At 39.8% G+C, this 121,896-nt stretch overlaps 4 protein-coding genes across 4 annotated transcripts; 2 read left to right on the top strand and 2 right to left on the bottom strand.

Moving 5' to 3' along the window:
* Positions 1-7,479: 7,479 nt before the first annotated feature.
* LOC139736685 (protein strawberry notch homolog 1-like) lies at positions 7,480-56,544 on the bottom strand. The gene is made up of 29 exons (XM_071647433.1): positions 56,398-56,544; positions 55,032-55,124; positions 53,385-54,011; positions 52,583-52,712; positions 52,019-52,228; positions 50,995-51,079; positions 50,547-50,637; positions 49,872-50,033; positions 48,963-49,098; positions 48,297-48,402; positions 47,102-47,255; positions 46,375-46,557; positions 45,821-45,918; positions 44,994-45,151; positions 44,189-44,440; positions 42,811-43,062; positions 41,706-41,866; positions 41,074-41,202; positions 40,275-40,410; positions 39,444-39,556; positions 36,617-36,688; positions 35,773-35,866; positions 32,755-32,829; positions 30,129-30,275; positions 28,934-29,022; positions 27,644-27,736; positions 25,444-25,670; positions 16,920-17,110; positions 7,480-8,159 (listed from the first exon to the last, which is right to left on the bottom strand). Exons 1-29 carry the CDS (start codon positions 56,542-56,544, stop codon positions 8,077-8,079), a joined length of 4,494 nt encoding a protein of 1,497 aa, XP_071503534.1. The 3' UTR covers positions 7,480-8,076.
* A 5,021-nt stretch (positions 56,545-61,565) lies between these two features.
* Positions 61,566-76,733, top strand: LOC139736702 (transmembrane emp24 domain-containing protein 2-like). The gene is made up of 4 exons (XM_071647450.1): positions 61,566-61,927; positions 73,897-74,089; positions 75,079-75,186; positions 76,280-76,733. Exons 1-4 carry the CDS (start codon positions 61,742-61,744, stop codon positions 76,402-76,404), a joined length of 612 nt encoding a protein of 203 aa, XP_071503551.1. The 5' UTR covers positions 61,566-61,741; the 3' UTR covers positions 76,405-76,733.
* A 4,409-nt stretch (positions 76,734-81,142) lies between these two features.
* LOC139736684 (uncharacterized) lies at positions 81,143-88,674 on the top strand. Its single transcript, XM_071647432.1, has 2 exons — positions 81,143-81,243; positions 87,340-88,674. The coding sequence occupies exons 1-2, from the start codon at positions 81,143-81,145 to the stop codon at positions 88,166-88,168; spliced, it is 930 nt and encodes a 309-aa protein (XP_071503533.1). The 3' UTR covers positions 88,169-88,674.
* An 8,206-nt stretch (positions 88,675-96,880) lies between these two features.
* LOC139736701 (general transcription factor IIH subunit 3-like) lies at positions 96,881-106,061 on the bottom strand. The gene is made up of 11 exons (XM_071647449.1): positions 105,963-106,061; positions 104,801-104,910; positions 103,187-103,338; positions 102,268-102,327; positions 101,892-101,921; positions 100,761-100,789; positions 100,018-100,092; positions 99,338-99,460; positions 98,221-98,356; positions 97,614-97,650; positions 96,881-97,119 (listed from the first exon to the last, which is right to left on the bottom strand). The coding sequence occupies exons 1-11, from the start codon at positions 106,059-106,061 to the stop codon at positions 97,038-97,040; spliced, it is 933 nt and encodes a 310-aa protein (XP_071503550.1). The 3' UTR covers positions 96,881-97,037.
* Between the last annotated feature and the right edge of the window lie 15,835 nt (positions 106,062-121,896).

Genomic DNA, 121,896 nt, shown 5'->3' with positions numbered 1-121,896 from the left:
GCAAGGTTTGAAGGAACATTGGACAGCACCCTGTGTTATCTTTTTGTTTTGTTTTGTTTTTTTAACAACACCTGTCAAGCTCTCAACATAATGGTATTTCACTAACAAGGCTTCACCTAGGCAATTTATGACAATTTAAGTTGACAGAAAATAACACACTTATTCACACTTTGGCTAGATAGGTACTAGATTGCATAAACTCTTGCATTGTGCATTTCTCACTAAATGAAGATGTCAGACAAAGGAGGGGGAAATGGAGGAATTTTTCTCTTTCGGCAGAGCTTTGGCCAAAAGGTTGCACTCATTAACCCCTCCTAACTTGGCATTTACAGCACGTGGGGTACAGGTGCATATAAGGTATAGGTGCATTGAAAATGCATGGAACCACCTGTAGCTTGCTAAGGGTGAAGGTTATACAAGATCAGACAAAAATGGAGGGGGGGGGGAGGCTACACCAATACAACAGATGAGGAAAGTTTGCAACCTACAACCACCACCAAGGTGAGACAAAACAAAACATCAAAGATTACTTGCTCCCCAACTCCCCTTCCCCCTCCCCCAACCTTTAACTGCATTTTAATGCATTCAGTGTTCCTACTACATAAAACATATACATTGTACCTCTTGGTATCTAGGACAAACATACAAGAACACAACCACAGTGAGGGTTTGGGTGATGAATTTAAAAAAAAAAATCAAATTCAGATGTTTCATTAATATCAGCCTCATATGTTGTCTCATAAATTTGCAATTCAAACAAGTATATAAGTTCATCATGAAAGAAAAAGAAAATATTCCAATCTCAACATAAGAGCAACATTTTTCTTCTATTTTTTTTTTTTTGCATACAAATCAAATCATTTCTTCTGCAGCAGTGTGTGTTTTTCTCCATGAATACATTCAACACTACTGAATGAACTCCAAAGATTGTAAAAGTTGTCAGATATAAGATAGATCTTGAAAAGTGTCATATCCTTATTCCACAAGCCTACTATTCTCTTGGTTGGTATTCAATAATCTCATCACTGTTTATTCAGTTACAACTGTACCTGTATAAGAAAAGGGCATACCTCATAAGCAATGCAAGATGAAATCATTACTCAAAACAGGGTCATCACTTTCACTAAATATGGTGCATACACTGTATCTCATTCTTCACTTTTCAGTAAAGTTGTATAAAATGCGAAGAGTAATAATTACTATCGTTCAATATGGCAGCAAAGAGGTCCTAATGCTTGTCAAATACTGTGCTACAAAATTACAAAACTGTCTTTGTTAAGAAGTTCATGCATCACCATGGCCAGGAGGGAAGCAGTGAGCGGCGGTACGGTTGAAGGATACTCTGCCAATCTCTAAACAAACCTTGAAGCAGCACCCCCCCCCCCCCCAAAAAAAAAAAAATGATGGGAAAGAATAAATCAAGCGAGTCTTTTCAATGCCATCGCAGTGTTCATAAACATAACTATCAGATAAACTTGGTTAATAATAGCACTATTTAGATATTGGCCTCTAGCAGGGATTCACTTTTTTCTTTCTCCTCACTTGCCAATCATCTTTGATTACAACGTCCACGTGTTACGTAACTCTTTTTCCCACGGAGGCCGAGTCTTTCCACTGTGCAGCGGGACTGGGGTGCTTCAGTCAAAGGGGTGTCGGAAGTGGCCGATCAGATAAGTAGTGACCGGTCCCCGGTAAAAAAACTAACCAAAGATACACACAGGACATGGGGCAATCAATCAAAACATCCCCTAATCAATCAACGTGTCCCTTCCTCTCCAAGAAATCAAATCAAATCAAAACAAAACAGAAAAAAGACTCCCATGCCAAATATGGTATCAGCAAACAACAACAAATTGTTAACAATGGAGGCACTCATTTGTTTGTGAATTACGACACAGCTAACAGAGTCATTACTTGCAAATATTTAGAACACCAACTAAACCACATTTTGTCTATGTAATAACAGCATTCTGTGTCTGCCTTTTTCAAAAAAAAAAGAATTTTATACTTAATTTAACACTCAAGTAAATTGTACAATAAATTTCCTAGTTCGCCTTCATGGTGCATAAAACCTGCTGAGGTAAATAATCACTTAAAGTCCTGACTCTTTTTCGCAACACAGAATTTCTAACTTTATTTACATCAATTCACTTTCACTGATGTTTTCCCCCTTTTATTCAAACTGAAACATAACTACTACAAATATCAACTTGTGCGAGCCTACAAATGTAGATATTTCCTCTGGAGGAAAAAAAATTGTTGATGAGAGATATATTTTCATTTAATGTATGCATGATTTTAAAGTGAGCTGAAATTTAACATACACACTGTATTCCTGATGATATTTCCCCTCAAGAGAATGATGCAAGACTAGGCCTACCATGAATCAAGCTCAACGTCTAGTCTAAAAAAATTGCCTTTTACAGTACAGTCAAATCCTGTCCACACACAACTTTTAAAAACAAACTGTGCTGCTTGTGCTTTACAGCATGTCTTGCGAGAGAGAGCACACCTTCTAACTCAACCAAAAATAAGATTGATTTCCAATTTAGATATGGTATGATGATGTTTGATGAACAAACATTAGGTTCATAATGCAGATACCCATGACTGCGAAAGTTGACTGATACCAGAGCAAATGAGGAGGCACAGTGCAGGTAGCAATATATTAACACCAGCACTTCTGAATCACGGGACTGGAAAATAAGGTCACAAAAAAATAAAAAAATAAAAAAAAAATCTGAATAAAGATGACCGTTCCTCAATATTTCAAATATCATGAAGACTTCCATACAAATGTATTTCCATGGCAACCACAAAGTTTGTCCAAAGGTGCTCAAAGTGATCGGAACAAACTAAAATTGACTTCTTTTTTTTGAAGATTGCAGTTGGAACTACACAATTTTGAACAGATTGGCTTCTAACCATGTGAACAGGGAGAACTATTTACCAAAATCTGAATACATTCTAAAACTGGTCTGTCTACTGACTTGAAGCTTAACTTTTCTGCCTCTGAGGGAACTCCAAGACTGGCATGTGATTATCCAGCCTACTACTATAGGTCATCACAAAGGTCTGAGACATGGACACTGTCTGTCTGGTGACCGCTGAGCACTCCTGACAGACCCGATTATCTACAGGATATTGAGCTCCGTACACCGCAATCACCGCTGACAAAACGTTTGCACTCGGTCCCAAGTGAGGCTCGGCGGTTATCTCACTATTTTCTTCTTTTTACAACAGCCTGATGTTTCGCTTGATTAAGTACCCATCCGTTTGATGAATAAGAATCAGCACTAACCATAGATTACTTGTTCTCATAGTTGGAGAAGGAAATGGCGGAAAATGCCTGAAGTCATTGCTGTCTAACGAAATGACCACAATCAGACACCGTGAAATAACCTGCTCCACTTCTTTTAGTATGCACAGTAACACAGCAGTCTGATTAATAAAAGGGGTTTGGAACATATAGAGACTCCACCTCTCCCGATTTCGACGGGAGATCTCCCGCCGAAAGCCCATTTTTGCAGAATCTCCCGTTCTCCCGCTTGAAATGATTTCTTACTTAATTTCATTGTATGTTGAAAAATAAGCCTTAGATAGCGCGAGAGAGCATCTAGAACCCTAGACCGCAAGGAACTTTGGGCTCGTGTTGTGCGCAGTTGGAATCTCCTGTTTGCTAGGGGTTTCAGGCGGGAGAATCTCCAGATCAGAAGGTGCTTGGGGTTGGAGTCTCTGAACATACTCTGATGGGACATCAAAAGGACAAATGTAAGTCAGCGTCGGGCTGTGTATAGCCTGTAATCTAGGTGTAGGATGCAGCACTGCCTCTGCAATAGTGCAAAAAAAAAGTCTGATGCGGCGAGACTACAAACAGTGGATGCGCGCGAAGCATCCACCGCCTATATCCACTTATCTTGCTTTATTCGTTGCTTTCTTATTATCGACTATGAACCGTTGGCAGTTTCTAGTACGAAAAACTGCCACTGATTCAAATTCGATGATACGAAAACAACGACTAAAGCAAGACGAGTGGATATAGGCGGTGGACACCTCCACTGTTCGTAGTCTCCCTGCATCAGACGTATCGCTTAGCAAAGGCAATAGTCTCACCGCATCAGCGCGACATTTAGCATAACAGCACAGACAATACCTGCATCCTCCGCCTAGGTTATATACTAGGTAGTACATTGTATATGGCAACCATCTTTTAGGTAGTAATACAAACTAACATACCAGTAAAGGACATTCTTTATAGAACATACAAAGATTTCATACTTCTTAAAGCTGCTATACAGTCTTTTGTATGTTTTCAGAAGAATATGGTCCACATAATTTCGATTGTATCATTGACTCCACACTGATATTCCACCATGTTGACAAAATTGGATACTGTAAAATATCCTAAGCTCATAAATCGAACTCATTTCATGATATGGTTACAAGCATGATTGCTGTGGATTCAGAAAAGGATAATTATAAAACTTTGATGATACTTACATATGTATGTATACACATTTTATCTTACAGTCACAAAGTCAGACTAGACCTAACTGTCATTATATTTCCTCATTATCTATAAAGCAAAAGACTTAAACTTTCTTAAATTCACCGTTCGACTGGTTTACTGAAAGAATAAGTGTATGATCATACAGATTATCTGCACGATGGGTAGTATTGAAGGATTGAATTCACGCCTTGTACAGAGTCCTACCATAAGTCATATTTGAGAAGTAACAAATACGTACTACTTTTCCCATTAACACATTACTGTTCTGGATATCCTAAAGGTTGCAATGGATGCATTCATGACAAGTGAGATATTATAATTTCGGCAAGTCAAATGTTACAAATCCTAACAAATTATCAAAGTCATTTTCAAATTCATCATACTTTTATGTACCACAAAGATTTTAGGGTGACTACAAAATGCTAAACCACTAATATGCCCGTACATAATTGTTGTCTGAATATGTCTTGAAAACCGCTCTCCTTTAAATTCCCTCTTCTCATCCATACTATGCAATGATCCTGCTCTAGAATTACTTCCATGAAAGTAAACTGAACATATTTCAGGAATGACATTCCTTCAACAAAAATGCAAGAAAAAACAGGCAACTTACCAGGTGTTTGACACATCATAAATGGAGAAATCTCCATAACTCAATTTATAGCAATACACAAATTGTTTAAAAGTCTCTGAAACAACACTATAAAAACTCAGAAAAGTAAATGAGATGTTTTGCAAATAATAATAATAATAATAATGATAATGCACACAAAAGTGAAATTCATCAATTGCAAAGAAAATAATCTTTTGGCTCCAAGAAAGAAAACAATATTTCACTGTTCACTAGCATGAGTTGTGAATGATTTCTCATATGTTATGCCAATAGCACAATTAAGAGTTTCACACACCCAATTCTGTCACTTTCCTAAAGTGCTTCTATTTTTTTTTTCACTTTTGCTTGAAGCAGTTTACCTCCTGAAGAGGGAATTACTACCTTACACAGGGATCAGAAATATTGAATTGTGCAAAAATGAGATAACTTTAAAGAAAATATTTGCAAGGAAAATCATCACAGTAGACTTTTGAGTCATCAAATGACTTTTGAATAAACAAAGGAATATTTTCCTTCAAACAAGAAACAAACACACACACACACACACACACACACACAGGTAACTTTCTTAACACAGTATCAGGGCCAAGTTTTGCAGAGTTACCATTTAACTGTAAGTTTGTCAGAATACAGTACACCATAAATTGAATTACACGTTAATCTTACAATCATAAGTCACTCTTTAAACTCTGGACAAAGAAGGAAAGTTTCCTTAAAATTCACAAAGTTTAACTGCCGTTAACTTCAACTGAAAGACAGGGGAAAAAATTAATATTGTTCTGCAAACCAACATAGATGAATCAGACCCCATAGACTAAAACTTTTAAATAATTTGAAATACTTACTTTCAAACTAGAACCGAATATCACAATCCTCCTCGGGGTAAGAAGAGTTATGTCCCTTGAAAATATTCAGGAATTGTCAACGTTCTGATTAGCTACAGTCAGCACATCAAACTAGGACCTCAAACAATATAGCTGATAGGATAAACACAACTATCAAAGCTGTAAGCATCACAGTGGGTAGATCTATTTTAAACCACTCACAACACAAAAACCTAACTGGCTCTGGACTTTGCTATTAAAAAACGACAACAACAACTTCTAAACTTCCCTCTGCACTCATTGTGTAGACCAAAAAATGTATCAAAAAAAATCTCTCATGAGCTACATTCAAGCCTCACGTCAAATCAAATTATATCTCACATTCTGGACACTGTCAAAAAGTGGATCAGGTCTTGACCTGCTCCCAGCTGACTGGAGCACCAGGGGGTCATTAGCAAGGCCTTTCATTGATGCCGTCCTGACCGGACTTCCACGAATGGACGGCCAGTCAAAACCGCTTAATACACCTGACAACTACCTCGACACTTGTTTCTCCCCACCATCCTGGCAATGCGACTATGCAAGGCATGCTTTCTGTCTGCCCATCCAAAAACATGATCTTCTTCTTTTTCGGTCGGGCATCAGAACCTGTTGGCAGACAATCAATATGTGTCTTTCTTTCTGGCCAGAGACGTGCAATCGATCGATCAAGAACAAAGAATAACCCTGTCCGAGCTGACAACATGGCGCTAGGAGTTTGTGATACCCGGCTCAGACAGCGGATAGACGAACCTCACAGCTTGTCCCTGGAAATGGACTGTTTTGTCACACGGACTAATCCAGTTACTCAACACTTTCAATATTGGCATGAAGGGGTACAAAAAAACCTTGATGCCATGAATCTTATGAGTACCCATGAAGGGAAGGGCATAGCTACCTGACTGTGCTTGGCAAACAGAAATTGCCATCTTTTCCAAACCACCAATGATCAGGAAGGCTTAATTCATTCCCAATGACCAATTAGTTTAAGGCCACACCACCTGTCCGTTTACTTCTTCTCTTTTCTTTTTCCCCCAAAATGTCCGCAAAAAGAGATGGATGTTTACAATTAGCCCAGTAGGACATCAGTCAGTGCTTACTATTTTTTTGCAAATTACAAAATGTACGAAAATTGAATAAACCTCAGTTGCTGACCAGGTATGCTACATCTATAGGCAAAATGAAAATAAAGATCATTACACTGCAAGGTACCACATCTTGGGTAAAACAATAATCACTTCACCTCCAATTACACAATCTATTCTTCTTCAAGGTGCATTTGGCTCCTCCTGTGATGTGCTATAAGACTCTCTTCATACTTTCTTCTCACATCAAATCAAATGGTAAATAAACGTATTAATTTGTACATATTAGGGATGACAATCAGAAGAGTAAATGAACATTTCAGAGACTTAAGAGACAACTTGATTTCATGTTTTTAAAAGGAGAAGAAAAAAAAAAGGACATTATTATTCTGGCCTACTAAATGAAATCACCATTACTATAGCCCAGATAAGGCAAGTGCCGCACAAAGAGGGTGCTTTACAGAGTCTCCAGGTGAAGATATCTTGCTTTCTCATTGTACATCAGCTGCAGAAAAGGAACTAACTTTATATCCTCCTTAGAGTAAACTAAGAATACAGGATTTCTCCCAAGTGACTCACATAACAGGTAGTAGCTTACACCTAGATCTTAATTTTTCATATTCCTCAAAGGTCCTGGCAAGCAAGTCTACTCTCTTGAGCTGTTTGAATCACTCTACAGAGTGAGTTAACACTACTAATTTGTTCATCAAAGACAGCAGGTACAGAGACTGTGACTGCTAGACTTACACAACAGACTAGGACTAGAATAACATCATTTCACAAGACATTTACTCTGTGGATGATGTTCCCTGAAGATTCCTCACAACTGCCTGTTCTCCAAGACTATTCTTCTCTTCCTCCTGAGATGAAATTTCCAGCAAAAACAATGAACTGTTGCTTGGCTGGTTACCATGGTGACTCTCCCAGCCATCATCCAGGGCTGGGCTACATCCCTCGATGAGTTCTCCTCCACCACTGCAGCCTCCAGGAGCTGGTGACCTGCACCTAGAAGGTTTCTGAGTAGCAGGTGGCATTCTTGGACAGCATGTCCTTGAGGGCAGGCACACAGTTGCTGGGTATGAGGAGTCCTGAAGAAGACAAAGTGGAACATGAAAGATGAAAAAAAAATGTGGTTGATGGGACAATGTCATACAGATTATGAAGCCTCTACTTGTAATGATAATTATCTTCTTCTTCCTCTCAATGGGCAGATATTACAACTCCAACACCAACATTGACCCGTTGAGGAAGGTTTGATTTTGCTACAACACGCATTTCCCATAGACGCTTGCCCGAGTACAATCGGGACTCGTCCTCAACGGGTTAATGGTAATAAACATCAAACAACAAAATAGCAAGAAGGAAAAAAAAAAACAAAGAAGAAGAAAAAGCAGGAGGAGGAAAAGAAGAAGATGAAGAAGAAAAAAAAAGAATATTAAAAAAACAAAGAGGAAAATGAAAGAGAAGAACTAGAAGGAGAAGAACATGGAGAAGCATAATAGTCAGTTTGCATTCACCTCTTCACTGTGTTTTGGTGTAAAATACTTTGATATTATTAAATTCCCTCCATAGGAGGCAATCGCAATCCCCAAGTAGATTGCTACTTCATGTCACACACACATAGATGCCAACAACGTACATTACAGTTTTGCTGCCTTTTAGGTACAAAATGATGCACTCTAGCAGAGAGGAAAATTGTGGATTAAAGTATCTTGATTGAGGGCACAAGAGCTGTTACATGTTTGAACCTTGGTCTGTTTTACTGGAAGAAGAGAATGAAATCCACCTGACCATGCGACCTCCAGCTAGTTTTGACGTTGGACTCTTGCAAGAAACAACAAAAGATGGTGTCTTCAAATTAAAGGATCACTATATGCACCAAGCACAAAATATTCAGGGCAAATATATTATCAGAAAAAAAAATTGAATGGCCTCATTACTGTATGATTATGAGAGCTGTCTAAAGGCACAAATAGAAAGCTATGTTTCATTCAATGATAGCAAAACTTTTCTTCCCATATCATGTGAAATTTCTCAAATACTGAAATCTATGTGGCTTTGAATGAACATCTAAAAGAAGTCATTTTGATCATGAGGTAATAATGTCATGTCTTTGTCATCATCTGTTTCTTCAATCTTTCATCTAATTAAAACCTGGTGATGAAGAAAATTTGTTGGTGTTCATGTAAGCACAGCTTACATCATTTAATAATTTTGCGCACAACTTCATCTGCTGCTCTTGTGGTTTCGCTTATAAATGAATAGTTTTTCTTCAGAATAAAAAACGCCTTCATTGACTTAATGGTAACAATCAAATACTTATAACACAGCATGTGTCAAATTTTAATCACCAAATAGATACAAAATTCAGGTTCTTATGCAAGACCTCAGCCACAAAACTTTCAAAACGGTTGAGTGAATCGTTGCTGGGGTATTCAGACTATGATATTGGCATCAACGTAGCATAGTCATCTGTTCTGTGCTTATGAAGTTCTGTTCTAAATTCCAGATCGCAACGCATGTATAGCACCCTTTCTAATCATCTCCCATAAAATTGAAGTCAAAGTTTTTTCATGAAGGCACAAATAAAAGGCACTTCCATCAGAAAAAAAAAATAAAATCCCAAAGCAAAACTTTAGAAACACACTTCATTGATCTCCCTTTCATTTCATGTATCAAGTTGTAGTTTGCTTTTATTTCCAGGTCTCAATTACACTTTCCTGATTCCATCCACAAAATTCCTCCCTTTTGCTTTTGATTTCCTCATCTCTGACAAACAAAGATACTGGCAAAAACTCAGCTGACCTACTAAATGTCTTTAAAATGAGGGGAAAAAACAAATGACCAAAATGAGATCAATATGACAGTGATGGAATTTGAGAAGAGGAACTTGTTTTTGACATAAAATTGTTGTAAATCTATCCACACTGTCAAACAAACAGGTTTTCAAATGACAAATGATATCACTGATCACATGTAGCTGTATGCTCTTGTTTTCTTTGTTACTGGTTTGTTGCTTTATTTCTCTCTTTCTCTTTGCATGTTTTGTGTAAGTCTTTCCTCATTATCATTTTTTTTTTTTTTTTGGGGTGGGGCTTGGGGGAGGGACCTCATTTTATTTTTTCTCAAATATTGCATTATCTGAATATCTCCTTCCAATACGAATCCTGTCTTTACCTGACATCTTGGAGGCTCACAAGAATGAATACATTAGTCCTACTTTTGGAATGATGACCTCGCTGGGTTAATACACGATCAGTACTCATTTGTTGTAGAATTATACCAGCTCAACTATACAAGGTCAAATTGAGCATTTACATGGGGAGTGGGTGGGGGGCATACACAAGAACATGATAATGAAATTATGCCCCTCAAAATATCACTTTCCAGCAGGAACATGATTTTATAAGAGGGGCAGTGCCTGAATGGGTTCCAGTAAACCTTTGAAAGTATTCTTGATCCATCATTGCGACTGCAAACTTCCATGCTAACTTTGATCTCTTCCAACTGGAGTTGCTCATAAACACACACACACACAAAAAAAAGATGATTAAATTACTCTTAATATCATTATTTCTCGAGAAGTTTGATGCAGACGCTGCTCTAACTGGGAGAGGACAAATATTTTCCTACACTAGACTGGCTGACGGAGCCAGAGGGGATTCTGAGCTGGGTGGACAGGAGAGCCAATATTTGGGGAAGTCCCCTGAGATCTGATGAATTTGTGTCCATTTAAAGCTGCATTCATATGTGAGTAGATCAAAATCATACACGCATGGCGAGAAACTGCTTATCACATTTTCTCTCGATATGCAATAAAAATAAATCCCGAAATGTTATCATATGGGGTGTTTATATTTCAATTCTCAAACACAAATGGGCCAATGGCAGCTAGGTACATGTGTGATGCCTCTAAAAATTAGACATGTAGTAATAATCAATCATTTGGTTGCCTAGCAACAATTGCATGTGAAAGCAGACACCCCTTTCATGAGAGAAAGACGTCTCTGAGCATGGCATGAAAAAAAGAAAATTAACAGAATCAACTTTCATTCCTTGCTGCTAATCCCATGGGTGTGAAAAACAGGCATGAAAGGACATCTAGAATTATATCTCTTTCCTACCAAACCTAAGTAGTTTGTAGCTAAAACAAAAGACAAACAAACAAACAAAAAAACCCAAATATGTCACATCTCTGTGGACCGAAATTTATTAGAACACTGGAGGAAAGCCCCACAAATCACATGGTCAAGAATGCCTGTTAGAATGAAGGAGAGGACCTGAAAGACATCTCCATGAAGCTCCTTCGTACATGAAAGGGCCTGAACTGTGATCATACCAGGGATGCCTGATTTCAGGCTTTTGCCTGAAAACTGGCATCCCTGTCTTTAAAAGAAATGACAAAAAATATTTTAAAAATATTTTAAAAAAGGAAAGGAAATGAGTTGATACCCTTTGGACCAGCTGATTGATCTAAGCCTGCCATCTTGCATGTCTGCACCAATAAATAAGGATTATTTCCTGAATGCCGCTCCAATCCCCTGCAGGCAGAGAGGGGAACTAGTGCATAACGATCCAATCAGAGCAAGTATCAAAATAGCCTTTGGGTCAGCAAAACTAATCCCACATTGTAAGCGAAGCAGCTATCTCCAGATTTAAAAAAAAAGGGAAATAAAAGAGACAAAGAAATCAGTGCTGACCTTGTTCTATAGCTTGAAAAACAACAGGATAATAATGAAAAACAAATCGTCATCATCATCATCACTACCATAACAACAGTAATGACAATGATTATAAAGACAAGAATGTATGTTTACCAATTACACAATGTATGCCCATGGGATGGACACTTTAAAAATATTTAAAGGAATTTTGAAGCATGCACAGTAAACTCTATGTCAAAAGAGCCACTACCACACCAAAATGATTTCATCTTCGAAGCTAATCAGGAAATGAAAATCAACGAATGACATGCATGCAATATGCCATGAATACAAGTTTGGGAACATAAGATTATCATGAAAGCAAAAGGCATGTATTCTCACTATTCATACATATGATACCACAGCATCCACTGTTCAATTATCTACCATTAAATTGTGAAGTTGATCTTGTAATATTCTTGGAAGTCTTTCAAATTACAACATAATTTGCAAAACAAAAACAAACTGCTCTTTCGTCACATTTGACTGTCCTTACCAAGACTGTGAACTGCCTGGTTTTCCGTGAATAAAAAGATATAAATTTCACAAGAAATTACCTAAAATGACAATATACCAGGATGCTTTATTTCATTTTGTTCCAAAAAAAACATGTCAATTGGTAAGAATATAAAACTTCAATCTATCAAAGCTTCTGAAGTCATGCAACGTCGGTTGGCATGGCATTTAGCCAACTACATCACCAGTCTTTTCTCTTCAAATCGGAAGGAGAGTGAAGTTACCAAGACAGGTTTCACACTACAAAAATTTCTTGTGTGTAGTCAAGTTTCTTTGAAATGGCCCTCTGAGAAAACTATGAGCTGCTCAGACACAGGTATTAGTTTACTCAATGAATGCTACCTGCAAACGACATTGCATCGCATTGCAACAGCTATATTCAAACATGATAGCCTGCAAAATCAGCAATTCTCCATACACTATCAAAAGTGCAGGAGTGCCGAAAATATGTGCTCACACTATGGTGCAAGTGAATACAGCGTCAAGTTATGCATGTTTCACAAGTCAAACTATTCAGACTGAAAAGAAACAAAGAATTAAGGAAAAACTGACTTTGAAAACACCTCTGGGCTAAAACTGGTCAGAATGTGATTTGAGAAATGTCTTTTGGGAAAATCTGATTTGTGCCTGCTTTCAGACATTTGTAAAGCAAATTCAATTAAGCGTGAGTATTTTTTACAAGTCTGAAACCACTCAGTGGTAAGAAACCACCATGCGGCACAAGCTGCCTGCCAAGAGAGGGCATCCCAGCCGATTGAGCCGATGGCTGCCTGAGGGGAGCTCTGCCGCTGACAGACAATGTAACCTCCAACGGGACCAGCTCGGGACGTTGACTCTCCTCAGAAACAGGAGGCGTTTCTGTTCTTTGGAACCCCCTCTTTGAGTGGCAGAAGGTGCTAACTCTGCACAGAATCAGCATTACTCATGTCCTTTTATCACTTAGCCCTCCATAAACATATAGGCCTACAGGGCTAACATCCCATCAGCACATGTGGAGCTACCAAGATATCTGAGGTGAACTTAAACATCATTTGCACATTCACATTCTGCTCCCCCCCCCCCCCTTCCTCAATCGTGTGGCACTCATTTTCAACAGCAGCCAAAGTATTAATTACAGAAACACTATCTTCCATCAAAAGAAATCTGCCCCATATTAAGATCCAGCTAAATGAACCAAGAATGTGAGGGCAGAGAGAGTACCTTCAATTTAAAAAAAACAAAAACAACCAAAACCTGACTTCGAAATCTTAAACTTCTCGATCTTTAGCCAGTGTGACTGTAGCTATTGTGTTCTATGGTACACTGTGAGAGATACTGGTCTTGTGGCAGTATTCTCTCTCTGGAGTAGCAATGAATGCACTGAAAATAGATCAGAGACAAGCATAAGAGTCAGTGAAGAGTCTGAATGCAAGACTACAGCATACATGGGGTGCACAATAGCTTTATCAAGACTGACGATGCCATGCTCCCAGTGTGTACAACTCCAAAACTGGGAGAGGGAGGGGAAATCACACCTCTTCTTAGGATTCTAAGCCTGAAAAATCCACCAGCAAGGACACACCTGTAGCAGGTGGTATCCAGCTTTTTCTCCCACTCCACTTCAGATCTGCTCTCAAGGGCACCAGACAGAGTTCAGGTTTAAAGGTGTGTTGACACTGAACCTTACAGTTGAGGAAACAAGCCCAGGATTTTGGTCACAGGTTCAATAAGAAACACCCCCCTTAAAGGGTGCTGCCAGGAAAAGATTTGTGTTTGCCAGATGACAGATACACCACTCATATATCAAACAACTGCTTTCATCTCAAAATTCCTACCAATTCAGTAGAAGTATTTTGACTGACTACCTGTTACAAGTTGTATGAACTTAAAGTCTTAGCCATTTCCCTCAATGCATGCCAGGACTACAAAGATAGTGGTCACTTCTGCCAGTAATGCAGGCTGTTGTTCTAAATACAACACCACTCTCGCTGTTTACTTGATTTGATTAACCCTTTTTGCATCCTAGCACATAGCTTAGCTTGCCAAGCTTATGCATCAGAATTTAGCAAATCCACCCAAAGTTGACCTAGTTGTAGATTAGCAAATCTACTCAGGTGTAGCAATGTGCCTCACTTGAAAAGGCAGGCCATGGTGACACCATACAGTTTATTACGGGGATTAGATAATCTCTATTCATTGACGATTAGTATCCAGATATCTGTGCCAATGAGCAAAGAAAGTGTGCCAAATGGCCAACAAAGAACAGTAAGAGCTAAAAGCATACCACAGCCCCATCATGAATCATATCACCAAGATTTCAAATCAAATAAACTATAAACTACATATTGCCAAGATATCGTAGCTGCCAGTATCAAATGGCATGGGTAGTGACATTTCCGGAAGACTGTCATAATCACCAATATCTGGATAAAACTTAATCCATAAAGTGGACAATTTCATTTATTTTGTCACACCAGTTCTGAGGGACGTACGAAGGTACTATACACGGACAAATATCCCAATTTTGAGGTATAGCATTGGCATACACTTTGTGTAATGCATTTTGATACAATGAATACACAGAGAAAATATAAGAGAGCGACCTGAGCAAGCACTCACTCTCTCTCTGTAACAATGCGTGTACACATAAAACTACACTCACAGACAGGATACCCAGCACGGTTCCCTTTGGAATATCTCAAAGGTTCTCCTGTCTGCACCACAGTCGGCATCACTGCGGTTAATCTCAAAAGACAAAGGCTTGCCAAGAGGAAGAGACAAAAAAACAACAACTGACAAACCAATGTGAAAAAGAAAGCAAACTTTAAAACAATGATCCACATGATCAGACGCAGATGGGAACAAACAAATTAGGCCGAGAGGAAGAGAAATCAAAGAATCTTATGAGAGAAACATGATGGCGAATCGGGGCAAAGACAACGAATATGATACTTTTCTCACGACACTGAAACGCAAATCTTATTGGGAAAATAACCAATTCCTCGGCTTCCACTACACTGACCATCTGCACTTGATCAAACTGAGCATGAAATGTGCCCCGGGGCAGTGAGGAGAGTGGACCATCAACTCATTTCCACCCAGTCCCACTTTTGCGAAAACTTTTCCATCCATGTCAATTCATCTGACTTGGCCTTTTGCCCCTTCCTCCCTCCCCCTGCCCCTCTCCCTTCTCCCGCTCTCCCCGTCTCCTTCTCCATCCCCAGTGCAGCGGGGGAAATGTTTGGGTGCATCCATCACCGGCGCCGTGACACCAGCAGACTACAGTCCTCAACGATCTGAATAAGGTAGAGCCAGATTCATCTTTCCCTGGGGCATTGCCCCTTCAATTGTAAGTTTCCTGGCCACTTTCTTAGTCACTGCTGCTACCGTCAGTCCGGACCCCTCTCCTCCGGCTGTTGTCTCATCTGTGTAATCTCCTTTCCTCAAACCTTCTCACGATAGGATGGCATTAATTCCTCCTACTAATGTTAGGGGTTCAGTCCACAACTCCTCCTCTTCCCAATTATGGTTCACCTTTATTTTGTACAAATATGTATTTCATTTTCTTCACTTGGTATAATTGTTTTGGTAAACCGGCTTATTTGCTCTCCTTGTTTTATATACACCAATTACTCGTGCTTTACAGTCACACACTTGCTTTCATCTTGGTCCAGTCATATTTCTCTCATATTTGTACAACCTGAACCATAAATTTGATATTGACAAACTACCATTATGACTACTGACTAACTGAAAGCAGATATTCATAGTTTCTTATGACTTTTCCTATCATTTTCTTACAACTTTGTCATGGCAGTAAAGCTTTGAATTAGACCAAACATTTGGATATCCTGGAGTGGGGGATATAAAACTCAGGTTTCATGTTATCACCAGTTTCTTGATTGTGAATGCATATCTGCATATTGGTTGAGCCTTATGTATGTGCGACAGTGTCAATCTTTCAAAGAGTCTGATCCCGCTCACTCCTGAGCAGTCTACAAAGTATCACACTCTACTCTCCTAACCACACAGATATCACAATGATATTGATTCTTTCTTCTTCTTTTTGGACACCCTGTCTTGTTTCTTTAATGATATCATAGCACAATTCTGCAAAGCAAGTCTAGATTGCATAATGGAATTCACATGCATATGAATATTCCAAATGTTACTAACTATGCAACGTATTGTCTTCCCCAATTCACACTCTCATGGGCAAGAAAGATAGTGCTCAAAGACACACCAAGTTATCTTTCACTCATATGACATATAAATACACAACGTATTGACATGAGAACATTTGGAGACATCATCCCAATGACAATCATACGGCAGCATAAGACCTTGTGCACTGTCATGTTTTATGAGAAGCTCATGAATATCTATGAGTCTCTACCTTGCACTGTACAAACTTTGCATGGACTTTGTGCATTGCCTTTTTACACTGCATTGCATTCGTATGGCAGTTCCGCAAAAAAAAAAAAGCCCTGCGCTCATGTATGACGAGAGGATATGAGAGGATTCAGACATGCATGTACATCGTGTGAATATGCATGGTATCAGTATATTGCTATTCAGACAAATACAATTGTTGTATACCGATGCATTGTACAGTCAGAACAATTCTAGTCTTGAAGGGGAGACACTTACCGACGAGCTTGCCCCTATCCGTCTTGATGCGGATGATCTGCATGATGGCGCCGCTCTGCGGATTCAGCGCAAGGACCTCCTCCACTCGACTCCAGACACTGAGGACCGACCCGGAAAGGACGTGGAACGTCCGCCGCCTCAGCCCGATCTCGCAGGGAAGGCCCAGGACATTGGTCTTACACGTGCCTTTCCTGACATGGCAACAAGTTTAAGAAACAGACTTACGGTCACCGTCAAATTGGAAGCATTTCTAGCCACACATTTGTCAAACTCTAATTTTTTGACATTGAGCAGTATTGTAGATTCTCCCTTTATCATTTAAAGGTACTGTCGACCATTGGGGGCAGTGATTTAAAAAATGTGTAAATTATCACATTTGATGCATAGTGCAGGTCAGTTGTATCAAAGAACATCCCACCATATAAAAATTTTAAAATAAATCCTAAAATATTAGGAGACATCACTATTTTTCTCACTAAACCATAACTGTAGACGGTTTAGTCTTGGAAATCTATTGTTCACATTTTGTATGTTTACCAATACTTAACATTGATTATACTGATTAACTTTTTTTTTTACACTGGTTGTTTCTATCCCTAAGTCACATTTTAGAACTATTTTGAAGCACTAAAGGTGGATTTTTGTTTCATCTGCAAGTGGTAAACAATGCCTTTAATCAATGAAGGTGAAATGTGGTGTAGTACTGTATGAAGTGTACTTTAAATAGGAAGTGAAGACAGCCAAAACCATCAATAGATCTTATCATAAGAGTTGAACCATCAATAGATCTTATTATAAGAGTTGAACCATCAATAGATCTTATTAAAAGAGTTGAACCATCAATAGATCTTATTATAAGAGTTGAATAAATCACCTTTGATATCACCCAAAACAATTTAAAGATACACATTTACAACGGAACAAAAATAATTTAAACTGACATTCTCCTCAGTTTCACAATTGAATTTGACATCATCCCAAATCCTTGTGTGTGTGTGTGTGTGTGTGTGTGTGTGTGTGTATGTGTGTGTGTGTGAGTGCAAATATCTGTCATCTTTCATCCTTAAATAAAATTCATATACATGTAGAGTGTTTTCAGTAACTCTATATCTTGCATTGCTGCATGATGTTAAGGTCACATCCATGATTTGACCTCTGTGTTTAATTGGCCTATTCCTGAAAAAAAAAAAATAGTGACCAAATTCAACAAGCAAAGTAACTTGTCATCCTCTTGATTTGAGGATCAAAACTTTTGAGTTCATTCCAGGGTATGCACATTGATATACATGACAGAGAAGATTCTCAGCTCATAAAATTATCTCCCCCTTCCCCCACCACAACATTAACATTCAAAGAATATGTGCATTTTTGCATGACAATAGATGGTTGGAGATTTTTACACACACACACACACACACACACACACACACACACACACACACACACACACACACACACACACACACACACACACACACAAACACAATGCAAAAAAAAAAATCACAACACAGAGCATTTCAAGCCTATAAATGGCAAAATGAACATTGATAAGTATTTGGAAGCCCCCAGCCCCATTTCTCTAGGCCAGCAAACGTTGAGAGTTACTCGGTCAGTTCTCTGATATGTTTGCCACTAAACACAAACTGTCCTGGGAACAGCTGATAATTTGACAGAGAGAACAGGCTGGGGGTGGGGGGGGGGGGGGTAGGAGAAACAGGAAGACTTCACTTCTTGGCCGTACAAGGCAAATGGGAAGTTGGCAAGTCACTTTGGTAATTCTGATACTAGGGCATCACAGAATGGCAAGAGTTGGCATGAAATTGGAAACACATGCGATATATCGATGCTACAAAGAAATGCATCGTACAATGTAGGCCTATTAAGATGAGGCCAATGTAGATCATATCATAATTTACACAATACACAAAGCAGTTCTGATCGTGAACTGATTAATCGCATTCATCACTGGGCAAGATGCCAGCAGTGGGCTGCTATGGGGCTAAATTGCGCAGCACACCATGGGGATGACTAATGTAGATTTTAAACATAAAATCTGGTAGTGTGAGAGCTATATTGGTTCAGCATGTTTCTCACATTAAGGGTAATAGAATCAATAGTATCTGGAGATCAATAGGCTGGCCAGTACGGCATCTACAGTTTATTCACCTCAAACTCAACTTGGCAGTCATTCCTAAGAGAGTCTTGGCTATTTCCCTCCACTAACAATGCTAGAAGCTAGCTTGAGAATACATGCACTGTATATGAATGAGTGGGACTACATAAAGAGAGTTACATCATGATGCAGAACCACAGCTGTTTGTACAGTCCCTACTCATACAGTGCGAATGTATTCTATTCAAAATCTCTGAACTCTGGAATATCACTTCAAATTCATGTACGAAAAACAAGAAACATCTAAAACATACACAGTCTACTACTTCTCTGGTACATCAGTGTCACCAGATGATTCGCAAAATGTGCAATTTCGGTGGATTTCACCTTCCCATGTTTCCGCAAATGTGGGTACTGAGACTTGGAAATCCTGTTTACTGGGTAGCTTGACTATTGGGGTGTCCTCACCTAACCTCCTTCCATGCAAACAGAAAAGTCTGACCCTGCAGAGCATTAACATGGGAATCTAATTTGTGTTATGATTGGCCAAATGGCAAAATACAAATCTATAAATCATGAAGGTGTTTTAAAGGTACACTTTACCTTTGGGAGCAGTGACTCTAAAAATTTTCGAGTTATCACATTTGATGCATATGTGTAGGTCAGTTGTATCACAAAACATCTTATCATATAAAAATTTTGCAATAAAACCTAAAATATAGGGAGATATCACTGTGTTTCTCATTAAACCATAACTGTTTGCAATAAAACCTAAAATATAGGGAAATATCACTGTGTTTCTCATTAAACCACAACTGTAAACGGTTTAATCTAGAAACAATTTGATCATAACTATTGTTCACATTTTGTATATTTAACAATATCTAACATTGATTATCCTGACTAAAATTTTTACAATGGTTGTTTCTATGCCTAACTCACATCTTAGAACTATTTTGAAGCACTAAAGCTGGGTTTTTGTTTCATCGGCAAATGGTAAATAATGCCTTTAAGGACAAATTGTTGACAAGGCCTGAAGGAGGAAGAGAGCAAGGAGTGAGAATGAAGAGAGAAAGATGGCAGAGCAGAATGGAAGAAAATGACGAAGAAGACCTCGACCAATTATGGTCTCACAAGGAATCACCAATTTGTGGCCGTCTTGATGACAGATTGGAGGGTATCACAGATTATAGTGACTAAAACTATTCCAAACTTTCTTTCCACTCTCAGGCTGTTCTTGATGCTCTTTCTAGGACTTGGGAACATTTTGCGAGCCTGAGTGACTACAAGCAGAATACAAGCTTTCAGATATCATCACCAGTTTTCGGGCTCAAAGTTACTTTTCTTATTTTCCACTTTTCACTTTGCCAGGTTGCAGTGTTTGGCAGGGACAAAAACATTGACATGTTTGCTGTATTTTGAGTGTGGTAATATCAAGAAGTTCAGCAAAAAGAGTCAGAAGCTACATAGATAATTCTGCCTGTCTATAATGTTCTAACATCTCATTGACCGATTGATACGCTATTTTAGTTCCAGAAAAGAAACAAAACAACTGAAACACAAACAATTATATCTCCTCATGCTAAACCTTCCTTAGGAGGGCATTTGTCATTGCTGCTTAGTTAATATTTTGTATTTTGTTAAGCAGTGCAACCATACATCTTGGTGGCATTACGCCACATGCCAAGACATCATGAAAAGATTGTCCTCGTTACATTATCTTCTTTCAAGGAATGGACCCTTGTGAACATAATCTTCCTGGAGGTATTAATGTGGATTATAAAGTGAACCAAGCGCCTACGGGGCATTATAATGCTTTAAAAATTGTTTATCACCTTTCAGATGTATGGAAGATCAATTCTTGTCATTACACATTATAGATGGCATTACACAATGTCATTTATCATTTTTGCATCACTTAATTTTATGTGACCTGCATAAAATAAACTGTCTACCAAGCACACAAAGGATCTATAGATACTAACAAAAAACATATTCAATTTTGTGCTTACCCAAGTGTCTTTTCTTTCTTTCTTTCAAGTGAAATTTGGGGGGTTACTTAAGTGTTTCTTTTCTTTTTTTCTTGTAACAAAAATTTGGTAGTTACCTAAGAGTTGTTGTTGTTGTTGTTTTCTTCGAACTGAAATGTACTACCTCAAAGAATTCAGACAGCTGAGTTATGCCATCTTGTGACTGCAGATGAAACATACTAATTAACTACTTGTTGCATCATCACCTAAAACGCACAGGTGCTGTCATTAGGTGTTTGTAGAGAACAGTCGCAGAATGGCTCTGAGCCACTCCGTCTGTCCGCTGGTTCTGCTCATGTCATGACAGAACTAGACATTATCACTGCAAGGACCCAGCCATCCGATGGAACCGTTCCGTCGCCACAAATAAAAGCAGGGTGCTAAGTAACGACGCTCGCCCCTACATCACCACGGAGGTGGATGCGTTTATCATCCCACTGACAGACGTGTTAGCGAAGGGGATTGATCACTTCGTTATTGGCGCAAATCCACTCTCACAGCTAACTGTGCATGGCCTGACTCTCTCATTTCCTCTTAGCTAGGCTACGGCTGTGACTCAATACACATAAAATTCCTTTACTGGCCTTGGTTTTTGTTTTCTACTAGCAGATACACGCAGATCATGAGAGAGATTGACTTACACAGGGAGAATACAGAGACTGACAAGGGAAGAGAGAAAGGGGGGGGGAGGGAGGAGTGTCATGGAATCTAATCAGATAAAACTCATCCATCAACACTGTCATAATTACATTCTTCACCACATGCCTTTTGACAATGCACAATGTGCCAAACTGAGGTGACACTGTAGAAGATAATTGATTAATGAGTAGCTGTCAAATTCATCAGAAATGGAAGGCAGATGCAAGACGAATATAGCTGTATGGACTGTATGATGACATCATGGTCCAAGATTAACTTTGGATCAGATCCGGGGTGGTCCGGGGTGATCCGCGATGTCTATGTGACTGGGGCATATTAGCAATGTTACTCAAAGACCCAAATTCACGAAGGTGGTACAATTTTTGTCCATGGTTCAAACCGTGGACAAAGACCCTAATTTTGTATGGGGCGCCAAGTGTCGCATGGCCTATTTCATTACGAAATGTTAACATTTCGTCTAGTCGACGAAATGACTGATTTCATAACGAAATATGCCATGCGACCCTTGGCGCCCCATACAAAACTATGGTCTTTGTCCACGGTTTAAACCATGGACAAAGATTGTACCACCTTCGTAAATTCGGAACAAAAAGTCATGATTGATTTTTACGACGTTTTTCAGGATATGTCCATTGTGGTAGAGGGAACCTTTGATGAGTCTTGGGTGGTGATCTGGATCACAATTTGGATCCAGGCTGTGCACACAGGTCCATGGTGTTATCAAACCTTATGGCCTTAATGGAGATTTCATCTCTTTGAGTTTCTCTAGTTCTCTATAGAGTCATACTAAACATGAAACAAAATTTGCCCTCCAGGGTCCTGCTAACCCACTAGCCCACTTGCCCGGGGGCAAGTAAAACACACTGTGGGGCAAGCACGACAAATGGACATATGTGACCGCCCAGCTCAAAACCCACAAAAAGGAGGCCAAAATGCATTTTGACTTTCCTACATAATTTAGAAGAGTAAGTTCTAAAATGATTCATAACTTGTCAAGATTAAACCATCCTATTCCATTCAAAAAGTGATTAAAATAAGACAGAGTAAGGAGGTGCAGTTTCACAGAAAAAAAAAAGAGGAAAGGGGATTAAAAGATCAGGGTCACTCAGGCATGCAGTGCTGAAGTATCAATGAAAATTATGTTCAATTTCACCTTGAGAGTAGCACCTGTCTAAAAAAAAAAAAAAAAAAAAAAATTGGTACAGAAAAACTGTTTTGACAGTAAGCAAAGAAAAGATTACTCTCCCAGGTGAGACAAACTTTAAAAATTTGAATCAGTAAACCCAAATGACATGTTTTGGTCCATTACAGAGTATCTTAATCTGTGACATTTTGTGGGTTTTGAGCTTTGCAGTCATATATATGCCTCCTATGGTTTATTGCATTATCATTACAACAGATATGGGGCCCTTTGCCTGAACTCTGGCAAGCAGGAAAAATATTCATATATTTATATTTTTTGTAATACACTGCCACTGTGGCAACTCCAGTGAACATCACAATCATCCCTATGTTAATCATCTAAATACTGAGGGATGATATGCATGCCCAAACATGGACCAGATACAAGACTGAAATGCTACAAAAGGCAAAGTCAAAGATGCAGGGAAGAAGGAATCAGACTGATATTTTTAGCAGTCGATACAGTTACATGCAGTTTGCTGCAGCATTTCAAGAATAGAAAAACCGCAAGAGAAGGGGGGACAGAGCCACGTTGAAGTCAAGTCTCGGAACATTTCACCCAGGAGCGAACAACAGAGTCGCCGGGGAACTTGAGGAAGTCCTTGGAACGAAAGAGGAAGAAGATGCGGAGGACGCGGACAGTTAATGGCTTCCACTTCTGTCAAAGACTCGTGACTCACTCCGCACCAATGTCACGAGTGAGTCTCACCGCCGAGTGACGGCTGTGTCCTCCACCTCCAGTATCCAAAGATTATCACGGGCGTGGGGGGAAGACAAGCAATGGACAGACAAACCGACATCCTCAGAACAAAGGTACAAAACTATAAAGCAAACTCCCGTGAGCATATGGAGAGATGCGACTGCTTTCATTGACAAAACTCACACAGTGACAAAAGGGGCAAGAGATTGTAAGCAAATTTGCTTCACTCCTGCAATCACTCAATATTTTGTATGAAAACTTTTCAGAGGAGTCATTTTTCATTTCACCTTGGCTCATCACAAACAAGTGAAAATAGAAATTAAAGTATTCTTTGAATAGCAGGGAGTCATGTCTTCAAGAATAAGAGCACATGAAATATATTCTAAAGAATGCAAGTAAAGGCTTGTCCCTTCAAAAGAGGAAAAGGAATAAACAACACTATGTGATCACTCTTGCTGCTGCCCACATTTCAATAAAAAAAAAATACCTCAAATGGTAAATGCATTTTATCTTTGTACAGTACGTATGAACTTTAAATCAACCTGCCTCAAATTCTAAAGAAGAAAAAAAAAATTCTAAACATCAAGTTACAAAATGCACATTTCCACAGAAATGTAGAAGGAAAATATGAACTCCTTCCTTGACAAAAGTTCACTGGAAAGACGGGCTGTCAAGCAGGATGACTCAAAGGAAGAGACAAAGAAGACAGTCGGTATCAGTTTCAAATCAAGACAACTCCTGTAAGAGGTCAACGCCAATGGCGATACACGGAGGATGTCCTGGAGACAAAAAATGTTCCTCAGGCCCATGGCTCTAAGCATCATCCGTTTTGGGGGGACCAAATTCGTAGCGAAATTTTCCCCATGGCTATCCTAAGTTTCCACACATCAAATTAGCTGAGTACAATGCCTGAAACACTAGCGATTGATCAGTTGCTACCATGCTCGAACAAGATGAGATGCAATTGTTAGATGTTGACACTGCTGCAAGCTGCTTACTGAACTATGCCAAGAAGGTTTATCTTGATTGGGAGAATAAATTCCAATTCCAACCCTCTTCATAGGCCATGACATAAGCCACAAGTAAAGCACAAAACAGATTTGAACGCACTCTGAAGTAATACCAGCAGAGCAAGTGAGCTGAAATAATGCGCACAGTATACATTTTTGATCAGCAAAATTACTTTGGTTGTTGTTTTTGGTAAAACTCTGAAAAGATATGACTGACATGCACAATATAAAAATGAAAATCTGATAATCTGAAAAGATCATGCATGAATTAATGCTAGAGGTGGAAGGGAAAACTCTACAAAACTTGCATAAACTCTAAAGATTCACTTCGCACTTCACTGCCATCAAGTGCACTAGACGAGGGCAATGGTCAATCATTCCAGTAGAGAACATTCTCTTGTGAAAACACAAGAGACGAACAATTCAAGAATTCTGAAACATACTGGAAGTTCAACAAAACCACACCCACAATTGTTGATGAGTTGAACATTCCACTTTGTCACAAGATGCAAGATTCCTAAGAAAAGTAATCTTCAAGTGGATATCTCATTGTGAAGCATATTTCTGAATCAATAATATTCTTTGGTCTTCAGGTCAGAATAAACATGTGTATCAACATGATGTTTGCACTGACCAACTGACCAACTGACCAACAGACCAAATGACCAATGCCCACGAACAAGGACATTTTAGAGTGAAACATTTTCCCCCATCCCCCAAAGCTCTAATGATATACCAATTTGTGGCTCTGTGTTCATGTTTGTACAAAGTTTCCTAGGATCACTACAGTCAGAGAAAGAGACAGAGAGATAGAGAGAGTTATGACTCACCAGAAGACGTGAGCACACTTGTTCTCCGATGATGAGTAGAGGGCCTCCCAGTACTGCTTGGCCTCGTCGGGAAGGACCTTTCGAAATCTGGTCTTCAGGTCAGTAACTGTTTCCGTCTTGCTCTGCAGGCCGATGTTGGGTTTGAAGATCTGCATGGCGCCCTTCTTGATGGAACCAGCGGCCTGCGAGAAGCGGGCCAAGATGGCCGACTTTCTGCCAAACCTTGACTGAAAGAGAGAAAATGAGAGTACTCCTGATTACACCAAATTGATGGCAACACTCTGTCTTAGGAAAAGCTGCAGCAGACCTTACTATTCAATAAAGAGACACAAAGACAAGCTGAGAGGGGATGAAATTTGCTTTGTTAATGTCAAGCTTACAGTCAGCGCATAACAAAATAAATTCACCATAAATGTGTTGATTGCCTCCAGTGTCAAAACTCTGGTAAGCAGTTTTGTGAACAATAATACAGCCACAGACATAACCATCAGACTGCCCCTTTGTGCCAGGGTTCTTCATCTAATCCTATGAGTTTGAAACACCTGTAATCAAAGTTGAAATGGAGCAACTACTCTTGGTTTCAACCACATTTGTCTGCTTATATTTCATCCATTCTTGCCATCCGTCCATGCCTCCCGTATCTTGTCAGAATATCACCACCATTGGATTTTCTAAACACCGTCTTTTCATTTATTATGGTTCAACTCTTTTTTGATTGCCCTTTTCAATATTTCACTCTCTCCAGTAAAAAAAGATGTCATGATTCTACTAAATAAGAGAAGGGGAAAAAACACAACTGCCCTGAATATCCCATATGTAATTTGGCCCATTTCCTAGAACATCACTTTGTGCAAAGCGGATTTCATGCAAATCATGGGTCAAGGGAGAAGAGAAAATAAACAAGGGACACATCAATTTTCATTTAGTCAAGGTAATCGATTAATGTCGAAGCAAGGTTAATGAAAAGAGAGAGAAAAAAAAGACGAGCCTTAAAGTCATACAGCATTCACTGGTATGTGGCTCACGTATCATGAAATGATGATTATTAGGTACATCTATGAAAATATAACATGAAATTATGAGTTTCAGGTAAAATTGATCTGACAAATTTCCTATCACGCAGTGTACAGTTGCATTGATCTTGCATATGACAGGCTTTATCCCTGCCTATCACCATTCAAAAATCTGGGAAAATTTGAAAGAGAAAATGCTTTGGGTAGCACTGAATTAAGCCAAACAATCCTAATGCACAACAAACAAAAGACACATCTTTGTTATCACTATTCGTCAAAGACCCATGAAATTCAAAGGACAACTTGTAGAAGGACAGAACCTTTAAATCAATTTGATGTGAAGAAAGATCCCAATTTCGATGCCGTGAAAAATTATACCTGCCAGCCTTTTCCAATTTGAATGACCATGTGCTTCACGCAGAGCAAGGTTCATGCAGTCTGGTTAAAATTGATCTATTTTCTGCCTGATTAGAGGAAACAACAGAATTAGCATTGTTGCCCCAATAACATCAGGGGAACACAGGGCAGAAGGCCACGACAAAGCAGGCTTTCGCTGCTGACCTCATCATTGGGTTGTATAGGTAGTAACAACATACACAGGAGAATCAAACAAGAATGACAGCAAGCAGCAGAAGGACAGAACAGACAAATAATGGGGGGAAAAGGCAGGAATTGATTGAGAGACAAAGATAAAAAGAAAGATGTTTTGAAAAGTAAGGCAGCAGGTAGAGGAATGAAGGACATAAAGAAATAGAGGCAATACAGATTTTGAGGTGAATTTGAATGACTTCTAAAAATTACATGTGATGAATTAAGCATGATCGACAAGGATAGACCAAAAATCTCATAATGCAATCCAACAACTTCAAGGAATTCAATCAAGATAATGTCCACTAAAATGTACAGCTCAAAAGTTTTTGTAAAAGAGAATAACATAAAAAAAAATAAACATTCTTGGAATATATTCTGGGACAATGGCAATGTACAAGCAGTATGACATCAGGTAACAAATAGATGATATATAGTAGCAGGGGGGAAAAGAATGAAATGAAAATGGTAGTATAGCTCTCATCCCCCTGTTGCCTTGAAATTTCTACGTTCCAGTGTAGTTTTTACAGAGAGAAGAGAAAAGGAAATCCTGCATGACTAGACAAACATCGAGTCTGAGTAAGGCTGCACTGACTCACCAGCTGAGAGATGTAGAACCCTTCCTCGGGGAGTGAGAGACGACTCCATATATCGATGGCGCTCTTCCACGACAGGCCCCTCTCTGCTCCCACCTGGGGGAATCAATGTTTATCAGTAGGCCAGGTTACTATTAAAACTACGATGCATGCCGTGTATTTCACAAGGCTTTTATTTTTGCACATTTAGCGATTTGGTAGCAATTCACAAATTCAAAAACACACGACAATATCAACTTTGATCTCGACATGAAAGTGACATACAAGCATATACATGACATCTCCATTCAGCACTGTACTCCACAATTGCTAATTTAACCACTCACAACAATGTCAGGAAGTCCCAATTCGCAAAAAATTAGACTCGCTAAATATATGGCAAATACAGCACTATATTCTAAATTTTATGGCAACCATTAGGGCAGTGCTAGAAAAACAAAACAAAACAAAACAAAGAAAACGATTGCCTCTTGGTTGTCTGATGCATCAAAGACTTGTGCAAGCTATTTGAGTTTAAGGCACTGAAATCTATTTTGACAGCTCTGCAGTAAATCCATCAATTTGAAAGCATTTTTAATCTAGCCTATTTACATCACATTTTACATTTGCTCATTCCATTTAACCCTGTTGACTCCAGCAGGCAAATCTATTCCTGCATTAATCATATAGCACTGTGATCAAAAAGCAGATGGTAATGTATTAAGTGCTGTCTTACAGGATGACAAAGATTTCCCTTTCTTTATTAATTCACTAAGAGTGATCTGTCCATCTTTGATTCCCCTCTTCTCTTCTTTTCTTTTTTCTTTTCTTTTGTAAATTCTTGGCAATTTTTACACAAGGTTTAAATTTCCATGTCATCTGCAAAGCCATGGATTACTGGATTGATCAATATCAGGCTCAAAATGTTTGCTAAAATCTAAAAATTACTGCAGGATATGGCATTACACAAAAGATTAGAATTATGTCCCTACAAGCAAGCGAAAGGAAGCCAAGACAACTGACAGATAGATTAAGGATGGTTACCTTTCAAATCTAATAAGGTATTCAATCATACAGCAGGCAACATTTAGTGGTAACACCTTCATTATCTGCCATCACTCTCCTATATGAGTATATTTACATAATTATTCATTTACTCTTTAATACACATGATAATCTAAAGAAGAAGAAGCAAATACGACAGAAAGGTGAACTATGTCCACAAAACATTCCTTGAGGAGAAGATTGCTGGATATCCAATTAAATCATAATCATCAAAAGTAATGGAATAGTACTAATGACATAAAAGGTCACCTGATGGAGTTCAGTAGTGCTGTTGCCTGACAAGGCGATGTAGGAATCCGTGTGTATTCTCCTGATCACTTGACTCTCATTACCAATGTCTTCAGTTGCATATAAGAGAGGCGAAAACAAAAGAGAGTGAATACTTATCTCACATGTCAACTTGTATTGCATGGATCATGAAGTCAATTCAGGCAAGATCATTAACCTGTTCTGTGCCAAGGAATTTTGACAGTGTGTACAATGCTTTGGGTTTTTTAATAGGCAATTTAAGTATACAATGAGTTAAAGGGAATGATATGATAAATGTGATCAAAAAATGAAGAGGATAGAGAAATAATTTCTTCCATCTGAAACCACTCAGCTGACTGAAACATCAGCTACAGTTTCTCTACATTTCATAAGATGTCAATCATTTTCTTCCACACCATAACTATCTTGCCACATTCATTTTTTTCATAATCTCGGCGCTATTTGTTGTACTTTTTCACCTGTCATCACATCCCTGGTCACTCTTGAATACTCCTTGGTTCTCTCATGCAAGACAGGTAATCACAGACGGAAACAAACACTGATCAAACCTTACCTCACTTTGCATTTACACAATGAATCACGGATAATTACTCATGCAACATACATTATCACAAAAGGACACTAATACTAATCAAATCTCACTCCACTTCAAAGCTGCACAATGAATCAATGAAAACAGCTCACCATATTTTGACCCCTCAAAAAAAAAAAAAAAAAAAAAAAAAAAAAAAAATATATATATATATATATATAAATAAATAAATAAATAAATAAATAAAATAAATAAATACATTAAAAAATCAAAGGAATATGAATCAGTCTAAATAAAGAAGATGGCACAGATGAAACCGACATGTGAATAACAACAAGGGAACAAGGGAAGAAGAGGAAAGAAAAAGAGAAAGCAAGATGATAAAAAGAAAGATGGAGACATACGACAAGAATGTAAAGACAAATGAGAAGAAAGTGAGGACGTGAGAAAGAAGGAAGTAGAGGAGGAATAGACGAGTGGTGGAAGGAAGAGGAGAGGTTAGGAGAATACTGATCAAAAAAAAATCATATTTGAGGTAGAAAAGAGAATGAGGAGGGAAAGGTGGGGCAGAGGAGAAAGACACCAAAGATGAAAGGTGGAGTAGGGACTTGGAAAGTGAGATTGGGACAGGGGGGTTCTTACCCATGATGCCTGCATCCCACTGGCCATCTTTCTTAGCTCTGGAGATGATGGCCACCATGGTATCACTGAAGTACTTGAAGAGGGCATTCTGGGTCTCCACCTCCATGCCTAGCAGCCGATTCAGGAACTTGGGAATACTGCTGTAATCTGATTGGTCGGACAAGATTCAGGTTGGTCAGACATGTTTCAGATGCTGAGTTTGGTGATGCTTCTTCAAAAGTAACTAGCTTAGCTACATTTCACAAATTTAACAGTAAGTCATCAATAAGGCCCCCCCAAAAAAAATGTTGCATTGGCGTAACCCGCCCGACCCTAAAAATTCCGCCGACCCCATGTTTTTTTATTATTTTTTTTGCTATCGATATCAAATATCTTGTTGATTGCGATCGCGATCGCACAAACCCGGAAGTGGAAACAGCTCTGGGGATATCGGATGTACGAGGGAGCGATCTAGCGCCTCGCATAAGCCTTCCTTGATCAGTACGTCATTTGTTTCCAACACGGACGCGTACTCTAACAAGATTTATTCAGTGTATACGTAGCATTCAGACTGCAATGTATTGTGCACAGTTTTGCCATAGGTTTCTTGTGTGGAGAACTTACACGAATCTGTATATGTGGGACTGTAATAGAGATCGCCGTGTGCGATGAAAAGATCGTACATATGGGTCAATTTGCATCTATCTTATCTAAGTCAAAATAGTAAAATATGAAGTGAAAACATTCAGGATAGGGATTTCAACATCTTTAAATTCTGTGAAGGGGTATAATTCCAGTAATATCGGTCTCATAAATGATTTGTAGAATAGATGAACACAGCACATTCGGTGCAGCAGTTGTAATTGTTTACTGAGCTGAGCACGAGTTTTACACGTAGAATGCAGGTAGCAAAAAAAAAAAAAAAAAAAAAAAAAATCCGCCCGACCGACCCTATTTGAAAATCTCATGTTACGCCAATGCAACAATTTTTTTTTTTTTGGCCTAATGACATGCAACACCATGATACCTAGAGACTGGAAAACAAAATTGCTGCAACAAAGAACTAGATATATCGCTACGGCGACTGATATGCCTCCGACATAATGCATGGTTCTCCTAATAGGTCTATAGTACAATGTATTGACAATGTGTGATGACAGTTTCAAACAATTGGCAAAATATTAAAATGACAGGTTTGACACAAATGTGCTGAATGTTCACTTTCCTAGAACTAGGTTCAATTGGATGAATGATTAAAATGTCAGAGTGAAGGTATTTGGGGAACTGATGATTTTTACTTGACTTTTGACCCTTTTATAAGTTTATGCATTGAGTAATTTTTCAAGGTATTGAGAAAAAGTATAATTTCAGTATCAAATGGGAAAATAGCATTATCTAAACCTGGCCTTTGACCTTTGACCTCACAGTTCCAAAGAGAATCACTGTTAGGTTGAACATGCATAAATATGTAAGTTTCATGATGATACCTTGAGTTACTTTTGAGATATGGAGGAAAAAGTGCAATTCAGCACTTTCACTTGACCTTTGACCTTTTGACCTTTGACCTTTTGGCAAGAAACTTCCCACAGAATACATATTGGGTAATACATGTATACATCAAGTAAAAAAAAAAAAACCATCATTCATTGCATAAATATAAGGAAAGTAGTGATATTTTGAGGAGTTGACCTTGACCTTTGACCCCTGACCTTTGACCCATGACCCCCAACTTCCCTAGATAATCACTGCCCATTGGTACAAGCATATATACTAAGTTCCATGAAGATACCTTGAACCATTTGCGAGATATGGAGAAAAACATGAAATTTCATTTTTTTTCCACAAAATAACCTGTGACCTTTGACCTTTGACCCTGTGACCCTAAAATCCACACAAAGTATTATCCCCCAAGGATATACCCTCATATCAAGTTTGATGTAAAACCACTACACGGTTCTTGAGATATCGACAAAAACAAAACGGGACGGACGGACGGACGGACGGACGGACGGACGGACGGACGACCCGAAAACATAATGCCTCCGGCCACTTCGTTGCGGAGGCATAAAAATCATAATCAATGACACATCCAATCATACTGGGGGAATTTGATTTTTTTTTTTTTTTTTTAAGTTCTTACAGAAGCACATAAGTCATAATTTCAAATATAGAGTGTTCAGAACAAATCTGTAGAGCATATCCTCCCAAGGTCTTATAACTTTCTATTATATGTCAATTTACATACTGGCTACATCTGTAAACTAGATCAATCTGCACATTACAATTCATTCAGTCTTTGACAAGGTCATGGCGATGCAGCTACACGTCCCAAAATGATTGGTGTGCACTTTCTGCATTGACTGAACACAGAAATGCAAGTCATTCCTCTTGATGGCAAATAAAGATATCTTTTTATTTCTTTTTAAAATGGTACGAAAAAGTAAGAATAATGGCAAAAATTTTCAAATAAAACTGTTCTGCACTCATATCAAATCACTCAGATGAGACAAAGAAAAAGAAACTAGATTAAAGTATCATGCTCATTGGAGTTTATAGTCCACTTTACCCTCTGCATTTTAGAAATATGCTCCACGGTATTGCCTGCACTGCAATTTTGCAGACAAAGAGAGTGAAGTGTTGTTCTCACCTTTCTCAAAGTAGTGGACCCCATGTTCCTCATTGAAAGACAGCAAGCCGACTCCAACCAAGGCTTTCTTCACATCTACATTCAAAGCAAGAGAGAGACACAAAATATGATCATGACCACACTTACTCACAGGTAGTGTTGGTGTAATATAAAATAATAGGTACAGTATATTTGAGATTGCAGCAAACACACACACACACACACACACACACACACACATAATTTTCAATTAGATAGTAAAGACTGGGGAAATACCATGTAATGCTGTTATCTTGACAACTCTACATAAACTTGGTAACAGCATAAAATACTGATCAATAACTCCACATGACTTCAATTTGGCAACACAAAGAATATGGCAAGAAGTATGCATCTTCAATGCCGTGTGCCTCTTTATTGCTACCAATGCTCACAGCTAGTATCCGCAAAGCAAATAAGAGCATTCAGCATATCTAAATGTGGCAATGCTGTTATTAACATGAAGCAATGTGAAAGCATATTACTCATGAATACGGGGGAAAAAAAGCAAAAAAAGAAAATCAAATCCCTCTCCCCTCCCCCCCCCCCCAAGAAAAAAAAATCCATCCATTTCAACAAGTGCACAGAAAAGAAAAAAGTTACTATTTAACAGTTATGAAGGGGGGGGGGATGTTTTGCTGAAAAGAAAACATTAACGTTCATAAACTTTAAGGCACATAGCTCTATCTAGCTTACTCAGTGAGATATCTACGTTTTTTGTTCATATTGCCACAGTCCAAGGGCACACCCATAATAAAATCAGAGGAATGAATTTTTTCGATATCATTCAGACATACTTGTTTGGATAGCTTCTCTTTCTCTTTCTTTCTCTTTCTCTCTCTCTCTCTCTTGGCGAAAAACAGAAAAGACTTGAGCTTCAAACCTCAAGCATCACATGGTCTGAATATACTGTTTCTTCAGAATGAAACTTATTGCCTGGGATCAATGTCTGAGTCTGGCTTAAAATGTGGTACAGACAAACACCCCAGGCCTAATAACATTACAAGATCATGTGGTGGAACTGATTAATCATTTAGCAATTAAGGTAATTAATCCTGACATGTGCTGCACTGCTCCAGATAGAAGTAATCGCTCCCAGGCACACAAATATGAGCAGGAAACTCATTAACGAACATTAATGACATTAATGGAGTTAAGCCCTCTCACTTCTCCAGAGGTGATAACCACATACTTTTATACACTCTGTTTCTATCACATGCTAGTGATTAACCCCTAGCCAGCCACAGGTGTGATTGAGCACCACTGTAACATGCGTCTTTAGCCAGGTGACATTCTATTTGGCACAGTATGAGTTGACAAGATCAAACGGCTGGGCAGTGACTGTTCTATCTACTCTGCCACAAACTAATCTCTTTAAACGTCAAAAACCATGTTGAATAATAAGCTATTCAGTCCACTTTTGGGGTTTTGCTTGCTTTTTTTCAATGCTTGTGTTTCCAACCATATGCACCTATGAAAGTGAATTTAACACACACACATACACGCACAACAATATATATATATATATATAGAGAGAGAGAGAGAGAGAGATAGATAGATATATTAACACCCTTTAAAGTACAAGAGTAAATTCACACTCTTTTAATGTACGAGAGTAAATGTACATTTTTGCATAGGGAGTTCCCATTACGCATACAGAGCTAACTGTATTGTATTTTTGTACATGAGCTCCTACAGCATCTTCTTTGTCATTCAGAATAAAAGTCATTCATCCTTCAATCCGTATGACATCACGGCTGGGAAACCAATGCAATACACACTGGCCTTCTTGATCAAAATTGTAACTTTGTGTTCACACAAACTTATTTTTTCTATAGGTGCCCCAATACAGGCCCTGTAATACACTGATATTGAAAGTGTTTATATGTGAATTGGAGCTTGTGGCCATCTGTTTGTAACCCAATCACCATGGCAACAACAGCAACCCAAATCAACCCACTACCAATGGAAACCTAATGGACTCTGTTAAAAATCTATGGAAATTTAAGAATCTCATAGGACACTGGTTAATGCCAACCATCTGTATTCCCTGAAACAATTTTGTTCCTGCGCCATTTATTTCTTGCTGCTCACCAAACACATTCAAGCCTGATGAAGAGATGTCCATCATTTAAACTCTTTCAAATAAATACCTCGTCTAGTCGTGTAAGCTAGATCAAGCTCATATAAAAGTCAAGCATGACTATCCTCACAGATGCTACTAAACACACTTCAGAGGAAAATAGGGCGTTGTTACACTTTAAAGCACATGTACTGCATTGAAGGGCTCATAGCAAGGGCTGCACTACGGCAATATGTGCTAAATCATACAGGAATGGGTGGAGGCAATTAATTCAAATGACAGCATGAAGTTCAATCAAAGAGGCGGGTGTGGCACTTTCACTCTGGCAAGGCAGCCCTGTAAACAGGGCCGGCAGAACCAGGGGCTCCCCCCTTCCCCATGAAACCCTGAAGTGGCATCAAAAATATAAACAATGCCCCCCCCCCCCCTTTAAAAAAAGATGCCAGCCATTGTAAAACATATATTTGTGATGACCAACTACATCTAAGCATGCTAAACTCTCTGTAAATCTATGTCACCATTACTATTTCATTCCAGGTATTACACAAGATAATATTCATCAAATGAGATACACAGTGTCATTCCTCCCCCCTCTGCCCCTCCCTTTTCGGGCATCCAGTAGTTTCTTGGCACATCAACCTCAACACCCATGACAGAAGCAGATAATTTCACAGAAAGATTATAGATCGAGTTAGCTGACACAAGAATGAATTGAACCCTTCCTAGAAAAACACACTTTTGAGTACAAACACACACACACACACACACACACACACACACACATACACACATACACAGGAAGATAAGGATGGTTCAGTATCTTTTTTTTTTAAACAATATCAGAGGTAGCTGCTGGTAGTTTACGTGATAACGGATCAAAAAAGGGTTATTAGGATGCAACGCCTCGTGTGACTGACCTGTAAAGAACTGTTCTCCACCCGGTGGCTCCACGATGGGTGCGTCGAGGTCTATGATAGTTCGCATGATCAACTCCAGGGCCTCTCGACCATACTGTGATTTTCAAACCAAGAGGTGGACAGAGTTACAACTTGAGACTTAACACTTAAGACAGATTTATTAAGTAAGTTTATGCCTTTGATACCCAGTAATTCTCGGTTGTGGTAATCTCATTTTGTCCGTCAATGTTGCATGTTAAAACTTGTCATAATCTTTCAAATGCGCTTTGAAACATTGTATAAAGCGATATACACATGAAACAATTATCATCATTATCATTATTACAGAGCTTTTACTATGTGTGCATACAAGCGAATCTATGCTTTTGATATCAGTAATTCTCAGATGTAGTAATCTCATTTTGTCTGTCAATGTTGCATGTTTCAATTTGTCATAATCTTTCAAATGCACTTTGAAACATTGTATAAAGTGCTATACACAATAAATAAATATCATCATTATCATTTTTAGTTTTCAGTATTCGTGCATACTAGATGAATGCAACTCGAATCAAGCATACAGAAACGGATACAGCTCACATTCAAGTCACCCTAATTACAATTTCAGCTGAGTATGCTGTGGATCCGTCTTGATTCCTGCAGACAAATTGATGCAGTATCTCAAAATTTCACCTGCTCTGGAGTAAATTCCATAATGCATTACCCGTCTTCTAATTTGTATGCGTGTTCTTTTAACCTGTTCTTCAACAGGAAATATCTATGCATGTTAGTTTGCAGACTAAAGCTATTAAGATACGAGATCAGACAACAAGCACACAGCCGAGTATATGTGAAGCCCTCTCACCTTTGTGTCAATGTTGAATCTACTCAGATCCTTGGACTCTGTTGCTCTCCTGTCGCCGTGTGTAAGAGCACCCTAGTGGGACAGTCCAAAAATAAAGTCTCAGTACCAGTTCAACAATTACTCCATCCATTGCATGAAGAATACATGCTTGAGGTTTGCCTGAATTGCCTACAAAATTCAACGACAAGAATTGCTGATTCTTATTCGTTGAATCAATAATGATTTTATTTTCAATTTCCAACAAGAGCATACAAGCCACACTAAAATTCCAATGCCTCATCCCATATCTCATCATTTTCAAAATGAAATATAACTTTATCCTTGATTTAAAGGGTGTGTACAGTTCTGGTCGAGGTGAGGATTGAGCTTTTAACGTTTTGCGAGATATTCAGAAACCACTCTATGAGATGTCACAGAGCATGCAATTCTAAAGGGTATCAAAACTTTATTTGACGAAAATCGGTGTTGAAATAGCTAAGATATCCAAAAACAAGGTGAAACAAAGAGATCCTAATAAAGTTGGGGCATGTCGCCTTTTATTATTATCACTTTTTTTGATATCTCAGCCATTTGAAAACCAATTTTCATCAAATAAACGTTGAATCCTTCTTAAAATTACATGCTCTTTCATATTTCATAAGAGGTTTCTCATTATCTCACTTAGAAATGTCCAAAACATGAATCCCTTACTTTAACCAGTACTGTACAGTCCCTTTAAAATTCATTGCATAAAGAGTTAAGTTTGATTCCAAATGTGAATATTCCAATTCAAACATAACTTCATCCCTTGATAGGAAACCAATCAAACATTACCTGTTGATGCAGACTATTTGGCTGGGTATACAGCTGATATAGAACTTTGAATACGGGCTTTCCTATGTGACTGTAACAAATGTTCGATCAAAACAACCTTTTACGCAAGTGTACTTGTGTTTAAACCAAAAGTCAAGTCCTATTACAGTACTCTCCGCATAATCGGGTAGGCTCGGGCAGAGCATTTCTTACCCGATTAAACGGAGTACCCGATTAACAGAAGAACACGTCTCATTCACAATTGACACACACAATGTGTATGTACATGCATTGTACACTGCACCAAACACCTACACTGTATGCTTAACAAGCGTGCTTGCACGGCACATTATACATACCTTACAATTGCTCAGTCACGAGCAATAATTTACACTCCTTTTATGGACAAATATGTCTTAAGAAAACTTTGTCGTTTGACTATAGACTCCTCACTAACACGCAGGCGTTTTCCAAAATGAACACGTCTCTTTGCGTGCACTAGTCACGTAGAACGTCGGGTTACTTTTCGAGAAGTGACTGGGAAAAAGCAAAATTATGGAGCTGGTGCATGACCTAACTTTCGTTGCAAAATTCTCGTATTGTGAATGTTGTTGCGGAGCAAGGGTGGAGCGCAAGTGTGTTCGACTCATGTCTGTCTAGTAGTTGTGAGTGCCAGTTACATGGGTAATGTTCGTTTACATGTGGCAAGTCGGTACTGGAACATTATGCTTTCATGTTTGATCACTACCCAAATAATCGGTCTTCTTGCAAATTTAACAGAGAATGCGATTAGCCGTGGAAAATTTGACATTAATGATTTCTTAAAGTGTTATATCTGCGATAAAATGTGGGTTAAAATTAGATAAGAAGAAAATTATTTACCCATTTATGGGGAGAGGCAACCCGATTATCACGTAATTTTAACGTGCATTGGAACTGATTTTGACTTTACTACCCAATTAAATGGAGTACCCGTTTAAGCGATACCCGATTACGCTGAGAGTACTCTACTGTAAAAGTGGATATTTTCGCACGACTAATTTTTTGCGATTGGCTGGGTGAGAAGAGTTTCGCATGTTTTTAATTCCGTGGGATAAAGACATCAACTACCGGAACATATGGCATGCAAAAATATTCGCGTGCTTTTATTTTCGCGCTAGTTTCTGATTGCGCGAAATGCGCGAAAATTTCAACACCGTGAAAATTTCCACTTTTACATTACACAGCTGATATAGAACTTTGAATAAGGGCTTTCCTATGTGACTGTAACACATGTTCGATCAAAACAACCTTTTACACAAGTGCATTAAAGTGTTTATTAAAAAAACCAAAAGTCAAGTCCTAAGCAAACAAAGCTCTGGCGTCATTATCTTACCTCCTCCGCCTTCTCCTCCTTCCTCCTCTCCCCCCCCCCCCCAACATCACCATAATCATGAATATCATCATCATCATCATCATCACCATTTTCGCTACCAATAAGTGACGTACTGTATACGCTATAATTTTCGCGTACATAAATTTTCGCGAATTGCCGCTGTCACACATTTTCGCGAGTGGTTAAATTCGCGATTGGGGGACCAGAGAAAATATGAAGTGGCGAAGAATGTGTGAATTTTCAACTTACTAGCAAATAAGAATGATACTAGTTATACACTGCATGAAAAAGACTTGCCAAACTCTGCAAACTAGTAAGTTAGAATTCAACATTTTTGAAGTGGTTAAGTCCATCGCGCTAGATTTCTGACGAGTGGTCCCCTTGCGATAATGGATTGGCTCTCTACAGTATTCGTAAGTAGACGTGGACGTGCGTAAACAAGCTTTTAGCCAGTATGGTCTGTTCGGTAAGCCGTGACATGGTATACTAGTACTGAAATGTTCGTATCATCAAGGCGAGGGATTCATTTTGGAAGGTAATATTTTCGCGTGTTGTTAATTTCGCGAATAGCTCCCGACTCGCGAAATTCGCGAAAATAGAACCCCCGCAAAATATATAGTGTATACAGTACTTGACACAGAGGGAACTAGGGCGACTCACCAGGCTTTCTAGCCTCTTGGCGACAATGGAAGCAAACCGCTGCTCCCCTGCCAGCTCTGAGATGAGGAAGACATACTCTGGGGCCGCAACCTGGTTAGACCGGTGGGTGCGTCCTGTCGAGCAGAGCAGATCAAGTGAGGGAATGACTCAGTGATGGCTGTTTGATAAATACTGTAAGCCACTGGGCAGGACTGGTGTGAAATAAATTGATGCACTTGTAGATGTTGTGCCCCTCTCCCTTCCCCCAAAAGGGTACTGTTGCCCAAAGGTACATCCTGAAACTTAAAGCTTTATCGCTTTGTCAGCACATTGGGCTCTATGAAGAAAAGTTCCAGATTTGAGCCCCTCAAGCCAAACATATCCACACTGCTCTGCTCTACTCTAGAGACATCCACAGAGAAGCTGAAAATTGTTGTGATTAATCTTGGCACATGTGTGCACAAAATAGGTTAAAACAGGCTGGAAGACTTCCAAAGGATTGGATAGACTGCAGTTTAAGTATCAGTAAGTATAGGTTTGATTCAAGGATTCCAGTGATGCAGGGTCATACCATATTGCACAGCATTTTCATCAGCATAACATGGTAGAAATGCACAACTTTATACATAAATACTATGGTAATGCCATGTTATAAAGAATTTTGAACATCATGACATGGTTGAAGGGCACTACTAAAAGCATGATTACTATCCCTCCCCACCCTCCCCCTCCCCCCCCTCCCCCCCCTCCCCCCCCCCCCCCCCCCCCCACCCCCAAGCTATCACCACTATGAACAGTTTTAAGCGATTGCAGGCAGGGCCATCTAAGAAATGGCATTAATCCCTCACTCACCAAACTGCTGCACAGCCCTGTCAGCGCTCCAGGGTAACTCCAGCGTGATGTGAACCCTCCTCTTCTGGTTGGCCACCCGCCGGTCAGCCTGTAGTGAGATACCTGAGCTGGCAGCCTCGGAGATGATGGCTATGTACTGCGTGTCATGAGGTGGATGGAGATGGTCAAAGCACAGAAAAAAACTTTGAATTTTTGTCAACAGACACATGCAATAATCTACTGTGTTTGGATTACAAACAACAAGCTACGGACACACAATACTTTATACACATATTCATCAGTACACATTTTTATTATATTGATTGTCTGATTGGGTAAGGAATACTGAATAAATAAATGAAAAAATAAAAGATTTTAAAAACTGTCACCCAGAGTAATACAATTTTTTTTTTAACAATGACAGAGTGTAACTGATAAAAGCGAAAAATACATTTGTTAAATGAAAATGCACTCAGCTAATCAAATCTCAATGAAGCCATGAAAGAAATGCACAAATACTTCTTTGCTGGATTGTTCCACTACAAATGAAAGCAGAAGTGTTACACTCTGCTCTTTTTGTAATCTGTTAGCCGATATATTCCATCTTGAAAAAGGACAGCATACAAAAAAAGCAAAGGTAACCAGTATCACACCTTTAATACCCAGAGTCGTATCAAACAAAAGCAAGGTCATTTGACAAGTTGGCGCTATTCAGTAAGGTTAATTTTTACATTCTTACAAATTTATCTTACATAAGGGTTAGAATGTAGTTGAAAACCAATTTCCAAAACATAACATCTACAAGGAAATAGAAATGCACCTTATCACCATCCATGAACCGTCTCTTTTCTGTCAGGTTGAGGATTTCTAATGGAATGTCGCATTCACTCCTTGACTCGTACTGCACGCCATTGTCGTGGCTCACGACACGCCCCTTGCGGCCTGTCATCTGTGGAGGGCAATAACATTATCCATTACAGTAAGTTTCACACATGACAGCATTCATATTGACTTTGTTACAATCATGACTATTACAGAAAGTTACACAATTTTACAGTGACTCTGTCCCTCTGCTAAGTTTGTAAACCTCTGAAAACCAATAAAATGATATCATTTGCTTCCTAGCATGGGAAACCCTTATACATTTTAGATTTAAAATATATCACAGGCAGTACTTTTCTTTTATTTTCTTTCAATTTTTCCTGATTGCAAAAGGCATTTCTAAGGCAGCAAATCTGGCGATTGCAAGTCAAACTTTGATCATGATTTAGATTTTGCGATAAATTTACCACAACAGCTATGAATTTTCAATCTCAGACATCAGAGTACTGAGAAATCTGTTTGCCCCACCCTCGTACAAAGGGTTTGCAGGCAAAGGTTATGAACAGAATCATACCAAGAATGACATAGTCTATTTTTTGTAAATATGAAATTCAAATGAAATCATCTCACCTCTGCCACGCTGTCTGGTCCGCCCAGCTCGTCGATGAGTTCGTCCAGGGTGTTGGGAGGTAGGTCAGAGGACAGCTCCTCCAGTGTGTCCATCAGTTCTTGCCTCATCAGTCTCCCTCGCTCGTAGGCATCCATGCCCGGCAGTAGGCTGCTCTTGGTAGCTGGAGCAAAGTGCGGAAACACGACAACCACCATCAGATTTTACACCTGACTGAGGCAGAATTCATGCAACCACTACCAGTATTCCAAGCACACACCACAAGTAACTTGTTCACAGTGGTAAGGACAGGGCGGCACACTAACCCATTTTTTTCTACTGGTCCGACCTGTCTGTCGGACCAGTAGGTACCCAGTTTTTCCATGTTTTACTGGTCCATTCCCGAAAAAGCTACTGGTCCGACAGTGATTTTTACTGGTCAGGGACCATCGGACCAGTTCCAGGGGGCAGCATTGGTAAGGAGACTGAAAAAGTTTTTGTTGTTGTTTTGAAGAAAAGAAGAGAGAGACTGAAAAGTACAACAGAAGCTATTCCTACCCTGACACACAAGAAGAAGTGAATAGGTATATTCCAGCTGCTTAATGCTCTGATAGCTAACATATGAACTCTACTGACCATCACTGCACAAGACTGATGCCAAGTTCTCAACACTCAACTACTCCATAAGCATAAGCATAAGCATGATTTTTAAGAAAGGGTGTGTTGAGAAAAGAAATGTTGAGCTCCAGGCTATTAATATATCCAAATCTGAGTGCAACAGCATGTGTGACATATAGCATTTTTCAATTTTGAAACAAGAACTAACACTGCAGTGAAAATGTATTCACACAGCTGGTACAGTGTTCATTCAACCTAGGATCTGAAGCATAAATTAATAGTAAAAGCAACCCAGCTTGAATGTGTCAAAATTTGTAACTTTCAGAGATTTAACTACAGGTATAACAATACAAAAGTGGCAGTAATATGCACAGAAGAGCGTTTGGCAGTGACAAAACGAACAGACAAAAAGACAAACAGACAAGTCCATAGATGAAATAGATATTTCATCTTTATTATACGACAAGAACAGCAAAATACCGTCTTTAACAACCACTCATCCATCACTACCTGAAGGAACTGATGATGAAAGACTATGGAGAGTGGAGACCGTGGCGCTGCCAACTGATAGAGATCGCGGTGTCTTGGGGAGGATCCCAAGAGCTCGGAGGGCGTTGTCTGCCGCCGAGTCCACGCTGTCGATGTGCGAGGAGTTTCTCGCGGAGGATTTCCCCGAGAACGATGAGGCGTACTTCTTATCCTTCTTTCTCCTCTTGGCCTTGGGTTCCTTGCTCTTTCTGCCGCTTCTATTCAGCCATGGATCTGGGAGTGGACAAGCAATGTAGACTGTAATATCTATCTGTCATGGCATTCATTTCTAAAATTGAACATTTCCGAAAAACCAATACGGTGAAATTTTGAACTTAAGTTTCAGTAAGGTACTATGATAATATCACAGAGTTCTTTGTTTTAGTGTCACAATAAATTGAACCAAAAAAAACCCACAGTATCAACACAAATGTAAATCCCTTTTTAAAATACAAATCAATTACCAAAGAATTTTGCAATGCAGTGATGACTTGAGAATATTCCAAAATCGAGGAATAATTGTGCAAGATATATTAATCCAAAATCCATATAACAGTGATATTCCTAAAGAGCATACCCTTTAGAATGTTGTGGTTGTTTTCTTTTTCTTCTTCTTCTTCATTTGTCAAATAGTTTACCTTAGAATGGTCACCACAAAAATGGAAAGATCATTCAGTGACTTGCAAACAAATCATATAATGACATCTTACAATCCCTCTGGAAGCAAAACTATCTTCAATTTAATAGTGACAATGACACCCAAAAGAGAAAAACTGCCTTTAATGAGTCAATCATCATAATGTTGCAGCAGGTTTATGATGTGGCAAAGAAACACTTAGTGAGAGATAATGATAATTTTAATAGGTTATCATTACAGTCATATGTGACAGACATCATATGCACGCAAATTCCTGAATCATGTGATTTTTCTTGCTGGCTAGTATCACTAGTCATCTGTTTCTGACAGTAGTAGATCAGACTTTTTCTATCAACATAGAAAATCATGATTCCAGAGACTCCAACCCCAAGCACTTTCTGATCTGGAGATTATCCCGCCTGAAACCCCTAGCAAACGGGAGACTCCAGGTTGATGTGTACGAAGTTCCTAGGGTTCTACATTCTCCCTGGTGCTATCTAAGGCTTATTTTTTCAACATACAATAGCAATAAGTGAGAAATCCTTTCCAACGGGAGACACAGAGCCAGGGCGGGAGAAATTAAATCTAAAGCGGGAGAACGGGAGATTTTGCAAAAATGGGTTTTCGGCGGTAGATCTCCCCTCGAAAACGGGAGAGTTGGAGTCTCTGTGATTCTCAACCATAATGAAAGGGAGAGGCAAGAATAACAACATATAAAATCACCATCATCTGAATCTGAGTTGCCAAATGGATTGAAGTCATCCTCGTCGTTGTCGGAATCGAAGAATGCCGATGAGTTGCTAGATGAGGAGTCTGAAGACTCATCTTCATCCTCCTTGTTCTTTGATGTCTTCTTCTCTTTCTTCTTCTTCTCCGGATCATCACCATCGTCATCATCGTCCTCATCATCTCCCGAAGAGCTCTCACTGTCATCACCCCACCAGTCTGTCGTTCCTTTCTTCTTCCACTTTTTGCCTGGATGAAAGAAAAAAGAATGAGGAAAACGCGCTCCAATCACTTTTAGCCCTGTAGTACCTAGAGGTTTCTTACAATCTCGATAATAATTCATCAAAGAAAGCAGCAAATGTTGAACACTTTAGCATAGGTTTGGACAAACAGATCACTTGATCATGGAGATTACCTTGCCCAAGTCTTGTGATACATAAATCTTACGAACTACGCAACGAAACAAACCTGCTTTCACACATCTTGCAGTGTATGATAATTAGAACTTCACAAATCATTTTTTCTTTAAATCAGCAGTATTCCATGTGATCATTGGAGTAAAACCACATCATTACATACAGCCAGTTCCCTGGAAAGTAATATCAATGTCCAGTTTTACATGGTGTTTGCACAGTATCCTAGAAATGTAAACTAGAAGAAAACTGAAGAAATATATTTGCTTCAATACAAATGCTATGAAATTAAAAGTATAAGGTTGAAAGTAAATACATACACACAGACAAACATCACTAAGACATACTTACACCTTTACAAAGCTACAGGAATGCACAAATTGACTCACCAACTTTCCTCTTCTTGCCCTTTCCTTTCCCACGGCCCTCCCGACTGTCGTCGTCATCCTTGTGGTTTGCGCCGTTGAAGCTCAATCCCAGCATGCTCATGGTTTTATTGCGGTCAGGCACAGGGAAGTGCTTCTCTATGAGTGTGGTGAATACTCCCCTGCACGATATGACAAAGTGGATTTTTTTTTTTACATTTGTGTTGTAGTTAACAACAAAAAAGCAAAAGTCAAAAATATAATGCACATGAGGAGATGCAACTGAATGGGACATACCTACATGTGATTGGCTCTCTTTGAAACACATGTGAAACAAAACTTTTTGAGAGAGGAAACAAACAAGCGGGCAGTTGAATTTTGTGTGACTTTGTAGACTCCATGCTCATGATTACATCATGCTTACGGTGCCAGTCCCTCTGTCAAACATATCAGTGTGATATCCTGCATCCTGCATACTTGAAGAGCTGATGTGGCTCACTGGAAAAGACTATGGACTGTCAATCATGAGGCTTCTGGTTTGAGTCCAATAGTTGCAGAATTGCGCCCCTTGGAGAGGCATTCTATCCTTATTGCCTAGTCCTTTGAGGGGGCTGAAAGCTGACGGACCTGGGGCTATTTGCTTTCAAGCAATCAGTGCATCTTTTGCAGTTTCGTAGAGCAAATCAATTCACTTTCTGCAGATATCTTGTCATTTCTGATTGCGCAACTAGTGGGGCTTCTTGTGCAGGATACCACCGAGCAGGTGACCTTAATATGGAGTGAGGCTCTATATGGTGCATCATCAAATTCAGCAGAGAGCGGGGTTTCGCAATGAATGGAGGAAGACTCACCTGGCTGTGGAGACAAAGTCGTTGAGTTCTCCCCCAGCCTCCTCCAAGGCATCCAGAGTCCTGGCCTCCCCAGTCGACTGCAGACCTATCACCACGCACTGCAAAAAGACGGATGGTGTGGTAGGATATATAGGAGTGTGAATAAAAGCCATGAGTATTATTATTCATCATCATACAGACTGCAGGAATACTGGGGTGGTATGAATAGAAAACAGAAATAGAAATAAAACAGTGTTAATTTGCACTGAATGACTGAATATTTCTTCCTCTTTCATATTTTCTCTTTTTGAACAAGCAATTGAATACCTTGGGGAAGGAGCTGTACATGCTCAGGTTTTGTTTGGTACATGAGCATCAAATCAGTCATCACATCACAATTTACAGTGAAACTCCTTAAAAGATATCACAAAGTCACAGTTTATTCAGACTTGGATTAAGAGTAAAATTGCACTTTATGCTATTTTTTCTTAAAATTCATTACATTCCCTATGTTTTGTTGACATGACATGCTGTAATAAGTTTTATCTCCTCCAACATTAAGTGGCCCTTCTCACCTTGCCATTTTTGACCGACTCTCTGGCCAACTTGACCACGTGCTTGACCTTGGCTGCAATGCACAGGTACTTGAAGAACCGCTGGTGAGCTGACCAGAACTGACCCCACATGGATTTGAACATCCGCTGGTCGGCGTCCATCAGCAGTGCCGCCTTCTGGAATCTGTCTCTTGCCATGTGCCACTGATAAATAAAACAAACATTGAAAAATGAATCGTAAAATCAGTGTTAAAGAGGAAGTTCTTGCACTAGCCCTGGGAAGATAAATTTTACTTTTTCTTTTATTTCACAAACCATCATGAAGGTTGAGCGAGTATTTCAAGCACAGCACTGCCAGGGTGATTAAGGGCTTTGGCAGCACATACTACAGTAAAAGGTATACTGGTCTGCATTGAACACGCTACAAGAATCTAGTCTTCAAACAGTATCACTCAAATGAAAGAAAATCAAGATGTTTCATTGCTGAATCTCACAAATTTGAATAGAATAGCATACAGCTCTACACTAATTATGATCACATTAATTATGCACTTTCATTTCCGGAGTCAGTGAAATAGCACACCAACACCATTACTACCAAACAATGACTTGCTGGGTACTCAAATAAAAGCTGTTTCCCTTCTGCCAGCATGGTAGATTTGACAGAATGTAGAATGTAAAATGAGAACAAAGCTGAGAAGACAATGATTACCATCAACACACCAAAAAATGCAACAATACAACATACCAGATTCACCGACTTATTGTAGATCTTCTTGAATGATTCCGAGAGTGCCACCTCCTTGATCTTGAAGGTTACACCCTGGAAGCTGAGCTGTCTGGCCAGGTATGTTCCCCTCAGCTTCATATCCATGGCAACCACTTCCATGGCTCCTACACCCCTGCAAGGAAAAACATTAACTTTAAAGATAATATGGAGTAACTGCTTTACTATCATCATGAAATGTGAAATTTGTCAGACTGAATGTCTCCCTCAACAAGTTTAAAGTATATTTGAAAGATATGACTGTACCACTGTTCTGTCTGACAAGACAGAAAAAAATGTGATGTCAAAATAATTTGAATGCACAAAATAACAATAGACTATTTTGACACTCATTCACGCAATTTGTTCACCATCCAAGACGTTATGCAATACAGAGAATTGCTATGTGCCACAGCTTGATCTATACCCGAGACTGATACCATATCACACACAAACATATATTTTTTCCACAAGCTCTTATATTCTTCATATTCTCATATTCTCCATTTTGGTAAAAAGTAGGGGCAATGAGTCATAATATTAAAGGCCAAACATAGTTCTGGTATGCCTGCAAAATTGTCAAATTTCGCTCCAAAATGTACACATATGCCTAAGAAATGTGTTGAATAATGCTGCAATAACAAGATATTTGTTGGGTAACGACAAAAATGTTAAATATTAAACAAAAATGTTCGCATCTAAGAACTTACCCGATGGGGTCAGGCTAACTCGGACTCGGAGACAACTCAGCCTCACTTTGATGGCGGGGCTAAGTTGTCCCTCTGGATTGTAGAGTGTTGTACTATGGGAGCGCTTCGCGTTCTGGCTGGTCGCAGTTAGGGGCCAAGTTGATACAAACGCGCGCATCAAAGAACCTCTTTGGCGTCTACAAAATGAACGTACGGCTATGTATATAGAATATGGCATATAGATTGTCTGAATTAGGGCTGAGTTGTCCCTGAGACCGAGTTAATCTGTATCCTTCTGGGATAAAAGTCAGTGTACCGACTTTTACTTTTTATCTCAAAATACTCCGAAACAAATCCATCATCCCAGCAAATTGCGTCAGCAAGGTAAGTTTCTTGGTAGCTCTTTCGATATATTGCAAGCAAATATGAAATGGTGCAAGACAGGTTCTCAAACCCTAACCAGAACAATGTTTTCACTTTAAAGTTACCTCCTCTCAATGGCCTGGATGAAGGCATTGAAATCGGGGAAGGCAGTGCCTTTGCCCCAGATGCCCAGACGAGACATGTAGGCCATGTTTCTAGGCTCAGAGGCACCTGGAGATCAGAGCCAAAAACAAAATGATTTTAATGCAGATAAAAGTAGGATCATATCACTCTTACTGTTGTAAACAAAGCCACAACATTTAATCTTTGTGTATGGATGAAAGGGAATGGATGAAATGTCACCGTTTAAGTCAAAAGCAAAAGAAAACTGGCAAACTGCTGGAAGAAACATATAGCTACAGGAAAAGACACACACACACACACACACACACACACACACACACACACACACACACACACACACACACAAAAATGCCCTCATGGAAGAAGGGGAGAAGAAACAGCAACATTGCAATTCAGGAATAGCAGGTAATAAGTGTACACTTGCTATCAGAACAATTTGGCTAATTTTTCATAAATATGATATAATTTGTTAACATCACCTTAATTAAATTCAGTTTGAATTTGATGAAGGCAAGACTGGACAAATTTGCAGGGGAAAAAAGTCCTAATATCAAGCCCATGTGGGAAAACTAATGACATATAATTCACATTTTCTTTATGGCTGTTAAAATACAATATGAAATATTTACTTCAGACTGGTGGCTAACCTGTTGCACTGCAGTAGACAACCCTAGCCTTTGGGAGTTGTTTCTGTAGCTCCAAAACTGTGACACCAGTCTTGGTTGGCTTGGATGAACCTGTGGGGACAAGATTCTTGGCTTTGTGGCATTCATCCAACACAATCTGGACAAGTGTTCCCGAATCAAGGATCACAAATGTGGCTGATATCCCAAAATATGTGAAGGGAGTGGCTGGTGAAAATACACTTTGAGAAGTAATAAGGACAAATAATAGGTACATTTATTTCTTTTGAAAAACACAATTTGTCATTTTACATAACTCAACCCAATACCACGCCCCCCCCCCAAAAAAAAAAAAAAAACAATGCAGAAAGAAATGTAATCGTTAATCTCACATGCCATTACACGGTTTGGTTATTTTTGTTAATTTCTGGTAATTGTTGGGTCAAATTTTCATAATTTACTCAGCATTACTAATTGAGAAAGAAAGAGTTCAAGCACTTTCTTTCTCTTTAAACCTTTTCTTCATTATCAAAGCTATGCTGGGTCTTTCACCTGCACTATACTGCCATAAATGAGGGAGTAACATTGTATTTCATATCAATTGAATTGCTCATAGAAGATTTTAGAGGGGAAGTTACACTACTTGAAATGGGAACTTTGTGAACACTGAGGTGATTACTTGATGTTTGTTGGTTTTGAAGGGGTATTTTATATTTGCTACATATTCTTCCCTCATTATTTCTGTGACATAACTCTCGTGGGGCTGCCTTGACTAGAGTAAGAGCCAGTTAATACTGGCAGCATCAACAAACAACTCCTTTCCTCTGAACACAGGAATATCCAAGGAGAAGGAGACCAATTCTGTAGATAATCTTGCAAAAACTTTTGATTTGTTTGTTTCTGTCTATATTTTGCTTGTCTGATCAAGGATACGACCCCATCAAAGTCCTTGCCACACCAGTGGAGTAGCTGCTTCAGCCGTGTGCGATACTTGCTGCGGTTCTGGCTCTCGCCGATCAGTGAGGAATACGTGGCAAAGATGACTCCCTTCCTGACGTGGCCATTCTCCGTTGAGTTGATTTTGGCATACTTAAACTACATGTAGGGAAAATAAATCAAATTTTCATATCAGCATGCTTCTTGAAATGCTATGATACAAAAAAGGAGTATGCCTTGCAATCTTTTTAAGGCTTTTTTTTCACAGCAAAAATATGGTACTGAGAATTTGAAATAGGAATAAACATTATACCAAGAAGAATTAATATTTATTACAGTTCTACATCACAGATATTTTGTAGTTGCTTCATACCCCCCCCCCCCCCCCAATAAAAAGAACTCACAGTTTTATGCTGACGTCAGATCTGGCACTATGAAATCATGCTATATACTGTATATCATTTACGATAGTTCAGTTGGAATGTTTTTCACATTCACCTTCCATTTTATCTTTAACCCCTTGAGGTCAAGTCCCGAGTATACTCAAGCAAGTGTCTACGGGAAATGCGTGCTGTATCAAAATCAGCCCCTCCTCAATGGGTTTAATAATGAGTATAAGCCAACTGCAAAAAGGTTTAACCCTCAAACGGTTTAAGATAAAACTGTACATACCTTATTGAGTGAATGTACGGGAATGTTTCCAGCTCCTATGTCTTTCAGGTCTCGCATGGCATCATATTTCAGATCGTTTGAGACACTCAACCTGTCAGAGGAAGCAATGAGGGAGGGAAAGACGCCATGAATCCTTATATACCGACGGATGGCTATTTCCATCATTACGGGACGGATGAAAAGGAACCATGAAGACGCAGGAATTGAGGTGTTTCAGACGAAGGAGGAACCTCCAGCAATGGAAGCTTACCTGGGTCAATTGTGGCACCACAGCAGACGGGCAAGCAATGATGGTTTAACACATATGTAATTTCTAACTTCATTTTGTCTGGAAGTTATGCTTGCTGAGACATGCATTTTTTCCAAGGATCAGTTCACATCAAATTTGTATCATTTATAGACACATAAAACTGACAATGAAGAATAGATATGAATGCTCTGTACTCACCAGAGTGCCCTTTTCCTTCCAAGGATGTAGTTCTCTAGGATGATTCCTGCCACCGTTCTCCCTTTACCGACTCCAGCTCCATCCCCTGGTCACCAACAAAAAGAGCATATCTTACTGTCATTAACTCAGAAGATGCTGACATCAAAGCACCACAATGCTGACAGGCACAAATTCAAACCAGCAAATTCTAATTCATTTATTCATTTATTCATTTATTCATTCATTCATTCATTCTCCACTCATGGGAAGGATTACCCTTTAAGCCATAGCTAGAGCTGATTTTTCTTAATGGGGTCCTTGAAACTCAGGATCTAAGATCAACTGGTAAGGAGAGGAAAACCCTTCCATTTGCACTCTCAAACAGGTCTCCATTCTATGCATGGGTTGTCTAGGCACTATAATACTAGCAACTCACTGCCGGGTGTTTGAGGACAGAGGCACATAAGGAGTTGCTGTGGATCAGTGGAAAAGACCACAGACTATCAAGCACAAGGTCATTGGTTCAAGTTCCCTGGTTGCAGCAGCTGCTCCTGTAGGCAAGGCATTTTATCCTCATTGCCGTGTCTATCAGAGGGCACTGTTACAGCCCTTGGTTGCATGGTTGCTTGCTTATAAGCATGGAATACTTCCTTAGCAGTTGCATAAAACCATGCAAATTCAAATTAAATTCAAACAGAAACACACCAATTTGATAATGAATGCCTTGCACATATGAAATAAGTGAATACCATATCAAAATGAGTTTCTGATACTATTTGAGCAGTACAATACAACATTGTTCGCACTTGATTCACAGGTTCACCATTTTTTTTCTATGTCTGCTCTACTAAACATTGAAGATGTCATCATCTGGTGAGGAGGAAGAGGTGCAAAGTCCATCATGAAGTGGGCTTGCACACTATTAGTTATTTTATTGTATTCATTCATTTTTTTTTTTTTGAACTAAGAACAAACTCTTTATAGGAACAAGGCCTCTTTTGAAACTAACAAGGGAGCTTTTCTGTGATTGGTCAACTCAACTCACCAATGAGGAAGCCAGCGCGGCTGCCACCCGGCAGTCGAGTCTCGTGCTGCTGGCAGGCGTAAGTGATAGCCTCCAGCTGCAGCGATGAGAGATGGCCGTAGTCCATTGTGCTCTCGGGTATGCTTAGATGGTACCAGACGTTGGGCGGCTGGACGCTGGCTAGGGAACTGGTCTCCACCACTGGGTCGGGGTGAGTTTGACCAATTTTCACTGAGGGCAAACAAAGAGGAAAGATCAATCAAAATCATATTCTGTACAATTCTTCCACAATCTATGTACAACATAAAGTCATTCCTACATCCAACACCAGTAGCACAATCATTTATAGTCTTTGTACAGGCCTCAAGTCCAGGCAAGGCAGAAAAAAAGGACATTACCTCCTGCATGTCTGTTTAAACTTTCTTTCTCACACACACATACTCACTTTCATCCCTCCCCCCATCTGTTTTCATCGCACCCAATAATGGAAATTGAAAGAATCAGTGCACCGCTGTCAATTTAATTGGAGTAAGACAGCAAATGAATACACAACACTTTGCAACATAAATTGAGGGCATCACTTACATTTGCTTGGTGTGTAGTTTGCATATGTATCAGCTAGCCCCATCGTCTCATCATCATCCAGATCATCATCGTCGTCATCGACAATCCGCATCGGGTGACGGCGCGAGAGCTTTAGTGCCTTACTACCTCCCTAGTTACAGATTAACAAGCAGAAGAAATTTAATGCAAGAAAGCACAATGTCCTCCTATTTTGAAATGTCATTACTTTACCTTCATCTTTCCAATAAAATAAGTCAAAATAACAAAGAAAGAAACAAGCAATAATTTCAGAATATATGGTACCCTTTAGATGAAATATTTCCTTCCATCACAATGCCTACTACAACAAGAAGAACTTTTCTGCTTGGTTTTGATTGTGTTGCTGAGCATTAAACAACTCACATTCAACAGTAACAAAGTAACATAACATAGTAAAATGGAGAAGTATTGAAATATGCAATTATATAAACTATACCCTGGAAATCAGCCTGCTGGAACAAAATCATGAAAATATGGTTAAGCATAGCAGTCATGCTCATTTTCAGCTTATTGCATCATCTACATTAATTTGTCACATTGTCATTACTTGTTTTTACTCAAACTCCATAATATGGGCAATATTTTGTAAATAAAAAAAAGAAATAAACTAACAAACATATATTCTCAATAACAGTGTCAAGCACAGTGTCACAGTTTGCATAAACAGCTATCATTTGTGCATCCCTCCTTGCTCATAACATGTTGCCATCTATGAATAATTCCCATACAACACCACATCATATTCACTGGCAGAATATATAATGCAATTACTTGCACAACTCACTTGAGATGCTGATGGCAGAACTTCATTACTCTTTGACAGGAACGGCATTGCCTTCAAGAGTGCAGATCCATTTCTAACAACTGTTGAAGGAGACTCCACACTATAGTTTACTTTGGGCTGCGAAACTTTGGACTGCGAAACTTTGGGTTGCGAAACTTTGGATTGCGAAACTTTGGGCTGAGAAACTTTTGTCTGTGTGACCAGACTAGGTTTGAGGAGAGCAGAGTCTGTGTGTGACCTTACGAGGCCTGCTGGTTTGGTATCATTCAGAACAATGGTCTGTCTCGGCTTGGATGCGGGTATTGTGTCGGGACTGCAGGGCTTCACGACAAACTTAACAAACTGCTTGGCCGCGGCTGCGCTTCCCCTGTTCACGCCCGAGGCGAGGGACGGACCGGATGTCGCCTGCTCCGACACCGCTGTGGTGAGGAAGATCGGCTTGGTGGTCACTATCTGCTGACCGTCCGGCTTGCTGCTGATGATCTTCAGGACACTGGTCGGCGAGGAGATGGGGGAGGACGCCGCCTGGGACACCTGCCGAATCACAATGGTTGGCTTGGACTTGATGGACGGGACACTGGACACAGGAAGCATCTGAATATTTTGTGTCACGGTTCTAACAGGTGTCTGCACCATTCATGCACATTGTAGCACCACGAAAAAAATGGGAAAAGGCATTTATTCCACCAAAAAGCTTATTCTATTGTGCCAAACACATTACTAATACTGCATGTAACTTAACAATCAATGCACAAATAATGACTATCAATTCAATCAGAAATTTTAATAATAATAATAATAATAATAATAATAATAATAATAATAATAGCTGGTTTTTATAGGGCACATTTCACCCTTGTTAAGTATCTCAACTCGCTTTCACAGACTATTATTACCCTCTATTATATTTTACCCTCTTGATCATGTCACGCTCATTTACATTCACAGGATGGCACTGAACAAAATTGGTGTCTGATAACCATGTCTATTTACAGCCGTTTGCAGCCATCACACGGACATTTCACTGTCTTTTACACAAACCCACTGAAGACTTGTCCTGAGTATACTTGGGCAGGTGTCCATGGGAAGCATGTGTTATTGCAAAATCAGCTCATTTTCAACTGGTTAAAATAAGCACCTGATATCCAAAAATCAGCAAAATATTTTGTGAATGCATACCATTCTCAATGTGGTACAGTGTAGGATTGTAACAATCGTTGTACAATACTATCACTATCTTGGCAGTATTAAATATCATTCTCACTATTTAAATCCAGATATCATCATTATAAACATACTGGATCATGTGTCAATTCAATGGACAGGATTAAATTCTAATTTTGTAGAATATCTACAGTTTGATTCCTAGTCTCCTATTATAATAACATTGTAAACCTACTGTATACAATGTATATGAAAATAATGACTTCATCTGTTTTAAATAAATCTGACCCCCCCCCCTAATAATTTTGAATGCTAATATTATTTTATGATGTGACAGTGACTTATGAAAACAAGACTGCAAGAATGGCATTTCTGCACACATTCAAATGCAATTTATATCAGTGATTTTCATCAATGTAGAGCAAAAATATATTTCATATAATACAATGAGAGCTAAAGGAACATGAGACAGAGTGGTGTTACCATGACGGGAAGGGTAGAGCTTGAGGGCGTGTCCTGCAACATCTCAAGAAATGGGTCAGCATCCTGTTCATCCACACCACTCGCTGCCATGGCCTTTATCAGGCATTTGGTATGAAGGAATACAAAACTTCTCAGTGCCAATCAACAATCTTTATAAAAAGCATGTAAAATATGACAACTTCAAAATTTGCATCGTGCTATATAAAGTAGAAGCACTTGCTTGTAATTTTTCCCCAGATTTGCTCCGTGACTGGCAACAGGCATCTGACTAGTGCCAATGTCAAATTAATGAACTGAACTGAGCAAACATCTCTTCATGACCTGGTTTTTCTCATTTCAAGAGTTCTTAAATACTAGATCTTTCATTTCTTTGTTTCATATCTATCTACAGGTATGCATTTATGCAGTCACGTCAACAACAACAACAACAAAATAGGTTCAGTTCCTGTGTTTATTAGGTGATACACTGTATGTAGCAATTGTGAGCTGACTGTCACAGAGCATTTACCATGAGGAGCTATTCTCTTGGGTAACAATAGACCATGGGCTAACATCTATCTGTGATATAAATTACTGCAGAACGCTAAACTCTTCCCGGCACTCACTAGCCTATGGCAGCCACTTGCAAAAAAGCTATGCAAATTAACCTCATTACAGATCTTGTACATCATGTCAATGTGCCAGGAGTACATGATTTCAGTCGTATCACTTCATTCCTTAAATCAGATTTTGACATCACAAATGATCATGGATATTGGTACAGTGTGTCAGTATTCAAAGAGACCAATGAAAATTGATGGTATTAAGGCAGAACATGTCATACTTATCGAGTCACACCATATATTTCAAGTCTCATCAAAACATAACAAGGTTAGTATTACTAGTATACACACATCCCCCACTGTACAAGACTTTTTGCCTCATATTTGATTCAAGATACGGAATGTACCTATGCACAATTGTAAGTATACAGAGAGATTCATACAGTTGTACATGTAGGCACAAAATGTTAGTACACCCACAGTAACTAATTAAACTTGTATGTTATGACAGTTTACTGACAAAGCAGGAAAAAGTTATGTCTGAAGTCTTTTCTGAGTACTCGCCCTCATTACATATCGATTATCATTGATATGAGCCCTAGTGTTCTAACATCAATGTGGTAGAAACTCTATCTATTACCGTGGTTAATATAATAATTTTCTGTTGAAAGCTACAGTGTACAGTGTACAACAGTTTGAGACAGGTCTGACTACAGTGTACAGTGTATACACATTTTGTATCACTCTGTCCAAAGATTGATATTTTACACCTACAAAAATGTCAAACAATCCCCTCATTTTTAGATGAGTGGGAGTTATCTTACCTGAGCTAGCACACTGCTGGCATCAGTTGAAAGTGAATTGTTTTCCTCCTCATCTAGAGGCTCAGGATTGAGGATGTCATCCAGAGAGAGTCCGCTCTCACAGAGGGCAGCAGACAACAGGTCTGGCGGGTTGCCTGCGTCCCCCATCTTTTACTACTCAGGATTGCTGTGAAGAGATACACAACACAACACAACATATGCTGTAGATGTCAACATTTAACAACAAAATTAATGAAGAAATGACAGTCCCATGGCACAAGACAAAAATTTACTGAGTATTTACACTATCAAAAGTAAAAGTGTTACAACAACTGATGTCACTTCCCTCAGCTTTCTGGAATTGTATTTCTTCACATGATGTAGAATCCTGTTTAAAAGGAACCAGGTCCATACTACGAAAATAGAATTGTATTCCTCTGTTGGAATTACAAACCAACAAGCTTTTTAATGGATGGCAGAAAAATATGTACTTTGTATGAATGTATGTTGACACCTAATGCTATGCAAAAGATGACATGTATTTAAAAATTACATGAATGATATAATAAAAGGATTACAAAGGGTTGTACCCTCTCCCACAATCTCCCCCTTCTGTCCATATCCGTAGACTTCATACAGTGAAGACACACAAGATTGACAAATTTCTAAACACTCAAAAAAAAAAAAGGAAAGAAATGTGCACCAGATCATTGAAGTTTGGTTATAAAATTGAAAGAGCTCCACACCCTCCCACTACTGATCCATCTGCTCCAGCTCCATAGACTGAGTACACAGTGAAGATGCACACACAGAAAGAAGTGACAGATACCACAATTTAGCCATTTGCAATGTACTTGAAAATCAGTTTTTCTTACTTTCTAATTGAAAATTTTCACAATATTTCTCCCAAATAAGTGCACAGACTGTTGAATTTCCATTTGAAATACTGTAAAAGTAGAAATTTTTCGCGCTCAGCTGGGTATGAAGAGTTTCACATGTTTTTAATTCTGCGGAATCAAGACATTAACTACTGGAATATATGACAAGCAAAAAATATTTAACTTTCGCGCTAGTTTCTGGTTGCGCGAAATGCGCAAAAATTTCAACACCACAAAAATTTTCACTTTTACAAAATCTCCCTGGTGTGGGAACATCCTCCCCTGCTTCCTTGGTTGACACCCCCATATTATTCTTGTCCATTTTATAGAAAAAGTAGGCCTATATTCCTGCTACTTTTCCTGCATTTGGCCATGTGTATGTGTATCATTATGTGTGTGTTTGTTGTAATCTTGTGTGTGTGTGTGTGTGTGTGTGTGTGTGTGTGTGTGTGTGTGCGCTGTGTTTGAGCATACAAGTGTACATGTATTACATTGTGATCGCCTCTCCTTCACAGATTATACCCTCAAGGTCCGATGACCTGTCTATGCCACTGTGTACAGATTATCCGTAAGGGGCCCCTGAAATTCACATCGACTCCTCTGAGGAAATCCAAGAAAGACTAACCCACTCTGCAGCAGGCATCTCTAACTACAATAGTGTAGATGTACACTGTAATCACCTTCCCTCAGTAGACTTAGGATGGAAACCATTCAAGACAAAGACACAAAACCCTAGTTTTCATTTGTAACAAACACATTTTTTTTTTCCTTGAAAGCCACTCACTACTCACTATTTGAAACAACTGTTTATTGAGCAAAAAAAAAAAACATGGCTTTCATAATAATTCCACACAAATCATTAGGCTGGTGTGAAGTGATGATCAATATCATCAATCCATCTAACTTATGAAATATTGTGTGGTACATTTTGTAACAATCGATAGTCATAAAATTCTACAGACAAATAAGGATGTCCAATTTCAATGAAATTTTACATTTCAACTGAATAGATCTTACACGGCACTATAAGGTGCCTTTGTTCTTCAGAGCCCTTGGAAACCAAGGATACAAAGCTGTGTAAAACTCATGCAACCTCCAAACAACTGTCCCTACATATGGCCTCTTTAGAATGGGAACTTACAAATTGTATACTGTACATAAACAAAAGTGAAAGAAGAAGCCGTGCTCAGAAATATTTGTTGTTGTTAAAGCCTTTCTGACTGCTTTCATGCAGCTGTTATCAATTTGATCAACTCCCTTCAAACATACGTACTGTTTTCACAATGATACACATGTACATGTTAAAGATCCCACGTTTAATAGGTAAAATGCAAACCTTCCCTGTCCTTTGTACACATATTTTTCATCCTGACTGCTGGTATTAAACATGATTGCAGAGCAGTTTCTGCTAAGATGCAAGAGAACAATTCATACAATGATATCAATGGTCGAATACTGGTTACCAGAAAATGAAGCCCTACAAGTGTGCATCACTCTAGTACATTCAGTTTCAATGTGTGTGTGCCTTTGCTATACATGTTTGTACATGCATATGTTCTTTAGTGCGTGCGCTTGCGCATGTTTGTGAAGATTATTTAAGAATTCAATGCAGGTAGTTACAAGGTGTACAATACTTGTACAGTAGTTTATATATCATTACGCATTGGTATCCTACAAGTGATTAGAACATAAAGTGATGAATTCATTCAGAAACTACTGCAAACAGAGACAATTATTACCAATTCCAGTCACTGCAGAGTGGTAGAAATTTTGGAATATAGAATCTTATGTGTATCCATACACATGATATGCATGTATACCATAATATTCACATACATGTACATGTATGTAGGCCTACTGTAAGTGTATGACCAGAAATTTTCAATTGCATGAAAAGGGGATCACAAATTTCGTGAGGAGACAACATTTGCAAAATTAAATGCATAATTTATATGTAACGTTATATGCTTTTGTCTACACAATGCATTGGATGCCAGTGAAAAAGGCTGTCATCAGCTCTAGCTCCAATTCAGGAAAGTTTTGTGCTGCAGCTGCAACTGTTTCTGGTTCTACAGTAGACCTACACATGTATTGTACATTGTCATTGTACATGTACATTTGTATGTTGTGTGTTCAATATCAATTGCAACATACAAAATGCACAAACTACTACAGCTGTAGGGGTCTATAGACCTACAACAGTTCTGTGCACATAGACTACATTTTTTTTAATGGGAGATTTGTCCTTTTTATTTCTTTTCCATACTTAACCTTCACATTCGGTGAAACACTCATTTATGTTGGCATGCTGCACGCTGCGCCGTCTGCTCCTCTGCAACGCAGGTATTGCAGAGCAAACTAATGTTACCTACTGAACTGTACTGACACTGTAGCTGTGATCAACACTCTGACAATTGTACATGTACATTGTACGTATTCCTTCGACTTTGTCAAAACCGTGAAAGTTCCATTTCTACTGCACTGGACTTGGGTCGGGGGTCTCACTCAGATCGTAACAAATATTCACGGTTTAGTTGGGTAGGGTTGGACCTACAGTACTACTCATCGACCGCCTAATGTTTATTTGCTTGATAAGAATATATTAACACTGAAATTCACGTAAAAAACTTGACATACGTGATTGAGAAAATCCAGCTCTATCAAATGCTGTTGTTCCCTTTTGGATTCGAAGTTTCAGTGCAAAAATATCCCCGACGAACTTGCGTGGCCTCGTTTCAGCTCCCCGCGGTAAATCGCGTTATTAGGATCGACCGCTGTTTTTGCATTGACAATGCACGCAAACCGAGTTGTATTGAACACCGTGTTGTACGAAGCTTTTTAGAAGCCTTTTAGAAACTTCCATAGACATTACATTGTGCTGTCATTACGATTCGGTGAAAATATTCATTCGAAATTTTGTCCTTGATTAAAACCATTAATGAACAGTGAATTATCGCGTTTTCCCACACCATCATCTACATTCAAAGCCAATCCATTTTTATGTGCTTTGCGCGCAGAGAAGTGCGTACTAAGTGTTCAGTGCGTGAATTATACGCGGTCGGTTTAAAAGAAGGTGGTCGATATGTAGATCTAGTAGGGCTACCGGCTACCATACCGTCCGGTATTCAAAGTGAGTTTGTGGAGGTGCGAAAGTACACTAGCACCGCGGGGTGGGGTGGCCATGGGGGTGAGTGGGATGGGGGGTGCGTGTGTGTGTGTATATATATATATAAAAAGTCAACATGGTCACCGAAGAATCCATCAACATGCGCGTTATTTAGTGTCTACATTGCTACGAGTAGAATATTGCTAGTCATGCCAGTTGAGTTTGGGGAAGTTTGTAACCAAATCTTCAAAATACCATGCACCAGACCGTCAGACGTCAGACAGACCACTAACGTTTCATCTTGTATATATGCCGAAGAATTAAATTACAAAAATATCGAAGTAAAATTTAAGGCAGTTTATTCATTCACGAAAGATGAGTCACTCACTTCATACTCGTGAGTCGTGTCGCGTGTCGTGATTTTCACGATTTTGAAGAACCAAAGTCAAAAAAGGTGGCAAATTAAGAGTTTTCGTTACCTGTGCTGTGTTTACATTTAATCTACTCACTGATTCTTACCTTACTTCTTTCAATTTTCACTGGACCAAAACGAAGTTCTTTTCTTCAGTTCAACCCGTGAAGAGAGGAGCTACAGAAACCAAAGTGAGTATTGGCTCTCTCGGACGAAACGTGCCGTACCCCGCTAGACACTGTAGCTGTGTGTGCTTCGCAGATACCTTTCGTTTGTTTTCACGGAAGTTCCATGCATGGCCCACGATACCACGATATCCAAGCACATTATTACACGCCGCACAGAAAGTTGTCGCACTGTGTACTGTACAAGTACACTGTACTCCACAAAAAGACTACGGTCGCAGCTTCGCAACTGCAAGGTGTGTATCATGGTGTGGATATGCAACACCGATGCACGAGTGCATGTGCTAGATGTATTTTCAACAAAGATTTAATTCTCAAAACCATTTTTAGTCTTATAGTAAATATCATGATATTTTTAAAGAAATATTTATTAATTTTTGATGATTTCTGTTGACTATAAAGTAGAAATTAAACACCGATCAGCAATAATAAAAATTGACGATTGATTGCTTATTCAATTTTGTATGTGTTGTAGTGCACTTCATATCTGCTCTACGTGTACTCAGAAACACACAACTACTAGAGGCGGAAGTCCTAGTCCAGTGCTTTGGTACGCGTGGCATTGCTCGGCGGCTTGCAAGGCACCTTCATTGCATGCACTGAAACTGTACGTGGGATACTAGTATTCATGCTGTACTGTGTGTACGGTCTACTACCGCGGAGGCGACAGTGATCATTTGTATGTTATCTCCGTACATTCAAATTCCAGGCCCCGTACAACCTCAGCTTTCTGATCAGTACGGTGAACCGAAGTCAAAGAGAAAGTGCCTTATTCTGCTGAAACATGGCGAATTATGACTACATCTTGTTCCTTGCCTGCACTGTCGCTTTATTAACAACAGCGAAAGCATATTTCATCGCCATCGATGCCCATGCAGAAGAATGTTTTCACGACAGGGTGTCCTCAGGAACCAGGATGGCCCTTACTTTTGAGGTTGCGGAAGGTGGATTTTTAGATATTGATGTGAAGGTAGGCCTATGTAGATTAACTGTATAATCAAAAGTAAATTAAAGAGTCTTTGCGTAGCAAAGCATATACATGTACTAACTACACGCAGCCACAGGCTGCACGTGGATCCGGGCTAACTCGGCCCACGGGACAACTCGTCCCACCCGTCGAGGGTGGGCCGAGTTGTCCCACCCGTTGGTATCGATAGTGATCGTGAGCGCTTGTCTGTGTTTGAGTTTATTTTGTCTTTGTGACGTCTTTTCTAACCGTAATTTGTATGGAATTGTGTTCTGTGGTTTCTGTAAAGAATATTTTCCAACTTTTGGGGTATACAACGACGTAAAAATGAAATCTCAGACGTTTTTATCGCGGTTCGCGATCCCCACATAGGTTCACGTTCATTTCGCGCGGTGGGCTAACTCGGCCCACTAAGTTTTAGCTGTCGTTTTGTCAGTAAATCTCCGTAAAACTATCAATTTTATTATGTATGGAGGTGTATTCAGGGTTCCTTCAACTAATTTCATCTTCGAGGGAGTTTAATTTTGCACATGTTTGGTGAAATGTTGGATATTTGTTCGCATGATTTCATCTTTGCCGTGTCCGCACCGCACCGGTCTCGCCACCAGCAGCTCGCTCACGGACATCACAGTGGCAGAGCTGAGCAGCGCCATGCCCATGCCCACTCTTGGGGAGGCACGCCGGCGGGGCACCCGCGCGAACGGCACAGGCAGAGGGAGCAGCCAGCCACTCCGTAAACGTCGCTACGGATTGAAACGGGCGGTGGTTGAAATTGGAGGAAAAGGCGTCACTTGCTGCACTTCCCAATTTTCTCGCGTGAGTAAATTCTATGCAGTAGTCAGTTAGCATTTTCCTATCCATTGTCTTGAACTTTGAGCTGAGAGCTAGAGAGGGAGCAACTTGTTTCAACTCAACTGCGTTGTGCTGCAACGTCGCGTGAATTGGGCTGAGCTGGTGTGCTACCGCCAGCCAATGCCAAGGGCAAGGGTTTCTGCTAAGGCTGGGCATATAGGGGGTTGCTTGACTCATTTTTTTTTTGATTTTTTTTTTTTTTTGTCTTTCATTTTTCTGATTTTTTTTCGGCAGGATGACTCAATAATATGTATTCCAACCTCGTGCAGTTTGCAGTTGTCATTTTGCTGTTTTTCTGTCTATCCCCCAGCATCAACGTTATTAATGATTGATACTGAATTAAAAAAAACAAAAACAAAAACAAACACAAAAAAACACCAAAAAAAAAAAAAAACACAAAACACACACACATAAAAAAACGCTTTGGATGCATGCTGTATTGTTGGCAATTATCATGTGACTCGGATGACACTGCTCCTTAATGTACGAATATGTAACATTTGTGAAATAATACGAGTTTTAATATGTGAAACTGTCACCTTTTTGTGTACTGAAAAGATTTACTAGTACTATGGTGAAGTCTGTTTTCAAAGTGATGTTTATTCAATGTACTATAATTGCTAACAGAAATACTGTTGTCGACTGGCTAATGATTGACAAATTGCCCTACACGTACATCGATATTAAATGTTTATGTAAATATGATGATTTATATAGATAATTATTTACATTGATGTATTGGGCAATTTGTCAATCACTTGCATTAATAAACATCTCGACGGAAGAATTTCATGAATTTGAAGAAATACATGTACTGTTGTACCGGTACTGAAATGAATGGAATATATATATAACCTTGCGTAACAAAAGCAGCAGATACTTTTCATGTTGTTTATTTATTTATTTAGTTTTTTTTTTTTTTTTTTGGTGCATAAACCCACCAACTGCAGTACAGTGTATATTGTTTACATATTTCTTTGTGAACATTACCCATTGACTGCATTGTCACCTTGTAAAAATTCATTTATACACACTAATATGGGGCGGTAACGTTTCAGAAAAAGAAAATGATGCCTGGATTCGAAAGAAAATCAAGATTTTAACCATTCACTATCCTTCTTCAAGTCTAACATTGATTGTCCTAATATGATTTTTCTTTTTTTTTTTTAAAGTATGTCCTATGATGACGACCCTTAATTCTGATATGGCTGTTGTGTAATGAATTTATTAGCAGTGGACTAGTGCCACTACACATTTCTGGCCACCAAAATTTACTTTCTCTTCTGATCTATTCACTTTATAAAGTGTCCAGTAAGAGACTGCAGAGTTCTAGTAGTAAAGCAATAATAAATTACATTGTGATCGAAGTACATCTATGTAGCAAACTAACTTATCACTTTATCATTGAATTGTCATAGACTGCACCTTGCTACTAACAGTGAATACTATTGGCCCTGAAATTAATTTTACATTAGTACATGTATGTTCATTTTTTCTTTTACACCCAAGTACCAGGTAGGCCTATTACTAATTCTCTGGCAGGATAGACCAGTAAACTCTGTGGTATTGAATTGCATGCAGACTTGTGCAGGATGGATACTGCTAGGGCCTGGTATGGGAAAATATGATCAGGTAAGCTCTGAGATTGTACTGTAGTACTAGTTTTGGAACTACATTGCATTAGAGATCAAAAGTGGGATTTTTTTTGTAACACCTAGAACTTTCGACAAAGCTTAACATTGGCTAATATTTCACATTTTTTCTTACCTGCGCCTAAAATTGTATTATGATGGCATGTAGGCCCACGGTAAGACAGCAAACAATTGAATTTGTTGAGCTTCTTGGCTATTTCATTCTTTTCAATCTCAGATCATTATATTTTGTTCAGTTTGTAATTGTATAGGTTCATATAGGTTGACACACATTCTCATTGACCTGTATGCTGTTTCTTTTTATCGCCCTCATTCCTTTCCCATTCATGTGTTCATCCCTTTCACACCACACCTACTCTTTTGTTTAACATTCCATATTAAGTTCGGTAGTCCGAACTTAACTTCCCTTGTCCAGTCGGCCACTACATTGGGATGTTCGACAGTGACATAGAAAAAGAAGAAGTTCTCACCTCAGCTTGTTGACACCTTCGTCCAGTTTATTTTCATTTGTAGTCATAGTGAGTTGGGTTTTTACATTTTAGTTGGTCTCTTCCATTCCTGTTACTCTCAATTTCAATTTCAATTTACATGTATTTTCATATTTCTCATGAAAATAGTACAGACAAAATAAAAATGTACAGCAGTCTGTTTCAGCATGAAGTCAAAGGTGAGTTTAGAATTGGGCTATGGTTACTAGAAATATGATGGGGCCTATACATACAAGCAAGTTTGTTCAGCTGCAACTTATACATGGAGAATAAGCTCATCAGGAGTCACATTCCAGCAGGGCTCCTACTTAGAACCAGACTGTGTGACCATGGTAACCGGCAAGCTGCCACGTGCAAGGATTCTGAATTCAGGTACAATAATGAAGGACTTGTGGAATGTAACAGGCAGGCTGATCAATACCTGCATTCCTGGTTAGGGTGTTCTTAATAAACTGAAGAATGTTTTTCCAAGTCAAATCCTGCTTAATCTTTATTTTACTTTGATTACTCTGTACCTTAATTATGGTATTCTTGTTTGGGGGAATGCACCTAGAAATCTTCTTGACATACTGTTCCGTGTTCAAAAACGCGCCATCAGAAATATCAACCATGTTGGATATTAATTTGTCCCACACGAATGATTTATTTTTCAAAAATAAGATACCAGTACTGAAAACATCAGATTTATTTAGTTACAACGTCGGCATATTTATCTTTAAATTTTATGCCAAGGAGTTACCGGATATTTTCACTCGCATGTTCAGGAAAAACTATTTGATTCATAATTATCCTACTTGCCAAAGTGGCGCATTTCACCTTCCACGTACTCGAACAATTTTCGCTAAAAAAACGATAATGTATACGGGCCCTATATATGAGAATGACCTCTCCCCGAAATAACAAGCTGCTCGTCTTTATATTCCTTAAAACGCAAATTAAAAGAGTCTTTATTGAGTGCATCATCTTGCAGAAACTGAATAATTGTAATGTCTTATGTTATTGTGGTATGTTATTGTCCGATCAAACATTCTTGTCAACACGCTGTAGATTCCATTTTGGGTCTTGCTGTCAGGCTCTCCGAATTCATCATTATCAATTCCACATTCTACTTCGCTTCCCTCTCTTCCTCTTTCCCTCTTCCTCTCTCTAACTTTCTATACAGAGCTTGACGGCGGGCACCAAATGGCTTGATAGCTGTACATGTTACTTCTTGTGTCTTACTGATCATATCCTGGCGATAGCTTTAATGCAACAACAGTTTATAGTGTATATACCAAAGTAGGCTTTATGATTATGCAAATCATGTTGTACTCCTGAAACCAACAATAGCTCGGTTACAGTAATAGTTCACATTTTAGTATTTTTTTTTTCTTATTTGGCACCCTTACATCATCTGGTCTTATCTACTATCCGTTCTCCGTTTCTTTTTCACAAACACTGATTACTCGGGACTCTGTACCCGGTACCTCCAACTTCATAATAAATGGGATCTGGCTTCTACACTGTGTAGCTATGGAGTAAGTTCCTGTTGGTTTGTGGGGCTGTCTCTGGTGTGCTTTGGATATCCTTTCAGTCCCTTATATGTTTTGCAAAGTCTCCGTGGCCATGCCTCAATCTTGTAAGCTGCTCTTTTTAAAAATCTTTACTGTAATTCTTATTTTGACTACCGTATTTATAATCATTTTGATATATGGTTATTTGTCTTATACTGTATTGCAATCAGTGGAAAACCAATAAATACAAAAAAAAAATCAACAAAACACCTAACAATGTCAGAGCATTAATGTGACCAGAAACTATTTTTTTTGTGTAGCTTTAGTTTGTTGTTTTGTTTAGCTCTCCATATTTGTATTTTACTTTTCAGACATACCCCTAATGAATTATCCACATTTAATTTCCACACAACCTAATTCTCTCCACTCACCTCCACACTAGCTGCATCCTCAAACTCTTTTGATGTTTCCATTCATGTTCAACTTCACCTTGTGATCACCTATAAGCCCTACCTTTATTTTCCATCGGTTCCTTTGGTCCTCGGGTGAAACTACTTTCCTCCTTTCGTTTTGGTTGATTTGTTTATAAATCTTATGATTTTAATATGTAAATTAACTACCCTGGAAAAAGTAAGTGGGTAGAATTAAGAAAGAGTCTACCAGAGGAACTGACCGAGAACAGATCTGCTTTCTTCAGCCCCTACAGCTATGGTGAATATTCAGTTTTGAGAGGACATTGTCTGGTTTTGCGGAGTGACTGAGCATAATGTTGGACACCGAAATGAGTGTTACAATAATGCAACATTTCATGAAGTGTATCTGGATTGACATATGTATAACAATCTCATTTCCTGTGATGCACCTCTCCTGGGGTAGAGTTCATCAATTGGCAACTATCTGGTTAACTACATGTATGTTGTACAGGTAGGTCAAAAGGTTGAAAATCTAGAAGAAAGCAAACTATCGACTGAAGTAGGCCTATTAACTGAAGTAGGCCTGATATCAGTGTCGTAATGGTTCCATGACATTTGCTCCTGCAACAATTGTTCACTTGAAATTCTGCATGCTAAACCAAACATAAATTCTACAAAGAAACATTACTCTAACCCTGCTCCTATCACAATCCTAACCTTGATCCCAAGTCCTTGGAGAAAATGATACCAGAGCAATTGTTACAAGGTCACAGGAACAAATGTTGTATTACCGTTATAACACACTAACATGTGGTGGAATTAAATTCACATTTTATGAATGCACACTATTCACTGATGATGAAGTGTGATGACTGTAACAAAAAAAAAAATGTTTTTCAATCCATAGTACATGTACAGCGCTACTTGAGACTTTTTTTTTTAAATTAAAGATATCAAATTTGTGTACATTGAACATCAGTGTAGATATGCACACACTAGTTGTTCTATGTAAATATGAATTCGGAAAAAAAAATACTGGTGTGCAATTCACATGAAGTACGCAGTGTTTCAAATCAAATCTCATTTGACACTTGACAAACACATTCATCACACATAAGAAAAGAATGGGTTGATGGAAGAGTGAAAGAGAGACGGGGAAAAGAAGCGGAAATATTGGCAGCAGGCGATCTATAGAGCCAGACGAAGAATCATAAAAAAATACAGAACTTTACAATTCAGTTGTGGATAGAAAGCTTTGTACATAGATGATACTTGGTAATGTGATAATTGAAAATGAAAATATTATTTCAAGTCAAATGAGAATGTTCTGTTATTCAAGAAAAAAAATAGAGAGGAAATAATAAAATAATAGATGTTAAAATGACAAAACAAAACGAAACAAAACATACTTTACATGCTCACATTAATATTATTCAAAATTTGCTGTGATCTTGTAGTCTTGGAAAGAGCAGTACCGGTGTAATCAAGGGCAGGGCAACAGTCGAAAGGATGCAATGGCCACAAAATAACAAATTCTTTTGTGAAGGAAGATCCGAGATGAGAGCTTATATGCATGACCTTGCCATGTTGTAATGTTTCTTTTGTGACCCTGCATGACTGCAAATCATGTAACACTTTGAGTATACCGTGCTCGAGAAGGAAGACACCATTTGAGAAGCTATTCATCTTTGCTGCTTGTTAAAAAAAAAAAAAAATGTGCATGAATTCAACAGTATGAGTGCAGGACTAGCAAGGATTTGAGAATTTTGTAATCAGCCTTGTTTTGTACAAATAAATAAAAATGTAAAAGATAAACTCATATAATAGGGCTAAGGCATGGAAAAGATTAAGATATGAAGTCCAAGTTTGGTTCAATAGATCATCACAGTATACATAAGGCTGCGTTCACCTAGAAGTATACTATATTCGGGTATTCGGGCTCGTTTTTCGAGGGCACGCGAATAGCTTGAATCGAACGATAGGATTTCCTCACACCGGTTCACATAAGAGGGCACTATTCGAAAGTACCGAATAGCTGCAAAAAGTATAGCAAAGTGGGAATCGAGCTTGTTCAATTTTCTTGCAACGTATACCGTCTCTCGTTTATGAAATAATGACACTTTTGGTCTGGATTTTCCCTTTAGCAAAAATTAGCATGTAGACTGACATTCTGATGCAGTTTAGAAATTGTTAATAAGATTTGCTGGGATGTAGGAGGAAGAAATCCTCACTGCATGGGATGGTGAGTTGACGGTGCGGGTGATGGAGTATTCGGTGCCCGAATAGCGAATAGCGAATACCGAATACTTCTATGTGAACGCAGCCTAACATAGCTAGAGGGAGAGAGAGATATACATGTATATGTAAAAAGAAAATTACAACAACAACAACAAAACAAAAACTTGACGGTTGGCCATTATCGTGCAGGTACAGGTGGCAGAGGATTTTTCTCTTGAATTAGGGTAAGGATTCCCATGGCAAAAATGGCAATGTCATCAAAACAAAAACAATTCCTTTTTATTTTTGAAGGTACACACAAAAGGTAGGCCCTACAATCATAAACAAGGCCAATCTAGCTAGCACTACATTTCATAACCAGTACCGGTTTCATGATATCAACCATTCAACCAAACCATCCATATCTACAGGTAAAATAACTGACCACTGGATATCAAACAATTTATTAATTAATGCCCATAAACAGACTCACCCCTTTGCCTTTTGCTTTTGTTTGTTTTTTATTAAGAAAAAGGTAACATTTATTGGACAGAAATAACTTTTGAGTAGAACGCAGATCTATATATAAAATCAGCAACAACAACAACAACCAAACATTTAACAGTTAAAAATCAAATGCATATAATGACCTTCAAGTAGTTCACATCGAATGATCTGCTATATTTCTTTTCTACTAATAATACAGGAGTGGCCGGCTGCTCCCTCTGCCGCTCGCGCCCCACGAGCAGCGCCCCGCCGCTCCCCGCCGCCGCGCCTCCCCGAGTGGGCATGGCGCTGCCAGCTCAGCTCTGCCACTGTGTGTGTGGTGTGAGCGAGCTGCAGTGGCGAGACCAGTCCGGTGCGGACACGGCAAAGATGAAATCATGCGAACAAATATCCAACATTTCACCAAACATGTGCAAAATTAAACTCCCTCGAAGATGAAATTAGTTGAAGGAACCCTGAATACACCTCCATACATAATAAAATTGATAGTTTTATGGAGATTTACTGACAAAACAACAGCTAAAACTTAGTGGGCCGAGTTAGCCCACCGCGCGAAATGAACGTGAACCTATGGGGATCGCGAACCGCGATAAAAACGCCTGAGATTTCATTTTTACGTCGTTGTATCCCCCAAAAGTTGGAAAATATGTTTTACAGAAACCACGGAACACAATTCCATAAAAATGTTGGTTAGAAAAGACGTCATAAAGACGAAATAAACTCAAACACAGACAAGCGCTCACGATCACTATCGATACCAACGGGTGGGACAACTCGGCCCACCCTCGACGGGTGGGACGAGATGTCCCGTGGGCCGAGTTAGCCCGACCCCCTGCACGTCTACTCCTTCGCAGACGTTATTTTTCAGCGGTGGGTGTACAAAATGTACGTTTCCTTCATGAATATCTTTATTAATCGTGGAAAACTAAAATATAAGGAATCCCCGTAATCTATGATAATCATTCAATAATCGGTAGGCCTATGTGTATTTTTTTTAATTACGTCAAAAACCCACCAAAATCCGTCCTTAAAGGACAAGTTCACCTTCATAAACATAAGGATTGAGAGAATGTAGCAATATTAGTAGAACACATCATTGAAAGTTTGAGGAAAATCAGACAATCCGTTCAAAAGTTATGAATTTTTGAAGTTTTTGTGCAGTACCCGCTGGATGAGAAGACTACTGCAGTGTATGAATAACTTAGATGTCACATGCGTACAACAATATCAGTCCGGGAAACCCGCTCATGAGGACCGCCCCCGCGTACGAGGATGGTCCCTCCTCATGAGGACCTCCCCCCTCCTCATGAGGCCCCCCGGGGAACGCCTCATGAGGCCCCCCCTTCACTTCTTATTCATCTCACATCTGACGTATAAATTGTCGCAACTTTGCACGGTGATTTTTTGTTACACACACATGTCCACTATCCATGATGAAAAGAAGAAAAAATCCTGTCTGTTTTTTTTTTTTTTAAATCGAGTTTTAATCACCCGATGCAGAGCGCCCATCAAAACACGGGCGCCAACGCGTTCGCACAATGCAAGACTGCCGCACCTAGCGGCCTGATCCGACTAAATATTTTCGATGCTTTTTTCTGCGGCTCTCACCTCTCCGCGCACGAATCAGCCTCGTGAAGCTGAAGTCTGACATCTTTTTACACAAATTCGTAACGAGAAAAATTAAATCAGTACTAACCTGATCTTGTCCATATATTCCAAATTACTATTCCACACTGATAGAGTAGGTGGGTAGATGACATACTCCAGTTTGTTAGCAAAATAATCACTTTGTAGGTATGACGAGTTCACTTTCTTCGTCAATTCCGCCCACGATTCCGCCGTTTGGGCGCTTTTTCTGGAATCATCCCGCGACGCGACGTACGTCGCATACATCACGCATCCAGCACATACTAAGTACCAGACTGGTATGTGCTGGATGCGTGATGTGATGCGACGTACGTCGCGTCGCGGGATGATTCCAGAGAAAGCGCCCAAACGGTAAGCGGGCGGCGGAATCGTGGGCGGAATTGACGAAGAAAGTGAACTCGTCATACCTACAAAGTGATTATTTTGCTAACAAACTGGAGTATGTCATCTACCCACCTACTCTATCAGTGTGGAATAGTAATTTGGAATATATGGACAAGATCAGGTTAGTACTGATTTAATTTTTCTCGTTACGAATTTGTGTAAAAAGATGTCAGACTTCAGCTTCACGAGGCTAATTCGTGCGCGGAGAGGTGAGAGCCGCAGAAAAAAGCATCGAAAATATTTAGTCGGATCAGGCCGCTAGGTGCGGCAGTCTTGCATTGTGCGAACGCGCTGGCGCCCGTGTTTTGATGGGCGCTCTGCATCGGGTGATTAAAACTCGATTTAAAAAAAAAAAAACAGACAGGATTTTTTCTTCTTTTCATCATGGATAGTGGACATGTGTGTGTAACAAAAAATCACCGTGCAAAGTTGCGACAATTTATACGTCAGATGTGAGATGAATAAGAAGTGAAGGGGGGGCCTCATGAGGCGTTCCCCGGGGGGCCTCATGAGGAGGGGGGAGGTCCTCATGAGGAGGGACCATCCTCGTACGCGGGGGCGGTCCTCATGAGCGGGTTTCCCGGACTGATATAAGGAAAATATAAAGAGAATTTCACAAAATTCCATCTTTTGAAAAAAGTACACATACCCCTGACTCGTTAACGATAAATGTTATGGGTAATATTATTCCCCCTGCCTTTAGAAAGAGGCAAGTCAATTGCTCTTTTATTATGCGAAAAAAGTTAAAATATGTTGAATTTTCTTTTATATTTTCTTTATACTGTTGTACGCATATCAGTCCGGGAAACCCGCTCATGAGGACCGCCCCCGCGTACGAGGATGGTCCCTCCTCATGAGGACCTCCCCCCGCCTCATGAGGCCCCCCGGGGAACGCCTCATGAGGCCCCCCATTCACTTCTTATTCATCTCACATCTGACGTATAAATTGTCGCAACTTTGCACGGTGATTTTTTGTTACACACACATGTCCACTATCCATGATGAAAAGAAGAAAAAATCCTGTCTGTTTTGTTTTTTTTAAATCGAGTTTTAATCACCCGATGCAGAGCGCCCATCAAAACACGGGCGCCGGCGCGTTCGCACAATGCAAGACTGCCGCACCTAGCGGCCTGATCCGACTAAATATTTTCGATGCTTTTTTCTGCGGCTCTCACCTCTCCGCGCACGAATCAGCCTCGTGAAGCTGAAGTCTGACATCTTTTTACACAAATTCGTAACGAGAAAAATTAAATCAGTACTAACCTGATCTTGTCCATATATTCCAAATTACTATTCCACACTGATAGAGTAGGTGGGTAGATGACATACTCCAGTTTGTTAGCAAAATAATCACTTTGTAGGTATGACGAGTTCACTTTCTTCGTCAATTCCGCCCACGATTCCGCCGTTTGGGCGCTTTTTCTGGAATCATCCCGCGACGCGACGTACGTCGCTTCACATCACGCATCCAGCACATACTAAGTACCAGACTGGTATGTGCTGGATGCGTGATGTGATGCGACGTACGTCGCGTCGCGGGATGATTCCAGAGAAAGCGCCCAAACGGTAAGCGGGCGGCGGAATCGTGGGCGGAATTGACGAAGAAAGTGAACTCCGCGCCTGGCGACACTCACGCCAGTAATCGCTCGCATTTCAGCATTCGCATGGGTCGTTTGACATCGCATTTAAATCCATGATTTTAGATATGATGCCTCAAACCGATTTTGCTCAAATTTCGTGAGTAACTAGGAAACTTGTGAAGCTTTATGGACATAATCAAGCGAATTGCCGCAGTCCTTTCATTTTCGCGTTGCATTGCAAAAAAGCGTGGAGACTCCTTATAAGGGGTGCCCCGGGGGTTACTTATAAGGGGGACGAGGTTACTTATAAGGGGGACGGGTTACTTATAAGGATGGGCCCCCCTTGTGAGTGGGTTTCCCGAACTGAATACGGACGCTTACAAGTTACAGACCTGATTTTAAAGGACAAGTTCACCTTCATAAACATAAGGATTGAGAAAATGCAACAATATTAGTAGAACACATCAGTGAAAGTTTGAGGAAAATTAGACAATCGATGCAAAAGTTATGAATTTTTTAAATTTTTGTGTTGGAACCGCTGGATGAGGAGACTACTACAGCCCATTTATCAGCTTCCAGTTCCTTGTCACATGAACAAACATTAAAATGCTGCTCTGGTACAATATTGAAACTAACAATCTTCAACTTCTTTGTAAAAGATGTACCCCACAGAAATTATATACTTACAAGATTGTATATGCACTCATCTCCGAAAAATAAAATTTGTGCTTGCTTTCAGATTTCTGGGCCAGATGGAAAAACAATTCATACAGGAGAGCGTGAATCAAATGGAAAGTACACCTTTGCTGCGCACATGGATGGTGTTTACAAGTACTGCTTCAGTAATAAGATGTCAACCATGACACCAAAGATTGTCATGTTTTCTATGGATGTTGGCGATTCTCCTAAAGACCAGGGAATTGAAACAGAGGGTATGCATCGATATTTACATTATGTGCGGAGTATGCTGTAGGGCCTACGTATTGGTAAAATATTCATGTGCATTTGTGAATGTAATGTGATTTCATTCTCCCTGAACAAAAAAAAAGAAATGATTAACAGATGATGGATCTTGTAAACCACTCAGGAAATGAGCTTCTTTTTTACCAGGTTAGTCTACATGTCCTGTCGTGTCTACTGATCTGCCACTGTGCTTACTAGATACATTACCCACGATGGAAAAAGAAGAAGTAGAAGAAGAAGAAATATAAAAGGATGAGTGAGCACCAGGATACAGAACATTATGTTTCAACAATTACCAGAATTTGTAATAGAAAAGCATTGTTTTATTTCATTTTATGCTATTGGTGAAAAGAATGTGGGGGCCAAAATTAGTCTGTGTTCTTTGTTTATCAAAAAAGGAAATGAGATCCAACAAGTGCAGGCCATTTTGTTGTTGTTGTTGTTGTTGTTGTTGTTGTTGTTGTTGTTGTTGTTTTGGTTAGTTTTTGTTTTGTTTTTTCAGATAAAATTTTCATGCTCCTGCCAAATTTGTGTTGTTTTCTGTTACCAAAAGAATAAGTGATTTCTACTCACTTGGTAATCACTCCCTATTACAACACTAAGAAAAGTTTCAGGAAATTCAGTAACTTCATAATTCATGAACTTCCTGTAATAGATTACCAGATTATTATGTACATTGTAAGATTCCTGGTGACGAACAAAACACAAACCCAAAGAAGCATTAAACAATAAGAAAGAGTGAGAGAAAATATGGAGAGAATAGATTTCAAGCCCAGTACGGGTATCTCTGAATGCATTTTAAAAAAATGTTCTGAACATTTTACAAATGATGTAATACACAGTCTGTACAACAAAATGTGCAATCCTTTATTACTTGTCTGATGTAATATCTAATTCATGTAATATTGTGTTCTCTCTCTCATTATCTTCTCCTGATGCCCAACATGACCAATGACAGAACACCACAGTAAACTTGAAGAAATGGTAAATGAATTAGCAACAGGGCTTACAGGAGTCAAGCATGAATTGGAATACATGGAAGTTCGGGAGAGAGTGCACAGATCAAGTAAGTCACTGATATGTTTCACCTGTGAGGTTCAGTGTCACCATTATATATGAGTTATCAATATTTGTTGACACAAGTCTTGCTCATGTCAGCTTTTTTTTTTTTTCATTCTCCCTGGCAATTGCCATTACAGCAGTTGGAAGATATGTACATGTATGAGTATCTAGATCAAATGTTAAGATGAAGGTTGATCTTTTACATTTGTTGTAAAGATCCACACAAACTTGATGATGAAAGATGTTTCTGGCAAGAGATAATATTTGTTTTTATGAGAATATGTTATCATGTCCTTTTGAACTATTTTCATCATAAAGCTAAAAAATTTCTGTACATTGTTACTAGGAGAGTCTTATTCTCTTCCGTGCTTTGTTTGTTCTTCAGATTTAGAGTCCATGGTTGAAATTCACTGGAGTAACCTCTGCATGCATGGTTCACCCTTACATGGGAGATTTATTACTTCTCTTGTTGAAACATTCTTTAACGTGTATTGTGTTTATTTTAGAGATTGCTTTCATTGATGTGAAAGACATTAAAGGGACTGTAAGGTGTACAGTTCTGGTCGAGGAGAGGATTAGCTTTTAACATTTTGCGAGACACTCAGAAACCCTTTATGAGATGTCAAAGAGCATGCAATTCTAAGGGTATCAAAAGTTTATTTGATGAAATTCGGTTTCGAAATGGCTGAGATATCCAAAAACAAGGTGAAACAGAGATCCTAATAAAAGGCGTGGCCTGTCGCCTTTTATTATTATTACTTTTTTTGATATCTCAGCCATTTGAAAACCAATTTTCATCAAATAAATGTTGAATCCTTCTTAAGATTACATGCTCTTTCATATTTCATAAGAGGTTTCTCATTATCTTACTCAGGAATGTTATAAACCTGAATCCTCACCTCAACCAGTACTGTACAGTCCCTTTAACGTACAACGACTGTACATTCATATCTATTGTACATATGAGAAATGTTTTACACTGTCAGGTAGATTTACATTTAAGTTGATTACAGCATGCCTTTATTTGCAAGAAAATTATGTACTGACCATGTTTAATCCATTGAAATTGCTTCCTCTTCTTCCCCCAACTCCAACAGTTAACGACAACACCAACTCAAGAGTTGTACTGTGGGCATTCTTCGAAAGTCTAGTACTGGTCGCCATGACGCTAGGCCAAGTGTATTACCTGAAGAGGTTCTTCGAAGTCAGGAGAGTTGTGTAGTTTTCCTCACTTGTTAGTTTATTTTCATCATTGTCTCTGTTTTTTGTGCAAAATCTTTGAAAGTCTATTACTGTCATCTTTGCAGCTCCAAGTGTAACTGATATCTCTTCATTCTGTCATTAATAAGTTTTACTTTTATGACAGTCCTTTAATATCCCATACTCTTCAGAGGACATCCATTTCTGCAAATGATAGTGGGATTGAGCAGACTTGTTTTGCCTCTTTGATGCTCTATGATTGCAGATTTCAGTGTTTTGTTGATTTGAGGCTTTCATTCACTTCAGTTTTCTCCATTTGTTTCATTTTCATTCTACAGTGTATTTTGGGTTTTGTAGATATAAGCCATATGACATAGAGAATGCTCGGGAACTTACAATGTTTGTGAGTGAAAAATGGGTGAATTTCATCATCTAGCAATTTTACAAGGCATTAAAGTGCATTCTTAATAAATATTGACATCTCTACATAGTTGCCTTGACATTTCATACATCGGCTGTAGTACCAGTATCTATCTTTTATTTGGCAGCAAATGTAGATAGAAGAAAAGCCTTATGTGGATTTAGTGGCATGACTTTGGAGATTTCAAGACGTGTTATTTGATAGTGCACCTTTACATACACTGTAATACATTGTACTTTGCTTTGCCAGATTAATTCTTCCAAATGCAAAAATATTGGGGAGCAACCTTCATTACATGAATTTGACACTGTCAAGCTGGTTTACCATACTTTATAAAATATTTTCTTTTTGTTTCCTCCACTGTAAACCTTTGTAGAGGCACAATGTATGTGAGATGTTTTCAATTGGGGAGAACGCTTGTCAAGAAGTATGAAAGTAACCAACAAGTTTTGTTTTAGGAATGAAGGTGAAACTGGAAGTGTTTGCATGTTACTTAAAATCAACTTCAAATACAGTACCAGTTTGCCAGCATCTTTACATTGTATTCCATGTTGTAGAGATGTGATTTTATTGAAGGTAATGTGTCCTGTTTCACCACTCAGTTGCCAATCATCTTTATCTTTTCTCTTTATATCATTCATTTTGAGCCTATAAGCCTCAAGGTCAGCTCACTTGCCCTACATTGATATTGATTCCAGGTAAATAAGCCATCATACTTCACACCAATATACATGTAACTATTATTTTGAACAATTGATATTCATATGCAGGTAAATAAACCATCATATTTCACACCAATGTACATGTAACTTATTAGTATTATTTTGAACAATTGATATTCATGAGCTTGCATCTCATCCTCTAAAAAAAAAGATTATGAGATGTTGTAAGTCAGAGATGTTCAATATCATAACTTCCCACACTGATTGCAGATTTTCTTAGCCCTTATAGGAATAGATTAGTTTCAGGATTTTCAAGCGTGCAATCCATATGGCTGGACCTTTGAGGTGTACAATGGTATTGACTCTTGAACCCGTGCTACCAGTATTGGAGTTAAATTTTCTTCTTATGTGTAATTGTGTGAACAGCTGTATATGTGGTTGCATTTGATGTACGTGTGTACATCGCAATGTAATTCTGAATACCGGTAGTTGTGTAAAACACAGATATTAGGGAATACAATGTAGTTTGTATTGTAAATGTAAGGTTCTTACAACCTCGCTTGCATGATTTGAATAATTGATTAGAAAAATTCATTTGTACCTGTAGAACAGTTGCTAAGTTGAGGAAAGAAAGGAGAAATTGACTGGTGCACAGTTGCTAGAGTTTTGTAAGTTTTTGCAGTAGGTGTCGACAGCAATGTGGATGTACAGTTGTAGTAGTAGATGGCAGGTACATTGTATTACCGGACAGCATGGTAATTCCAGACGCACACATCTCTTCCTATTAATGACATTCAATACACGCTGGGACTTCATTGCCTAACCTCACAAAGCGTTGTATTGGACGAAATTGCAAAAAAAAAAAAAAAAAATGTGACACAAGAGTGTAGAAACGCAAAGAAATTCACATTTCACCACAGTTTTAGAAGAAGATGTCAATTTATCACAAGATTTTATCACGTGAACTGTTTGAAATGTTCATGTTAGATTTCATTCGTCGATTTTCTCCTTGTGCTCTAAGTACAAATGTGTACGGTAAATCGAGGTACCTGGAGGTATGTTTTGTGATTCTGGTGCAAGGACAAGATGTGAAAGATGTGGATTATTCCATTACAAAAATTGTGTCCAGAATTATAATGCGATTTTACACTGCGCTAAAATGAAAGATAACTTTTTGTAGAGGGGTACACTTGAAGTCTACTACACCGTATTGTCAAAAAACGGAGTGAATAATTTTCATAATTTTGCCAAAATTCATAATTTTCAGGACTTTTGTGAATAAGTGGTGTTGGCTGAAATTTCATCCTCCGAGTATGGGATTCAGAGCCACCAAAAAAAAAAAAGCATCCGGTGATACGATCCACTCTCCTACTATTGCATCTGATCGGAAAGTATGTCAGATTTTAATTAGATAAATGATTTATAGTACATGTAGATGGTTCGCAATATGCATGATTAACATCCATATAAAATACAGACAATGTCAATAACAATATCATTTCACCATTGTACAGATCTACGTGAATTTATCATGCATGTATAATTGTACCTCTTAAATTGGCACAATGCTCATATTTTTCTTTACCGATAGGTGACTGTATACACTTGCAACACATACATTGTATTATGTGTTTCTGTGATAGAAGTTGTATGAAAACTATGGATATAACGTTTACATTAAGTTCTGATTGTGAATCTTTCTCTCTCCCTATCTTCATTCTACATGTATCTACATAGAATGTATTATGTACATGTACTTGCATATTTCTTTCTTTTCATCTATTTTGTTTTGAATATGCATTGTGCACTGTACATAATTTATCACTTCCACTCAGTTTTCAAGAATTATTAAACTTCTCTACCCCTGGAATAATAGCTTTGTTTCACTGTGTTATTTTGTGAGTTGTTTGTTGCTGTGGATTCTTAGGACTGGAATTTGGCTCTTTACTTCATTTCATTTTCATTTTCATTTCATTTCAATTATTTTTCCATCAAATGGAAACTGTTCATGAATCAAGTGGCATACATAATTACACATACATTTACATAGAGCACACATTTCAGAATGAAATACAGAAGGTGTAATACATTTGTACATTGTATTACAACACACATGTCAATCATTCATAATATATAAATAACACAGAAATCTTAACACTCAATAACAAAAAGTACATCCACAACATAAGATATTGCACCTGTTTCTTCTATTAAAATAAAACCCACATACAGTGTATAAGCCTAAGTAAATATGGAATGATGCATCCAACAGTATCAAAGTGACTGATGAAATTTGATATGAAATACATGTACAGCGTATGTCCATATTGTACATAGCCTTCCATTTTACATTTACATTGTATGTTTAGTCTACTTTCTTCAAGATTGCATTAATTACAATGCTTTCACATTATAATCCAGTCCTTGGGACCGACAGTTTATGCTAGGGTTAGGGTTATTTTATCTCTATGGAGAGACGGAGAGAGGAAAGAGAGAGAACGGAGAGGAGGGGAGATAAAAGAGAGAAGGATGCATATACAATGTACAAGTTGTATTACCCTTATTAAAATTCATGAATTTCTTCCGTCGAGATGTTTTCATTGCAACTGATTGACAAATTGCCCTACATCGACGTAAATAAGCACTGAATTGATCAGTGTTTTAGTAGTATATAGCCATGATAAAAAATCATGGGCGTACATGCTCGAGCAGGATTCGAACCTACGACCTCCTGATCACCGGACAGGCGTCATCTCCACTAGACAATTTGAATAACAAAGCAGTACCCGCTGCATGCTATAAGGATTAGAACCAACACTTGCTTTTGGGCGAAAGCTCGGTGGTCTAGTGGAGATGACGCCTGTCCGGTGATCAGGAGGTCGTAGGTTCGAATCCTGCTCGAGTATGTACGCCCATAATTTTTTATCATGGCTATATACTACTAAAACACTGATCAATTCAGTGCTTATTTACGTCGATGTAGGGCAATTTGTCAATCAGTTGCAATTGTATTACCCTGTCGCATTTATCAACACCTGTACAATGCTATATTGCTTTCATCAATTCAGCATCATAGGATGATAATAGCATGAGATATCTTAGCAGTGATATTATATGTACAAAGAGTAAAACACCTTGGCTTTGTCTATCATTTTTATTTAGACTTCCGGCTCACACTGTTTGATTCAACCATGAGAATACATACTGTATGTGGATAAAATTATCATCCATATAATGAGAGGTAATATAGTTTTTCTCTCAAGCCAGTCATTTCTGGGAAAGTTTTTGTGAGATCAATTTACTACTAAATCGTATTTGTGTTTGGTTTAGTTTTGATAATACAAATGTTGTATTGTACACAGTACATGGATTATTATGATTTTATGTGTTGGCATGTTACTGCAAAACATCACAAAAATAAATAGCAGAAAACTGACTAAGCAACATCTTTTAGAAATTATTATCTCAGATTCAATGGCATTCAAATGTTTAAGACAAGGAGAAACATTTGCCATTGAGATTACTAGTATTGATTTCAAACTTTCCTGAAGGGGAGATGGAGTTGATGAGGCATGTATCAACGTTGTCGACGTCACGCGTCGAGAGAGAGAGAGAGGGAGAGAGAAAGAAAAACAAAACAAAGCGCCATCTCTTGCCAATACTAGTAGACTGAGAAAATGGCCTCGCTTGTAGCAGACTATGCGTCGTCTTCTGACTCCGAATCTGACGAGAATGACCGGCATGATGGTGACTTAAAAGTGCAGAACGAACGTGACGTGTGAGATTTTTTATGAAATTTTCGCGAAGTGCCACTGGCTTTCAATGCATATAGTGTAAACAAGAACTTTCGCGTGCATTTAATTTCGCGAATCTTGGCGCTTGCGAAATTCGCGAAATTAAAGTGCACGCGAAAATTCCTCGTTTTACAGTATTCTGCGGATAGATTCCATCCCATGTTTATGAGTTTTACTTCTAGCACGGTGTTCCGTAGCCCGACCAGACCCTGTTAGTACGCTGTGCGAATACAGTGTCTGACAGTCGAGGCATGCAGCTTCAAAGTGGGGATCCTCAACACAACTACAAAACTTATGAAAATTTATACGTTTCTTCTATTTCAAAAACAGTATACGTTACTCACGTTAAATGCATGCTTGTAATTCTTGTATTACAGAACTAGAAGCATTGTTCACCACACCGGGTCCATAGAGAGCCCTTGCGATAAGTCCGTGGAACAAAAGAATGACAATTTCTGGCGCAATTCCTGACCGTCGGGTTCATCGTTGCAGAATTCAAAATGGCGCCTTCATCTCTGCGCATGCGTGACCGTAACGGCGGAAGTGGTCCAAAGCGAGCGCGGCATGTACGTATTACAGGACCTATATCGTATGGCGTACTGCCCAACATTGTCTGCTGCAGAGAGATCTTATGCGTGCATGCGCTACTTGAGTGTAGCAGCACGGTCGATGGCGCGACCTTTTGAAAGGGCATTCACATCACATATGATATTCAAATTGGCCTGGCGTGAAAGACGATGTACCGTTTGGACATGCTGGATATAATCATCAATTTTGGTAAGTTGCATAATGTGAATTTGAATATTGATAGCATAGATATGGAGTCTCATTACCGAAGATTTTATTAGATGAGTTTGTGGTGACAGAAAACTGATCTAAAGTATAAAAATTCAAAGCGATCGCATGCGATCGTTGAGCTCTCTTTGTGGGTGGTGGTCATGACTGTACAGCCCTGTCACTACCTCCAGCGACTGGGCTGTGTATAGTTAGGTGTTCTAGTAGAACTTCTACTAATTAGATTCAAGGGTAGAGATCTACTTCTTGAATACACTGACGCTATGAACAAGCTGCTTGGTAGGAGAGTAGATCGTATCACCGGACGCTTTTTTTTTCATGGCTTTGAATTCTGTACTCAGAGGATGAAATTTCGGCTAAAAATAACACCGCTTATTCACAGACTCCTGGAAATTACGAATTCAGCCAACTTCAATCAACAATGTCAATTGTTCGCTCCAGTTTTTAATAAATATGCTTCAAACATACCCCTCTTTAAAAAAAAAAGTTGTCTTTTCACGCGGTGCAAAATCGCATTGTATTACTGGACACGATTTTCGCAATGAAATAATCGACGTCTTTTGCACCTAGTCCATGCACCAGAATCACAATTCATCCCACAAGATAAATCACCATACACATTCTCACCGAGCGGATGGCAAAGAAAACAATCAGCAAATGAGGCTCAAATTTTGTATTTTACGGTAAAATGTCTGTCTTGAGCATTTCGAACAGTTCACACTATGAAACCTTGTGAGAAATCGACAACTTCTATTTTACGTGCTTTGTCTATGAGAGCTGCATGCGCAGGTGACGAGTTGCAGGCCCTTTCCTTAGCGCACAACTATTCCGCATCGTTCTTTGAGGACGATAGCTACAAATTTCCGATATCGATCAGTGAACTTTTGGTTCTATTGGAATCTTCTCGATTTAGGGGAGTATTTTACAGGTCTGGTGAATTCCATGAGCAAGGCCCATGAAGCTGCCCGTGAGACCTTGCAATCCACACAGAGGAGGATGAAGCAAGACTATGATGTACGTTCACATCGTAGACAATTCTCCGAAGGATACTTGGTGTACATATTGGATAGTGCCAAGATCAAGAGTTTGTGCAAGAAACTAAGTTCTCTTTGGAATGGACCAGCCCGCATTAGGCAACGGCTTTCCCCCGATCTCTATCTTGTTGTGGAGTTAAGGAATATTGTTTCAACCAGACATCATGATAGATTGAAGCCCTTTAGGGACAGAGATATCCCAGCATGGTGTAGAAAGGACAGTCACCTCAGAGAGGATGCTCTCTATTGCATTTGTCTAGACCAGATGATGGTGCCTTCATGATACAATGCGATTATTGTGATGAGTCGTACCATGGTTCCTGTGTAGGAGTGACTCCACAGGAAGGAGAGGACATGAACAAGTAGGCCTACATATGTCCCCCATGTCAGCAAAGGAATTAAGGTGAGTAGGATTCCATGGAGGGGAGTATTAACTGTTCTTTCTATTTTTTATTCTTTGCAGGATGCCACAGGAAGGGGAGCCAACCCGTCCCTGGCCAGGGGGAGGAGTGTCGTTGGATGGCTGGTTCCAAGGGATGCTGAGGGCATCAGAGGAGGAGGGACGCCTCTTCCACCCAAGTGTCTGGGTACGATTGGTACCAGACTGGGGGATTCCCCGAGTGTTGGATGCTCTGGATGTACAGTTCCAGAGAGCAATCACCACGGATGACTCCGGGTGGATTGTATGTCTACAGGAGTATCTCCTGGACCACGTGGGCTATGAAGAGATAATTCTCAGGTTTCTTGCCCCCGAGGGAGTAGGGAATGTGGAGGCTCCAGGGCAGTCTATCCCGGAGAAGTTGTATTTTGATCCACCAACTCCTTGGTGGGATGCAACTTCAGCTCCACGCCTCCCTGGAGTGTTCGCACTCCACCCCTCACTTTTTGAAAATGCATCTCGGAGGATTGCGGTTCACGAGATGTCCAGCCAAACTGAGGGGCAATCTGAAGTGAGGATTAAAGAGGAGGCTCCCTCTCCTCCTGAGAGAGATGATGCAAATGATGCAGCTGACGGGTTGGGGAACCTATCAGAAGTTTCTGTCAAGATGAGGGAAAACCCAATGGAGTAGGACTCCAAGGCAGAGGGCCAGGCACAGTCTACTGGGGAGACAACCTCCCATTGCGGTGGAGATACCACCACCAACACCTCCACATCCCTAAGGAGGTGCATTGGAAGGATCAGGTGAAGGCTGGGAAGAGGGGGTATCCTCTCACGTATAAGCGAGGAGCAGAGTTCACCCCAGCACAGCCGAGGGCTAAGGTACGGAGACGACAATGCCCGTACCCAGGCTGCCCAGGGGTTACCCTGGGTAAGCTGAAATGGCATATGTATTCCCATATGCCACCCTGTTTCCGCTTGCAACAGGTGGGCTGTCTGCGGTTCCTCGCTCGTGCACTAACTTCCAGCGATGATTAGGAGCTAATAGCCAAGGAGCAGTCTCCTTTGGAGCCTCTGGAGGGGTAGTACCTCCAGAAATTCGGCCCACACCCAGTGCCAGACCGTCATCTGCGTCGGCGGCTCCTCCCTTGTTGAGTGCAGGGTCGTACGCAAGGGCTGCAAAGACACCCTATGTGCCCCCCTTCGACAGCCTTTTCCACCTGGAACAACTGGAGGAGACTACACACAAGTGAGGGTGAGAGCTAGTCTTCGCGGAGGTGGGCCGCCCCCCTCCCCCAAGGTACCCGTTATCAATTATTGTGACCCTGCCCAATTCAGTGAGGTTAAAGTCCCAGCGGATCGTAATTGGGTCGTGTCTGTGGGGATTCACCCCAAGCATGCAAAGACTGCTGGGGAGTGGGAGGTTGATACCCTGGGTGGATTGTTGTGCAATCCACACATGCGTGCATTGGGTGAGGTGGGGCTGGATTACACTGCCAACCCCAGCAGGTGGCACGGGCAAGCAGCCCTTTTGAAGGCCTGCCTTCAGCTGGGGGCAGCAGGTAAAGTTCTAGTGCTCCATCTCCGGGGGCGGAAGTTTGTGCATGACGCAGATGAACCCTCCCGGGTATGCCGGGAGTTGGTTAAGGCGCACGTCCACCGATTTCAGCGTATACATATTCACTGCTGTTCACTGGGAGCCAGTGAGGTGGAGGCTTGGCAATGTGGGTTCCGCAATGTCTATTTCGGGTTCACCTCCCGAGTCAGGTTTTTTGGAGCAAGCCAAAAGGAGGCATTGCGGAGGGGACCACTTGCCCGTCTGCTGTTGAAGACTGATTCTCCACACCGTCCTCCCAGTAGGGATTTACCCTATGTGACCCTAGTCTACATCGGGGAGGTAGCTTCCCTGGTAGCTGAGGTATTGGGGAAGGAGATTAGTGTGACTCACCTCCTGGAGGTGATGAGGGAGAACGCCCTTGAACTGTATGGAGGTTAAGTTCCAGAATTAGTGTAACTCACCTCCTGGAGGTGACGAGGGAAAATGCCTTCAAATTGTATGGAGGGTAACTCCATACAGTTAGCGGGGTTTTATTTTAGTGTATCCCCGCATTGGAGTCAATTATATTTCTATTATTGTTATTGACACCCTAATCACCCATTCAATGCAGGTACAGTGTAGGCAGGGGTATTTCTATTATGCTTGGCAGACCTTTTTTACTCTTGCCTGATGTATAGGGAAATCAGTTGTATAGTATTTCTTGATATCAAGGATTTTAATTTTTATATTAATACAAAGCCAGAGTTTTCATTTGCTTGTGTTTCTTGCCATTTGGCTGTTTTCACTTTGTTACTGGTAGATGTGTTTTCAATGTGTTGGAGTACACTGTTAAGCTCAGGTTTTGTGTGTTTTCATACTGCTGTTTTACTTATTTATGGCACTTGCCAAGGCTTGCCTGCTTTACCAAAGTCAATTGGCAAAGTTTTCCAGGTTTTTGTATTCAAAATAGCAGCCAAATTGTTGCACAATAGGTGCGGTGTAGTTTTACAGGACCATTTTGGTCATAGTGCATTTGTATTAGTAGTTCATCATTCATCTTGCTTGTTATTTGCAATGCCAAGAGAGGTGTTCATTTTGGTGATTTTGATGTGATTGGGTGATTTAGGGGTTGATCTAATTGGATTTTGTAGGATGGGCATTTTCCCATCCTATGGTCCTTGATTTTTTGTTTTATCTGAGCAGGGGGGGTTGTGGGTTACTGTAAAAGTGGATATTTTCGCGCAACTAATTTTTCGCGCTTGGCTGGGTCAGAAGAGTTTCGCGTGTTTTTAATTCTGTGGAATCAAGACATCATGCACAAGAACGTATGACAGGCAAAAATATCCCTGTGCTTTTATTTTTGCGCTAGTTTCCGGTTGTGCTAGGATGGGCATTTTCCCGTCCTACAGTCCTTGATTTTTTGTTTTATCCGAGCAGGGGGGGTTGTGGGTTACTCTAAAAGTGGATATTTTCGCGCAACTAATTTTTCGCGCTTGGCCGGGTCAGAAGAGTTTCGCGTGTTTTTAATTCTGTGGAATCAAGACATCATGCACCAGAACATATGGCAGGCAAAAATATTCATGTGCTTTTATTTTCGCGCTAGTTTCTGGTTGTGCGAAATGCGAAAAAATTTCCACTTTTGCATTATAGGGTTTTTTCTCCCTCCCAATATCGACGGTCCCTCGCAACTCTCCCCTGTACATGAGTGACCTAGACGGTGGTCCGCCGAAAGGTCCTTGGCAGACCCCCAAGGACTGGTCAGATTGTGCATCTTAAAGGTGTGGGCTCTGCGAGATCCCCGGTTGTGCGGGATTTGGGAGTTCCCATTGTAGGTTTTATTTTTGGTCTGGGGCCAGTTATTCTTTCTCATGCCCCCAGTTTTTCACCACAGGGGGGAGGGGGAGTGTAGTAGGAGCAACCCGGTGGGGAGTTAAGTACCAGCATTCCATACACCCATCATGGAGCACTCCATACACCCCTCATGGGAGTCCCAAGCCGTATAAAAGGGGGCAGCTTTTTCTGCAGTAGTCAGTTGGTGCTCGGTTGTTACAGTTTGTCTAAGTTGAAGTATTCCAGAGGTCGTCTTACCTGGCTATATATTACAACCAGTACCACTCAAAAGTACAGTTATCAGGAACGGTCAGTCGATACCCTTTTGTGGATGTGTGATTCCACAACAATGTTATAGGTCCTACGTGTAATAAGATCCATTCCGATGTTTATTGCTGTCATTGTTGGACAAGATCATCTTGCAAATATGGAACTGAAAGTGACCGATACCTGGAAGTAATAGGCAAATATTGAGTTGCATGTTTTTTCTTTTATCTATCTATAGAAAACATGGCAAGCAGACAAATCTGCTCACCAGCCAAGATGCGTCTAGTTCATCAGATTCCGAATCTGCTGATGTCAACCAGAAGTTTCAGTCTGGACCTGACAGAAATGCAAGACATAGCCTACCCCTTCCAGAAGTCTTTGGTGCATCCCAGTCAGTAACAGAAGGAAAGAACCTTCCCAGCTTGTCCGTCTTTGCAAATCCATATGAGCAGGAACGGCAGAAGCAACTTTCCATTTTAGAGAAGCATGTGAAGCTGAAGGAAGAGGAGAGGACAGACAGTCACAGGCCAAGAAATGTTTGTTACAAGTTCCAGAAGTTTCAGAATTGTAAATTTGGGGACAAGTGCAGATATCTGCATGTTGGCAGTAATCAGGGCCCCTTACCTGCTGGGGGGAGCCAAGAGCCATCGCCTGGCACTTCTAGGCTGCCAGCCAACACATCTGCTTCTGACAGGAATTCAGTGCACTCACACCAAGTCCAAAGTGTCCAAGGGCACAGACAGAAGTTTGTGTGCCACCTGTTTCAAAACTTTGGCAAGTGTCGCTATGGAAACTCTTGCAGGTTCTCTCACGCCATCGGCACAGACCAGAGTGCAATGCGTGGTGCCCCGTCCAGTGCAGGCTACATGCGGAGCCCACATGAGAACAGGTTTTACCAGGGTGATGGAGAGAGGAGAGGAGAGGAAGAAGAGGAGGATACAGTACAGAGGAAGAGGAAGGATCGGGCAGGACTTGGAGACTCGCTGGTTCTTTCCAAGAAGGCGAAGAGGATCTACGATCGGCAGAGGCAGCAGGACAGGCCATGGACTGAGACTGAGAGGACATAATGCAATAAGTTATTTTCATTCATAAATTCTCCCAAATTTGTCTGATTTGGCCATATGATTAGAATTATGCAGTTCCATAAATTTGTTTTCTGTATGACATATTATGCTTGATGATGATGATGACAAAAGTAAAAAGTTATGATAATATTGATGCAGTGTCATGATAACAACAGTAAGATAATGATGATGATCATAATAAAGAATGGTCATTACAGTTTTGATAGCAATGTAAAAAATAATGTTTATACCACAAAAACAAATTAATAAGTTTTAGCAAATTGGTGGATAGAAGTGACAAAGGTCTGTGCTTGTGGATGTCTGCTGTCTCAGATGGACTCCTGATTTGAAAACAAAACATATGCATAACCTTTCTCAGTTAGCAATATTCAAATGTTCTTGATATCTTTACACACTTCTGGGTATGACCTGTTTTTTTTTTTAAACAGTATCGGCTACAGGTATACTTGATCCAAGGATGAACCAGAAAGTACACTCAGCAAAAAAAAAAAAAAAAAGGTAAACACTTTTTCGAGGTCATATATTCCATAGAAGATTTTTATGGCAATCAATGTATTATATACCATATTAAAGGGAATTTAATTGGCAATTAACCTGATAGGTTAATTAAAAAGAAAACTTTATGCATGAGTGAGCACATTCATTTTTGTTCTCCAAGGCACAAAATTAAAAATTACAAAAATTGACATGTTCTCTTTCATTTGTAAATGCCCTTCACAATAACACTGACAACAAAAGACCACTTAAGCACATGAGAGAAATGAATGAAATGGGAAATATAAGTTTTTGTTCACTTTATGTCTTTATTTATAACCTGTAAGAGAAACAAAGTGGGAAACTAAAGGGGAAAAGTAAGAATTTTCTGTCAAGTCAAACTTCAAATGACATAGGGAATAATAAGCATAAAGATGATTAGATGAGCAGAATTTCTTTATTTGTTTCTTTGAATCTAGTGATTAAAGAATCCATGTGACAATATCAAGAACCAAATATTTATGATTTCCTAATTTTAAAAAAAAAGCTCAAATTTGAACCATTTTTGGTAATTATTACTTCTTCTCTTATTTCATTTGAATTTGGATTTCACATAAGATGCTTTGTTTTCCTCCATTATATTTAGCCTTCATTGATCTTTTGGGCTTTAAAGATATCATAGAGATCAAAGGTTCAGTTTTTCGACTTAATTCATGTTTCTTTTTGTGTGAAATTTGTTGTTTGTTCTTATTGTTCTATGGAAGAGCACATATGCATGAATGATAACTCGTTCTTTTACTTTTGTGCCCGGGAAGAGGAAAAATAATGGTGTTCACGCGAATGCGTAAAGTTCCCCTTTATGTTGACCTACCAGGTTGATGGTCAATTAAATTACCTTTGATATGGTATATAATACATTACCTTTCAGCCAAATATTTCTATGAGAAATCTTAACTTGAAAAAGCATTTACTTTCTTTTTTTTTGCTGAGTGTATATTTCACATGAATTGCTAGTTACAAGATAGTGAATTGAATAAAAAATTTGGACGATTTACCTGGGTAACTACCAGATCTAGAGGTTGTGCCTCATTTCTGATACCTAAGTGCATTTGCTGTGAAACTATTTGCAGTTATCAATTTGTTCACACTTTATATATATCAATAATGCATATACAATGTAGGCTTACATGTGTACTTCTCTACTTTCCTGAGTTTTGCCCATCCTCTTTTATACACTTAAACACAGTATACTGTAGCTGCTTGAAATGGCATTGTTTTGTTTTGTTTTATTTTTGTTTTTTATGTAGTTTTTTTTTTAACACTTTGCTTTACTCATGGGAGGCTATTTATCTGTTGTAACATGAAGCTGTGTGTGTAAGCTTTAAAAGGAAACTGCCTCCAAATACTGCAAGGTTTCCTCTCTTTTTTTGCAATGTACTTTGCAAATGTTTTGTTGAAGATGGTATGTAGGTTTGAATGTGTAATTAGTCAAAACAGAGATTGTAGCGGTTTTCTGTTTTGTTAGTTGGTGAGTAGGTATTTCACCATAGGCCCATACAATCATACCTCCAAGATAAAAGCAGTAATGGATGATATAAAAAATCTGTAAAAAAAAAAATGAAATCACCCCTAAAAGTTTGTCCAGCATGATTTAAACCTATGTTTGTAGCTATAATGGTCCATCAACTTCAGCAAATACATATATACAACTGTATGTGTTGTGTTTGTAAGTCTACCAAATCTCACTTTTGAGCATTCAATAAGAAATACACGATCAGCTGTTCAGTACATTTTTTTTTTTATGCCTCCGCCACGAAGTGGTGCCGGAGGCATTATGTTTTCGGGTTGTCCGTCCGTCCGTCCTTCCGTCCGTCCTTCCGTCCGTCCGTCCTTCCGTCCGTCCTTCCGTCCGTCCGTAATGAATTTTGTGGACAGGGTAACTATCAAAACCTTTTGAGGTATCCTAATGAAACTTGGCATGTATGTGTATTAGGGGGTGAAGTTGTGCCTATCAACTTTTGGGTGCACATGCTCAAGGTCAAAGGTCAAAAGGTCAAGGTCAAATGCTTAAAATTTCACTATTTCCCCCATATCTATGCAATGCCTGAAGATATTTTCTTGAAACTTAGTGTATACATGTATTGCCTAATTAAGATTCTCTGGTAAAAGTTTGGGGTCATGAGGTCAAAAGGTCAAAGGTTAAAAGGTCAAGTAAAATGTTAAAATTTCACTTTTTCTCTCTATCTTGGAAATTGTTCAAGGTATCTTTATGGAACAAATGCATGTACTGACTGGCAGTGGTTATCTAGGGAATTTGGGGTTTGTGGGTCAAAGGTCAGGGGTCAAAGGTCAAGGGCAATACTTCAAAATTTTACTATTTTCCTTATATTTATGCAATGCCAGCAGGATTATTTTTTTTAATACTTGATGTATGCATGTATAACCCACTAGATATTCTCTGGGATTTTTTTTTTTTTTGCCAAGAAGGCCAAAGGTCAAAAGGTCAAAGATCAAGTGAAAGTGCTGAACTTACTCCTTTCTCCATATCTCGGAAGTGGCTGAAGTTATCTTTAAACTTAGTACATATGTTCTGCCTGACAGTGATTCTCTTATGAATCAAAGGCCAGATGAAGATGATAACAATTTACTGTTCAATACAGAAATTGCACTTTTACTCCATACCTTGAAAATTACTCAAGTGAGTAAACTTATGAAAGGGTCAAAGTCGAAGTTAAAGTTCTTAAATCCCCAAATACACGCTCTCCTATTCATCAATTAAACATAGGTCAAGGAAGGTGAACATTTGATACATTTGTGACAAACATGTCATTTTAATATTTTGCCAATTTTGTGAAAATGTAATCACACATTGTCCACATGTACTATAGACCTATTAGGAGAATCATGCATTATGGCGGAGGCATGCCAGTCGCCATAGCGACATTTCTAGTTGCATATCAGGTTAGGGCTCACTGCTTGCTCCCCTGCCCCCCCCCCCCCAACTCTTGCGGTTGCCATTTCACTCTTTTCCTTTCTTTATCCCTCTGTTGTTCCTTATCTTGATTGACGTTGCCTCCCTTTTCACCCAGGTTGCCCCTGTGGTCCTTGGGATCATCACTGACCCTCCTCTGCCTTTTGTCTGTCCACCTTCCTGCTTTAATCCCGTCCTTTTGCCTGTTAGGCTCTTTACCCATGACCTCCAACCCTTCCCTTTTGTTTTCTTTGTTCTTTGTTCCTAGCCAATCCCTGACTGTTCTTGTTGTATGTAGTTCTTATATAATGCTTTCCCTGCCCGTTTGTCATTTTGCCTCTGACAAAGATTCTGCTAGGATTGAATGCTCAGGCCCTTTTTGACTCCAGTACAAATTTTGGATGGTTCAAATTAAATAATAATGATAATAATTGTGCTGTTGTTGTTGCTCAGCAAAACTACTCTCACAACTCCTAGATGGCAGAAGCTGGTATTTGGTTTGAAGTCATATGATAGCTGTGTATGTTTCACCTGTTCTGAAAGTAAATCAAAATGGCTGCACATGAGACTACCACACAAATTCATAGCCAGGAATGGCATTGGAGGATGTGTTGCAAGAAATTGTTGCCTGGAGATGTACTAATTTGAGTATGTCACAAGGTACTGTCAGCAAGTGAAGGGAACAGCTCTGGCAAATACACATTAACGTACAAGCTCTTTTAGGGAACACATGTAATAGATATTATTTTGGGTTTGGTGGGTTTGGTTTTGTTGTGTTTTGAACATTTATTTATTTATTTACTTATTATTTACTTATAAGTTGTTTTTGTTGTATATTTGTGTATTTGGGGAGGGGGTGTAAACCCAGTTACCACGAATAACCAGCTTGGTTATACTGTTAATGAGATTTTAACCTGGCAAGTCTAGTCAAAAACAAAACAAAAACAAGAATGTATGATGAATGGAAGAATCTGTTGTGTTTGAACCATCGAAATGATACAATGCATCACAAGTAGTTCTATAATGAGCGCTTTGTACTTTGAAACCAAAATGAATGAAGGACATGTAAAAGGAAAAGATCAGATCACGTTTTTCCATGAGGTTATCGATTGGTTTTCCACATCGAAGGTATGCACACACCATTTCCTAGGAATTGTAACTACCATAGCTTTCAAGCTGAAAAAAAATTATATATATACATATATATATAATTCAAACATATATTTTGTAATGTATGGTAATCTGGAGTACATAATAAAAATATAGTCTAGTATTTCGGGTGTTTGATATCAAGGTGAAAGTACTATGTGTGTACATGTAGTATTAAATACTTCCTTTTTAGCAGACACACATATAGATTTTTACTTTTTACTGCTGTAAAGTAACTCATGAATGTCTAACCATCCCCATATTTTTGCATTCAATGCAATTGAATACTTTATAATGCAATTTTACTGCATGTAACTTTCACTCATTGTAGAAATTCATACATGTATTGAATACCCTATGTGTGATTTCTTGATGAAGTGACAATCAACCATTCTCTGCAGTGGCACGGTCTTCTTCTCTCCTGATAGTGTGAGCCGTAATGGAATTATATATATATATATATATATATATATATATACATATATATATATATATATCATATAATATGTCAACAACTTCATTTAAAAATGTCCCAGGTATTCAGAGTACAGTGTGTTTAGGGATGGGTTCTTCACACTACAGAGCTTTCAGCTGTAGGACATGAAATTCTCAATTTTTATTTTTTTTTTACGCCTTTTCTTTTTATGGTACATGTTTAATTCCACTCCATCTTCAACTTTGTCTGAATAAGTAGAACAAACAGAATGATGGCCATTATTAGACATAAGTAACAAGGCTTTGAAATGTTTCGATGTGAGAATGCAAATGGCCATAAGATACGCAGATTAGATGAACTGAACTACACACAAATTGCCCTTTTTTTACATACATTGTAAATCAATGAGAAAAAAAAACCAATTGTATCCTTGACTTCAAATAACTTGTGTTACAATTTACCTAACAATGACAATTATTTTTCGGGGTTAGGTTACAGTTGTCTTTAGAATTATTGACTTTTGAGGTGATGTCATCATCACTTCATCAAATTTGCATATTTGTCATTACTAATGCCATTATTGTTTGTGAAACTTGAAAGTGCTGCAATCCATTACTTTATGCCTAAATTTGATGACAATACTACTACAGATGTACAATTTTATGTGTATGTTTGATTTTATTCGGACTTTGAAGTCAACCAAAACATGCAGTGGAAATGCATGTTGAATGCATCTTCCAGAGTTGGATTATTAAGTCAGTATTCTTGTACACGTATCATCAGTACTTACTGTCATAGCCATATCTGAATAATCTCTTAGCTTACTGATAAGAATGCAATCAGTACAAGAGTCGCATGATGGTCAACCCCGGAATACACAAACTGTGTCCCATCAACTGCAATGTCTTTGATTACAGGGGTCCCAACTATAGAATAGATATTATGTAACATGTGTCATCAAAATTATTTCTGATTTGCAATTGAGAATTCTGTACACTGTACTACCTTTTCCTAAACGTATTAAACACATTTCTTGTTGAGTGAGTTATTGTTGTCAATTAGTACATGTATATATACGTGTAATTAGGTTGTGTTTGTGTGACTGCAATATACTTTACTCTCTGTGCATTTTGACTTCAAGAAAATCCCATCTGCAGCTGTTTCATCTGTACAGATTCTCATTAAAACTCCCGTACATTTTTGTTTTTATCTATTTTTTCCTTTTAACATGGAGACCAAGACTAATACTGTGTTAAACCCAGCCTTCCAGTGAACCTCCATAACAATACAGAAGAGAGTTAAAGGACAAGTTCACCTTCATACACATAAGGATTGAGAGAATGCAACAATATTAGTAGAACATATCAGTGAAAGTTTGAGGAAAATTGGACAATCGATGCAAAAGTTATGAATTTTTAAAATTTTTGTGTTGGAACCGCTGGATGAGGAGACTACTAAAGCTTGTGAGTCATATGCGTACAACAGTATAAAGAAAATGTAAAAGAAAATTCAACATATTTTCACTTTTCTCGCATAATAAAAGAGCACTTGACTTGCCTCTTTCTAAATGCAGGGGGAATAATATTACCCATAACATTTGTCGGTAACGAGTCAGGGGAATGTGTACTTTTTTCAAAAGATGGAATTTTGTGAAATTCTCTTTATATTTTCCTTATATTGTTGTACGCATGTGACATCTCAGTTATTCATACACTGCAGTAGTCTTCTCATCCAGCGGTTACTGCAAAAAAACTTCAAAAATTCATAACTTTTGAACGGATTGTCTGATTTTCCTCAAACTTTCAATGATGTGTTCTACTAATATTGCTACATTCTCTCAATCCTTATGTTTATGAAGGTGAACTTGTCCTTTAACCCGTTGTGGACGGTTTGATTTGGCTACAACACGCATTTCCCATAGACGCTTGCCCGAGTATACTCGGGACTTGTCCTCAACGGGTTAACAAAGAAACTCTCCATTCAAAAAGCCACAAGCCCATGCTATAAGTGTAATCACCAACTAGATTTAAAACTATGCCAGCATTTCCTCGTGTAAGCAAAACAGAGACTATGTTTTTAAAGTACACTATAGTGGCTGTAAATTACAAATTTCTTGTTCTTTGAGACATAGGGTACATGTACTTTTGTATAAAACAATTGCAACAAATTCCATACAGCATTTTGAATGACTTGTGTTGTCCTGTTTGACCTCATTCGTGTCTACTGGGCCTTCAGTGAACTTCAAATTTGTATCATATTCCACACACTTTGTGAGACTTCATAACTTCAGCATATACTGCACTTGTTTGTGTGTGTGTGTGTGTGTGTGTGTGTGTGTAGTGCAGTGTACATGTGTCTGTCCATGTGTGTGTATCTGTCTGTGCAGTTGTAAGGCCACTTGTGTCTTGTGCTAGCCAGTGTAACCATACCTGAAAGAATACAGTTGAAGAACCATCAGTGTCTGACATGCTTAGAGTTGCATGGATTCACATTTGAACAAAATATATTATGACAAATAAGATTTATGCACTGTCTACTGTATATTTGAAAGAATAATTCTTGCAATATTGACAGTTTGTCTCATTACAAAAAGAAAGTCCTTTTAAAATGCTTCACAAAGAACAGCTTAAGAAAGCCATAGCCACATATTGTATATCCACAATAACATTTCAAATCTAGTGACATCCATCACTATTGTTATCTGGATACAAATCAGGTTGCATAACATTATTAAGAGGGCAGGGGGGGGGGGGGTGTGTGTCAAGGGTATCCCCTTCAAAAAGTCACGAGTGTTGTGATTTTTTTTTTAATTTCTATTTTAGGACGTGAAAAAGTCGGGGGGGGGGGGGTGGGGCTGCAGACACTGCAAATATGTGGGATCGACAACAACTTCATGGGCTACATGACTTTCTTTTCTTGCATGCATATATTCAGTAGTATCAATTACATATAGTCAACTCTGCACGGGTCAAATCATTTGGGACTCGAGAGACAGCTTCCACTTGCACTATATTCAACTTGAGTATGAGGTCATTAACATGCACTTCCCATACTTTTGTCTGACAGTAAAACTTCTCGACTTTAGAAGAATCTCACTCAAAATTAAACTTGAAGACTCACACAGAGCTTTTAGCAAGTTGATCAAAAAAATTCCAAGAAGGTATTGGCTCTTGTCTGCCCAACATAAAACTATTTCCAAGGCTGACTATGTAGATGGTAGCAACAGTATTTACACACTATAAGTTGGTATGTCTCAGTCCATGGACCAGTCCACCTTCAGTTTCAACCTCATGAGCAACTGCTTTACTATCTTAAGTCACATCGTCTAGATGCCTGTACGGTATCTTCAAGGTGCTATGAAGTGAAAGTCATGCTACATGTACCGTCTCCGTCTGACTAGCTGTATTTGTTTGTAGCCACAGCAAACCGTGGCACTACTAACTATCCCACGATGCACTGTGCAGGTGAGGGCTTCCTCTGCTTGAGATGAAGCTAACGGCTTCCATGGATCATGCGCATACCTAATTCAGTGTTGGTGTGAATCCATTTACAATTTTCAAACCCAATCAGGTAATCCACGGATAAACCTTGCAGGTTGATGCTAATTCCACCACACACAAGTTTGCCGATCACAGAACACTCCTCATAATCTCCTATGTTGGCAAAATGCTGGTGTTTCTTTCTTGTGCGTGCTTCACTCCTTCCTCTGTGCCGTGGAAAGGGATACCTCTGCCTCTAGTCAATACAGTTCTACAGCTGGTCTAAGAGTGTGCTCGACTTCCCAGAGTTCCATCATAGGCTGTTGCCATGGTTTCTATTCCTCATGTGATGGAGGCCACAGCAGAAGATCGCTTCTTCTTCTTCAGTAGTTTGGTAGGTGCACCTTTGATCTTGAAGGCAGTACTGCAGCAAAAGAAGATATCACTTTCAAGTGCTGAGTAAACTAATCATTTTAATTAAGCCATACAAAGCATCTCAAGGTCTGATTCAGAAAAAAAAACCAACAACAACAATGATGAAAAGATGAAAAACTGCAGTACACCTTTGTCAGTAACTCAATCTTACAGTGAAAAGGAAGTTAAACGGGATCATTAGAAAGCAGTTGGTGGCGGCGTGGAAATGTACAGCTAAGTCTTCAGTTCTATAGTCAATTCACATCATAGCACAGATATCTTCACAGTTTCCAGACACTTAGAGTAAAAAGTGAAATGCAAAGTTTCTGAGAGTGTATCATGTTATCTTCCAGTGCATACACCGCACAGTGCACCTACACACATCACAATTTTATGTAGCAACACTATACTGCACTAGCTTCAATACCAAAGTGGAAAGGTAGAGTTTGGTTTTTTTTCTGTCATAAACCATATTGATACTCAATGTTGTAAATGCATACTTACTGGCACGTTGAGCATATGGGACTGTAGGTGCAGAATACTGGTAAAGCAAAGAAGAGAAACATAACAAAAAGATTAGTTATAAACAAAATATTTAAGAAAAGTGAGAATCACAAAGAGAGGAAAACAGTTTTCTTCTCCATACATTCAATAATTTGATATTTTTTTTTAAAAGAGAGAAAGAGTATATATATCAGGCAAAAAGTGTAGAGAGAGTATATCAAAATGAACAATTTAGTGGCCAGCTTCTTTACTGTTTCTCTTATAATTTTCAGAGAAGTACAAAAGGACAAAGTATAGATAATCCCTGGAAAGCATGGTCTTGAGTACTTATGATATCAAACTCAGACACTGATGTGGTGCGATGTCATTGGGTTTTGAGGTGACAGGTCATAAACGGCAGAATGCAGATCACTTTCAGCACTACTTTCTCTGACCGAAAAGCCTCAAAAAGACCTCAGTCAAGATTTAGAGTTGTTCCGAGAATTCACTGCAGCGCAAAGGTGGGATACATTTCTATGCACAGCTATTTAAAATTCCCATTATATCTGCGATACAAACATATGCAGGGGAACTCATTGAAAGAGGGCAGCATTTACTGACGACTCACTCGACAGGCACACAGAGCAGACATAGCCGACGTCGATGAGAGTACGGTGGCAGAAGCAGGCCGCCCGGTAGTCGACGTGGACAGCTGGGGGAAGGTTAAGACTTTCTCTCAGGCTGGGCGATGGCAAGTACACCCACTGAAATGACATCCAAAAGTATAAACAATGTATTTTGCAATGGCTTTCCTCTTTCTGCTTGTAATGTACAGTGTGCATGATATTAAAGGAGGGTGAATTTTATAGGATTGATTCTGTGACTCTCCTTGCGCATATTTCAATATCTACCACCAGAAAAAGAATCAAAACTTATTTTTCTTTGAATAACATGAATATTTCTATAAATTAGATAACAGTTATGGTACAAATCAAGGGCCTTGTCATGATCCCTGTATACAATTTATGATACAAATCTTTGGATAGACTGAAGGTGCGGCACTGTCTTCATTACAGGAAGCATTTCTTGGTTGGACTACAAGTCAAATCGGGGGAAATGGAAATAAACAGCAGGTGTCTATTGCACCTAACTATGCTATAAAAAATGTTACATAACGCCTGAAGAGATCCTGGTCATTTGATTGGTTGTTTGACATTGATCATTCGGCCCATTTCACTATGACATCATCATCCGTGCAATTGTGGCGCCATTTACCGTGCAATTTTGGATCCATGCGATTTGGTCCATTGCACGCTCGCTGAGAGCCGGACACACTATGCGTGTAAAACGCTCGTGTTTGCAGTCTGTGTATGCAACAGCGCGCTTGCGTAAAACGCTCAGTGAGCACCAAAGATAAGCGTCTTTGGTGAGCACTCTCGCGATCTTAGATTCTCTCTTGTTTCTATATTACTAAAACATCAAATGACAAGGATCTATTTTAGGCGTTACATAAAACAAATAATAAATGTTTTTCATTCGTGCAAAGGACAGAATATTTCATTCGGTGAAAGATGAAATGTTTGATCCATTCAACTCGGCTGCGCCTCGTTGAATGGATCATTTCATCTTTCACCTCATGAAATATTCTGTCCATTACACTCATAAACATTCATTATTTGTAAACTGAATGAATTACTCTAGTAAGAACAAGAACAGACAATGGGGAATGATAACAGACTACTTACCAGGAGATACTGAAGAAGTCCCGATACGGTGGGTATCTTCAGATATTTTCCCCCTGTGATGTCACAGGCTTGCTGAAGGAGACTGGAGTCTTTGTCCAGGATACAGGCATCTATTAGGACACTCTAAAGTGGGAGCAGAGAATCAATGGCTTACAGGGGGGTATACAATCCCTGGGTCATATCTACACGCGATATGCACTGACTATCACCTAAAATGAATTGATAGCATGTTATTAATATTTTACCAAATGGCAGAGTCCTCAGTGACAAGCCTCCATATTCATTCAACTAATATTTAAAGGACATGCTTGGTACCAAATAGGCATTTTAAGATGGTAATGCATCTTCAAGTTTAAAAACAAGAAATTACATTCATAACCTTTCTCTTGTAAGGCTCAAGATGTCTTCTAGTTTCCTTGAGGTACATGGACACAGGAAATCAGCTATAATTGTATGAAATATAATCATGACATGTACCTTGAATTCCAGTTATTGCTTGACACATAAATTGTAATTTGATGCTAGACTGACCTAACTTTTCTTTGAGACCACCAACAGTCATTAATGGGGGGGGGGGGGGGGGGGGACTTTGCTGAGTAACCAATGTGGTCAAACAATTCCACGGTACAATCATTTCATCAGTACCTTTGCAAAGCCCTCTCATTCTTTCCTTTTCTTACTTGTTTCTGAGCTGTGAATATAACATTCATGAAGTTCATGTACTGGGATGCACTGTCATCAGCTGCCTTGATTACCTATGGAGATATACACAATGAGACAGATTACATGCTGTAACTGTCCACCATGAGAACTTCATTCATAAGTAACTTACATTGGTTTGTAGGTATTAAACTTTAAGGGTACGGTTCAAACTAGATAAAGCAAACTCCATGGTGTAAAACCAACAGTTTTCCTGATAACATAGAAGGGGTTAGTGAAATTCTGTGCTGGACAATAAAAAATAGTCCACATTGACTGGAATACTTTGTCTGGTTAAGTGAACAATCATGCAAATATACAAGCAAACTCAATTCTCAAACATCATTGAGTATAACCTGGTTGGTAGTGTGTAAAAGAACTCTAACGGGATGTACACCAGTGCCTTTCACCAACATATGCCTTCAGAAATGAAACCAGCTGGAACAGAGATTTCACATCAATGCGTGAGGCATAGAAGTAAGCTTTCAACTCGTACGTCACAACAGCAGCAACAAAAAAAAATATTGAAGATTTCTCTACATAACAACATATTAGCTTTGCAGACACAGAGCACGTCCAAAAATTTTTAAAAAATATGAAACATTCGGCATTTTGACAGAAATTTAACAACCCGACTTAATGAATTAACATTACAGACTATTCTTGTGTTCTTTAAAAAATCATTAAAAAAAAAAAAATCCATCTGGGATAATAGTAAGCTCACCAGTATTCTTGATTCCATCTTTCCACCAACTGCAAAATGAATTTAAAACATTTCATGAGACATGTCATAGGCACATGAGGATAATCTCTCTTCATATTGATGAGATGATCTCGGTAGAATTCAGCATGTATTAGAAACCAAAATTTTTGGTGCTCGAAGGATGTGAGCAAACCTCCTGAAAATGATTATAGTTTGAAGTACAATTAAAATCTGTTCTATCACAATGAAGATATAACACATTTGTCAGAATGAGATATTCAAACAAAGAAAGTATCATCTACACTGGCACGCTTCATGATTTCACAACAACTGGCAATTAAAGGGCAAATGTCCTATTGGGACAAAAAGGAAATTGTGATTCCACACATCATGTTATATTATATCTCATCAGTCCGAGTTTCCACCATGTGAAAATGTGGGTGTATTTCGATAGAAATAAACCAACGCTGATTGTTAATTACACCTGAGTTGGTAGATATTCTGTAAGTGGTACTGACAATTTACTCAAGAAAGTATCTTTCCAGATAGTCAAGTGCACTTTGTATGATCTTTGTTTTCTTCCTGTTGTTTATGGAAGCAAGTTTGTCTGTTTACATCACATATTGTACAATCCATATTTCCATATCCATATTTATATCTATCCATATTTATCCATTTCCACATTTATCCATATTACATTAGCATGATGTATCTTCTTCCTTTTTGTGAGTTCCTCCAACAAACCACAGCAAAAGATGTCCTGTAAAACCAAAAATGCATTTCAATTTTGCAAATTTTGCATGATCCAAGATTTGCGAAATCAAAATGCACGCGTAAGTTCTTGTCTACACTATATGCATTGCATGCCAGTGGCAATTCGTGAAAATTTCATGCCACATAAAAGGTTGTCAGCTCCGATTAGCGAAATTTTCGCGCCCCCAAAATATCTTGCTTACAGATTAAAAACAGATCTGCCATTTGAGGAATTAGAGTAGAGCTGCGTGACTCTGGCAGACAGTTCAAATTCATGTCATTCATTTGAGCAAGCAGGTTCACTTCATCAGTGAGAGAAAAATGTCATAAAATAAGATATCAAAGAATCATATTAAAGCTTGTGTGCATGCAGAGTAAATGGCATCATATGGGACTTACCTGGGCACTCCTTTTCTACGCGATGAATATCTGGTATGCATCTGATTTAAGGAAATGTTGGATACCTTTTTTCAGAGTGGTGAATACTCAATATTTCCTGAAATTGGCAGTCTTTGTTTTTGTATTAAATTTATCTCATACTTCAAACCTCTGTCGCAATGTTGCAAACAATGCAAAAAAAAAATACCAGTATCTATCAACACTGATGAGGTTCAACACAGCCATATGTCTGTAGGAGTGCCATATTTTTTTTCTGTAACAGTAGTTTGCATATGAATGAAAACTTATATGTGCTGCTAAAATTATGCCTGGACCAGGACCTCGTATACGGCACAGCTGACGATATATTAAATGTCCACCCAATGCAAAAGGATACAACAAAGTGCCATAGCCAGAGAGCCAGCTAGCAGGGTGTCTGTATGAGACACTGTTGGATCTATGTTTCAGAAATAAAGAACATAGAGAAGGATATGTGATAAATGATTGTATCAAACTCATACATACATCAATTAAATACATATCTTTTCTATTCTTAATTTACAGAGAAAAGCACCATGACTATTTCAGCAAATAAGATCTGAAAGTGAGCTACTTCCACATAAATAAACATAAATGTTGAAAATCTTCCAAGAAAATTAAGTTCCTCAGAAAAACGAACTGTCAGATAAGTGGTCAAGATAGACATAAATGATAAGTCCACAGAACTTTACAGGACATTACTATCATCTAGCTTATAATCAGTAAACCTTCAAAAATCTTGTGGAAGAATTAATCAATTATCGAACAGGATTTGAAATTGATTATAGACAATTGAACCTCTTTCTGTTTGTACTACTAAACTGATTTTCAAGCAATGAACAGTTGGTAAAAGAATAAGGCAGTACAAACTGTAAAAGTGAAAATTTTCGCGGTGTTGAAATTTTCGCGCTTTTACACAACCAGAAACTAGCACGAAACTAAAAGCATGCGAATATTTTTGCATGCCATATGTTCCAGTAGTTGATATCTTGATTCCGCCGAAATTTAAAATACGCATAACTCTTCTTACCCAGCTGAGCGCGAAAAATTAGCAACGCGAAAATATCAACTTTTACAGTATTCAGTCAAGAACACAGGCTGTTGAAATGTGTTTTGATGATAATATGCGTAATAATGAGAAATGAAAGTATATTGCCATAAAGCCTCAACAGAATGATAGAAATTAAACATGCACGAACATCTATCAACTCTCTGTATCTTTTTCTTCAGACATCAGTAAATGATGACTTATTCTAACATGGTGCTATCAAACTCACTGTCGCGAACGAGGGCCTTGAGTTCTTCCGACACCAAGTCATTGATGGCAGCAAACACCTCGTATCTCCCGTCTGCTTTCTGTGGCTCCTCCCCCTCCTTCTGCTCCTCAGCCTCCTCCCCACCCCTGCCCTTCCTGGGGTACAGGAAGCGGCTGTTGGCAAGTAACGAAAGTTTGTTTGTTTGTTTGTTCATTTTCCATCTGAGAAGATGGCTGGTTAAGTTAGTCTTCCATGGGGTCCAGTTGGATGTGAGGTGGGACCATTTCACTGGGTTCAACACCCTGAGCTTTGCGATGAATGAATGAAGAGGGATCTTTTACGTGCATGAGTTGTGACTCTCTCTTACACAGGACCTCCATTTTATGTCCTATCTGAGGGACAGAGTGTTTTGCCTCTCGCTAGAGGGGGACGGTATGATTACACACAACATTACTAAGTCCAGACTCGGGTTCGAACCCGGGCCCTTAGGATCGTGAGGTAGACGCGCGACCGACTGAGCCAACTTACTCACCAAAGTGACATATGATATTACTAAGAACAGACAACACACACTCATAAAATGATGGTCATGTTACAATCAATGGCAACACTGCAATGAAAGGTAACAACCATAGCAACATAAGTGCACTCATCTTTGACTGCAATACTGATTTTTGTCTATTATGTTTCAGTGTATACTTTTCAGTGCATGTAGTCTTTTCAACAGAATGCAGATTCTTTCTCTGAAGAGCTCATCTCTCCTATAAGCAACCACAAATATCTTCTGAAGCATTCATATAGAAGCTCATCCCATATAGGAAGATGAATGGGTTGAAATGTAGAAACTTTTTTGTTTGCAAAACATCATTGCATGTATTTATGCATGAATGTATGAAAGGCTCAACATTGCCATGGCCTGGTGGCCAGCCTTGGGCCACTCAAAATTGGTGTTGGGCCACCAGATTTATTTATTAGTGGCATGAATGGGCAACTACGATTCAAAATGGATTGTTACTTTTGCTTTCATTTCGGGCCACTACATATCTTTTTCAGGCCACCAAGATTTCAGATTTAAAGATTTTAGTAGCCCCAATGGGCCACCAGACAAAAACGATAGTGTCAAGCCCTGATGTGATGTAGTAGGTGTGTATGTGTGTGTTTGTAAGTGTATATATGGGATGTGTGCATGATGTACAGCTGTATATGTATGTGTGTATGTACCAGGGTGCTACATAACATTTTTTTACCACTTGCCTGGTCGGGCAAGCAGGTTTTCAAATTGTTGCAGAACACTTGCCCGAAAAGAAAGTCCAAAGACATGAGAAAATGATACAGAAAATCACTTGTAAAGTCAAGGGCTTGATAGAATACAATCATTTGCATAAACAGCACACGTGAAGAGTGACAAACTTGGTTCAATAGTGTTGGTGTTGGATTGCATTGGGACATCTTCACGTAAGTGTTGGGAAATAAAGGTGACTTCAAAATGTTTTACTTGCCCAATTTGGGCAAGTATTTTTTCCTCATTGCTCCAAAACACTTGCCCGACTTGGATTTTTACTTGCCCCAGGCAATCGGGCAAGTGCTTATGTAGCACCCTGTGTACAACTGTATACCATCTCTATATTGAATTACCTTTCATTGGTGTGACTGGCAATGACTGCAACCTTGTTCCTCCTGTCCATCATCATGTGGGAGTTAATGAAGACCAGGACGGCATCCATACACTTGCTCAGAGTCAGCTTCTATGAGTGGCAAATCATCAGGAAAAGCTGGTCTTTCTATGTACAACTAAATCTAAATAGCTGGTTGCACCTTTTGCAAGAAATACTAAAATGTGGATAAGCCTATTTAGTATTACGATGCCCTCTTCCACACAAAACTGAAAGGAATGGAAAAAAGGAAGTAGTCTCTTGAGGGTAACAACATTAAGGAAATAATCAACCTTTTATAGATGAACATTAAAGGAGAAATGTGGTTTAGGAAAGATATGAATAATACGGGAGAGACATTTAAAAAACTTGCAAGCAAACTACACAACTTCCCGCAGACATGATGATTTTCAAAGCAATGTAAAAAATTCACATGATTAAATATAGGGTAGGGATAAGGACTGTCCCTTTTTTCTTTTTCTTTTTTTTTGTCAAAGGAGTATCTGCATATATATGTTACAATCACTTCATCATGGTTCTCTCTCATGTAACCAGTCAACATCTTGCCCTGATAAGGCCCACACACACTCGGGAAGGAAAAAGGGTAAGATACGGCTGAAAGTATGAAATTCCCATTTCATACTTTCAGTTCAATTGATAGGAATTCCAAAGTCTGAGAATATTTCAAAATGCAAAAGTGTTTTTTGTTTTCAATTTCTAACGAAGACATGTCACTTGTATCGTCTATCTGATGTCTGATAATTTGGCAAATATCAAAATTAGAAGATTTAACCCGTTGAGGACGGATTGATTTTGGTACAACACGCATTTCCCATAGACACCTGCCCGAGTATACTCGGGACTCGTCTTTAATGGGTTAATATTGTGTGTCGGCTTCATCAAGCTATTATAATTAAAGATCACATTTTGATTGTGAAACAGAAATGAAGTGCTGATGGCATTTTCTAAAGAATGTCAGAACTATGCAGGAGCTTCAACTGGACAGAAGAAAAGTTCTTGAGAGAACAACAAATGGTAAAGTAGTGAAATTCCTCTCAAAGGTGAAAAAATGTGTTGAATACAGAATAATGACAAGAGAATAAATATTAAAAAAATATATTACAAATGGCCATGGACATACACACCTGCTGCTCAGCATGAATCTGTTTTCCCCACCATACTGGGTTAACATCTATCACTATGACCACCAGATTTCCCGCTTCACCCTCTTCTGATGATGCCATCTTGGTGATCCTCCGAGTCTTACTTTATAGTCAAGTTGAACAGGCGCTGTTAAAATGATAGGCAGAAGAAACTAATATTGTACATGGATACTCAACAAACTTTAATTTACAGAGATGTCATGTACACATGTCACATAGCTACTCTAATCTTTGCAGCCATAGAGATGTTCACATTGGTAATGTAGTAAGACAGGTTGAACTCCATGCTCGGCGCTCGGTTTGGTTGTATGGATGGCGATTATATCTGCCACCGGAAGTATATAATATATAAGGTTGGCGATAATATATCTGCCACCAGGAATATATGTTGTATACGGTCGGCGATAATATATCTGCCACCGGGAATATACAAGCCAATACCGGTGCCGCGGTACATGTTTACTGGTGCGTAGCCCCGTCCGTCGCCGCGCATACACTGTAGTAATGCATGGCCATACTGCCGCGTACTCCGGTAATCGGCGTATGTGCCAACACAGGCTGACGGACAGCACAACCCCCAACAAACGTGCACGCACGCACCAGCCGCACGCACGGAAAGTTCACCTGGAGGGCAAAATAGAGACCAACAGACAGACGGACCCCGGACAGGACAGAGAACGGCTCAGGACCTCCCTTGACCTCCACTGTCCCTCGTCCCCGTCCACTGACATTACTGCAAGTATTCACTACCTTGTACCTGCGCTTGGCAATTGGAGCAGCTGCTCAGAAACGGTAAGTTATAGACGCTGAGCATATTTGCCATTATTGTAGCATTAATTAGGGCATAATAGTAATTATTCTGATAGCGTTTGTTCCCTAACATCCTCGCCACCTCAACTAGGGAGAAACGCTACAATGGCGACGAGGATGTCCTTTTCGGACCTTTAGGTAACTATTTAAGAAATTTTAAATTTGCCGCCATTTTACAATGGCGACGAGGATGTTCTTTTTTTGAACCCGGGAGGGAATTATCTTAGACATTTTGAATTTGCCGCCAATTTACATGGGCGGCAAGGATATTTGTTCTTTTTCTTTTCTTTTCTGAAAACCCTAAGAAACTGTAAGGTAGCTTAAGGGATGTTAGTATTTTGGAGTATTTTTCAAGTAATTTATACCGACTCTTAACGAGTTTGTTTTTCAAACATTAGAGGCTTTTTTCTAAACAAATTAGTTGTATTATTTTTTCCGGTTAGGAACAAATACCGGCGCTTACTGCTGCCGGTTGTCTTTAATTCGTAACATTTTGTGGTAAATTCTGGTCTTGCCAACCCATTACGTACAGGTGTGGCAGACCCGAAAGTCACAACAGAAACAGGAAAAAATTCTCTTTTTGGTTTACGGAGAAAGGAAATTGTAAAATTTAGGTAAATTAAGTTTAGTTTTATGTTAGTTAAGTGGTGATTTTGGGATTTTTCGTAACATTTGAGTTCACGTGCGGATGCCGCTATTGTTTGGAAGCGCGCCGTTTAGACCAGGTGACCTAAGATTCGCGCCGTTTTTCGATCCCGCGGTCAAGTTCCTTTTGTTTAGCTCCTCTTGAGCATCCACCTGTTGTTTTGGGGAGCTAAACAAAACCCCAATTCCGCACAGCACCGGTGATCCAGACACGAATGTAAGTAGCAATTTGAGTTATTTGTATTTTGTTTTCTTATACTTTCTCCGTATTACGTTTTGTGAATATTCGTCAATCTTGATAGTTGGTGCGTCGTCCTGCTGCACTTAACGTGTTCCGAGATTTCTTATTTTTTCTAGTTTTTTCCTTTCTTTCTCTCTTTTCGCTGAAGTGGCGTACTATAAGTAATGTGATACATTCGTTAGCCTGATTTGTAGTAACACAGATTCATGCTCATTTTCTGTTCGTTTTTCTCGCTGCACCTTACGTGCAGGCTTATACACTAGACCGATTGATTTAAGCGTAGTCGCACCGTTTAGTGTCGAGCGCTCGCTTTGTATTTCTTTGTTTTCTTTTTTCCGCTCAGTAACGCACTGGGGTAGGAAGTACGAACATTTTGACTACCCAATTCGTTGCTTATATGGTACGCCGTACACTTTTGTTTTTTCTATTTCGCTTTGCTTTCTAGTTGAAGTAAGGCCTGTAAGATTGATTTGTATGTGATGTATAGCAGTAGTTTTTTTTTTCTCCTGAGTAGCGTTTAATTCGTTGTGAATTATCGTATTTTTTTTGGACAGCTCGTTGTTGATTTATATAGTCACTTGTGATTTCTTTATTTGTTGTTGTCTTTCTCGCTACTCATGTATAACTAGAAGGGTTAGATTTTCCCTTTCTGTTTATATACCATCGTATAGTGTGAGAATCGGCAGCATATTCAACGCTTGCCGTACATGTTTATATGCGTTTTTCGTTTTCCGATTCGGATAGATTTTTTTTTTCTCTCTTTCTCGGATAGTTGGATTTTCGCGGTTGCTTGCGCCGTTCGGAATGACCGCGGTAAATAGATCGCGTTGAAACCATTGATTTTTGATTGCTTTGAATCGCTGGTGACACATACGTTATATTCTTTCATGCAATCTTCTTTCATGCTTTTCTTGACGCTTATACATGTATTTTCTTGATGCAATTCCTATTTCTCTAATGTTATATGCTTTTTGCATGCTTTTGCTGAGAGTATGATTACATGTTGTACACGCAATTTCTATTTGTTGTTGCGATTGTTTGTTGCGAGAATTGTTTGAAAATAATTTATGTGTTTGTGTTCATTTGATAAAGTGATTTTTGCATGCGCATTTGTTAACGTTCCACCACATTTTGGACGTTCTAAAGTGATTGTAATTTCACTATAAGGGATGATCCAAATATTGGAGGATATATATTGATTGCTTTATCGTATACCTGTATTTGTCTTGCTTTGCTTCTTTCTCCAGTTTCTCCTTTTCTTTTCCAAGTACTAGTATATCACCTTTGACTTTTCGTGGACTTTGGAAAACTATTTTCTGCATCGTTCACGTAAATTCAGCCCCTTGCTGGTAACATCGCGCGTTCGTATTTGCGTGGTATTTTTTTTTCCTTCGTTCTTTGTTTCTTTACCGCATAATTGCTTCCGCATTAAGAAACTGGAAAGCAAAGCGTTGAATTTGTATTTTATTTTCTTCTTTTTTCTTAATTTCTTGTAATCAGTTTGGAATTAGCGTGCCTAACCTGACTTTTCCGTATCACGTATTACATCCACGTGGTCAGTCCGGCGCCTTTTTAATAAGAGGCTGCCAGACATCGGGATAGCGGGTAAATGTGCTGCCGAACTGATGCATTTTTTGTTAGTGTTTGTTCGCTGTTAGGCGGGTGTGTATATTTGGTCACTGGATCAAAATACGTAATTGCGTTTCAAACATAATTATATAATACGTTTATTATTATTACTTTGTCATAATATATTGTGATTTTCCGCGATTTGTGGTGCGTCTTCGCAGTTTTATAGGCGGCCAATTGGGCAAGCAGATAGGAACTGCAGCCCTAAGTGAACTGTTTGATTTTTTTTTTTTTTTTTGTTTACTATTTGGCGCATAGGTGATCGGTATATACTAGGGTCACTTGACCTATTTATATATTACCGGCCTCTTATTTTGGTGGCAAATAGATATATTTGTTGTCAGAATATTCGATACCGTGCATAGATTTTTTTTTCCTTTTTCCTTATGTTAGTAATTGTTGGTATAAGGTGGTATACCGGGCGATTATTGCCGTTATTCTACCGCTCTGATCAAGAGTATACGGCATAGTTGCGCTTCATTTGAACGGTATTCACCGAGTATTACACTCAGTCGTTATTTATTGAGTACTGTCGACTGTTTGGATATCGGGATATTGCATTTTTTTCTCTCTTTTTTTATTTTCTGCACTATAGTATAAGTACACAGGGTAATAATGTCGAAGATTCGCATTAATTTTTGCACGGAATATGAATTGACGCTGGTGCCAGGGATTGGAAATGCTTTGGCCCAGCGTATTTTGGACTTGAGAGAGGCACAGGGGGACCTTTCCCCCACTTTGCTCTCCTCTATGTCCTATTTGAGGAATATTCCAAATTTGATGGATTATTTTGATTTCTCTCCATCCAGTCCCGGCAAGCGGGACCTTAGGTCACCAAAGCATGCTGCGGCCGATGGGTGCGATCAGAATAATCCAATGCCCTATCCCTTTGATTATTTTCCACCACGTACAACCCAAAGTGAGACCCAACTCAGAGCCCCTGCAGAGAGGCGATCTCCCACTAGGGAGAACCCTGAGTCGGTAAGCCGGGGATGCGGCACCTCTCCGCCCAGATCGTTAGGGAGGGATGGGTGTGCGGCACCTCCCGGCGTGGCAGGGAAGCAAGGTGAGTACCATGCAGCTCAAATGTATGGGAAAGGAAGCCATGGTACTCAAACCATGGATTACAATTTTGATCATAGGGTGCAAGATGATCACAGACGTGACCGGTACCCGTCCCCTGGACTAACCCAAAGGACGCGTTACCGGGATTGGGAGGCTATGGAAAGGCGCGAGCCTCAGTCTGTGAACCCCAGGGAGGAATATGGGAGGACAGCTCCTCCTTATGAACCTCCCTCGTACAGAGATAGGTATGCCCCCAGACACTACTACCATGAGCGAGAGGCGAGAAGTACCGAATTTGTGGCACCTCCACCGGTTGCCAGGGTTCAGTCTTCTCCTGCCTTTCCATCCCGAGACTATCGGGAGTATGAGAGGTCACCAAGAGCAAGATACCCAGATGACTTTGGTAGGTCCACAGCTCCTACGCGGCCGTTGATTCCGAAGTCCATCACATTCGACGGCAAGGGAAGTTGGCAAGCTTTTATGGCAAAGTTCAATACCTTCGCCGATGACTGTGGATGGAATAGCCGGCAGAGGCAGCATCAACTATGCTGGTCCTTGGAGGGAGGGGCTAGTGAATTCTATGCCCTCCTCATCGAAAGGGAACCGGACATAAGCTACTGGGACCTGACCAAACGTCTGGAAAAGAGGTTTGCCCGTAGAGATCTGCCAGAAGTGTCACAAATGCACTTCACTTACGCCAGACAAAACCCAGAGGAAACTTCTGTGGAATGGGCTGACCGCTTGATGACTCTCGCGACTTATGCCTTCCCAGACTTGCCTGAAAGCCACATTCAGAAGCAAGTAGTCCTCAGATTTTGTCAGGGCTCGCTGGACCGGGAGGCCGGTCAGTACGCAATGAACTCCAGGCCTAGGTCTTTGGATGAGGCACTTGACTTTGTGAGGTGGTACAAGCACACTCACTGTGCAATATATGGTAAGCCGTCTAAGGAAGTAAAGCAGCTTTCAATGACGGAAGGGCCTGGCCGGGACTTTGAAATCCAGCAGGTTTCACCAGCAACCACCAGTCAGCGTCCTCAACCTTCAGACCATGTGGAAAGGCTGGAGAAACGGGTAAGTACCCTGGAAGGAAAGGTAGACTCCATCTATGAGGCAGTCAACCTAATCCAAGGTGCCGTCCAGGGAAATCAATTATCCCTCAAAGATCTCACGAGGGCAACTTCAGCCTATCCTCGTCAGTCCCCTAACCGACTCGCTTCGCCCGGTAGGACCATTCAGTGCTACAATTGTGGCAAAACTGGGCACTTCAAGCAAGACTGTCTAGAAAAAAAGACAGAAAAGTCAGTTTCGTTTGTGGACGAGGATCAGGGAAACGGTCGCGGATCGGTGGATCAGACCCAGACCCGGTCCGAGTAAATCTGGGTCAAGGGTTGCCGGAAGTCGAATCCGGCACCAATGTCAAACCTCTGGAGGAACCTTCGAGTTTGCAGACACAACTTGAAGAGTCCAGAGAAGATGAGACAGCCTTCACTCCTTCATTTCTGGCGTCTGTGGTGAGTGAAAGATCAGCTGGGGAGAGTGGTGGCGCCATGAAGGACACGGTAGGCGAGGACACACCTCTGCCTCCGTCGAAAGCATGGCTGCTACCACCATGGCCATCAGCTGGGGAGAGTGGTGGCGCCACGAAGGACACGGCAGGCGCGGACGCACCCCAGCCTCCGTCGAAACCATGGCTGCTACCACCATGGCCATCAGCTGGGGGGAGTGGTGGCGCCACGAAGGGCACGGCAGGCGAGGATGCACCTCTGCCTCCGTCAAAACCATGGCTGCAACCACCATGGCCATCAGCTGGAGGGAGTGGTGGCGCCACAAAGGACACGGTAGGCGAGGACGCACCTCTGCCTTCGTCAAAACCGTGGCTGCAACCACCATGGCCATCAGCTGGAGGGAGTGGTGGCGCCACGAAGGACACGGTAGGCGAGGACGCACCTCTGCCTTCGTCGAAATCATGGCGGCTACCACCGTGGCCCCCTCCTACTGACAAGGTAGAGCTAGACCCAGACTGCCAGAAGAGGGACATGGCACCCGCTGATGAGGTAATTGTCTGCCGACTGAAATCCAACTCAATGCTGGGCGTGGATGTAAAGGTCGGTGACAGAGCACTGAGAGCAGTTGTGGACACAGCTGCAGAGGTAACTATCATGTCAGATAGGGTGTACAACACATTGTCCCCCAAACCAGCAGTGCTGAGGTATGTAACCCTCAACACTGCGGGAAGGAACATGAAAATGACGGGTATGATAGTCGGACCGGTAGAGTTGTCATTGGGCAATGTCAATTTCAGTGAAGTTGTATACATTGCACCAATTGACGACGATATGTTACTGGGGGTAGACATCCTCAGAAAACATAAAGCCAACATCAACATACCGGAATCCATACTGTCTATCCAAGGCGAAGACATCCCTATAGACTCGGGGCAACCCACAGTATCAATGACCACGGTCCTTGTATCAGAAACTGTGGTAATTCCCCCAAGATCCATTAAGAGGGTGAAGTGCCGAATGAGTCACCCCCTCAATCAGTTCCTGGTACAGCCAAGCAGGGATTTAGTTGGGTTCATCCCCCGATCACTCCACGAAACTGAGGCAGACATGGAAATCTTTGCCCTAAACCCGACAGGTAATAATATTCGCTGGAAACGGGATAATATCATAGGGGAGGCAATGGAAGTCTCCATTGTACATCCTGTAGAAGCGGATACCTCTCGGGAGGGCAAGAAAGTACAATTAGTTGATTTACCCACTAGTAATCAACTGCCTGCCCAGTTAATGGACCTATGGGCAAAGTCAAGCGAACATCTAAACCCAGAACAGCAAGAAATGCTGCAGGAGTTGCTCATAGAATTTGAGGGAGTCTTCGCAAAGGACGAATTCGATCTAGGCGATTTCAAAGAAATAACGCATCAGATCGATACTGGGGAGGCGAAGCCAATCAAACAAAAGATGAGGCGAACCCCCCAGAACTTTGTGCAGGAAGAAAAAGCACATTTGAACAAAATGCTCTCAGCCGGGGTGATTCAACCTTCGATGTCAGAGTGGGCTTCAGCTCCGGTGCTGGTGAGGAAGAGAGACGGGGGTGTTCGGTGGTGTATTGACTACCGTCGTCTTAACACTGTGACAAAGAAAGATGTCTACCCTCTGCCATGCATCGAAGAGTGCCTTGATACGCTTGCGGGCAACACATGGTTCTCAAAGCTGGATGCCAACTCGGCATACTACCAGGTCAAGATCAAGAAAGAAGACCGGGAAAAAACAGCTTTTACCACAAGGTATGGTCTGTTCGAGTTTGTTCGCATGGGCTTTGGTCTGTGCAATGCCCCGGCAACTTTCTCGAGGGTGATGAACCTCGTTCTCAGAGGACTAAATTGGGACATCGCCCTCGCCTTCCTTGATGACGTGGTAGTGCTGGGAACTTCGTTCAATGACCACATGAGCAACCTGAGGAAAGTGCTTGAACGCTTCCGGGATTACAAACTAAAGCTGAAACCCAAGAAGTGTGCACTATTCCAAAAATGAGTGGAATTCCTTGGCAGGGAAGTAGACAGCTCAGGTCTACACTTGAAAGAAGACCACACTCAAGCAGTGGTAAACTGGCCAGTACCGACCAACACAAAAGAAATTGAACAATTTCTCGGTCTGGTCAACTACCACAGAGTCTTCCTCAAGGACTATGCTAAGAAGGTGGGTCCCCTGTATGAATTAACAGGTAAGCACGATTTCCACTGGGAGGCGAAGCACCAAGCAGCGTTTGACAATGTTAAACAGCTGATGACTTCTGCCCCAGTCTTAGCACTACCCAATGACAAGGACCACTTTGTGCTCAATACTGATGCGTCTGCCACAGCAATCGGTGCTGAACTACTACAGCTCCAAGAGGGACAAGAGAGGGTTATCGCATATGCCAGCCTGTCTCTGTCACCAGAGCAGCGTAGATACTGCGTCACTCGACGCGAGCTTCTAGCAGTGGTCAGGTTTACACGCCAGTATCGACACTATCTTCTCGGCAAGCCATTCACGGTGAGAACCGACCATGGAAGCCTGATATGGTTGCTCAATTTCAAAGACCCACAAGGCCAGTTGGCAAGATGGCTGGAGGAGTTGGCCCAGTACGACATGAAAATCCAGCATCGGCCGGGGAAAAAACACCAGAATGCAGACGCACTCTCGCGAATCCCAACAAGTGAGAGTATGTGCGAAGAATACCACCTCGGTATGCATCCTGAGGACTTCCCGTGCCGAGGCTGCTCTTATTGTTGTAAGGCCCATCAAAACTGGTCAAGCTTTGCCAACGAAGTGGATGATGTAATTCCACTAGCCTACAAATCAAAACAGGTCTCAGATGTCACGGTCTCCAGTGTAGCACCTGCCAAACTCCATGTAACACACATGGATATCACTGCCAACAGTGGGGACATTGCTACCCCCATAAATGGCGTGACAAAAGGATGCAAGCCTGTGAGTACCGAGCCTGCACCGGTTCCTGAAGACACTCTTGCCTTGAGTGGGGTAACCTCCTCCGGCAGGGTGATGAACAGGAGACCGATGCAGAACTAAAGAGAAATCCAAGTAACAGCCAGCCGGGAAGCGTAGCATGAGAGGGTTTCCCTGCCATTCTCTAGCTCGCCATGGCTGATATATCCCATTTCTGCAGATCCCGGCTGCAGATTCCGTATGAATGTCTGTCCTGGCTCTCTGTTTCCCTCCATTGGATTCCCGTCCGGCCGCAAAGTTTATGTGTCTGTTTAAAGAGTGATGTAGTTTTGCTGGAATGGCCGATAATCGGTATTCTGCCAGGATTGCCGCTAATCGGCATTCCGGCAAATTGCAGCTCCACAAGCAGACAATATTGAGGAAAATTGTTTTTCTATCAAGATTGTCACCATGCAGGTGACAATCTATAGGACCGGGGGGAGTGTAGTAAGACAGGTTGAACTCCGTGCTCGGCGCTCGGTTTGGTTGTATGGATGGCGATTATATCTGCCACCGGAAGTATATAATATATAAGGTTGGCGATAATATATCTGCCACCAGGAATATATGTTGTATACGGTCGGCGATAATATATCTGCCACCGGGAATATACAAGCCAATACCGGTGCCGCGGTACATGTCTACTGGTGCGTAGCCCCGTCCGTCGCCGCGCATACACTGTAGTACTGCATGGCCATACTGCCGCGTACTCCGGTAATCGGCGTATGTGCCAACACAGGCTGACGGACGGCACAACCCCCAACAAACGTGCACGCACGCACCAGCCGCACGCACGGAAAGTTCACCTGGAGGGCAAAATAGAGACCAACTGACAGATGGACCCCGGACAGGACAGAGAACGGCTCAGGACCTCCCTTGACCTCGACTGTCCCTCGTCCCCGTCCACTGACATTACTGCAAGTATTCACTACCTTGTACCTGCGCTTGGCAATTGGAGCAGCTGCTCAGAAACGGTAAGTTATAGACGCTGAGCATATTTGCCATTATTGTAGCATTAATTAGGGCATAATAGTAATTATTCTGATAGCGTTTGTTCCCTAACACCCTCGCCACCTCAACTAGGGAGAAACGCTACAGTAATTACATTTGCAGATATGATCACATCTACACATTAGCTGTTCATGTCTTTCAGACTCTTTGTAGTGGGTGACAGCACATTGCACCTTCGCATTTCACTATCATTTACCTTCCATGTTTACAGAGTCTCTCGCTATGCAGAGAGTTGGGTAGTCACTTTAAATAACTACACATATACACAGCCCAGTCGCTGTAAGTAGCGCGACACAGCGTACTACTAGCGACTACTACAGTGTCTGGTCGGGCTGGGTAGTCACTGTGGCTGTGCTGTGTATTTCATAGAGAGTCAAAGGCCCTCGTAATCACGCAGAAATGCACATCTAAAGTGTTTCCCTCGTGATTTCCAAAGTCTTTTCTCATACTTTCTCGTAGACAGACTAGTAATATCAGTGTGACCACACTACACAGCGAAGTTAAAAATCTCCCTTCGCACTGGACAGACGGCATGGCACAGCGTAGCGCACACATCATCGCACATCGAAACGGCAGGCCGCCCGACACTCGGGGGAAGACTCACAGCATGCAAGCCTGCGGCTATGCCGTTCACAGCATGAACTGCTTACTTTTACGACGGAGGTTTATCTCCTTAAGTTTTATAGTATAATTGTAAATGCAAGCAATGTGATTGCCTTCCCTAGCAACTCTAATGAATGGGATACAAATTGCATAATATACGAATAATTTATGAGTTGTGAGTGCATAGGGCACGAATATCGCACGAGGCGCGAGATAAGCCACTGGTCTATTCAACAAGGCGCGTAGCGCCGCGTTGAATAGACCAGTGGCGAATCTCGCGCCGAGTGCGGTATTACGTGCCCCAATGCACGAACAAAATCATAAATTATTCGTTTTATACAACACCTTGTCCACAATCACAGTACTAAATTAGTGACCGCTAACTCAGGAAGGCCCAAAAATAAATGTAACAATTAGGCCGAGAATTGTAAACCACCCTGTGTACTGCTTTCAAACACTCGTCATGATTCGACCACACAGTCACAGGAATCACAAACTCCGCAGGGTCTATACCCATTCTACGCTAACGTTAGATCGAGTTAGGCCTGACTGTTAAGCCTACTTGAGATGTCGGTAGATCTAGTAGTAGGTCTAGACTTTCTCTATTTCGGAAAATGATTTTGTATAAAAACACAGAAAAATAATCAAATTACGGTTTCTCAACTTGAAATGAAGTCTTGATTTTGGGATCACTGTGGTCCACGTAGCAGATCAGAGTCAAAACTAAAAACACAGCAGTAGGTAACTAGGTAGGCCGCAATACATGCAACTAGCTAGGTAAAGTAGCTGCGCGTACACGTTAACGTTGCAGTACTCCGCCGCGACTGGTCTGTTTACCGGCAGCGCATCGCAGCGCAGCCGGCCAGCACGTACAATGTAGTTTGCTGGCGCTTTGCTGCTGTGAGCCACAGAACTCTGTGAGCGGCCATGCATTAGTAGCCCCCCACGAAGCCGTGCTATAGTACCTTCGAGCCATGCAATAGGCCCATGCCAGGGGCCTATTGTATGGCTGTCACTCTCAATGAGTTTGGTAGGTATTTTCTATTGAATGTCATGTGACATGTTCTTGGCCAATCACAATTCGACATCATTCTGAGGTGTTGTATAACACAAAATAACTTACCCCTAACTTGTCACTTTTTCCCAGAAGTCATCTTTGTGTTTACACGCTGGTTCAAACACGGCCAGCTCGTTCAACCCACTGGCGCATGCATGCACTGCATACAATACCAGCAAACAATCTACATGTAGCAACTGCATGGTTATCGGCAAATGCATGCACTGCACTCGCGCTGCACTCGCACACGTTTTGTAGCGAGACAACTCGACCCTTCAAGATTCCGACCCTAAAGAATGCGACCTAACTCATAGATAACTCGACCCGTCGACGGACCAGGGTCGTATGTTAACTGGCAATCGGATCGCACAACTCGACACAATTTACTTTGTTCCCGGATTTTAGTGAAGGAAACACATTTTCACACACTCGTGTTTTAGATCAGATGATTGTTAAAGTTTTCATGGAATTTATCGAATAATTTTTTCCTTTCCCTTTGTAGTGTGCAATCAACGTGGCTGAGTCGTACTCGACTCGCAATGCATCAGAGGCTTTGAATTTAATCTCTTGGCCTCTCACCTTTATACCCGGACCTACAATCCAGGCCTGTTACGGGGGAGAGAGGTTGGAGGAGTTCCGAAGGGCGCAGGCGGGAGGAAGGGTTTCCAAGAACCAAGTCCCCCCCCCCCCTTTTTTTTTTTTATTTCATCTGTTGCCACACCCATCTATACCCTGATCCACAATCCAAGCCCGTAACTATACAAAGGGAGGACTCGAATCGCCCGTTGGCGATCGACCCTGGTTGGCGAGTCAGTAGGGTCCACTAGTCTTGAACAATAAAGAACAACAACCGCAAGGAAAAGTAAAAATGAAAGCCTCCTAAATTTTCTAAAGCAACAGATGAGTTTCTGTATGTTTGCCTTTTTTTCATATTACATAATATCACAAAATCAACAAAGAATTACAGAATTTAGTTTGTTTTTCTTCTATTTGCTTTTTACATTTCTCGTTATCCTACAGTGAGTATATCGTGCAGGCACCACTCCATTCACTGCCGTTTATTTATGCCTATTTATTCATTCTTTTATATTGCCGATGACCGCTATCATGCCTCTGTAGACTGAGTGCGAATGATAGTTTTCAATGCGAATTTGAAATATTTGCTACTCTTCTATAAGTTGAGGCAGCCACACTAAAACGTATAAATCGATATGGTATATATCGCGACAAGGAAACATAAATAGGCGTACAAGAGCCCAACTTGTTGCCATGTATAACATGAGTGGTCCAGAGGTGACATTCGAGCCCCTTGACTCTTGTCTCGCTTGTTATTTGTGCGTGGACAAGTATACTTAATTGTTTCAAAAGTTACTTTCAGACGGTGATCCTTAAAGGACAAGTTCACCTTCATAGACATGTGGATTGAGTAAATGCACAAATATATTCCTGTTAAAGTCTCGGATGGAAATCTGATTCTCAGATGGAAATGAACAAACAAACAAACAACAAACAAGAACACATTAGTGAGAATTTGAAGGAAATCGGACAATCCGTTCAAAAGTTATGCATTTTTAAGAGTTGCTGCTAAGTCACTGCTGGATGAGAAGACTACGATAGCTTGTGACGTCACATGACAACATTGTGTACAACAATATAAAGAAAATGTAAAGAAAATTCAACATATTTTCACTTTTCTCACATAACAAAAGAACACTTGACTTCCTTCTTTCAGAAGGCAGGGGAGTAATATTACCTTTAACATACGTCAGTGACAAATCGAGGAAATGTGCATTTCTTTTTTCAAAAAGTATACAATTTTATGAAATTCTCTTTATATTTCCCTTATATCTTTCTACGCATGTGACATCATATACTGCTGTAGTCTTCTCATCCAGAAGTGACTGGGCAGATATTTTAAAAATTCATAACTCATGAACCGATTGTCCGATTTTCCCCTAACTTTCACTGATGTGTTCTACTAATATTGCTGCATTCACTCAGTCCACATGTTTGAAGGTGGACTCGAGGATACTTGAAGCTATATAGTATCTTCGGGGATATAAGCTCTGGCCCCTAACTATAGTATATAAGACGCGAATTCACACGATGAAGCTTATCCTCGAGGATATAGGCTCACTGCACTCCGTTGACGCTTATCTGAAAGTTCCTTTCAACATGTTCTGTCCGCACGACGAAAAGCCCCCCCCCCCCCCCCCCCGTTGCTCGTTGATAGAGCGCAAGGGTATCTAGAGCGCTATAACCCTGAAAGATATCTCGTGGATAGCTATCTTAAAATTAACTTCAAGTTATAGCTAAATTCAAGTGAGCTATCAACGAGTGCGTCTATACACGGTGCTTAACTTATACGAGCTTATCCTCAAAATTAGCTATCCTCGAGATTAAATTGCATGTCCATTTAAAGATATTAAACGTGAATAATACTTCAGGAAATTTTAAATAAAGTTTAAACCAGCCCCATGAACATTACAATTCCTGATCTAACGGAAAAGATTTGTGCAACATAATAAATGCGATCCAGAATATCATTCTCTTACTATTTCGACAACCTACCGAAACGCGCTTTCTTCAATGCAATGAATGCACAAGTTTAGGATGTTTTGTTTTAGCTGCTGTGACACGTCATCTGCTGCTGTTAGATTGGTCCACTTGATGACGTCAGTAAAACCTTCGCCGAATTCATCCAAAGTGCTTGTATTACCGCAGACATTTAATTAATTTTCTCCTTGCTCTTGTTGCATTCCCCGTTGTGGAATGACCAAAAGTCTTACATTTTATCCTTTCCAAGATTCTATAAACACAACATAATTATATAGATTATTGTGCCAAATGGTAATTTTTTGAATGTTCACTTTAAGGATCACCGTCTAAACGTAATTGTGAATCACGAAAAACGAGTTAGATACTAGTATTTAAAGCTCATACATTGAAACTCAATGGCCCTTCAGCTAAAGGTCATTGTCTGATATGTTTCCATTGATGGTCACTGTAATTCCCGATTTCTTCAGGCCATGTCACTGACGTTGAGCGGTATACGTAATTCTAGAATCCCCGTCTCAAAGGAGTTAGATAAAGCTTATGCATGCATTGCAACTGAATGGCCCTTCGCAGCTAAGGGACATTGTTTGAACGGTTTCCATAATTATACAGATAATGGTCACCATCATCCCTGATTTCTTTAGGCATCGCACTTAGGCTAAATGATGCATTACGTAATTCTCAGGGCAGTAATTCATTGAAGATGATACAAGACTTGGTACGTAGAAATCCTGTCTTTATAGTTCTCAAACAAAAGGGGTGCAGGCGATCCTCCTCCAACCTGAAAATGAATTTCCGAAAAAAAACAAAACCAAAATAAAACCATGGCTGGCACAAATACTAGGCCCGTATGCATTTGTTTAAAAAAACAAAAATGTGTTTAAAAAAAGCAAAAAGTGGATTTCGTTTCCTTGGTGAAAAGAATTACAATGTAAGTTTGACATTAGTTTGCACCGTAATGTTGGTGTTACTGCATTTTGTCCTTAGAGTGTAAGATTGACGTTATTTTGTACAATGTTTGTGTATAATGCAGTTTGTCTTTGTATATAATGTTTTGTTTTTGTTTCTGTGAACGTTTCTGTTTCTGTGATATGAAATAGAACGAAATTCGAATAAAGAATTGTTTTAAAAAATGCATCCTTGTAATCATTCATGTGGAACACTTTTTCCGAGTCAATAAAAGAGGTGCAACCCCTGGTTGGTTGGGCGGACTCCTCCCTGGTCGCCATGAGAATCGGACGTCAACCAACACATGTACACATGTACACATGTGTTGATCCCTTTCCTTACAATGTTTCAAAATATGACTCAACAATTAACAAAAAGTAAAAAAAACAACAACAACAAACAAACAAAAACAAGAAAGATAGACATGGAAAGTTCATTGCAGGTCGACATAATTACAGAGTCCCCTTCAACCAGTCCCCTTGAAGAAAGCGTGTCCAACCTCTAACTGATCGAGGTGTATCGGAGTCGCTCTCATCCACACGACAACCATGGAGCCGCTCAATGCCTACCTATACTGTTCGCTCGCTTTCTACCAAATTTCGATTCGATCTTTAGGGCGGCGTGGTTTTATAGAGACCATACAACTATGCCTGAATAAATTTATATACCTTGACCGTATATCGATTGACTGTCATGGGAGCTCTATAGTTTTGATTCTGAGGGCAAGGGCACTGCTTTGAAGTCACTTTAGTGATTTAGCTTTGAAGTTACCCTAGTACTTTAGCTTTGAAGTTACTTTAGCTACTATAAAATGCAACTTAGTGCAATAGTGAAAGACATTATTTCCTCACGATCTTATTA

The sequence above is a fragment of the Diadema antillarum genome, unplaced genomic scaffold (genome assembly GCF_040938485.1).
Source record: "Diadema antillarum isolate AM-2024a unplaced genomic scaffold, OU_Dant_1.0 seq00000662_RagTag, whole genome shotgun sequence".
Taxonomy (NCBI): Eukaryota; Metazoa; Echinodermata; class Echinoidea; order Diadematoida; family Diadematidae; genus Diadema; species Diadema antillarum.
This window is presented reverse-complemented; position numbering and strand designations above follow the sequence as displayed.

Coding starts and splice junctions, on each gene's coding strand:
- LOC139736685 (XM_071647433.1), bottom strand. CDS start 56,544: ATGGGGGACGCAGGCAACCCGCCAGACCTGTTGTCTGCTGCCCTCTGT. Junction 49,099..49,871: donor GCAAGGACTTTGATGGGGTC/GTATCCTTGATC, acceptor ACACTTGTCCAG/ATTGTGTTGGATGAATGCCA. Junction 39,557..40,274: donor CAGGGCTGTGCAGCAGTTTG/GTGAGTGAGGGA, acceptor TCTGCTCGACAG/GACGCACCCACCGGTCTAAC.
- LOC139736702 (XM_071647450.1), top strand. CDS start 61,742: ATGGCGAATTATGACTACATCTTGTTCCTTGCCTGCACTGTCGCTTTA. Junction 74,090..75,078: donor CCAGGGAATTGAAACAGAGG/GTATGCATCGAT, acceptor GACCAATGACAG/AACACCACAGTAAACTTGAA. Junction 75,187..76,279: donor GGAGAGAGTGCACAGATCAA/GTAAGTCACTGA, acceptor CAACTCCAACAG/TTAACGACAACACCAACTCA.
- LOC139736684 (XM_071647432.1), top strand. CDS start 81,143: ATGGCCTCGCTTGTAGCAGACTATGCGTCGTCTTCTGACTCCGAATCT. Junction 81,244..87,339: donor GTGCAGAACGAACGTGACGT/GTGAGATTTTTT, acceptor ATCTATCTATAG/AAAACATGGCAAGCAGACAA.
- LOC139736701 (XM_071647449.1), bottom strand. CDS start 106,061: ATGGCATCATCAGAAGAGGGTGAAGCGGGAAATCTGGTGGTCATAGTG. Junction 101,922..102,267: donor TCTGGCTATGGCACTTTGTT/GTATCCTTTTGC, acceptor GATGCATACCAG/ATATTCATCGCGTAGAAAAG. Junction 97,120..97,613: donor CCCATATGCTCAACGTGCCA/GTAAGTATGCAT, acceptor CTTTTGCTGCAG/TACTGCCTTCAAGATCAAAG.